Consider the following 144,179-nt stretch of genomic DNA (forward strand, 5'->3'; position numbering starts at 1 on the left):
CCTCATCATCAAACACCTCATCCTTTTCTCTCTTACAAGAATTCCTCTCGAAAAACAATGAATCAATTCCAAGATCCAAGGAGACATACATTTTATACAAAAAGAATGCATCAAGTAATAGAGTATGTTTTTGTGAGCCAAATTTGATGCCAGACAAGGTAATCAAATGCAAGGCCTCTCAGCATGTGCATCTACATATCACATACAAACAAATACGAGAAATGCAAAGCATTATCAAAATAAAAATTTCGGTACACATGCAATCTACAAGAGAAGAAAAACTTTGCACACACTCAACAACAAGGCATGACTACTTCGATGACAAATTCACTTCAAAAGAAGGTACATCAGATCAACCCCGACAACCAAAATCTCCATGGATGGAACAAAGTTCAACAATCTTCCCACTCAAAGCATCAGATACCTGAGGACAGTCAATCAAATTGGTCTGGGGGAGTGTTCACTCTGTGGCAACAAGGGACAAAATTACAATGTAGAGTAATGAAGATGAGATCATTGTGTGTGTAGAGTAGTAGCAAAGTTCCTCTTGTAATATCTTGGTCCTCAAAGATGGTATGATGAATATTAAAGGATGAGGATAGCCAAAATCCTCTCTAGAAAATCTCTGATTAGACTTGCAAAATCAAGCTTTAGAGAGATAAATACTAAAACTAGAGAGAGAAAGACTAAAAGCCTACACTTTTTGAGGTCCCCCCACTTTGTGGAGGGACTCATGAGGTTCCCCAACTTTGTGTAGAGACCCAAAAGCTACCCCCACTTTGTGGAGGGACTCATGAGGCTCCCCCACTTTGTGTAGAGACACAAGAGGTCCCCCCAAAAAGTAGAGGCACTCTTGTCCAAAAGGTCCCCTATAAAAGACGTCCCACACTGGAGCTACCTCCGGATTGTGTAAAGACCAACATGTATAAATCTATCTCAATGGAATGAAGCTCCCACTCTTTGGGGTTCAGTGTTCAAGCTCACTATTGTGTTCATGTGATTGATCTCCCTTGGGTCCATGCTCCCTCAACACTATTATGTGATAGCATGCTCTAACCTTGCAATTTTCCATCCTCCCCCATTGTTCTGCTCCTCCTCCTCTCTCTTCCTCCTCTTGATCCTCCTCCTCCTCCTCCTCCTCCTCCTCCTCCCTCCCTTGATCCTTGCAACCCCTTATCTCTTGAAGTTGCAAAGGAGACTAGCTCTCCACTCCTCAACCTAGACTCCTCATGAACCCTAAAACCCTCTCTGAATCATGGAAATCCTAGCTAGCTCTCTCAACCTTATCCACCTCTGAATTCCCGTGGAGGCAACAACCTCCACCCATGATTGTGATCCAGCACTCTTTCTCACCTACGCAAGTACGAGACCTACTTTCCATGTTTCAGCCTACATCTCTCACTAGAATACAACTCGAGGACCTATGCTACACTTGTGAACACCTATGCTACAATGAGCAATGACATGACTATAGGTGACTAGCACCCTTGATACCTGGACTTGGGAGAGATAGTGACCACAACTAGGGACAAGGACTTAACAAAAACCTTATAACATGTGTTTAGAATTGTTAATGGTCTCCAATTTTTCAGCTTTGCTTTTGCTCCCCCCTTTGGAAGTAAGCTTTATCATCCTTGTGTTGATCCTGGGATCTAGGAAGCCTTCCTCTAAGGATTCTTTTCAAAGCATCAAAAGATAAGTTCCACATTGTCTCAGAACACCTCATAAATTTCATTTGGGAGGCTATCCTGTCTTGGAGTTTTCCCTCTTGCCATGTTTTCAATGGCTTCTTTGAACTCCTTAAAAGATAAGTCTCTACTTAAATACTGTAATAAAAAATAGACACCACTCTAGGTCTAGTATCACTACCTATATCTCTAGCATGAATATTTTCTGTTGTTTCCACCTCTAAGATCTACTAAGAATGAAGTGTTACTACCTATAAGATGACCAAATTACCCGTAACCATGTTGTTATCTATTACCAATCTATCAAGTCTTCTTGAGCATGTTTTTCCCCAAACATTTTGAACATTCACCAACTCCTTCTGATGAATGCAAGTTCTCTAGGACCTTTGAGAGCTCCCAAGTGGAAAAAGTACCCCATGCTGTCAGCCATATGTAATCCTGAACCTTGCAAAGCCAAAGGCAGTCTAGGGGCAAATGAGAATTCAGATTCTACTCCATTTGGTCAAACTCAATCGCTAAAATATATGCCCTGCTTTGGCTAATAATGCACAAAGTTGTGTGGACCAACAGTAGAGGGCTGAGAATTGGAAAGGGAAATGGCAAATGCATAAGATGCCCCTCTTTAGAGGAAAATGTCTTCCACCACTTTGTTGCCTGCCCTACTGCTAGAAAAGTTTGGAAAATAGTATAATTTGAAACAGGAGAGCTAATAAATTGGAAAGCCATTCTGTAAGGGGACTCTTCAAAGACAAAGTAGGAGATATGGGCACCCATCAGAGCACATGCATTGTGGTTTATTTGGATAACTAGCAACAATTTCCAGTTTAACCAAATTGAGTTACATGTTGACATACTTTTTCTCAATTGGATGCATAGGACCAAAGGAAAATTACAGAGATGATAAATCAGTTCAGATCTGATGCTGCCCTCTTTAATGTTGATCTTCAAGACCATGTACAAAGATGCTTTGGGATGGACAACACTACTCCCTTTGAAATTCCTTCTAAATTTACTTGTTCTCTTAAGTAGGCCCAACCTCCAACTGTGAAGAAAGAACCGGTTTCACCCAGTGAAGCTCATGCTGCTGCCTCTGATGACTCTGAAAATACTGGTGATTCATATGACAAGGACTTCAGCTACTCTGACTACTTTACTGATGATGGCACAGATGATACAGATGACTTATATGTACCCCTCCTTTAAGTTTGCTGTTTGTGCTGGGACAAACTTAGAAGCTTTGAAGCTCATGAGTATCTGACAGAAATGTTTTGCTAAAGAAACTTTTCCCTCACCCCTTTCCCTGCCCACCAATCTCATATGTATATTTGAACTTTTTGTCCTTCAACCTGTACCTTTTTTCTCAGGTTCTCTTTGCATTCTGTAAGCTTGACCTAGCCCTATTCAAAAAATTCAGCCATCGCTATGGCCTTGATGTGCTCCTCTAGCTATTGTTTTCTCTTTATTCTGGATAAGGAAACTCTTTTCCTAATTTCTTTAAGAAAAATTTTAGTCCTTTCTATCTATTTGACCACTTATCAAAGACACTAATAGCCCCCCCAAAAGCCACATGTCAAATTCTCAAAATCTTATTCTGCACATGAGGAAGTTGGAAGAAGAAAGGATTGGCCTTGAACTAGGATTTGACTTTTCTACCCACCCCTCATAACTAGGTTGTGGTCTGATAATGGCAAGGAAGAGTAAGAACTGTAGTTGCATAAAAGAGACCCTTCCAACACCAATTTAGACATGTAAAGCCTATCCATCCGAGCTCTTCTATGATTAATGCCAATATGAACTGTAGTTGCATAGAAGAGACCCTTCCAACACCAGTTTAGACATGTAAACCCTATCCATCCAAGCTCTTCTATGATTAATGCCAATATGATTGTTGCTCCAAGTGAATGAGGTATTCTCTGGTACATCTATGAGCTTGCTTCACAGCTTCATTAAGCTCCTGTGAGGATAAAGGTTCATTTCCCCTAATGACACTTCCCAAATCTTTCCATCTATCATTGCGGCTCCCTACCATATTAAAGTTCCCCTTACAATAGTGTCTTCCCCAAAAGCTCAATTATTCCAAAGACGATTTCTATCACTAATTGAATGAGGGTCATAGATGGAAAAGATGTTTCTCATGCTGAAATTCTACTCCTATTCCAAAACTTCTCAAAGTAGGAGGGTCCTACTAACACAATCTCCCAAGTGTTCAACCACTCCCAAAATTGCTAAAATTCTACTCCTATTCCAAAACTCCTCAAAGTAGGAGGGGTCCTACTAACACAATCTTCCAAGTGTTCAACCACTCCCAAAGTTGCACACCCTCTGCCCTTGTCATGCTTTGTGATGGACCATTCTCTCTTATTGCCAATCTATTGTAACTGTCACCTAAGTTGTTCTCCTCCTACCTTTACCTCTTGTAAAGCAAGAATCTCTAGCCTAACATCCATTCTTCTCAACCATATTGTGAAAATGGATGGTTTCAAGTTGTTCGTTAAACCATGCACATATTATGAGAAAAATGAAAATGTCATGTGAAGTGTGTTGCATATTTATTGAGTGTTTTTCTTTCTCTTGTTTTTGAGTTGTATTGGGCTTTGATGGGGAGAAACAAAATCCCCCTAGGCATTCTTCTTTCTCCCTAAACTCTAAATTTGTGGTCTCTTTCAGGCCTATCTTGGACATACCCATTTTGTCTTGTTGATGCTTCTTCTCTATTTGGGCAGCAATTCTCTTCCTTTGATAACTGCAAAGGAAGGGCCCTCATTTCCAAGTTTGTCTTGTTAGCTTTTAGAAGCCATTCTTTGAAGTTTTGAGTATTAGGCACAAACTCCTCTACTCCTTTGTCATCTAAGCTATCTGAGTCCATGTTCTCATCTTTGAGTATCTCAAATGTATTGCATTTCTCAACTATCTTCCCTTTATCTTTTGACTCTTTGTTTGAGGTCTAAGTCCCTTCTTTGGTTGTTCTTCTTGTTTCCCTTGTGCCACATTCCTGGGTCTTTCTCTAGATAGGTAATTCTTGCCCATAGAGGAAATGGGAGTTTGAAATGTTCTTGTAAGAAAATTTCTAGCCCAACTCACACCCATCTCTGTAAATCATGCACATGGCACTTGGTGGTCTATTGTAAGGTTTATTAAGACATAAGCCTAGAGTTTCCCCCATGATTAATGAAGTTTTGGGCCTCTACCCAAAAATTGGTCTAGAGGCATACACAAGGTCTTAATCTATGGGAAAAGAGATAATGGAAGATTTGGAAATTTCACCCTCCAGATGGGGGCGTTCGATAAAGGAGGCATATATGGATTAAAGGAAGGATCTTGCATTTGGACTAAGAGACGTTGGTTTCTTATGGTCCAAGTTCCATTCTTAACAATACAACTAGCTATCTCTGGCTTTTCAATTTAGGAAACAACAAACTCCTTCGTAAGAAGTGAATTCGTGACGTTCATACCTTTCCTAGACCACATCTTACACACCCATCCTTCCAAAAAAGCCATAGGGGGAGATCCATGCACATAACCAATAATCATGCCTAAACTTAGCCATTCGATGGTTTCATTCAAAATCAATTATGGACTTTAAAACACGGGAGCTTACTTTAAAGATGCCCCCCATTTGGTTGAATAAGTTCTTGGCCTACTTTATTAGGTCCCAACTCTAGGTCCCGACTCTTCGTGAACATTCAGAATCGTTTTAAACGTTGGAAGATCTTTCATGCATGGACACTGAGCACTTCCTAGGACACTTGTTTTGGGACCAAGGGCTTTAAAGAAACTCTGGTGTCCTCCTTGAATGGCTTTGGTATAAGAAGATTTATTTGGCACTTTGCGCATGGGATTGTTCCTTACCCCACCCATTTTTGGCAAGTGCACATCTTTTCTAGTAGGCTTCTAATGGATTTTGGAGCTTTGTTGGTGCTTTGGCTATGTTTGTTGTCATTTCCTTGCACCTTCGTATTCTTATTGAATTTTGACAAAAATCGTCTAATAGTGTTAGCTTCTTTGGAACTATTTCTTAAGACTCTTTCTTCAATTGGAGAGTGAAGCTGGGGAAGGAGACAAAATGACCAAGGAATGTCATTTTCCTCTTCTTGCCATTCATGCATCTTAACATCAGATCCATCTGTAGATGGACCTCTTGTATGCATTATAGGAGCTTTACATCCTTTAGTTAGATTCACATCCACCACCCTTTCACTTTTAGTCTTGTCGAGTTTGGTGACCACTATGGTGGCTCCTCCATGGTGAGAGGAATCTATCTTTTTGAAAGTGCTTCTTAATCTAGTAAATGAAATATATGTGTAGGCATTTGGGAGTTATTATCACTTGGAATTTAAGTCACACTTCAAAACAATAGTCCATGATCGCATGTGATCATTTCTATTCTGACTTAGTACATCTCCAAAGACACCAATACCATATAAATTATATAACTAAGAGCATATATCCTTTTGTTCAAAAAATAATGATTGTTACATTTGGACAAAGAATCCATAGCCAATGTACACGTAGGCTTCTATGTAAAAAACCATATTCTCATTTTCAACGGTCATCTAAAGAACATTTTTGTCATCTCCAATGGTCTCCTCACAAAATTTCATTGAATGTAAAAATAACTAATAGGAATGACAATTTGAGATCATGCATAACTACTTTGAAATGCTATTTAAATTTTTAACTCTTTTTACTTTAATACATTGAATATTACCACTTGAGTATATACCTCTATTTATGTTCTATTAACACCACATTAATTAACGTCAAAAGAACTAGAAAACAACTTTAAATTACAATCTTCTTTGCACCTTTATCATCAAATACTTTTTTGCAGAGGTTGATGAAGCTTTTGCATATGAATCTTTGTCTTTATTGTGTACAATCCATGTGCCTCTCTCTTAATATCAATATGGTGTGTGTATCCAAGTCTCTCCATAACACACCCCTCCTACTCTCTTAGTCTCAATTTCCCACCTCTTAGTACACACATAGACATACATGCTAGAGTGGACAAATGAAGTGCCATAATGCAAAAATGAGAAATGTAAATGATACATACAAGGTGAAGGAAAGCAAGCTCAATTTGTAGGATTCAAGTTAATATCTTAGCCATATACACCTGCTAAAATCTCACTTTGAGTCATTTTTTTCTATTTAAAAAACCCAACAATGTGACCCTTCAAATGCTACTCTTTCTTTGCTATATCCTTCCTTGAAACCTTGATTTGGACCTATTGTAGAAGATTGCATTGTAATCCAAGACATTAGCCTAAATTTTTTGAGAAATTCTGACATCATTGCCATCGTTCAGAATTACATACACAAGATGGAAGTGATAGCTTTGGTCTAGGACAAATAGAGTACTTCATCATTGTAGAAAGTATGGAACAAGCAAGGAGGCAGAGATTCAGAGAAGGAAGAGAAGGCAAAGAGAGGGTAGAGAGAAGGTTGAGAGGAGGGAGAGGTTGTGAGGAAGGTCATGATTGAATGCGAATAGTTTGGGAGGATGCTTGAGAGATGTTTGGGGGACTGGGGACACTTTTGGAAAATGCCGATTTTTTTGGTGGGAAAAAAATCCTCGAGATGTAAGGGCCACCAAGAGAGGACTTGGAAGGTAGGAGAAACCAATCAAAAGTCAAGGGGTTGAGTAAATGCCCCAGGTGGTGGTGGGGGAAAGAGGGAGGCAAGTGGGAGATAGTGGGGACCAAGAGGGGTCTCTTCACCAATGGGAGGATAATATGAAATCCTCCATTCTTTTAATTTCCACGCCTTTGCATTAGCTAGTTTGCCAATCAAAATATTAACGACTAATGCAAGAGACCCTTTTTTAGTCTAAAATTCACCTAGTGGCCTTGACTCTTCAACTCCAAGAGACCCAAGGCATCCTAAACACTTTGGAATCCAAGGAAAAGGGTCAAAGTGTAGTCGCAAACAATCAAAAATTTTGACCTAGCCCAAGCTACATGGGCATAGCTGTACAAATTTCTACTATCATTGTAGAGCTTAACATTAGTTTGGTAGCACACAGAACATAAAAGTGTCCTTTTGATGTTTTGGCAAAAAACTCACAATTTGATGTAGATGTGCTTTTTGATGATTCCCTCTCCTGAGCTTAAGGTAGAATCATAGTACTATTTCTTCAAAATAGAAGGAGCATAAAAAATCATCACATGTGATTACAAAATGCTCACAAATGTATGGTAACATAGCTTTTTACTCAGGCAGTATTCAATTTTGAAACTTTGTCTAGCATGCTTGAGAATAAAAATGATTTCAATGAGCTAGTGTTTTTACAAAATGTTTATAAGTATATCAAACACCTACAGGTGATAAAAGTTTGTTAAAAAATAATATTGACAAGATTGATTTAGCAAAGAACAAGAGCGCTTAGCCTAATGCATTGTATTATAAGTCGTATTTCATAAATAAGCATCTTCATATACTACACATAATAGCCACAAAGTGTCATATCTTAACAATACTAAAATTCTATCATAGGGAAAAGTCACCACAATAAAGGCTACAATTAAAAGAGATTAAGTTCTCTTAATCTCAAATATTAAAACACGTTGTGCATAAAATCTTACTTTTATAGTTCTGCATAATCCCATATACAAGTGTTCTACTTATAAGTTTTTAAAATTGGTATCACTCCTTCAAAATTAGAGGTACTCTATAATTTATATTTAGACATTTAAAGGTTCTTGTAATATCACTTAACGCTTGTTTCTTGAAAATAGCATAGATTACAACATAATGAATAATCAAAATAAGGTTTGAATTTTGAGTTCTACATGATATTAGGTCCCCTAAAAGCTCATGCTACTTCAACATGAGAATCTACAAGCCAAATACAAGACAAAGAAGACATGTCAATCATATCAACATGCAAATCTACTACCATGATATTCAATACTCTCAACATCATGTACACAATATTGTGTCACATTTATGACTTTCAACTCACTTTTGTGCAATCCACAAGAAAGAGGAACTTTGGAACCACTCAATAACTAGGCAAGGACTACTTTGACAACTATAATTACATCAAAGGGACGTTTTATCAACTTTGGGCCAATCAATCTTGACAATCACAAAACTCCACAGAAAAAACAACAATGTAAAAGCTTTCCATTCAAAGTATCAGATATCCAAGGATGGGTAATCAGATCGGTCTAGGGGAGTTGTTAACCCTATGGCAACAAGAGTCAAATCACAGTCTAATGCAACCAATATGAAATCATTATGCGTGTAGCATAGCAGTAAAGTTTTTCTTGTAATATCTTGAGCTTGAGTGTAAAGTTGGTGAATCTAAGAGGATAGGATAGCCAAAGTACTCCCTAGAAGAGATCTAAGCATACTTGAAAAATCATGATTTAGAGAGGGGAGCTCCATACATGTGCGTTGGAGAGAGAAAATCCATACACTTTGTGTCTGACAGAGAAACTCCATACATTTGCATCGGAGAGAGAAACTCCATACATTTATCTTGGAGAGAGAAACTCCATACACTTTGTGCCGGAGAGAGAAATCCTTACAAGAGAGAAAAGTCCTTACAAGAGAAAGAACTGCTTACACGAGAGAGAAATCCTTACAAGAGAGAGAAATCCTTACAAAGAGAGAGAAAGTACTTACACTTTGTAAAGGGATGGAAACCAAAAACATGTATAAATATCTCTCAATGCAAAGAAGCTCACACCCTTTGGATTTAGGTACATGCTCCCTCAATAGTATCAACATGTGATAGTATGCTCTAATATTATAATCTCTTATCCTACTCCTTTCTTCTCCCTCCTCCTCCCTTCTCTCCTTTCCTCCTCCTCTCCTCCTTCTCCCTCCTCTCACCCTTTTTCACTCCTCCTCAATCCTAAACCCCACGAATACGTGAAGGAGGCTAGCTCTCCACACTTCAACCTTATGACTCTTTCTGAACCATGAACTCTTTCTAAATTCTGGACCCCTAGTTAACTTTCTCAACCCTTTTTCATCCCTCCTCAATCCTAAATCCCATGAATACATGAAGGAGGCTAGGTATCCACATGTCAATCTTGTGACTCTTTCTGAACCATGAACTCTTTCTAAACTCTAGACCGCTAGTTAGCTTTCTCAACCCTACTTTCTTCTAAACCTTGCAACTCCTTCCTAAACCCTTGAATGCCTATGGAGGTGAGAACCTCCCTTATTCTTTGTGATCATTGCTTCTTTCTCACACCTAAGCACACACTAGAACTAGTTCTCTTATCTCCAAGCTCGAGTGTGCTGGTCACCTACAGTTATGTCATTGCTCGTTGTAGCATAGGTGTTAACAAAAGAAGCATACGTCCTCGGGTCGTATTCCAGTGAGCGGTGTAGGCTAAAGCATAGAAAGTAGTTCCAGTGTGTGCTTAGGTGATAAAGTAGCGATGATAGAAAAGAATGAGATTTGAAACTTTTATGCAAAGAAGTTTCAAGTTTCACCAAGATTTGCACTTTTTACTTTAAAATTCAAAAGAATATATGTATAAGTGTACTACATTATATCAATATTGTAAAACTAAAAAAATAAGCTCGATAAACTTTTGCTAAGATTTTATACTAATCTATAAGCATGGATTTGATAAAACATCCATGGTGCCAATCTCTAGAATGTTTCTTATCGCACGCAAGGTTTTCATGAAAATCATTAGAAAATTTTAGAAAAATAATTTCATGTAAAATTTTATCTAGATCTGTTCCCCACAAGGTTTTTGGAGGTTCGCGTGGAATTGTGGAGAATGGCACTAGTGCCATTCTTCACAAACCCACATGGAGAATGGCACTTAGGAAAGAGTTGCGGGGTGTATAGGAGGGTAGGGTTGAGAGAGCTAACTAGGGGTTCCATAGTTTAGAGAAAAACGTTCAAGACTAAGAAAGAGTTGCGAGACGACGGGGTTGAGGTGTGGAGAGCTAGCCTCCTTCACATATTCATGGAGTTTAGAATTGAGGAGGGGTGAACAAGGGCAAGGAGGAGTAGGAGAAGGGAGGAGGAGGAGGAGAAGGGAGGATGAGGAGGAGAAGGAAGGAGGCGAGGTGTTGCAAAGTTAGAGCATGCTAATACACGTTGATGGTGTTGAGGGAGAATGGACCCAAGGGGATCAAGCACATGAAGACCAAAGTGAAATGAACACTGAACCCTAATGAGTGTTAGATTCTTTGCATTGAGAGATATTTATACATGTTTCTGGTTTCCATATTTACACAAAGTATAAGTAGTTTCTCTCTCTTTGCAAGGATTCTTCTCTATTGTAAGAATTTCTCTCTTGTAAGGACTTCTCTCTCTTGTAACAATTTCTCTCTTGTAAGGACTTCTCTCTCTTGTAATAATTTCTCTCTCTTGTAAGCACTTCTCCCTCTTATAACGACTTATCTCTCTTTAAAGAATTTCTCCCTCTAACACACTGTATGGAGTTTCTCTCTTCAACACACAATGTATGGAGTTTCTCTCTTTGACACAAAGTGTATGGAGTTTCTCTCTCAGACACAAATGTATGGAGTTTCTCTTCAAGGCAAAGTGTATGGAGTTTCTTTCTCCAACGGAAATGTAAGGAGTTCTTGTATCTAGATCATGATCTTGCAACTATTTCTAAATCTTTTCTAGATAGTACTTTGGCCATCCCTATCATATTCAAAGTCAAGATATTATAAGTAAAACTTTGCCGCGCTATGCTCCACACACAATGATTTCATATTGACTGCATTACACTATGCTGCCCCATTCATCTACATCACCAAGATTCTTAAGCACCGTGAACTACCTTGTAGAATAGTTGGCTGCACAATAGTCTCATATCCCCTCTATGGAGGAAGGAGCTTTGTACCTTCTCTATTGGGTCCCATGGGCCATCTCCGGCCCCTCAAGGATGATAATATTCTTCTTCTTCTTCTTCTTCTTCTTCTTCTCTCTCTCTCTCTCTCTCTCTCTCTCTCTCTTCTCAACCACACTCCACATCCTACCATTCAACCTCTTCCACTCGTCTTCTTTGATGTTCCACTCCATTCCCTTATCTAGTTTCTCCAACTCTTCTATTGGGCCACCACAAGGGTCAAAACCCACACTTCCATACCTATCTTATTTTGATACTCAACCCCTCCCTCACAACCTCACCCTCTTTCTCTCTCCCCCTCCTATTTCCTCATTGTCACAAGTCTTGCAAACCCTCATTGTAGCTCTCACACTCAATCTCTTCCCTACTACCTCATTCTCTCAACACTCATCCTTAGCTCTGCATCTACTACCTCCTCTTCCCTACTATCTCATCCTCTTGCCACTCATCCTTAGCCCTGAATCTACACCCCCTTTCCTTAGCTAGGAGGTCCGACACAATAATGGTTCTCCTTATCTCTGGCTACTAAAGCTTTGAACCTCATTGTTTCCTTCTACACTATACCTCCCTCCCTCTTGCCTTCGATAGCTTGAAGAACTATCTATTAGCTTTTGTTACAGATTTGCTATTCGATTTGTGTGCAATTGTATGTATTGTCACATTAGCAATTTCATCGATGTTTCTAGCCTTGTGTATGTTAATGTTGCTTTCATGATTGTTTTCAAGAGATGTGGTATGTGTTTAGGACTATCAATGGGAGAAAAAGAGGAGTGAGAGTTGGATGAGAGCAACATGAAAGAGAGAGAGAGAGAGAGAGAGAGAGAGAGAGAGAGAGAGAGAGAGAGAGAGAGAGAGAGAGAGAGAGAGAGAGATAGAGAGAGAGAGAGAGAGAGAGAAAGAAGTTTATTAAAGTCTTCGTGAGACCGACTGTGAAAACCTTGGTACAAAAAACGATCTGTGAGGGTGAAGCTACTAAACGAGCATCCACACCAATGCAGAATGCAAACAAAACAAAATGGTAGTACTAAGTACTAATAAGTACAACACAGTCATGTCAGTGGGGTCGACTACATATCAATCTCATCATCATCATCATCAACATCATCAGGACATCAGGGTGGATGAGGCAGTGGAGGCAAGAACATGGCGATAGAGTGTAGTTAGCTAGTCACAGGTGTGCCCTTGGGACGTCTCTTGGTCATAACTATGCGTCTAATAAGGGCTACAATAACCCTTGTCGGTTGGCTCTGGGTCACGATCATGTCGAGGTCTCACCTCGTGGGGGTCCCTGTGCTCTGGCAGGAAGAACTCCATGATGGAGCTCTGAGAGGGTTCTGTCAAGGGAGAAATCTGCTCCTGTCTCCATGATCGAAGTAGCCTCTCACGGTGCCTGATTGCCTCATGAATGAAAGCCGCCAAGCATCTCTAGTATGGATAGGAAAGGAATCAAGACAAAACCCTAGAGCTATCTCTGAAGAGGCAGTAGAAGCGCCCTCGGATCTCATAGTAAACAGGGCACCTGAAGATGAAATACTCCTTCATCTCAACCTCCTATATGTCACACAATGTGCATATGCGCCTCTCCCTGGGTAGGCCCTCTGCTCTGCTGCTCTCGATGTGAAGTCTATGTGAAGAGACCCAAAACTGCCCCCAATAGAGATCCTCATCAGTGAGTGGGGTAAGTGGATTTGTGTGTATCTTGGTGGGTCAATGAACCCCTCCTCTGTGATATGCAAGTAGTGATCCCTGTAGAAGCTGAGCTTAGCAAGAAGCTCGCTCCGTCCCAACCAGATCCGGAATATGTGTAGTTATAAGAGATACTCGTGAATGACCTGGTTGACCTCACGTGATCGGAGGGGAGAAAACGGAGCGTCCATACTGTACTGGAAGGGAGGGATTCTATCCATGTGGAGCCCTAGTCACTCAAACCATCTCTTTGTGCGTGCATACCACCATCTCTAGTCCCCTCATATTGAGAGAGCCATAGAGGAGGACAATGCTGACCATGGTAGCTTGCTGCGTCCAGAAGTGTAATCCACATACTCCCTGACTCAGTACAGATACGTGATGACCTTAAATGCATCATCTAGTTGTAATGGGAATGACCCAAACTTAGCCTGAATGATCTGGTGAGGAATGGATGGCTTACCGCGGATCATCCATGATAGCATGAGAACCTGTAGCCGCTCCACACAAGCCAAGTCTATATCCGATAAGTCTGGCCCCTAGTAGGGGCTGCCATACATCCCTGTTGGGCGGACCAAGGAGTCAAAAAGCAACCCCTTGGTCCGTGGATCCTAAAATTGCAAGCAGAAGCACTGCCTCTCTAGTCTGGCTAATGAAGTGTATCCTATGCTCAAACGGTCATGCATCACGGGTCTCATAGTGAAGATTTGTCCAGAGAAGACAACCCCAAGATATATCTATGATGAAACTATCTCAACAAGTGACCCATCAGACGTGAACTTCTCCTGATGCATGACAGCTCAAGATGTGCTGAAGATAATAACCTTGGTTTTACCCAAGTTGATCTTTAAGTCATGGGACTCCCGAAAGGACTATAGTGTGTCAAGGTGTCTTTGGAGTCCCTATGCTGAGGAAGACAACAGAGCCACATCATCTACGTACAGCAATATCCGGATCAATGTGCTAGCAAGAGAACATTCCCCTGTGTCTCCATCACTGTCTATGTAGAGGCCAAACAGGATAAGGTGATAAAGGACACCCTTGTTTGACCCGAATAGTGGTAAAGATCTCCCCTGTCCACCCAGATCTTGCCTTGACTCTACCTAAGACTCTCTTGTAAAGCGCCATGACAGTCCAAATAATCTCCTGGTCATAACCCAAATCTTATAGGTGCCGGATGAGGTGAGCTCTCGAATCAAATGCTTTGCAAAAATCCCCAAAGCAACAGTAAACCCTCTACTTCCATGCCCTTGCCTCCTCGATGATACATCTGCGCATGAGAATGTGATCCATGGTCCCATGATCACGTCAAAACCCAGCTTGTTCTATTGCTCTAAGTCCTCGACACTCTGCAAATTGACTCACCTCGAAATCAAGCACTAATGCATAAATCTTGGACATGACATGTCCAATCATAATGGTCCTATAGTTCTCCGGGCTCATGGGATCCCCTGCCTTGTGGATGGGTGATATAGTGTTAATGGTCCACGTTCGTGGAAACCCCAAATAGACAGCTTCATTAAAAAGCTTTGCTAAGATCGGGGCTAGGAGGTTAATCCCATATGCAATGAACTAGTCCCTCATGATCCTTCACTCGGCCATTATGAAGTTTCATTACAACATCCTTCACTCCCCCCTTAGTGAAGAGGGCACAAGAAGTGGGGCGTGGTAAATGCGAGAGGTGAGGGACTGGCTAATCTGGGATGTCATATAGTATGCGTGTGTAATTATACTAGACCTAAATGTCAGTGAGTGGTGAGGGGGACCGTCCCTCAAGAAATCTCTGCCAAAAGTCCTTGTTGTTACTAAACAAAATGTTTAGTACTTCCTCCTCGTTCCCCCGAATGAAATCTAGTCTCCCTACGTACCAGTTGGCAATACTCGCATAGCGTCTCTAGTTCATTCAAAAGACTGTTTTTGGTTTCGAATCTGAGTTGACAGCGTAAAGCCTTATACTCATCATTATATCAACTATTACAGGGTACGGTCCCAAGTGGTCATGGGCAGGTGAAATGATTGGTGTGAGGGAAAGCGTGGAGGGCAGCTTCATGAGCGGGTGATCAGGGCAGTGCGGTCCTCTAAAAGAGGTATGAAGTCAATATAAGCGAGAAGTATGTACAGACGGCCTGAGTAAATAAGTGAGTGATCGCAGTTGAAGCGTATATCATGATAGGTGGAGTAAGAACTCAATGGGGTAGAGGTTGTTATGCGACGGGGAGTGGAAATGCTAAAGACTAGGTAGGTATGATCAGCCCCTAGAGGAAGAGGTACTACATTAAAATCAATGATGTGAGATGTGAAGGCAAGGGATCCCATGATGTAATCAACAACGCTAGAACCTCCCCCATGTGGAAAGCATGTTAGACCACCTGAGGCGGGCCATCTGTCAAGACCATTATATAGCATGCATCCTGCTAAGGTCCAATAGGGCCTGCCCATAAGATGTGATCGGACCTCATCTGTCAGTCATCGACACCTGTAGTATAGCTGTACCCTCAAGGTCAATATCTAGCAGTAGAATGGAATCATCCCTGAAGTCGAGGAGTGGTACCTAGTGGGCCCTTGTTCTCGCGCTGAAGTCCCCAACTAGGAGGACTTGTCTGTGGCTCGAGAAGTCGACAATGGACTAATAAAGGGTTGCAAATGGATATCGGATCCGGATCCAAAGAAACCTTGAATGTGTATCCCTCTGCTCTACTGAAATGGTTCCGAGAAGGGTGGATCTGTAAAGAACTGCTACTCCTCTTGATCCTCGTATCCCTTCTATATCTCTAGTCTCATTTTTGTAAGCAAACTCCCAAGTTACACTAACAACTGGTAGTGGGCGCTCTGGACTCTGATGTGTCTCTATGTAAATGACTATGTCTCGACTTGTGTAGGATTTCAAGAAGTTCTTTGGTTTTGACCATAAGGTAACATTACAGTTCCAAATGGAGCAAGATAGGGTCTCGGAGATCTGAATCTCATAGACCCCACCCTCCTATGTGGGAGAGGGGGTGGATGCGGCCTGTAAGAAGTGATCCATCTTGTACTACTACCCACTTCTCCTCCTTGCAGGCCTCATCATGCATATGTGTGCCAAACCAATGGATCTATGATGGGAATGAAGGCTTCCCCTCCAATAAGAGCCCCCAACCCATAGTAAGGTACAACAAAGGTATAAGATAGCTTGATATAGAATACAGAGGAAGTTATCTAAGATTGCATGGATACAACTATATATAGGAGATTATGAGACTAGGACATCCACAAAAGGATATGCATTTTTCCTTGGTCAAGCCACCATATCATGATTTTTAAACAAATAACCGGCAGTTTCTTTGTCTTCAATAGAAGCGAAGTATAGAGAACCCACAACAGGTGCATGTGAGGCAATATGGCTTCGAAGACTTGTCTGAAATAGATTACTTTGATAACCCAAAGGCAACAATATACTATGATTAATTGTATAACAATATACTATGATAACCAATTGACTCAAGCCTTAGCCAAGAATCTAGTATATCAATTAAGGACAAAGCACATTGATGTTAGACATCACTTAATCAGAGAGAAAGAATGTTACTTGGTGACATCATATTATGACAACAGAGAGAAGGGTACAAATACATTTACCAAACAAATCGAGAAAGAGATGTTCAAGTCCTTCATCCCCATAATCATCATCTTGAGGGAAGGCCTACTTTTGATCTTGAAAAAAGGTGTTGAGGATTAATCTCAACATTATGTATTCATATTGTGCATAGCACTAACACAAAAGAGTGCTAAAAACGCACAAGGGTCTGAATCCCTGACCTTAACCCTAAAGGGGTTTGTATATCTTGATTCTTTTCCACTGATTTAGTATATAGTTACTCTTCTTCTTCTTCTTAGTATATAGTTACTCTTACTCTTCTTCATTTGTGGTGTGCTCTCAAGATGATAGTACCTCACTTAAAATGCATTAAAAGCAAATATAGCCCCTTTCTAATAGACATTAGAGAACCCAATATGGTCTAAATCTTAAAAGAGATGCATTTTGCTAGGTTTCAATGGTAATGTATTAGATATGTATCCCACTTCTTTAAAATCGAGGCTCAAGTATTGCCCTTAAAATATCAAGTATTGTTAGGACCCATTCAAAATAATTTTATGCATACACATGTATGACACATGTAATTTTGTGCATATAACACATCATGTGTGATGTATGTTAAAGCAATGTCTTGTATATAGACGAGAAGTTGGATGCATTAATATATCTTGTTGAAGTTTCAAGATTTCTCCCTAGCCCACTTATGTAAAGAACATTTTTAGGCGAGTATGAACAATAAGAAATCACTATAAATATTTAAATTCACCTAACTTAAAGAAGCCTTTGTAGCATTATGAGTGCCATAGAAATGGCATAGATGCTTGTTGCTAAGATTTTGAATGTGGTAATGCCATTTTAATTTGTTTATACCATGCATTAATAAAAGTAAAAATAGTTGCATATTGTACAATCGAATGGCATTATTGGACAAATATAAAGAGAGATATAAAACGAGTGGAGATGAGGAGAGTTGTGCAACCAAAAAGACCTAAATGCAAAACTATGACAACAAATTGAACGGACTTTTCAAGTTTAGCCACAAATAGCCTAACACTTGGAATATAATTAGTTAGAAGATAACCCATGGCCAAAATAATAATCCTTTATATAACTAAGTACTTCATAAGCTTTGTCTTATTCTCCACATGGTACCAGAATCCACAAGCTTCGAGTAAGCTTTACTGAAATCTTCAAAGAATTTGGGCTCATTCTTGGCATAGTATCTCACCCAACTGCACACGAAAGAGTCATGACATATTCTTCAACAAATAGTTTTGAATGAAAGCATGGAATATCAGCATTAAGAAGGGTGCACATTGTCTCTCATGTCATCCTAGACAAGACCCTAAGGAAAGAGGAATGGAGGTAATCAAGGAATACATAACATCGATTCCTACTTAGGGCCCTAGATGGCACATGATCTGGTCTCTTAAATCAAGCAAATCCTAGGGTCGAGTCCAACGGATCCAGTCAACTTAATCTTGCCACTTACTGCAGTAGAATTTTCTAAATTTCTTGTGCATTTCCGAAGTTTCATCCTTTAAACATTGAGTCAAGAAATATAATACCCAAAGGAAGGCTGTACAGTAGTCCAAAAATGGATGTCTTTCTTGCTCATGATGTACAATGAGCTGTCTTTGCTACTTGACTGTTGCACTCAGAAAAAAGGCTCCTAGTCTCACTTAGATAGGGTATTGCAATGAAAGTGACCCCAAAGGCCAGGATCTTCCTAAGAACCAAGGAATATTGATTTATCTCACTCAATACAAATGATGTCCGCTCTTCCTCCCAATTTCCACAAACTTTCAGATTTGATCTAACAAACTGATATTACATTCCTGTTGTATATGAAAGTAGTCAATGATATGCAATTAATACCCCAACAAATATATACTCAACCTCCCTCAAAGCAAGAAACTAAAGAGCTTCTCATCCTTACATTCTATGCATTGCTCTCAAAGCTGAAATATCCATCCAATGTGCGAAATCTGGACGTGTAGTCAGGTAGACGAGAATTCTAGCGAGCTGAAAGTATGGAATCTTTGCATTCGAGCTTCACAATGATTCTCAAGTAAAACTATAACGAGCTTCTTAAATGCCTAATAACCTCTGCTTTCAGCCATGCTTGAACCTCCTTACCACCACATGTTGCGCAGAAGCTAAGTCTATCATCCTCCTAGCCTGATGTGTGAGGACAGTAGCCGAGATCCTAGTAAGGGTTGGCCTTATTGACATGTAGATTCGTCATTTTTAAATTCTACTGTAGTTAAGCTCATACCTATCCTATCTTCCTAAGATATTAAAGTGATTTTCTAGGCCAAATCATCACCATTTTAGGGTTGCCAGTCTCTTCATGTGTCCTGATTCTTAATGGCTCGTGTGGAGTACACAATTCAATTCTTCTTTCCCATATCTTGTGCTCAAATCCTTTCCTTGCATCCTCCCTCATAGTTGTGCCCAAATCCTCTCCTTGCATCCTCCCTCGTAGTTGTGTAGGTTCTGCTGCACAAAGATACTCATCTGCTTGCATACAAATACATATAGTAACTGCCAATTGTGGACCTCTTGCGGGTTAGTCACCAATTTTTCAGATTGGAGCAGCCTATTTTCATCCTTGCATGTCAGCAAATGAGCGGTCGCTTGTGTGAGCTTTTCAGTTTCTTGCAATCATGGCTTGGAGTGCAGAGATCTTTGACTCCATGAAAATTGAGGATAAGTTGGATTGATTGGCATTGGTGGGACCATTAAAGACACTCCATTCTTCTTTATCACCCATAAGTCCTATTCCTTTGTATTTGTTAGAAACTTGAGCACTTCAGTCAGAGATGTCTCTTCTCGTATCTCCTTTGAATATCATTGTTGCAGAAGGAGCTGAGAGCCTCCAATTTTTCAGTGATATTAATGCCCATGAGTAGGCATTTGAATTCAGGTTTTTACAAAAGAGACATGCAATTACGGACATAAGCATGGACACTTCATTCCGAAACACAAAGAAAGAATTGCAAATGAAAAGAAGTAGGCACTAGCAGTAGATGTGGGGATTTTGTTTTAGAAAAGGCACATAATCCTGACCTGGCTCCCATGCTCGCTTTGTGCAGGGCATGGTCCATCTACTCCAGGTGCTGGGACAGTTCATGAGCATGTTTTTTTAATGCTCCATTTGCAAAATGGTAGAGCTAGTACTTTAGATACACATGGTGCTTCTTTTGTTGCCCATGATAAGGCACATGCTACTTGATTCCTGGAGTCTGATTTCACACACATAACTCTTAGGAAGGACTGGTTTGTTAGCCTTCTTAACCTGTGCATGACAGAAGGATGTAGTCTGACAAAAAGGGCACTAATGGTATGACGAAGTATTGGTGAATTACCAAGTAGTAAAATCCAGTTCATCAATGTGTACAGTACTCGCCAAAATTAAGAAGAAATTGATGTCTGTGTCCAATTGTAAAACAGCAGATGGTGGTTGAGTTTAATGATGACAAGTACAAAAGTGAAGCCCTTCAGTGCAGAGGAATGGTCCCTATACATGGAATGATGACAAGATAAAAAGTGAAGACCTTCAAAGAGCTAAAATGACCCATATATAGAGGAATGGGCCCTATACATGGTGCAGAGTAAGGGGGGCTATTCAAGCTAGATGCTGAGCCTGTAGTTCAGTTAGCACTGATAGAATCAGACATTCACCTGTGCACTTTGGACGATATTCCAGTAACTGAAGTTCATTATTCATGCAAAAACATGACATGGTGGAGCACCCACCTAACATAGAATAATCCAGTCACTTTGTCACAGTCGGGAAGTTGCCAAGTGTTTTCCTCCAAGTATGAATAGTGAGATCTAAACTTCAGTTGCTCATATATCTAGATGAATCCATGAATTCAGTTGCACAGTCATGTGGTAGGGTCCAAGAACAGTCCTACAAGTTCTCCTATGAAAGAAAATGTAAAAGTGTTCTCCTCCTTATCAAGAGCTCAAATCAAATTAAAGTGGATGCAAATGCAAGATACCCAATACTGACAAAGGAGGAGAATATATTTCTCATGCCTTCAAGTATTGGATACTGCCCTGTCTGTTATCAAAAGATGATTATTCTGCAGAGCAATAATGACTTTTTAAACCCATGCCAGTCAGTTCGAAGAAATGCCCAGCATGGGAAAATGGAGACTTGGAGAGGAGAGCTCACCTTCCAAAGCGAGTGAAAGACCTGGAGCTTGTAAATTGATGCCCGGAGGAAAGAGAGAGCACCAAGCCTAGGCAATTGGGTCGCTTTGGTAGGGGTGAGGCCAGGAGCAGAGAGCTCACCAAGATGATCCCTTCGGCCACCATGTTGATCCTTTAGAGAAGCATATCATCTTGTTCTTTTCATTGCATCCCATGATGGCATAGCCTCTTTTGTGTGGTCCGGTCTTCTCTTGGCCTCAGCAATCTAGGCGGAGAAACCAAGTTCCCAGCCCAACTCGCCTCTCAAGAAGATATTTCACTGTGTTCACAATCCCCCACTGACAAAGGACACAGCCACACCATGCAAATCAAGATATTTCCTTTAAGCAATGGCACGTACTTGAACTGCTGCAGAACAACTGCCAGCCCTCAAATGCAAGAGGTACGTGACGAGGCAAGAGGCTCGATATTAAAAATTATGTAAGTGGGGATGGAAGACTGAGATTCTAAGCAGCTCCACTAAGGCATACGCCAAAGGGCTCTACTCCTATCTTTATGTGATGAGATTGAAGTTAGAACTGCCTAGGTTTGCCAGGATCCCTACATTGGAGTGGCCTGATTCCCAAATGGCTGCATAAATCATTCAGACACCACACTTCTCAAGGTACATTAATCAGATCAAGTCAGCAGAAAGTTCTCTTTGCCGACACGAGTTGCATATACTCCATGCTCCTATATATGGAAATTTTTTTGTTGAGGGGGAGCAGAAAATCTGAACCTGACAGCCTACTCCACTATGATTATGGTGGTGAGTGCCCCATGGCTCACGTTGATGTATTTGCTTAAACGCTTGGGAAACAGTTTATTAAAAGGCATATCTTTAAGCGAGCACCAAAACCTTTAAAGGGCAAAATGCACACCTGAGGCATTCATCATCATCTACTAAGGTTCGGTCAGAGGGAAGTCCAACCATTGAAGCCATTTCATCACCTGTAGGACACAATGAAGTCATCTAACAAGACGTGGCCATATGTTGAATTCTAAAGGAGCACGATTTCAAACATAAATTCAAAAAGTTTGAGAAATGTCTACGCACCACTCTGAACCCAGGGCTTCTGCAAGAGGACTTTGAAGTAGGAATTGTCAAAGACCAAAGGGTTCCCAAATCCTTTATTGCCAAGCGTATGGGCACCAGACAATACAACTAACTCCTGTGTCCTACCAGCATAAGCAAAAGATATGTGTAAGGATTTAAAAAGCAAACAATTTGAACTATGGACTCAGTTTAGCTTTGCAACCAGGCATTAAGGAGATTCATTCATGGAAAATCAGGGCCTCAGCAAAATAAGAAACAGAAAGGAGCAGTTTCGTTTTTTAACAGGACAGTAGTAAGAAGTATAGGAAGGGTCTCGTTATACTTGAATCCTTTTCTAAAGAAGTTTTCCTTGAGGCTTGAAGCATTCAAAGACTCTGATGGGAGCTCTCCCTCAGGATCTGAAGAGCTGCAAACACAAAACCATCATTGCACATCAGTCCGAAGTTTTGTCAATGCTGAGACTTTCACTCATGAGGAATTTTTTTGCACCATACATGGAATCCAGCCGGCCCAGTTTGACAGGAATTACAGGCCCACCACAAGTTGCTACTGCCTCTGCCCCAGCTACAGCAATAAGATCTGCCCAGGATACTGCCCCAGAACAACCGATTGGGAGTGGCATGGTAAGGATCAGCTTAGGATTGTAGTGGCATGCATTTTAGAGGAGGAACAGATATAGAAAAGCTGGAACAAACCTTCAATAGACTGATCCAATGAAGCCTTTACCATGCTGAGAATCTGGAGACAGATTAACCCATATTGACATTTAAGGTACAAAATTTGATGAAAAATAAAAACCGCATCATGTAAATGACTGACATATGTTTTATAAGGTTCATAACCTCTGCTCAAGAAAATTCTTCAAAGCTAGCGAGACCAATTGGATATAACAGAATCTATTTGCAATGTGAATTGAGGACAATTGATGATGTGCAGTGACACATGCAGGAGAAAGAACATGGTCCACACTGCCACACCTGAGGGAGTGACATAAAACAGTCACGCATAATGTGCGGCCACTTTCTCAAGAATGCAACCAAATTTGCACACAGACAGGAGCAAAGACTGACATCAATGATCAAACTTCACATTATGGCTCTCATGCTCTGTCAAACTGTCTGTCTGTGTGTGTACCTCAACTAAAGAATCCCTATTAGCAATCAAAACTCTCAAGCTGTTACATGCACGTAAAATCTATATATAGTAGAAAATGGAAAGAAGGAATTTATGTAATCTTTGAAAACAGTATTTAAAGAGAGCAAAGCCATAACTAATTCTACTCAAAAAAGCTGAGCATGGATGGGGAAATGTGTCTGATCCATTGGTGAAAAGGATGAAGAGAACATGCAGGTTACACATACAAGAGCTAGGTGTACTCATTGCCACCCTCCCATTGGATAAGTTGACCGGAGATCTGTTCCATTTAGCCCTGTTTTAGCAGGGTTATGCTATCTATTTACAAGTAGTGATCTTCCTTCACAAGGCCATATGACACAGCAACCAGCTGCTCAAGACATATTGTCAATCAAATAGCATGGACCGACAGTTCGCAAGGAGACGATGCATCTGAGACCCAGAAAGAAAGAAAGAAAGCCTATTAATGTCCACGGGAGACCAACAGGTCTATAGGACAGCACAGAACCAACTCATCCATCAACTTTAGGGAGGGCACATGGCAGTTTCCATAGAGTGCCAAAAAGCAGCTCTATCTATTTTTTTTTTCAAAAGATCACTTCATTAAGTATGATTGAAAACCGCAAGAGCAAGCTCTAATGCGGGAGTACAACATGCCATGCATGAGAAGAAAATAAACAGCTCAAAAGGAGCTAGAAAAAATCAAAGGTGGAGGCTGAAAATGCCACCTCAACCCTAAAGAAGACTCAGAGAAGAAGGGAGATCGTCTCCAAACTCTGAAGAAGGTAGCCCTCTTGGCAATAGCTGCTCTGCAGGATCGTTGCATGCTTGACCAGATGGCCATCAGAGTATGTATAGTATCAGTCCATATCCTGGCCACCATAGACTGGAAGGCATGAACCTGTGAACCCTCCATCGCCTCCGTACATCTGGCCCTCCATATATGCCATGCTGTAATGCTAGCCAGAATCTCCCATGATGTGTCTACTGAGGCATGAGCAGCTTTGAAAGGAGTGAAAGGAACATCCTGAAGGGAACATGAGTCCACAGAGTGTAGTCGTATAGTGTAGTCGTATAATGACGGCTGAATATGAGTCATGTCCCTCGAAAAACACCTGAGGGCCAGTGAGAGATAACCATGCCACTGATCCCAAGGTCATGAAGAAGGGTGCTCCATGAAAAATACAAAGAATCCTAGCAACACCCTTCCAAATCGTCCTCGCTTGTCTGCACTCCCAAAGGCAATGCTGAACTGACTCAACTATTGTGTGGCATCGAGGAAAAGTAGAGTCAGCCCCGAACCTGGATCTCTACAGATTCATTGCAATCCCTCCGTGAATAGAAAGCCAAAAGAAAAGAGTGATCTTTCTATTCCTGAGGGATTTCCAGAGCCTCTTCCAAAAATTCCTTTGCATCTCTATAGGAATCCGAAAAGAATCCCAATGTGGAGCTCTGGAAGGCCGCCAACCTCTACTGCTAAGCTGAGCTCTATCTATTTAGAGTAGCTACATCTAATAAAGCATAAAAAACATATAATCGGCCATACATCAATTTAAGACTGAGAGTCGTTTGGTTTGGATTTGAATTCTTTGATAATTGCCATGATGGTATACTGCCTGTTTTCCATCCTCCCTTGCAGCTCTAACCTTGGCTAATTCAGTCGCTTTGTTCTTCAGTAGAGCTCGTGTGAGATCCTCAGCTATCCATACCTTTGTCCCTTTCAGTTATGTGATTGGCAGAGAATCTTGGTTTGGAGTTTACGTGACTTGAGAGTGTTGATAGCATGTCCTTTGGAGTGTTTGATGTTAGTTGTTGCTACCTCTTCATCATCATGATCTTCATCATCATCCTTGCATTCAATGTTGGGCATAGCTGCTTTGACCTGTGCTAGAGTTTCACTAAAAGAATCCTCATCCTTGTACCAATTTTCAGGGAGGAGTCCTATCCGAATCTTCAATGCATTTTCACATCTGGCTTCATGCTCCTTGATCTCTTCTTGAATGTCAGTTTTATTTGACTTTGTCTCAACCTCCATACTAACTTCCTTCTTGATTGTTTGGACTTCAGTGTGAATGAAATCTTTAACTATGGAGACTAGTTGAAGAGTAGGTAGGAAAGCCTTACATGCCTTCACAACTTCATCTATGATTGCCTGCTTGCCAGGCCCTTCGAAAAATTAGAGTTTAGCTGTTACAGTTGCCAATTGCATTTTTAAGTCATGAACTTCCTGCTGAAAATAAAAGATCTGCTCATGGTGACCAATGATAGGCCCATTTAAACCTCCTTTATGTCCATATGGGGAAGGCGCCTTAGCTGCAACGATGGGAGTGCAAACAGGCAGTAAATAACGAGATGGCAGATGAGCAGTGACGGGAGGGCAGATGGGCAGCAACAGGAGGGCAACGATCAGTGAGACGACGAGAGGTCAATGTCAGTGACAATCAACAATGATTAGCGAAGAGAGAGAGAGAGAGAGAGAGAGAGAGAAAGAAAGAAAGAAAGAAAGTGTATTATTGTCCACTAGAGGCCAAAATGGGCCCATGGGACATCAAGAACTCTGCATACAAGATAGCACAAAATCAACGTGCCCCAAAGAAGAGGCATCGTCGAATATCATCTAAGTGCTACGCAATATAATGCAAGTGAAAGTACATAATGTCAAATCTGAGCCTAAATACAGAGTAAACTAGATGCAAGGAAACCGCCCCCGGGTGCAAAATGGGGGGGATGAGCACAATATGCCAATGCAAAGATACAAGTCCAGGTGTCACGGAGTCTGAGAACCAAAATAATACTGGAAATCCTGTCCATCGACTCTGCCTCTTGCTATGAGAGTACAAATCTGGGCAAAGGTGAGGTGAGCGGCTGGTGGGGCGAGATCTCCATGAGTAAGTCTCCTCCGAAATGCTGCCATCATCCTGGATCGTCTGGAGATGAAGCGGCGAGTACGTCCCCTATGTAACAAGATCCTGCGGCGTCTACAAACCATCTCATATGTACATCCACATGGTGGAGGCATGTGTCCTGTGTGGGCTCTGCCGTCCTCGTGCTCCTCCTGGTCTCTGTCCTCTGGTATGGCGTGTGCCTGAGCTCTATGAGGCTGGGCTCTATCACGCTCCGGTCTGTGCTCTCTGAGGTAGTCTCGCCGAAGCATAGTGGCCTCCCTGACATAAAGGGCTAGGCAATGCTGATCCTCGTAGTCCATCACTCGTGAGAGAGGTCCAAAGCCATCCGTGAAGAGACAGTGGAATCTACCTCTGATCTCATAATATAGCGGGCATCTGCAAATGAAGCGCTCCTCTGACTCCACCTCTCCCATGGTGCAACAAGGGCAGATCCTGGTCTCTCGGCCTGGTCGCCGTCCATCCTCCATGCGTCGCATCCTACCAGCCTCTATCTCGAGCTGATGCGAAGAGACTCTAAGCTGGCCGAGGGCAATCCTCAGTGAGTGGGACATGTGGGTACCTGTATAGCCTGGTGGGATGACAAATCCATCCTCTGAGATCCGAAGGAAGTGGTCACGATATGTGGCCATCTTCACCGGAAGCTGCGTGGGATAAATCCAAGTGCGATACGTATGAAGCTGCAGCAAGTCTGCTCTCGTGACCTGGCTAAGCTCGTGGCGAGTCAACTCGAGATGAGGGGCATCTATGCTGTATCGGAACGGAGGCAGTCTATCCATGTCTAGTCCAAGGGATGTGAGCCACCTAGTGAGTCTGAAGTACCAGCAGTATCGGGTCCCTGATCGTGCCAACTCCATAGAAGATGCAAGTGCTAACCATGGCAACCGAGCTCTGCTTGCTGCTGAGTCTCCAAACTCCCTGACCCTGTGCAGATACATGACCGACTGAAACGCTGCATCCAATGCAAGGGGAGTAGCTCCAAACTCTGCTAGCATGATCTCGTGCGGAACTGTAGCCTTGGCCCTAATGAGCCGAGAGAACATGATGATCTGTAACCTCTCTACTCGTTTCCAATCTGCAGCGCCGAGGTCTCCTGCCCAGAAAGGAGCTGCATACATCGCAGCTGGTCTCACCAATGTATCAAAAAGCAAGGATTTCGTATCGGGATGCTGAAAGTGGGACTGAAAACACTGACGCTCAAGATGAGCCAACGAAGCATACCCTTTACTAATCCTATCTCGTGCTGCATATGTCATGGTGAAGACCGGTCCCCTGAAAACTGCCCCCAAATAAGTGTACTCTCTAACAAGCTCAATGGGCTGTCCGTCATAAGTGAAGTAAAACTCATCCGTGCTGTAAATACGATCAGAGGTGTTGAAAACCATAACCTTGGTCTTGCTAAGGTTTACGGTCAACCCCCTGTCCTGGCAAAACCTGTGGAGTGCCTCAATATGTGCCTGGAGGCCCTGAGCAGTAGAGGAAATGAGAACCACATCGTCCTTATACAGGAGGATAGGAATGGAGGATCCTGAGAGAGTAGAGCCCACACCGCCTGTCATCTGTACAAACATCTCTAGCTCATCAATATATAATCCAAAGAGAGTGGGAGAGAGCGGGCAGCCCTGCTTCACCCCAATCGTGCTGCATACCTCCTCTGAGAGCCCCTCACGTGTCCGAGCCCGACCAGTGACCCTCTCATACAAAGCCATGATAGCCCACTGTATCTCTCCACTAAAGCCCATCTGGCGAATCCTCTGAAACAATCTGAATCGCGGAACTGTGTCAAATGCCTTCCTGAAGTCCACGAAGCAACAATAAAGCCGTTGCCTTCGTGACTTCGCCTCCTCCACCAGTGCCCTAAGTGTGAGGATGTGGTCAAGTGTTGAATGATCCCTACGAAATCCAGCCTGCCCTCTGGCTCTGAGTCCTGTCGTCTCGGCATGGTCATTTATACGGCTTTCCAAAACTGATGCAAAGATCTTGGCCATAACGTGGCCGATCATGATGGTCCTGTAATTCGACGGCTCCATAGGGTCCCCCGACTTGTGGATAGGTACTATGGTATTGCCTAACCAGGACTGTGGTAGGCCTGTACAAACAGACTCATTGAAGAGACGGGAAAGAACAAAATCTAAGGCATCAATCCCATGGATTACATACTCCGCTTGCAATCCATCATGATCCTTAGCTCTCCCGTTCTTCAATCGGTGGACTGCTGCACGGACACTCTCTGGTGTGAAAAGAATAGATGAAGCTGGCCTAGGGGAATGGGATAAATCGATGGCTGGCTGATCTGGAACATCGTATAGAGCTGAAGTATATGCAGACCAGACACGTGGATCTGTAAGGGGGCTCTGAGACTTCGAGCGGAGGAATTTTCTCCAGAATTCCTTGGAGTCACAGCTGTCGGTAAGGAGGGGAGACTTCTCCTTGGTCTCAAGGTGAAGTTTCCTGCGGAGTTCCTTACACTCCTCGTCATACCAACCGTTGCAAGGAACAAGACTAACCGGTGGGGGACTAGACGAATGACACGTGGCAGGGAAGGACATGTGGGCGGCAGAAACGAGTGAAGAATGTACAAGTTCCCACCGGTCCTGCGTGGATGGTAGAGCATCTAATAGATGAGGACGGAGTAGGCGGCTGAGGTTCTGGCTATATACATCATCGAACTGGTGGTCGAAATGAACCTCATAATAGGATTGGCGGTCGTGATGACGAGGGGGGGGTGGGTCATGGGAGACATGAGTCAAAGTAAAGTGGATGAGTGCATGGTCGGCAGAGGGCATGAAGGGGCTAACAGTAAGGCTATGGATGGAAGGGACTAGAGTCGGGGGACCTATGATGTAGTCGATCACGCTAGTGCCACGCCCAGAAGCAGAAGAGAATGTAGGCATGGAAGACTGTGGCCACCTGGACAAGCCGTTATAAATGACCATACTGTGCGAGGTGAGGAGCTCCAGTAACTACGTCCCTGATCTGTGGGCTGTACTGTGCAGTCTGATGAAGTCCGACAGAGGCTATCATTGTGAGATGCCGGAAGTATGACCGGATCCTCCATGAAGTCATAAGTGAGGGCCTGTCTGTTTGAGGTCCTCGCGTTGAAGTCTCCTAAGAGGATGACTTCTCCGCGATGTGAAAAATCTGCAATGTCCGCTGAGAGATCCTCAAATATGGACTGGCCTGGTCCAGTGGAAGAATAAAACGACTGCGCCGGGGGGAAGTAGCAAACTGCAATAAAGAGATCTCGCTGAGAGGCTCTGCGGTGGATGCGTACCCACAAGAATCGGGCATGTGAATCCGCTCTCTCCACTGTGATGATCCGATCGAGATGCTCTCTGTACAAAATGGCCACTCCTCCAGATCCTCTCCCTCCAAATGTTCGAGTGTGCTGTCTGAAGGCAGATCTCCATGTATATCCTGTCACTCGTGGCAAAGGTCTCTCTGGACTCTCGTGTGTCTCTGTGAAAAAGATGATATCTCTCCCAAAGAAAGCCCCCCGTAGATTGCCTGGCTGTGCTGTAAAAGAACCATTGCAGTTCCATACAGCAATGCGTAGACTATCTGACAGGTGGTGTGTCCCATGAGCCCTGTCCCGTCAGGCGGTCGGAGCAGGAGGTGGAGGTGGGGCCATATCTGCTGGTCTGTCATCCCTAGGCACTGTGGGAGCACGCCTCAAGGTGCCTGTGATGAGTCTGCCATCCCTGATCACTGCCCACTTGCCCTGAGCTCGGGCTGCGTCTCTCTGAGGCATGAGCGCCTTGCGCTCCTCAACCTGTATCTGAGTCAGATCCTCGTCCATGGAAATCTGTGGGTGGTCTCTGAGTGTCCCTCTCCTCCTGAGGGCAGCTAGACGTGCCTGGGCATCTCTGAATCTGATAATGAGGGGCTGCTCTCTAGTACGATCTCTCCTGACTCTATATGCTCCTACTATGCCATGATCCTGTACTCCCAATGTCTGAGAGACAAAGGTCACAGCCTGTGTCATCGTGGACTCTGTCTCCGAGGGCAAGATACCACGAATGCGAATGTTGAGGGCCTTTGTGGCCCTCTGCTGTGACTCGGCCAATGTAGCTGATACAGTCGATCTCTGAGGCTGTGATGGCTGACGGCGGACGACATCCACCCACTCTGTGGCTCTCTGGACCTCTGTCTGAAGGGAGGTCAAATGCTCCTCAACCGCTGCTACTGCTGTAGTGGGAGATGTGTCTATGTGCTGAACGCGAGTCTCGATCTGTTGCACTCGCTCTGTGTGTCCATGAATCTCTCCAGCAAGAGTCCTATGAGTCGCCTGTAAGACCTGAAGATCTGTTCTAACAGACAAGATCTCCCGGTCCTGCTGTGTCACTCGATCAGTAAGAGATGCAACCTGAGCTGTAAGTAGAGCAATGGTCTCGTCCTTCCTGTGAAGCATCTGAAGGGCATCTCGGAGGTGGGTCTGAAAGTGCTGAAGCTCTGGTAGGATGTGCTGGCAAGGACAAACAGTGCAAGGCATGGAAGGAGAGAGAGAGAGAGAAAGAAAGAAAGAAAGTTTATTAAAGTCTTCGGAAGACCGATGGGTCGACAGCTTCCCATGGCATTTGACAGAGACAGATGTAGGAGCGATGCCTCGGCACCCAGTTTGGGAGATCATAGGGAGCATCACAGGCTGGCATATCTAGACTTCCAGATGCGCGCAGACTGTAGGAGCTCAGACTTCTTCTACCACCCAGACCCTCGCAGATATCTAGAGCACTGTGAAAATCCTTATTCCACGAGCTGTGGTAGTGGAGCTACTAAACAAGCGTCCATACCAATGCAAAATGCAAAAATGCAGAATGGTAGTACTAAGTCCTAAGTACAACATAGTCATGTCGATGGTCGACTATATATCAATCTTCATCAATATCATCATCATCTCCAGCAACAGCAAGATATCAGGACAGATGAGGCAGTGGAGGCATGAAGTCGGCAATAGAGTGTTGTCCGCCACTCAGAGATGCGGTCCTGGCATGTCTCCTGGTCGTAGCTCTACGTCTAACCAGGGCTACTGTGACCCCCGTCGGTCGCCGACTCTAAACAAGGAGGGGATGTCTCCAAGTGTGATTTGTGTATCGACCCTCTGTCTGAGCTGTCGGGTCACGGGCTCCGGGTCACGGTCATGTCGAGGCCTCGTCTCATTGGGGTCCATGTGATCTAGCTGAAAGAACTCCGTGATAGAGCTCTGAGAGGGATCAACCGAGGAAGAAGTCTGCTCCTGTCTCCATGCTCGGAGTATCCTCTCGCGGTGTCTAAGTGCCTCATGAATGAAACCTGCCAAACACCGCTGGTCTGGGTAGGAGAGGAAATGGGCTAAAATCCCATAACTATCTCTGAAGAGGCAGTGGAAACGTCCTTGGATCTCATAGTACACAGGACACCTGAAGATGAAATGCTCCTCTGTCTCAACCTCCTGTATGTCACATAGTGTGCATATGCGCCACTCCCTGGGTAGTCGCTCTGCTCTGCCACTCTCGATGCGAAGTCTGTGTGAAGAGACCCGGAACTGCCCAAGAGAGATCCTCATCGAATGGGGTAGGTGAATCTGTGTGTCTCCTGGTGGGTCAATGAAACCCTCTGCTGTGATATGTAAGAAGTGATCTTTGTAGAAGCTAAGCTTCACTGGGAGTTCACTTGGTTCCAACTAGGTCTGAAAAGTGTGTAGCTGTAGTAGATCCTCATGGATAACCTCATTGACCTCGTGTGATAAGAGGGGAGAGAACGGAGCATCCATGTGGAGCCCCAGTCGCTCAAACCATCTCTCTCTATGTGCATACTAGCACCTCTGATCTCCTCCTGCTACAAGTGCCATAAAAGAAAGAAAGAAAGAAAGTTTATTAAAGTCTTCGGGAGACCGTGAAGGTCTATGAGACTAAAGATAACTGATACAATGAGCATAACGGTGGTGGTCTAAAAACGGGCCAACCAACTGTTTCTACAAAAAAAGGTTATGAAGGACTATGTGTCTAGTCTTGATACAAAAAATATGTGTCTACCTCCACATGATACAAAGAAGAAGAAGGGGGGGGCACAAAAAAAAAAGGGGCAGAGGGGGGAGATACAGTATACATGTGCAGGTGGTGATCGTCAGAGACCAATCATAGAGGGGCCGTCAAATGGGAAGTCGAAAAAAACCCTGCGATAGATGATTGGCCTCTGACGTCACGCGGCCTAGTCGAGCTCGGTCGTCGGGGGCGGCGGGTGGCCCTGTGGATGAGGGCAACGGTAACCCCAGAGGGGCGGGCCGAGAGAGAGACGAGATGTCATGGACCTGGATGTGTGATTCTGTCCGCTGACGCAACTGTCGTGGCTCTGGCTCTTGCTCACGTCCGCGTCGTCGGCTAGACTGAGAAGAGGTATCCTGTGGCTGAAAGAAGTCAGTGATAGGCCGCTGGGTGTCCTCACGCTGTGTGTGCTGCTCGTGTCGCCGTGCTTGGAGAGAAGTATCTCGGTGGCGGGTCATCTCACGTAAGAAAGCGGCAAGGCACCGCTGATCGGGGAATTGTAGCATGTGTGGGAGGGAGCCGAATCCGTTGCGGAAGAGTCAGTGGTATCGGCCTCGAATGGCATAGTAGATAGGACATCTGAAAGCAAAATGCTCCTCCGACTCGATCTCCTATAAGTCGCAAAGTGGGCAAAGGCGGTCCTCTCGAGGGATACCCTCTGCACGTCCACTCTCGATCCGTAATCGGTGTGACGAGACCCTAAATTGACCGAGGGAGATCCGGAGCGCATGTGGTAGATGAAGTTGTGTGTAACCCGAAGGTGTGATGAAGCCCTCCTGTGAGATCTGGAGGCAGTGTCGGCGGTAGAAGTCGAGCTTCATAGGAAGCTTGGAGTGAAGAAACCATGTCCGCCAGGTGTGGAGCTGGAGCAGATCCGCCCGAATGAGCCGGTTGACCTCCTGGTCAGTGGGGGAGAGAGGAGATGGTGGAGCGTCGAGGCTGTACTGAAAAGGAGGCAACCGGTCTAAGTCGAGGCCCAGTCGGGTGAACCAACTGGAAAGACGACTATACCAGCATCGCTGGTCCCCATCAATGGATAAGGCCATAGAGGAGGATAGGGCTAACCAAGGTAGGCGGAGGCGACCATCAGCGGAGGAGCCAAAATCCCTGACTCTGTGGAGGTAGGTGATAGCCTGAAAAGCCGCATCAAGCTGTAGGGGTGAGGCGCCGAACTCTGCTAGAATGATCTGGTGTGGTACCGATGGTTTGCTACAGATCATCCGAGCAAACATCAGGATCTGCAGGCACTCAACTCGAGCCTACTCTGTGTCTGAAAGGTCGACTCCCCACCAAGGGCTACCATACATGCCTGCTGGGCGGACCGAAGAATAAAAAAGGAGAGACTTGGTCCGCGGGTCCTGGAAGTGGGAGTGGTAGCACTGTCGCTCCAGCCTGGCAAGAGCGGCGTATCCCCGGCTGATCCTGGCCTGCATGGCCAGGCGCATCGTGAAGATCGGGCCTGAGAAGACAACACCTAAGTATGTGTAGGAGTCAACTATCTCAACAGGGTCGCCGGCGAAGAGGAACTGCTCTCGGTGCATAGCGGGTCTGGAAGTGTTGAAGATCATCACCTTGGTTTTCCCAAGGTTGACCTTCAAGTCATGTGTATCACAGAAGGCCTAAAGTCCATCCAAGTGTCGCTGAAGACCAGTAGCAGAAGAGGATAGTAGTACTACATCGTCTGCGTATAGGAGAATCTGGATGGCAGTCCCCGCAAGAGAGCAGCCTGCACCTCCGAGTGTCCTGATGGTGGTCTCGAGCTCGTCGATGTAGAGGCCAAATAGAGTTGGTGACAAGGGACATCCTTGTTTGACTCCGATAGTGCTCGTGATCTCTGGGGTCCAGCTGGTGCCAATCCTGACCTGCCCCGTCACCCGCTCATAGAGAGCTACTACTGCCCAGATAATCGTCGAGCCGTAGCCTAACTCTTGCAGACGTCTGATGAGTCGAGCACGGGGAACGGTGTCGAATGCCTTGCGGAAATCCACAAAGCAACAATATACTCTCTGTCTCCTGTGTCTGGCCTCCTCAATGATCCCTCTAAGTGTAAAAATGTGATCGTAAGTCGAGTGATCCGTCCTGAAGCCGGCCTGTCCGGATGCCCTGAGCCCCTGTATCTCTGCGCGAGCACTGATCTCGCCATCTAACACTGATGCATAGATCTTGGACATAACATGTCCAACCATGATGGTCCTGTAATTCCCTGGATCCATGGGATCTCCTGCTTTGTGGATGGGTGTGATAGTGTTCAGGGTCCAGGCTCTGGGGAACCCGTGACAGACAGCTTCATTGAACAGCGTTGCCAGGATGGGGGCTAGAGTTTTGATGCCATAGGCAACAAACTCTGTGCATAGGCCCTCATGATCCTTAGCTCGACCGTTATGAAGCTTATGTGCTACGTGGGTGACTCCCTTGGTTGTGAAGAGGATACAAGAATTGGGGCGGGGGGTGGCTGAGAGGTCGGGAGGGGGCTGATCAGGGATATCATAGAGTGTGCGTGCGTAGGTGTGCCAGAGGGAAGTGTCCGTGAGGGGGGAGGGGGATCGGCGTTCTAGGAATTTCCTTCACAAATCCTTGGAGTTGCTACTAAACAGAATGTTCAGTAGCGTATCCTCATTCTGGCGCAGGAAGGCTAGCTTCTTGCGACGGACTAGTTGACGATAATCCCTGGTGAGACGTGGGTTGGCCCTAGCGTTTCGCTGTGTTGTGAGTCGGAGTGTGCGGCGTAATGCTTTGCACTCGTCATCATACCATCTGTTGCAAGGGGTAGAGCCAGCGGGTGGAGGGCGGGTGGACCAGGCAGTGGAAGGAAAGATGTGGCGGGCTGCATTGTGAAGGGAGTGGGTGATAAGGGTGGCTCGGTGATCTAGAGAGGGTATGGTGCCTATGTGTCTGAGGAGGGAGGCTAGGTGGGCTGAGTAATCAGGTGAGAGGTTATGATCGGAGTGTATATCATGATAGGTAGTATAGTGCGGGGTGTGGCTGGGAGGGGCTTGGGACGCAAGTATATGAAAGAAAAGGTAAGTGTGATCGGCTCCTAGGGGTAAGGGTGCAGTGCGGAAGTCAGTGATCTGTGGGGCTAAAGCAGGAGATCCCAGAATATAGTCGACGACACTCGCTCCTCCGCCATGTGGGAAACATGTGAAACCAGAGGAGGCAGGCCACCGATCTAGTCCATTGTAGATGACCAGATCATGTATATGTCCAAGGTCCAAAAGAGCCTGCCCATACCCAGTAACGGGAGCGCGACTGTCAGCTGAGGAGCGAGGGAAGCCCGAGTCCTCTGTGTCCATCTCAGGTAATAGGACCGGATCTGAGTGGAAATCCAGGAGTGATGTCTGACGTGCACCTGTCCTTGCGTTGAAATCCCCAACTAGGAGGACCTCTCCGCGTCTGGAGAACTCCACAATGTCTGAGTAGAGATCTAGATAGGGGGATACCCCCGTATCCTCGCGAAGCATCCGTGCGAAATGTGACGTCTCAGGAGGAAAATAGCAGACTGCAATAAAGAGGTCGCGTGTGGAGGGGCGTCGGAATCGGAGCCATAGGTAACGGGCATGGGCATCCCGTCTAACCACGGATGTCAAGCTCGTGAGCGCTGAGCGAAGGAGTACTACAACTCCGCCTGACCCTCGGACCCCCCCAGTATATCTAGTCTCCTCACAGAATACTGACTCCCAGGTATAGCCACTGACCAAGGGGAGAGGGCGCTCGGGGCTCTCATGTGTCTCTGTATAGAAAGCGATGTCGCGTCCAGTGTATGACTCTGAGAAGGTCCCAGGGTCAGACCAGAGGGTACCATTACAGTTCCATACGGTGCATGCCAAGGGTACTGTGTGCTAAGTCTGAGTCTCATAGACCATGTCTCCCTATTTGGGGAGGGAGTCTGCTACCATGTCTAGAGTACCTGGTGGGGCTCGGCGGCGGGGGCCAACTAACAGGCGGCCATCTCGGATGACAGCCCACTTCCCCTCCTGACGGGCTACATCTCGCTGCTGAAGCAGGGTGCGCCGCTCTTCCACCTGCATAGGTGTGAGATCCTCATCCATGAAGATAGTAGGGTGGTCTCGTAGTGTAGCACGCTGCCTGAGTCCTGAGTATCCCTGAATCGGATGATGAGTGGCTGTGGGCGCGTGGGATCCCATCCTGTGCACCATGCATGCTCAATCTCATGCTCGATGAGGCCGAGGGTAGAGGTCACAAAAGCAGTCGCGTCCGCTAAGGGGGTGAGTGAATCTGCGCGGGGGATACCTCGTACTCGGATGTTGAGAGCCTTACTGGCCCTCTGTTCCTGCTCGGCGATGGTGGCTGAGACTGCTGCTTTGGGTGCCCGTCTCGCAACGTCCACCCATCTGATAGTCTCCGCAATAGCAGTCTGGATAGTAGCGATCCGCTCCTCTACCTCTGGTGTAGTGCGCGGGGCCGCTGTGACTATAGCAGTGAGAGAGACAACCTCCTGACGGAGGTGAGTGATCTCCTAGCGCATGCTCTGAATAAGCTGGTCTTGTGCTACGGTGTGATCCCTTAGTCGATGTAGCTCCGCAAAGATGTAATCTATCGTCTCAGGTGGGACCCGAGGGGGTGCGAACTGGGACATGGCGTATGGCTGTGGAGGTGTGGGCGATAGGCTAGCTGTATATGGCAGAGGAGTGGAGAAAGGCTGCTGGGTGAGGGGAAGGGGGGACATAAGAGTGATGGAGACAGAAGGAAGCTGTGTGGGGGGTGAGGGACTGTGACCCTCTCCTGTGGGGGGCAGGCTGAGTAGTACAGTGGTGGGGGGGGCAGTGATTGGAGTAGAGATGATGGCTACGGGAGAAAGAACTGCATTGGTGTCCATTGCACCCGATGTTTTCAGGGCTGGTTGGCTGTCAATTGCTAATCCACTCCTGGAGATGCGCTTTGTGATCTCTCCCACAATTGGCTTCGGAGACTGTTTGGGTTTGTGGGCCATTGTAGGACTTGTTCAAGTGCACGATTTCCAGGGGAGGCAGATCTTGTTCAGCATTGCTGTAGGGGTGCGCAGGCCTGCGCAAGGCCAGTGGCAAGCCAAGGCTTGCAGCAGACAAGGACCCTCAGACCACGGGAAGGCTGCGGGAGGGTGTGGGGCAGAGGCTACGAGAGGGGGGGGTGGTGCAGAGGCTGCGGGAGGGGGGGGAGTAGAGTAGAGCTACGGGAGGGGGGCAGAGTAGAGCTACAGGAAAGGGGGGGGGGCTGAGCGACGAGGGAGGGGGCGAGCGACGAGGGAGGGGGGAGGCAGAGCGACGAGGGGGGGGGGGCTGAGCGACGAGGGGGGGGGGGCTGAGCGACGAGGGGAGAGGATAGAGCTATCCATGGTAGCCTGCTACGCCCCGAGGTATAATCCCCATATTCCCTAACTCGGTACAGATATGTGATGACCTGAAATGCAGCATCTAGCTGTAAAGGGGGTGACCCAAACTCAGCCTGAATGATCTGGTGAGGAACGGATGACTTACCACGAATCATCCGTGATAGCATGAGAACCTGTAGCTGCTCCACACGGGCCCACTTTGTATCCGACAAGTCTAGCCCCCAACAAGGGCTACCGTACATCCCCGCTGGGCGAGCCAAGGAGTCAAAAAGCAACCCCTTGGTGCGTGGATCCTGAAAGTGTGAGCGGAAGCACTGCCTCTCTAGCCTGGCCAATGAGGCATACCCTCTACTCAAGCGTGCCTGCATCGTGGGTCTCATAGTGAAGCTCGGTCTAGAGAAGATAACCCCAAGATAAGTGTATGATGAAACTATCTCAATAGATGACCCCGCAAATGTGAACTGCTCCTGACGCATGATGGCTCGAGATGTATTGAAGATCATGACCTTGGTTTTACCCAGGTTGACCTTCAAATCATGAGACTCACAAAAGGACTGTAGTGCGTCTAGGTGTCTCTGAAGCCCCTCTGCTGAGGAAGACAAGAGAGCCACGTCATCTGCATAGAGCAAAATTTGGATCAACGTGCCCGCAAGAGAGCAACCTACACCCGCCTGTGTCTGCATCATTGTCTCAAGCTCGTCAATGTAGAGGCCAAACAAGGTAGGCGACAAAGGGCACCCTTGTTTGACCCCGATGGTACTCATGATCTCGTCTGTCCACCCGGATCCTATCCGAACTCTGCCAGAAACTCTCTTGTAAAGTGCCATGGCAGCCCAAATGATCTCCTGGTCATAACCCAAGTCCTGTAGGCGCCGTATGAGGCAGGCTCTCGGGACCGTGTCAAATGCCTTGCGAAAATCCACAAAGCAACAATAAACCCTCTGCTTTCGTGACCTCGCCTCCTCGATGATACATTTGAGCGTCAGAATGTGGTCCATGGTTCCATGATCACATCAGAATCCAGCCTGTCCTGCTACTCTGAGTCCTCGACACTCTGCAAGTCTGCTAACCTCGGAGTCAAGTACTAATGCATAAATCTTGGACATGACATGTCCAATCATAATGGTCCTGTAGTTCTCCGGGCTCATGGGATCCCCTACCTTGTGGATGGGTGAGATAGTGTTAATGGTCCAAGTGTGTGGAAATCCCAAACAAACCGCTTCATTAAAAAGCTTTGCTAAGATCGGGACTAGGAGGTTAATCCCATATGCAATGAACTCAGTGCATAGTACCTCATGATCCTTCGCTCTGTGAGAGATTGCGCAGAGAGAGAGAGCAAGAGAGTGAGAGCTTGAGAGCTGAAAGCTTGAGAGCTGAGTTGCAATAGAAGAGTGTAAAAGAGTACAACTCAAGGAGTGAGAGATAAGGTTTTGTCCTAGTGACAAAACCTTAGTAGTCACTAACCATAGTTAGTGAACTAACTGCGGTTAGGGGAAAAAACCTCTTAAAGAGGGAAAAGTGCCCCTAACTAGCTTATTAAATTACATTGGTCACTGCTGAATTATATCTATAATTCTAACACCCCCCTGCAGTGCCAATGTCATGTACAAGGCTGATCAATCACCAAACGGATATAAGTTCAGGGCAGTGCGAAATGCCTCAAACTTTTCACGTGGTAGTGCTTTGGTGAAAATATCTGCAACGTTGTCATGTGTGGACACAAAAATCATACTGATCTCTCTTGCATGCAACTTCTCTCTGACGTAGTGATAGTGAACCTCAATGTGTTTCGTGCGAGCATGAAACACTGGATTCTTTGCCACTGCAATGGCACTCTGACTATCAGTGAGAATTGGAGAAGGACCCTCCAAAGACAGATGAAGATCAGCAAATAGACGTCGCAGCCAGACACATTCAACTGTTGCTGTGAAAGCTCCCCTGTACTCAGCTTCACATGATGAGGTAGCCACTGTAGATTGTTTCTTGCTCAGCCAGGAAATGCAAGATTTACCCAAAAAGAAACAATTGCCACTAGTGGACTGCCTAGTGTCATAATCACCAGCCCAATCTGAATCACTGTAGGCATGCATCTGCAAGTCACCCCCCTGGGAAATCTGAGGCTCAGGTGGAACCAACCAATCAGCTAGGATCGCGCCGTCGATCTCCGTGCGTCTCGCCTAGGCTCCACGTGCACCTCCAGCTGCGTCTGCGAGATCAGCCGTCTCCAAATGTCTGTACGTGTCCCTCCAAACTCGAAGGGACCGGGCTGGCCCCCTCATCCAACCATCCCACCTGATATGTGATCTCTCCCCCAACTGAAGGCCCTCGGCATCTCTGACCTGATCATTCCAGATAAGCGGCTGGCGATCGACCTCCTCCTGACAGCGGGGAGGGGACTGAATGAGACTGAGGCGGAGCCGCCTCCAAACCATGAGGAGGCTACGAACGAGTGGGGAACGGGACTGAGTAAGCGGGGCGGAAGTGAAGATCCACCTGAGGGACGGGAGCCACTCTCCACCTCGGCGCGGGACACAAGAACCGACCCCCTGCTAAAGTAGCATCTTCCACGTCTGCCCCCCCGGGGTCAAACTGCGGATGACTAACTTGCCTAACAGGGCCTGACTCTGCAGCTCTGGATCGATGACTCCCAGGCCTCCCTCAGCCTGTGGAAGAATAACTGTCTACCAAGCAACCTTGGCTCTGGTATCTCTGAGGCCATCCTTCCCGGACCAAAGGAAGTTCCGAACCAGCCTCCTAAGCTGTGCCACACTCGATCTCGAGAAACACCAACAGGAAGCCACATACCAAGCCGTGGCAAGGAGGACTTGGTTGACTACCAAGGCACGACCTGCAAGGGAAAGCTTAGCAGTGCTCCAGAAAGCCAGCTTCCGTCGGATGGAATCTAGCACCATGAGAAACTGCTGAGTTGGCGTGATGTCCAGGCCGACCTGAAAACCCAGATATCTAGCTGTCTGTCCCCGCGGGATCCACCTGAAACCCAAAAACCTCCCCCACTGAGAACGCGCCCCGGGGTATGTGAGAAAACCAACTGATTTGTTCCAGTTGATTTTCGCACCAGCAGCCGAGCAGAAGACCTCCAGGGCCATCCTCACCCTCTCCAGCATCAACTCATCGTCCTGGACATACAGGGCTGTGTCATCCGCGTACTCCGAGTCCAAGAGCTCCGTGTCCTCCCGGAGGGGAAGGCGAACACCCCTGATCCCTGTAGACCTCGCCCGGAGGTAGTAAGTCATAGCCTCGGCGAAGAAGAGAAACAGGTAAGGAGCAAGGGGGCAGCCCTAACGCACTGATCTCTCCAAGCTAAAACGCTCACCCATCCTGCCTCCAATGATGACTCTGCTAGAAGCTGTCCTGTACAAAGCTGAAATACCCTGAATCCAACCTGCTGGGAAACCTAGCCGCTCCAGAGTCCCCTCCAGAAAGACCAGTCCACCCGATCGTAGGCCTTCTCAAAGTCGAGAAGTAGGATGGCAAGGTGTGATCGGCTGTGCTGAGCCCACTCCGCCGCCTCTGAAAAGGTGAAGACATTATCCAGGATACTGCGATCCTGGACAAAGCCTGTCTGAGTGTCATGAATGAGGTCTGGAAGTAGAGGTCGAACTCTGGCGCTGATCATCTTGGCTAGGATTTTGTAGGCAGTGGTAAGGAGAGTGATCGGGCGCCACTGACGGATCTCCTGTCTATCTCCTCCCTTCGGGATGAGGCAAATCAGTCCTGAGGAGAGGCTCTCTGGCATATAACCGCTGCTGAAAATCCTCTGAAGAGCTGCTAGGAGGGGCTGATGGATCTGGTCCCAGAAGGAGGTGAAGAATGCCCGGGATAGCCCATCCTCACCTGGGCACTTCTGTCCATCTATGGCCATCAAGGCCTCCAGCATCTCATCCGTGGTAAACGGTGCCAACAGCGTCGCCTGCATGCTAGGTTGGACCAAGGAAGGAGTGTGTCTCCACACCTCCTCACGGGCACGACGAGTACGAGGAGCAAGCGGCTCCTGCTGGAAAAGGGTCCTGTAGAAGTCGGTGGCCAATCCCAAGACCTCTCCCGGATCCGTAACGATGTGTCCCTCCGCTGTCCTGAGACTCCGAAGCTGATCACCTGCAGCTCTCTGGCCATGTGTCCTGAAGAACTCCCTGCACATCCGGTCACCCTTCCGAGCCCAGAAGGAGAGAGAGGCGTGATAGGAAAACTCTGAGCGATGCTGGAGTGTCTCCTCAAGAAGGGCTCTGGCTCGAAGGGCCTGGATCCGAAGCTCCTCCGAGCCCGGGGATGCCTGTTGGAGCCGCTGAATGGAGGCGAGGTCCCTCCGAAGAGCTCTCTCTCTACCCCACCACTCCTGTTGAACCTGTAGGGCCGCGAGCTGGCAGATCTGGCTGGACTCCTGCAAAGCCTGCGCCACCGAATCAACCAAATCCGCGCACTCGCCCCAGTCTCTATCCCAAAGACTGCAAATACTGCTGCGCACGTCCTCCCTCGAGAAAATGGAGTCGGGAATCCGGCATGAGCGGGGGGGAAGGGCCTGAGCTGCCGAATCTAATGATAAGAGCACAGGCGCATGGTCGGAGAGTGTCGTCCCTGGAACTATACCGGCCTAACCGCCTCTGCTGATGGCCCAATCACTAACATAAAATCTATCCAGCCTCTCCAGGAGTCTGCCTCCTTCCCTGCGGAAACCCCACGAGAAGTCCAAGCTCCCGTGCCAACGCCGGAAGGACGGGTCTCGCCAACAGTCCCTTCCTCCTGTCGCAAAGATAAAAGAGTCCCAAGCGGACTGCTTTGCCTGAGACGTACCTGTAAACTCCGGTCCTCTGCCCTGCTGGTCCTCCAAGGTCTCCAAATTGTTGAAGTCACCTCCAACAATCTAGGAATCCATGTCTGGGAGAATCCCTGTAAGTGTCCTCCAGAAAGTGGCTCTACAACGGAGATCTGTGGGAGCATAAATGTTGAGAATTCCGACTCTGGAGCCCTCCAATTCCAGGCCTACCCAAAGGGCACGACCTGGAATCAACGTGCCATGACCGAAAACTCCCTGGGCTAGCTGCTCTCCCACGGAAGTACAGACACCACCACTCCTCCCCAGTGCTCCGATCGAGGGCTCCCAATAAGTGTGAGAGCGACCAGGGAGGATCTTCCCGCATCTACGGGAGTGAGCCGTCGAAAGCTTGTGTTCCTGGAGCAGAAGTAAAAAGCCCATGCAACAGAGTACCAGATAATCTTAAGGCATAATCATCTTCCCTGTCTCGGACAGCACATTTGTCATCCTCAAAGATGACCTGAAATCCAGCTCTGCTAAGAGTGGACACTGAAAGAAGATTTTTGGTGATACCAGGCACATATAAGACATCTGAAAGTCTGAAAATTGAGCCATCAATGGCAGTAAGCTCAACATCTCTTGTGCCACGTACTGAATATGATGAGTTATTGGCACAAGTGACTTTCTTTCCAACGGGAGGTGGATGCGAAAAAGTAAAAAGACACTTCCTAGAAGTGATATACTTGGATGCACCGCTGTCAAAATACCAAGTGTTTAGTGTTTCATTGACACTGAAAGCAGATGCATCCGTAGAAGAGTCATAACTGCAAGTCAAAAATGCATATTTATCATCATTACAAGTGGCTGTACTATCCTGAGCATCTGGAGCAGCCAGCCTAGAATCTGAAATGCAAGATAAAAAGGCATTATCCTGTCCAACAAAGTTGGCTGCAACATCCCCACTGTCAGATGCATGAGGAGCTGAATCTGAAACAGCCATACCGGAGCTGTTTTTCTTCTCTTTTGCAAGCCTTTTCCTGCATTCTGCAATGTGATGACCTGCTGCAAAACACTTCAAGAAAGGTAGTATGAACTGAAATCTCCAAAAATTGCTCTCCCAACACGAAATCCCCAAAATAGGCCTAAAATTACAACCGGAAAGGGGCAAATTGATCAAAAGCCCCAAATGTTGCAAGAATTGCGCTCTGTCTCCAAAAGCCCCAAATTTCACTGCGAAATTGCAGTGTAATTACAAAATCCCCAAATTTCTTCAAGAAATTGTACCGCAAAACTGAAAGCCCCAAATTTCGAGCTTAAAATTGCAACCAGAAAGGGGCAGAAGTACAGAATGCCCCAAATTTTGCAATTTCAGCAGAAAGCCCCAAATTTTTGGCTAAACCTCTGAATCTGCCTGCAATGTCTACTTCACAAGCAACAATGAACCCGAAAATACCCAAATGACTGCAAAGATCTGCAAATGTCTACACAAATCTACTGGTACGGTGACTGTACGACAGAGTACTGATTAGAATGTACGGATGTACAATAGAGTACGGATTAGCGGGTACAGTTGTACGGACGAACAGAGTACGGATCAGCGGGTACAGTTGTACGGTGCAGAAACCTATGAGGGCCTGTACGGAAGCAGGGACGACGACCTGTTGTACGGCTTGTACGCGCAGGTACGGACGGTGACAGTGAACCGTACGGATGGTGACAGCGAACCGTACGGATGGTGACAGCGAACCGTACGCGTAGGTACGGAACTGTACGGCGAACCGTACAGTCTGGCAACAGACTGTACAGCTAAAGGTTTGCTGTACGGAATGGAGATGTAGAATGTACGTTGCTTCGCTTGTACGGACGACGCAGGAGCAGTACGGCAGGGTACGGTACGACGGGTATGGTACGGCAGGTAGCATGTACGGGTCAAACTTCGAGCAGGTACGGACGGCAGGATGAAGCAGCAGGTGCACGAACTGTACGGGCACAAGGATCTTGGGCTGGAGGCAAGAGCTCAACAAGGAAGGAGTAGGGAGCAGGATCAGCCTGCTCTGATACCAAATGTGAGAGATTGCGGAGAGAGAGAGAGCAAGAGAGTGAGAGCTTGAGAGCTGAGTTGCAATAGAAGAGTGTAAAAGAGTACAACTCAAGGAGTGAGAGATAAGGTTTTGTCCTAGTGACAAAACCTTAGTAGTCACTAACCATAGTTAGTGAACTAACTGCGGTTAGGGGGAAAAACCTCTTAAAGAGGGAAAAGTGCCCCTAACTAGCTTATTAAATTACATTGGTCACTGCTGAATTATATCTATAATTCTAACACGCTCGGCCATTATGAAGTTTCATTACAGCATCCTTTACCCCTCCTCTAGTGAAGAGGGTGCAAGATGTGGGACGAGGCATGTGTGAGAGGCTAGGGACTGGCTGATTTGGGATGTCATAAAGTGTGCGTGCATAATCAAACCAGATCTGGGTGTCAGTGAGTGGCAGAGGGGACCGTCCTTCTAGAAATCTTCGCTAGAAGTCCTTAGAGTGTATGGCGTGAGAGTGCAGAGCCAGGCAGCTCTAGTGCTTGAAGGCGTAGCACGGCCACCGGAGCTAGGCAGAGCTATAGGGAATGAAGGTAGAGTAGACCCAGGAGGAGAGGCAGACAGGGTGTGGTGAGCAATGCAAGCAGGACGTGGTGGCGAGCAACAACCAGAAAGGAGAGAGAAAGAAAGAAGGATGAATTAATGTCTTGGGCCTATGAGACAAAGTACAAATACCAAAATTTGTTTATCCCCCCTCATTGCCTCTATTGCCCTCCCTCCGGCAGCTCTGCTCATATTCCACCCACTCTACTCATGGCTTCTCTTGGCTATTTTGCACCTCTTTCACATGGTGTGAACCAGTTCAGTCCACCCCCCCCCCTCCCCAAACCAAAAAAAACACCACTTACATTTCTAACTACTCTCTTCATCCCAGCCTCCCTTGGCATTGGCATTGACATTGACGTTGGAGTTGGCATTAGTACTAGCCCCGATTTGCCCTGCTAGTTCGACCTCTATAGTAATCCCTTATCCTCACAGTACTCTTCCTTCCTCTCACCCCTACCCCTCAGCCAGCCACAATGCTCCTCTATAGTCACGCTCACCTCAGCTACATCCTAGACGTCTCCCCACCACTCTCACTCTTCTGCCATCCCTTATCCTTGACGACTCAGCCTCCATTCATGCCCTACCCATATATGTCACTTCATGCACGATTCCACCTGAGGCTTGGGAGTAACTCGTCATGGAGGTTCATCACCTACATGCATGAGAGAGAGAGAGACAAGAATCACTTTATTCATAGCCGCAGAGCAAGAGATACTATAGCTCCGTAAGGAGTCCATAAGGAGATTGCGCCCATTAGTGACAACCACCACCAATAGGCCAACGGTGGAGACACATATAGCCACCATATAGTCGGCTATCACAGAGACTTCCATTGAGTGGACATCGCAAAACGGGAGCCTACAAAGGCCACTGTTTTTCGGCCACTATCCCGGAACAACAATAGAGAATCACTAAGGTTCTCAACATCAGATTCTGGGATATCCCTCGCACATCCACCACTTCCATAGAGGATGTGACCAGCTTTGTGGCCTCCCCACCAAGAGTCCCACAGCATGAGATTAAGAGTGCCTGGCGCATAGGACGGGACCACCCAATAGGATGTGCAGAGGACATCCCCAAGGAGAAGAAACAGTCTACATCTTAGAATGCAAGAGGTTGAGTTAGAGAAGCACTTTGCCTTTAGATGCCCCATACACTATGAGATCCAAGAATGACAACATTGACTATTCAGGAGAGGATTTGAACCTCTCTCAGCTTTTCCTGGTCCACCTTGATCAAAGACATGTGGCAACCTTTCTACACAAGGCCCAAGGACATAGAGATAGATTGCCCAAAGTATAGAGACGAGATCAGGAGGTCCTAATGAAGCCCAGCCAAAGGAAGGATGATAAGAGACTTCTTCCACTAAGGAAACACTCACCAAAGGCTGCTAGGGAAATGACGTAGCTAAGGCCCAGAGAGCACCACCAAGGAAACACTCACCAAAGGTTGCTAGGGAAATGGCGTAGCTAAGGCCCAGAGAGCACAACACAAGAGAACTGTCAGGTGTTGACCCAGCCATGAAGACCACAGATATCCCCTCCTTACTCCTTGATGTGGGGAGACAGACGACAAAAGTGGCAATAGCACTGTCCAGGCAGCGAGCTACCTCTTAGAGACGATATAGAAGGAGAGAGAGGCACAGGCAAGCTACCCAGGCCGATCACCAATAGCGTCCTATCACTGACTTCATTCCTTAACGATGCCAGGCTTCACTAGAGCCATTGTCTGTCGATATTATTTTCTCTATCCTCCCATCCAAGATTCTAGAGGTATATTGTCCACCATTGAAAGCCGAGATCAATTGGAGTAAGTCAATTGATTATTACACAGGCTCTGAGGAGCTCTAGGTGTGGCGTGCTAAACTTAGCTTCAGTTGGATTCCCTGGTGCAAACGATGAGATATTGGAATGTTAGGTGGGACTGGATATTTCAGTAGAGCAGCAGATTGCCCCACTATTAGAGTGTTCAGTGCAAGCTCCTCTACTAGAGCTCGGACAGACTCTAGAGGGAGAGTGATGGTAAACTAGGTCCTATGGTGACAGCCTGGAATATTGTCTCTTGCTAGTGCCTTCATAGGAGGCAAGCTCGGATGGCACATGGAATACCCGAGCCACGATTGCCTGGAAGACAAGGATTCTATCCAAGGCAGAGGGAGGCCTGGGCATCATCAATCCAAAAATGCAGAGTAGAGCCATGTTGGGGAACCTTAGGGGTCTGGCTCGAAGCTCCAAGCCTTGGAAGCTCTTTCTACAGTAGGGGTTTCTAAGGAACATGCCCCCCACAAAAGGGCAGTGGAAGCAGTCTCACCGATTTGGATCTTCATAGACGCCCCTTTCACAGGGAAGGGGTCACCACTGATGTAGAGCTTAATGAGAATGTGGTGGCATCTCTCAGGCAGTCTCATTCGGACCAGCCTCAAAGGGGGAGATGAGATTGAGTAACACCCCCTACTCTCGCACCCACACGTCCATGACCAAGAGAAGCATATGCTAGAGCCTAAGCAGGACAGCACACAGACATTGGTTGGGCACCATGGGACAGTGGTCTGGGCGAGATCCCCTAGGCTTGGAGTTCAATCCCCCAGCAGCCCGAGGAGAGGCTGAGAGTGAATGCCCACCAAGAGCCTTGATCCATAGACCTTCTACGTTCTTTTGGTCAGTTCTCCAGGACAGGAATTACTCTGAGTCTTCTTCCTACAACATGGCCACGACGTGCCTTACCTGGTTTTCTTCAGCATCATCTTGAGTGGTTCACTGTGGATCGAGTCAAAGAGAGGGGGCAGAGACCCGGGGGGATGACAGGGTCTTGGACTCACTAGAGTCGCAGAGGATCAGAGCAGTTGGCCATCTTACCTATGTTCTTGGTTACTAGACAATGTCCAACTTCTAGGTAACAGTCCGTTCTTGGTTAAACAGCCAGCCTTAATTGCCTATACAACTCTTAATTTTAAATGCACCCGGAGGCAAACAAAAACGCATACTCAGATTCAATTTCTATACTCACCCGTGGTCCACAGACATCCTGTCCATTCTGGCTTAACAAGAGAGTTCCACTATAACAAGTCACCTATTCTTCAGCTCTTAAGTCACTCCCACAGATGGCAGGCACTTTCCCAATCGACAAATTTTCCAGGAGCCACACCATGAGATAAAACAACCAGCCCTGCTGGCTACCTGTTCTTGAATAAGAAACATTTGTTATGCTGAGTTATATACTCTGATGATGAAAATGGAATGTTGGAACAAATTAATTTGTCAGACGATAGACGATGTGGAGGTTTAAGCTAGACCTACTACTATCTCCTCAACGTCCAGAAAATCATACCTTCACTGGACGATCCAAACCAGCATTCTCAGGCCTGGTTAGCTCATAAATAATAGATCCATTCATGCCCCCTGTACAAGGGCCAAATGGTTACCTCTTTTTGAACTGCATTGATAACACAGGAAGGCAATCTCAATCTGAAAAGCATTTCGCAATGCACTCCCATAGGTTGAAACTGTAAAAACTAACAGCCTCTATTTCTTCTGATCGAATGTCATCGTGCATATTTACCATCAGTGCATACATTGATGGAGAAATTTGTACTGATGATTTACCTGTATGTTTTGCAACATTATAAGTTCCAGCATCATGAAAGACCAGACGTAGTATCCCAGCAGCTCTTGGTCTCTTTAAAACCTTTCGTAACTCAAGAAGAATGAATTTGAGATCATCATCAGCATTCCTTTCATGAAAAGGGAATGATTATTTTAGTTTCTTCCTCAGAGCTAAGAGCAATTTGCACACAGATTGAAACCATAAAGTAAACAACATACACCTCAAGAAGGTATTTAGGCAGTAAAGATGACTGGAAGGCAAAATCAGAGCTATGTATCTTTAAGACATTAAAATCAACTATTTGGTATGTAGAACACCATACTACTACAAAAGTCGGTAAGAAAACCACGTAAAAAAAGAGGATGTCCCTATCAGAGATGTCATTTTCGAAATCAAAGAAAGAAAGACCCAAGATAGAGAACAACTAGGCCAGCAAAGTATAATGATGGCCTTATCCCACGCTGGAGTCAATCAACCAACGATCTCACATCCCTCAGAGTGATTAGCCCAATGATGGCCAAACATTTCTGCTGGTTTTGTGGCCAGGAAATGGTATAACATGTTAGCATCAAATCTTCCAAGGATACCAGTAAGCTGCCAACTGCTGGTGAACTCCAAGAGCTTCCATTCTAGAGAGACAAATGTGTGGATGCACAAGCTCATCATATGTCAGTCTTGAGGAATGGCAATATCAAATTTAAAACAGTGCTGATCAATATCTCAAGTACATTCCTTGGGTATGTGAGCTCTTGCAAAGATACAAATCTCCCTATCACCACAGATTGTGCCAATGCACTCTCCCATTACAACCACAGTATATGAGAGACCTCCAACCGACTGGAGTCCCAAGCTCGTTCACAATAAGTGTTTGAAACAGAACTTACACTTGTCTATAGAATAGCACAGCAATATAACATGTAAGATTAAACAATCACCGACTGAGAACACAAGACATGTTGTGCAGAAGATATGCCAAGGTACAACGCCCACTGAATTTCACTTCAGCACTTGTGCACAAGAAGATATAGAGATTATTTCAGGTGTGGAAAATTACACAGACGTACAGCCAAAAGAAAGGTATATTAAATATCCAATCAAAATACAAAACCTGTCAAAATGTGTTCCACACCTTCAGCAAACATCTACTGAGATATGGCAACCAATACAAGCTCTGTTTGCTGGAACCTTTCTTGAAGAACCCCTCCCAGAACCCCACATGCCTCTCATAGGCTTCAGTAGCTTGCTCTAGGGTGAGCTCTGCATGCTGCTCCGTCCTGCACACACATGTAGTCTCCTACAGGGTGTGGGTATGTACCACATGGGGCCCAATACTGACTGAGGTCTGCTCTGCAACATCGGACTAATGAATGCCCCCTCAAGGGAGCCCGTTTAAGGGACTAAGACCAGACTGCTACTGCAGGCAGGCAACCAGAACTACAGAGATCCAGTCTGCGCATACTCGCCTACCATTGGCCAACTCTGCCAGATGGCAGTCTGCCAATAGCCCTACCCAACTGCAGGACTGCTGACTGCAGTCTGTGCTTGATTCACTGAACCGCTGTCGATCAGTACCTGTCCCAAACGAGTGTACTTGCTGCTGTACTGCCAATCAGTACAGCCTGTGAAATAGGCCCTCTAGATGCGCCTCTACCTGTCCTGTCCAGGCCCTATATTTGGTGGCCCATTTGGCTGCCCTAAAAGTAAGTCGAGAAGCATGCACGATTACTGCCCACGTGGCAGCCTGACTGCTGCCCATGTGGCAGCTCTCTCAATACCCCTAGATGTGCCCATGTGGCACAATCTACACCAAAGATGCTGTAGGTGTCAAGCCCTGTTACACTCCTCATTGGGGGCTAATAAGAGGGGGGGCATTGACCATTAAATTCCAACAACCCAGTCTATCGAAAAGTCTCTCCATCAGGCCCATGCAAAATCTTTCAAGAACATGTTGAAGATGTCATCATCATTTGGTCCATGAACCCACACATCTAGTATCTCCAGGTCTTGCTCTGCAGTGTACACAAATAACTGGATCTAGTTTGGATCACAGGTACAATCATTGGTCACATGAACACTCCGGAGTCTTCAAGATTGAAAAGTCTCTCCAGTAACTCCAATGCAAAAGCTTTCAAGAACATGTTGAAGATTTCATCATCATTTGGTCCATGAACCCGCACCTCTAGTATCCCCAGGTCCTGCTCTGCAGCGTACACAAATAACTGGATCTAGTTTGGAACACTGGTACAATCATTGGTCCCATGAACACCTTGGAGTCTTCAAGATACCTAGGCATCAATAGGTCTAACCAATCGTCCCCCTCAGAAGCTAGAATAGACCAGACCCTGCAAAGTACCTGTTGGGGTAAAGGCACATTGCCACCCTTTAAAAGTTATGACCCCTATGACTGTCTTAAGACAGTCATAGGGTGAATCCCTAATCCTAATAAAACCTTAGAGTTTGTGGTGTGGCTCAACACATTTTACACACCCACACTCCTGGTGTCTCTCTCTCCTAACGTTCCACCCCCTCTCTTTCCCTCACAAGTGGTATCAGAGCCTTTCTCTCCCTCTCATTCCGGTTCTACCCCTCCCTCTCCCCTCGGGCCTCGTGCCCTCAGCAGCGAGCAGGGCAGCAGGGCGCAGCCACGCGCAGCAGGTGCGCGACCCGCCGTGCGCAGCAGGCGCGCAAGCAGCCATAGCTGCAGTAGCAGCTAGCTGCTACCCGCTACCCGGTGGCCGCAGCCAGCGCACGCAGCGTGCAGCACCGGCCGCGCGCAGCCAGTCGACCGGTTGCAAGGCAGTAGCCGCGACCAGCCGTACGGACGCCGCGACAGGTACAGCCGGCCATGCAGCTGTTAGCTGCCGGGTCGCGTGACCAGCAGCAGCCGGCTGCACACAGGCAGCGGACCTCCATCAGCGGGCGAGGACGCGTGCAAGACCTTCAACATTTTTTTTTGGGGATCCGTGCCCTCGCAGGTACAAGGTACAGCAGGTACCCTGTGCAGGTACAGAAGGTACAGCAGGCACAGATTTTTTTTTTTTTTGGGAAGAAGGAAAAGAGTGAGAGCACTCTGCTCTTCTGTGTGGTACTTGCAAGTACACGCAGGTACAGAAGTACAACGAGGTTTTTCTTGATGCATTCCCGAAATTTTTCAGTTCTAAAACTGTGTTTGAGGTACAGCAAGTACACTCGTGTCCCTCGTGCTTGAGGTGACTAGTGCCACAATGTGTGGTGGTTGCATAGTTATTTTGTTTCGGGAAGGTCAGATGCCTTAATTTGCAGAGGGCTTTTATGCTTTTGCTGAGTGCAAATCTCAGTTTTCGGGTGACAATTTCAAAGGGCTTTTGCCTTGAAGTGTATGCAGTGTATGCCTTGAGGCAGTGTGGAGCCAGGGTGCCCACATTGGTCTTGTTTCCGCGGTGTACTCAGTGACATTTCTTGCAGGTCACATTCTGTGTACGACACTTTGAAAATCTCAGTTGAGCCACGCTTGGCCAGGGCGCATCGAGTTTACTCGGTCCCTAACTGTCCATCGTTGACAGTGCTCAAAAGATTTTCTCTTCAATGTTTGTAGGTTGGGATCTGTGTTGTTACTGTGTACACAGGGCAGTTTATGCATTACTTTGTCAGGTGAAAGTGCCAGGAGAGCGCTGTATTTTGTATGCTACCTCAGTGTTGAGGGTGTTTATCACTTGGTACAGGTATCAAATCAAGGGGCTTTTGCCCAGATTTTGCTTGTGAGCACTTGAGTTACTGTTTGAGAACTTCAAATGCCTTTTATCCCCTTGGCAGAAGGGTGATTGGTTGGGATTGGTCCCATACTTTGTTGCAGGTTTGTGACAGGCTGAGGTGTTTGGAGCTTGTTTTCAGTGAACAAAATAGTGTATGACAAGTGGTTTATGCATATAAAATCAGTGCAATACCTCATCTGAGGTGGGAGAAGTGATCAGGACAGCAGTGTTTTGTGCTTCGTCAGATGATGATGCACTGATAAAACACTTGTGGAACTGCTGCAGCATTCTGTAGTTACTGTTTTATGCCTATTTGAGCACGGTATAGTGTGTCAGAAGGTATAGTGACTGGAGGGAAAATTTTCTGTTTTGCTGCAGGTTTTTTGACAGTAAAAAACAGCACTATTGTGAGTGCTCCTGGCTCTTGATAGAGCAGGTTTTCTGAGAAATCAGAATTTTATTTAGTCATTTTTTGACTTACAGGGAGTCAGGCACTTTCCTTATCTGATATGGCATCAGGGGGAAGTGAATCCTCAATACTGAACATAAAGAAATTGGAAGGGGCACACAATTATGCATTATGGGCAGAACAGTGTTTGAATGTACTTCTACTAAAGAAGATTTCTAAGCCCATAAGGGTGAAGGGTGTCAAGCCATCTGGGATGGCAGATGATGAGTGGGAGGAGCTTGATTTGTCCGCAAGGGCGGCTATCATGCTTACTCTCACTGATTCTGTTGTGTTCAATGTTCAGGCAGAAAATACCTCTTATGGCCTATGGCAGAGGCTAGAAGAGTTGTATGCCCAAAAGAGTTCAGCCAGTAAGGTTTATTGGTTGAAGAAGCTTGTCGACCTTCGCATGAAGGAAGGTATAGCTATGACCTCACACTTGAGTGAGTTCAATGCCATCTTTACACAGCTTATTGCACAGGGATTGAACCTTGATGAGGAGTTCAAGGCTACTTTCTTGTTGTGTACCCTCCCTGAGAGTTGGGACACTTTCAAGACCACCTTGTCAAATTCAAATGTCACTCTTATGTATGCTGATGTGGAGAGCTCTCTCCTTATGGAGGAGATGAGCAGGAAGAATAATGCGGGCAGCAAGTCTTCCAATGCTTTGCAGGTACACGAAAGAGGTAGGACTCAGCAGAAGGGGAGATCTGCTGGCAAGTCCAAATCCCGCAGTCAGTCCCGTGGCAAAAAGGATATTGAATGCTTTTACTGTGGCAAGAAGGGACACGTGAAGTCTAAGTGCTTCAAGTTTATACGGGATCAGAAAGCCAAGAAGGCTGAGGCAAAGGATGCAGGCAGTGGAAGCAAAGGCAAAGGCAAGGCCAAGGGAGATGACACTGATACAGTGAATGTTGCAGCAGAGGACAGTGACAGTGACAGACATGATGTTTTATGCTCTTCTGCTGTAATTGCACATACATTGGTTGTTGATGGCCATGACATGCACACCTGGCTCTTGGATTCAGGTGCTTCTTTTCATGTTACGCCTCATAGGGAGTGGTTTACTTCCTACACAGGTACCCATGGAGTTGTTCACCTTGGGAACAACTATGCATGTCAGATTGCAGGGATTGGCAGTATACAGATAGTATTCCCTGACGGACGCATATTTATGCTTGATGGTGCTCGCCATGTGCCGCAAATCAAGAAAAATCTGATTAGCACTGGCTTGTTGGATGACAGTGGTTACCACACCACATTTGGGGATTCCAAATGGGTGATTACTGATGGCCAGGTTGTAGTGGCTGAGGGTTATAAGAGTGATACCTTGTACCCTCTTTATGTTTCCAGTGTAGGTAATCATGTTGTTGCCATAACCGAGCTGCCGAAGGTTTCATTGTGGCATAGCCGGTTGGGACACATGTCCGTTAAAGGAATGCAAGAACTGTCACGTTTGGGTTATCTGCCGTCTCTTTCATTTTCAGATTTGCCTACTTGTGATCATTGCATTTTTGGAAAGCATTCTATGACTCCTCATAAGAGGAGAACTCCCCAGAATAGAGCACCGCTTGATCTAGTGCACACTGATTTGTGTGAGATGCCACAGCTATCACTAGGGGGTGCAAAGTATTTCATTACTTTTATTGATGATGCCACACGCAAAGTGTGGGTCTATTTCTTGAAGCATAAGAGCGATGCCTTAGATGCCTTCAAGAAGTTTGTCGCTCAGGTTGAGAATCGGACAGGACGCAGGCTGAAATGCCTCAGATCCGATAATGGGGGTGAGTATGTGTCACATGCTTTTGTACAGTTATGCGAAGCTAAGGGCATTAAATAGGAACTCACAGCCCCTCATAATGCATCTCAAAATGGTGTGAGTGAGCGGATGAATCGAACTATTCAGGAGAAAGTTCGATGTATGTTGTCTTATGCTGCATTGCCCCATGGCTTTTGGGCAGAAGCCGTGCAAACAGCAGTTCACCTAATTAACAGGTCGCCGAACAAGGCTTTGGAGTTGCAAGTGCCAGAGGAGGTGTGGTCTGGCAAGCCACCTTCATATAAGCACTTACGTGTGTTTGGCTGCGAGTGCTTTGCTCATGTACGCAAAGAACTGCGCACCAAACTGGAGCCAAAGTCTTTCAGATGCATCTTCATGGGTTACGGTGACGAAGGTGAAATGGGGTACAGGTTATGGGATCCTGTCAAACGAAAGATTATACGCAGTAATGACGTCATCTTTAAAGAGGATAGTGTACACAAAGAACCCGTGCAACCTGTGGAATACAGGAGAGTTGTTTATGATGATGTCGGACAGCAAAGAATGCCCATTAATATGCAGCAGCAGGCTGCTGTAGATAACCCTGTTCAAGAGGGTATACAGGCTGAAAATCAGCCAGACAATTTTGCCAATGATGCACCACTAGATATGCCAGCAAATGGCGCTGTAGAACAGCCAAATATGGTGGTACAGCCACCCGTCATGCATGACGAACAGGCTAGACAGCAGCCTATTACGGAACATTTTGCTAGGAGGAGCACCCGTGTACAACGGCCTCCTGACAGGTTTGTTCCAGCAGCCAATAATGTGAGAGGGAAAGAAAGAGGGAGAAGTACAACGGGGAGAGAGTGAGAGAGAGGAGTGACACAAAAGATGTGGGTGTGAAGTGATGAGCCACACCACAAACTCATAGGTTTTATTAGGATTAGGTTTTTCACCCTATGACTGTCTTAAGACAGTCATAGGTGTCATATCTTTAATAAAGGGGTGGGAATGTGCCTTTACCCCAACAACCTCCCACCTAAAGGCCAATGTGCCTAAAGGGGAGAAAAGAATTAAAATTACAGCAATATACAGTTACTGTATACAAGACCATAAAATAAGAATGGTCTCATCCTAATCCCATGATGTGGCGGCAATGTGCAAACCGCTCTGTAGGCAAGCTCTTAGTGAGCAAATCTGCACGATTATCATCAGTATGCACCTTCACAAGCTCAAGTCGCTTGTCTTCCAGTACCTCCCTGATGAAATGATATTTCACATCTATGTGCTTGGTCTTTTGCTGAAAGACCGGATTCTTTGCCAACATGATAGCACTCTGACTATCACAATGCAAAACTGGCATATCTCCTGTAATGCCCAAATCTCCCACCAGCCGAGTAAGCCATATTGCTTCCTTGCAAGCCTCAGTGGCTGCAACATATTCAGCTTCAGTAGTTGACAGTGCAACGCATTTCTGCAACCGAGACACCCATGATATAGCACCTCCTGCAAATGTGAAAATATAACCGGTAGTAGACTTCCGTTTATCTGCATTCCCTGCATAGTCTGAATCTGTAAACCATGCACCAATGCATCCTGCCTACCATAGCATATGCACAAGTCTTTGGTACCCTTGAGATACCTCAAGACACCTTTCACTGCTTCCCAGTGCCGCTTGCCTGGATTTGCCATATACCTGCTGATGACTCCCACCGCAAAAGCAATATCCGGACGAGTGGCAACCATGGCATACATCAAAGAACCAACTGCAGATGCATACGGAACCTTGGCCATTTCAGCCTTATCATCATCTGATCTGGGGCTGTCCTTACTGCTGAGTTTTAAATGTGGAGGCAACGGGGTACTAATAGACTTCCCCCCCTCCATTTTAAACCTCTGCAGTACTTTGTCAATGTACTCCTTCTGTGACAGAAACAAAAGTCCCTTGGACCTGTCACGAATAATCCGCATACCAAGAATATGGTTTGCATCACCCAAATCTTTCATGTCAAAAGACTTATGCAGTTGCTTCTTCAAAGCACTAATCTCCTGCTGAGATTTGCTGGCAATCAGCATGTCATCCACATATAGAATGAGTAGCATCAAACTGCCATCCTTTGCCCGTTTGGTGTACAAGCAATGATCGGTCTCACACCTATGATACCCTTGGGACTGCATGAAGGCATCAAACTTCTTGTACCATTCTCTTGGCGCCTGCTTGAGTCCATACAAGCTCCTCTTGAGCTTACACACAAGCTGCTCTTTCCCTTTAACAGCATATCCCTCTGGCTGACTCATATAGATCTCATCATGGAGATCTCTGTGAAGAAAAGCAATCTTCACATCCATCTGACATAAATCCATGTCCTCATGAGCAACAAGAGCTAACACTGCTCTCAAAGTAGTCATCTTGACTACAGGGGAAAAGATCTCATCAAAGTCAATGCCCTTCTCCTGCTTAAATCCCTTGGCAACCAATCTGGCCTTATACCTCGGTAAAGCATTTGAATCCACTTTGACTTTGTAAACCCACTTGCATGGCAAAACCTTTCTGCCTGCAGGTAGCTGCACCAAGTCCCATGTATCATTTTGAAGTAGGGAGTCCATTTCTGACTGCATGGCTTTCTCCCACTTCCTTTTCTCGGTTCTTCCCATAGCTTCCTTCAAGCTGGAAGGCTCACCACACTCTGTCAGCATGATAAAATCAGCCACATTATTGGCTCCTGGAACAAACCTGTCAGGAGGCCGTTGTACACGGGTGCTCCTCCTAACAAAATGTTCCGGATTAGGCTGCTGTCTAGCCTGTTCGTCATGCATGACGGGTGGCTGTACCACCATATTTGGCTGTTCTACAGCCCCATTTGCTGGCATATCCAGTGGTGCATCATTGGCAAAATTATCTGGCTGATTTTCAGCCTGTATACCCTCTTGAACAGGGTTATCTGCAGCAGCCTGCTGCTGCATATGAATGGGCATTCTTTGCTGTCCGACATCATCATAAATAACCCTCCTGTATTCCACAGGTTGCACGGGTTCTTTGTGTACACTATCCTCTTTAAAGATGACATCATTGCTGCGTATAATCTTCCGTTTAACGGGATCCCATAACCTGTACCCCATTTCACCTTTGTCACCATAACCCATAAAGATGCATCTGGAAGACTTTGGCTCCAGTTTGGTGCACAGTTCTTTGCGTATATGAGCAAAGCACTCGCAGCCAAAAACACGTAAGTGCTTATATGAAGGTGGCTTGCCAGACCACACCTCCTCTGGCACTTTCAACTCCAAAGCCTTGTTCGGCGACCTGTTAATTATGTGAACTGCTGTTTGCACGGCTTCTGCCCAAAAGCCATGGGGCAATGCAGCATAAGACAACATACATCGAACCTTCTCCTGAATAGTTCGATTCATCCGCTCACTCACACCATTTTGAGATGCATTATGAGGGGCTGTGAGTTCCTGTTTAATGCCCTTAGCTTCGCAAAACTGTACAAAAGCATGTGACACATACTCACCCCCATTATCGGATCTGAGGCATTTCAGCCTGCGACCTGTCCGATTCTCAACCTGAGCGACAAACTTCTTGAAAGCATCTAAGGCATCGCTTTTATGCTTCAAGAAATAGACCCACACTCTGCGTGTGGCATCATCAATAAAAGTAATGAAATACTTTGCACCCCCTAGTGATAGCTGTGGCATCTCACACAAATCAGTGTGCACTAGATCAAGCGGTGCTCTATTTTGAGGAGTTCTCCTCTTATGAGGAGTCATAGAATGCTTGCCAAATATGCAATGATCACAAGTAGGCAAATCTGAAAATGAAAGAGACGGCAAATAACCCAAATGTGACAGTTCTTGCATTCCTTTAACGGACATGTGTCCCAACCGGCAATGCCACAATGAAACCTTTGGCAGCTCGGTTATGGCAACAAAATGATTACCTACACTGGAAACATAAAGAGGGTACAAGGTATCACTCTTATAACCCTCAGCCACTACAACCTGGCCATCAGTAATCACCCATTTGGAATCCCCAAATGTGGTGTGGTAACCACTGTCATCCAACAAGCCAGTGCTAATCAGATTTTTCTTGATTTGCGGCACATGGCGGACACCATCAAGCATAAATATGCGTCCATCAGGGAATACTATCTGTATATTGCCAATCCCTGCAATCTGACATGCATAAGTTGTTCCCAAGGTGAACAACTCCATGAGTACCTGTGTAGGAAGTAAACCACTCCCTATGAGGAGTAACATGAAAAGAAGCACCTAAATCCAAGAGCTAGGTGTGCATGTCATGGCCATCAATAACCAATGTATGTGCAATTACAGCAGAAGAGCATAAAACATCATGCTTGTCACTTTCACTGTCTTCTGCTGCAACATTCACTGCATCCAAGTCATCTACCTTGGCCTTGCCTTTGCCTTTGCCTTTGCTTCCACTGCCTGCATCCTTTGCCTCAGCCTTCTTGGCTTTCTGATCCCGTATAAACTTGAAGCACTTAGACTTCACATGTCCCTTCTTGCCACAATAAAAGAATTCAATATCCTTTTTGCCACGGGACTGACTGCGGGATTTGGACTTACTAGCAGATCTCCCCTTCTGCTGAGTCCTGCCTCTTTTCTGTACCTGCAAAGCATTTGAAGACTTGCTGCCCGCATTATTCTTCCTGCTCATCTCCTCCATAAGGAGAGAGCTCTCCACATCAGCCTATATAAGAGTGACATTTGAATTAGACAGGGTGGTCTTAAAAGTGTCCCAACTCTCAGGGAGGGTACACAACAAGAAAGTAGCCTTGAACTCCTCATCAAGGTTCAACCCCTGTGCAATCAGCTGTGTAAAGATGGCATTGAACTCACTCAAGTGTGAGGTCATAGCTGTACCTTCCTTCATGCGAAGATCAACCAGCTTCTTCAACCAATAAACCTTACTGGCTGAACTCTTCTGGGCATATAACTCTGCTAGCCTCTGCCATAGGCCATAAGAGGTCTTTTCAGCCTGAACATTGAACACAAGAGAATCACTGAGAGTAAGCATGATAGCAGCCCTCGCGGACAAATCTAGCTCCTCCCACTCATCATCTGACATGCCAGATGGCTTGACACTCTTCACCCTTATGGGCTTAGAAATCTTCTTTAGCAGAAGTACATTCAAACACTGTTCTGCCCATAATGCATAATTGTGTGCCCCTTCCAATTTCTTTATGTTCAGAATTGATGATTCACTTCCCCCTGATGCCATATCAGATAAGGAAAGTACCGACTCCCTGTAAGTCAAAAAAATGACTGAATAAAATTCTGATTTCTCAGAAAAACCTGCTCTATCAAGAGCCAGGAGCACTCACAATAGTGCTGTTTTTACTGTCAAAAAATCTGCACCAAAACAGAAAATTTTCCCTCCAGTTACTGTACCTTCTGACACACTGTACCGTGCTCAAATAGGCATAAAACAGTAATTTCAGAATGCTGCAGCTGTTCCACAAGTGCTTTATCAGTGCATCATCAGCTGACGAAGCACAAAACACTGCTGTCCTGGACACTTCTCCCACCTCAGATGAGGTATTGCACTGATTTTATATGCATAAACCACTTGTCATACACTGTTTTGTTCACTGAAAAGAGGCTCCAGACACTTCAGCCTGTTACAAACCTGCAACAGAAAATGGGACAAATCCCAAGCAATCACCCTTCTGCCAAGGGGATAAAAGGCATCTGAAGGTCTCAAACAGTAACTCAAGTGCTCTCAAGCAAAATCTAGGCAAAAGCCCCTTGATTTGACACCTGTACCAAGTGAAAAACACCTCAACACTGAGGCAGCATACAAAATACAGCGCTCTCCTGGCACTTTCACCTAACAATGCAATGCATAAACAGCCCTGTGTACACAATAACAACACAGATCCCAACATACAAACACTGAAGAGAAAATCTTTTGAGCACTGTCAACGATGGACAGTTAGGGACCGAGTAAACTCGATGCGCCCTGGCCAAGCGTGGCTCGACTGAGATTTTTCAAGGTGTCGTACACAAAATGTGACCTGCAAAAATGTCACTGAATACACTGCGGAAACAAGACCAATGTGGGCACCCTGGCTCCACACTGCCTCAAGGCATACACTGCATAAGCTTCCAGGCAAAAGCCCTTTGAAAATGTCACCCAAAAGCTGAGATTTGCACTCAGCAAAAGCATAAAAAACCCTCTGCAAAATCAAGGCATTTGACCTTCCCGAAACAAGATAACTGTGCAACCACCACACACTGTGGTACTAGTCACCTCAAGCACGAGGGACACGAGGGTACTTGCTGTACCTTCAACACACAGTTTTAAAAAACTGAACAACCGGGAATGTGAAGAGCAGAGTGCTCTCTCTTTTTCTTCTTTTCCCAAAAAAAACCTGCTGTACCTGTTGTACCGGCTGTACTTGTTGTACCTGCTGTACTTGTTGTACCTAATGTACCGGCTGTACCTGCTGTACTTGCTGTACCTGCTGTACCTATGCAAGGTATAAATCCCAAATTTTTTTTTTTTGAAATGCACCTTCTCCTGACGCAGCAGCCTCCCTGACGCAATCCGTACGGCGGCGTCCGTATAGTACGGCTGCCTGTACGGTGTCCGTACGGTGGTACGGACGGCCGTACGTCCGTACACGAGCTCCTCCCGCGCTGCCTGCACGCGCGCCTGTGCGCCGCCTCTCTGCCCACGCTGCCTGCGCAATGCCCAGCTCCACCCGCGCTGCCGATGCTGAGGGCACGAAGCCCGAGGGGATAGGGAGGGGTAGACAGGAGTGGAGAGGGAGAGGGTGAGGTGAAGGCTCTGATACCAGTTGAGAGGGAAAGAAAGAGGGAGAAGTAGAACGGGGAGAGAGTGAGAGAGAGGAGTGACACAAAAGATGTGGGTGTGAAGTGATGAGCCACACCACAAACTCATAGGTTTTATTAGGATTAGGTTTTTCACCCTATGACTGTCTTAAGACAGTCATAGGTGTCATATCTTTAATAAAGGGGTGGCAATGTGCCTTTACCCCAACATAATGTGGCTGATTTTATCATGCTGACAGATTGTGGTGAGCCTTCCAGCTTCAAGGAAGCTATGGGAAGAACAGAGAAAAGGAAGTGGGAGAAAGCCATGCAGTCAGAAATGGACTCCCTACTTCAAAATGATACATGGGACTTGGTGCAGCTACCTGCAGGCAGAAAGGTTTTGCCGTGCAAGTGGGTTTACAAAGTCAAAGTGGATTCAAATGCTTTATCGAGATATAAGGCCAGATTGGTTGCCAAGGGATTTAAGCAGGAGAAGGGCATTGACTTTGATGAGATCTTTTCCCCTGTAGTCAAGATGACTACTTTGAGAGCAGTGTTAGCTCTTGTTGCTCATGAGGACATGGATTTATGTCAGATGGATGTGAAGACTGCTTTTCTTCACGGAGATCTCCATGATGAGATCTACATGAGTCAGCCAGAGGGATATGCTGTTAAAGGGAAAGAGCAGCTTGTGTGTAAGCTCAAGAGGAGCTTGTATGGACTCAAGCAGGCGCCAAGAGAATGGTACAAGAAGTTTGATGCCTTCATGCAGTCCCAAGGGTATCATAGGTGTGAGACCGATCACTGCTTGTACACCAAACGGGCAAAGGATGGCAGTTTGATGCTACTCATTCTATATGTGGATGACATGCTGATTGCCAGCAAATCTCAGCAGGAGATTAGTGCTTTGAAGAAGCAACTGCGTAAGTCTTTTGACATGAAAGACTTGGGTGATGCAAACCATATTCTTGGTATGCGGATTATTCGTGACAGGTCCAAGGGACTTTTGTTTCTGTCACAGAAGGAGTACATTGACAAAGTACTACAGAGGTTTAAAATGGAGGGGGGGAAGTCTATTAGTACCCCGTTGCCTCCTCATTTAAAACTCAGCAGTAAGGACAGCCCCAGATCAGATGATGATAAGGCTGAGATGGCCAAGGTTCCGTATGCATCTGCAGTTGGTTCTTTGATGTATGCCATGGTTGCCACTCGTCCGGATATTGCTTTTGCGGTGAAAGTCATCAGCAGGTATATGGCAAATCCAGGCAACCGGCACTGGGAAGCAATGAAAGGTGTCTTGAGGTATCTCAAGGGTACCAAAGACTTGTGCATATGCTATGGTAGGCAGGATGCATTGGTGCATGGTTTTACAGATTCAGACTATGCAGGGAATGCAGATAACCGGAAGTCTACTACCGGTTATATTTTCACATTTGCAGGAGGTGCTATATCATGGGTGTCTCGGTTGCAGAAATGCATTGCACTGTCAACCACTGAAGCTGAATATGTTGCAGCCACTGAGGCTTGCAAGGAAGCAATATGGCTTACTCGGCTGGTGGGAGATTTGGGCATTACAGGAGATATGCCAGTTTTGCATTGTGATAGTCAGAGTGCTATCATGTTGGCAAAGAATCCGGTCTTTCATCAAAAGACCAAGCACATAGATGTGAAATATCATTTCATCAGGGAGGTACTGGAAGACAAGCGACTTGAGCTTGTGAAGGTGCATACTGATGATAATCGTGCAGATTTGCTCACTAAGAGCTTGCCTACTTTTGTCCTTGGCTCCATTCCAGTAGTCTCTCCCGTACTGTCTCCATACATCGCACTTGCTACGAATTCATCGTATCTGCTCCGTACAGCAGACGTACCTATTGTGTATAGCTTTCATACAGTTGTACACGTGTGTTCCGTACAGTCACGTACCTACTCTGTCCGTACAGCTTGTACCTTATAGGACATTCTCAAAATTTGGGGCTTTTGTTGTCCTTACCTTCCTTTCACTGTTTGAAGTCTTATCAAGCTATTTCAATAGTTTGGAGAGCCTACCTCTTGAGGTCTATACATTGGGACAGTTGCACTTTTGCAGTCACCTTGTGGACAACAAGTCCTAATTTTGCAGTTGCAAGCCTTGAGGCTATCTTTTGGGATATGGTCTGCAATTTCTTGTTTGATTGCAATACATTGGGTCAGATTGGAGGACATTGAATCACTTTTGCAGGACATTGAGTCTTTTCTGCAGCACATTGAATCAGATTTTTATACATTGGGTCACATTTGTAAAAAATTTCAGCAAAATTTGGGGCTTTTCTGCATTTGCTCTCTTTTTGGCTATTTGCCCTCATTAAATTTGGGGCTTTTGCCAAATTTGCTGCTTTTTGCAGTGAACATTGCCTGACACAGTCACATTTGGGTCAAATCTGCATTTGCCCTTTGATTTGGGTTGGAAATTTGCAGAATTTTTATTTGTAGATATTTGCTGTCATTTTTGGAAAGCCAGCTCTTTGCAGTGATAGCCTTGAGGCTTTTGGATTTTCAGGTCTTTTTCAGGGTATCCCATTTGCAATGGTTGGGAACAATCATGATCTATTTGGCATTCTTCGTGAAGATGATAAGTTGGATGGCACCAACTATCCGATGTGGTCTTATCTCATGAAACATATTCTTGTTGCAAGGCCTTTTTGAAATATTGTTTCTGGGGTTGATTTGAGGCCAGTCAATGCTACAGTGGTTGCCTCTACTGCTGGTCCCTCTACAGAGGGTACTCTTCCTGATGCCTTATCTTCTAGCACCTCTACTACTGCTCCCCCAACTCAGGAACAATCAAGATGGGATGCAAGAGATGCAAATGCACATTCCTGTATTGCTTTATCATGCTTTATCATGCAAGAGAATCATTATTCCACACATCCGGTCTTGCAAGACAGCAAAGGATGCTTGGGACAAATTGGCTTCTGTTTATCAGATTCGCAATGAGGCACGTGTTGCATTTTTAAGAAGACAGTTGCAGGAAGTCAATATGAATGAAGGTGATTCTATGGATGCATATCTGACAAAGGTCAAGAACCTCATGGAACAACTTGCCAATATTGATGAGGTGGTGCCAAATTCTCAGCTTATCAGTACCACATTGAATGGACTGCCATATTCATATCAAGGGTTTGCTACAATCCTTCGGTTAGTGGCCATGGGTAATCCAGACTACTACTCTTTTGATCAGCTAGTTACTTTGCTTTTGCAGGAAGAGAAAAGTCGTGCTAATAGAAAGCCATTAATCCTGGTCATGCATTTGCTTCACAGCAGATAGGAAGAGGCAAGGCTTCCAAGCCTATGGGCAAGCCTAAATGTGCGCATAGCAGTGGCATAGACAGTTGTTTCATTCTTTAGCTGATGCACCTCGAGAAGGGACTGTCACATGTGCTAATAATGCTTCCTATGCTGTAAAAGGAATTGGAGATGTGCAGCTCACATCCATTTCAAACCATCCTGTCACTTTGACAAATGTTCTTTTTGTGCCTTGAATTGAAGTCAACTTGATTTCAATTTCAGCAATTGCCACTTCAGGATTCAGAGTGATTTTTGATGGATACAGATGCCTAGTATATGATCTTCGTGATGACAATGCCATAGTTCTCACTGGCACTTTGCAAAAGGGACTTTATCACCTTGATCATCACTTTGCTGCACTTTCTATTGAAGCATTTGCTATTTCAGATTCACAGCTTGCTGAAACTCATCTTTGGCATGAGAGAATGGGTCATCTCAATTATAGAGCTCTTGCAAAGCTACATTCACAGCAGATGGCTATTGATGTACCTCAAACTCACACAGTTTCCAGAAATGTGTGTGAGGGTTGTCTTTTGGGTAAGATGCATCGGTTTCCTTTTCAAAAGAATTGTCCAAAACTCTCACAAAGGAAATTGCAGCTAGTGCATAGTGATGTCTGTGGCCCAATGAGGACAAATGCCATTGGGGGGTATAAATATTTCATGACTCTCATTGATGATTTCACAAGATATTACTGGGTATATGCTTTAAAAGCCAAATCTAAAGTGTTCTTATGCTTTCAGAGGTGGCTGAATATGGTTGAGAATGAATCAGGATGCAAGCTTGTCACCCTCAACACAGATAGGGGGGAAGAGTATATGTCAAAGGAGTTTGATGCATTTTTGTCTTCACGGGGCATTGTTCACTAATGCACTACTCCTTACACTCCTCAGCATAATCCTGTTCCTGAAAGGAAAAACAGGTCTACTATGGAGATGGCCAGATGCATGCTAAAGGCCAAGCCTTTGCCCAATAAAGTTTGGCTTGATGCAATGATGTGTGCCAACTATGTGCTGAATAGATCACCTACAAGGGCATTGAAGACTATTACACCTTATGAAGCATGGAAAGGCAGGAAGCCTTCACTTTCACATATGAGAGTTTTTGGGTCTCTTGCATATGTTCATGTACCATCTCAGCTGAGACATAAGCTCGATGACAAGGCAATCAAATGCATATTCATTGGTTACAGCCAGGAGAGCAGAGGGTACAGGTTATACCAACCAAATACTGGGAAGATTATTGTCAGTAGAGATGTCCTTTTTGCTGAACATTCGGCTTCTCCTCTTGTGGATTGCAAAGCTAAGCCAGAAGTTGACATGTTTGATGCCTTTGAATCTTGGTTACCTCTGCCATCCTCAGAAGAGGATTTTGACCAGCAACATGAGCCTCCTACAGGCCCTCCAACAAGCAATAATCAGCCAGTATCCCATGCTGATTTGCAGGTTTCTCTTCCAACACAAAATGATCCCACTATTCATGATGCAGTGATTGAAGAAAGAGCTGTCAATAGACAGCACAGGCAAGTTCCCATATGGCTTCTTGATACATTGAGGGACAGCAAACAAGATTAGGCTTTTGCTGCCTAGACAAGATTAGGGAATAGACAGATGCATGGTCACTTTCTTGAGTTTGCACTCCTTGCTACAGCTTGCAATGAAGAGCCTTTGTGCCATAAAGATGCTTTTGACAGCAAAGAGTGGATGGATGCAATGAAAGCTGAGTTACAATCCATTGCCAAAAATGACACATGGGAATTAGTAGATCTCCCCCCCGGCAAGCATGCCATTGGTACCCGGTGGGTCTACAAATTAGAAAGGAAATATGATGGCAGTATAAATCGACACAAAGCCCGTCTTGTTGCAAAACGGTATGCCCAACAACAAGGCATTGACTTTGAGGAGACATTTGCTCCCACATCCAGGATTACTACCATTAGATGTGTCATTGCCATTGCAGCCCATCATCATTGGCAAGTGCACCAACTTGACATCAAGACTGCTTTTCTTCATAGGAATCTGCAGGAAGAAGTCTATCTCACACAACCTCCTGGCTTTGAGGTTGTTAATTCTGAAAACAAGGTATGCCGCCTTAGAAAAGCCCTTTATGGTTTGAAGCAGGCACCCAGGGCATGGTATGCCCAAATTCATGCACACTTACTATCCCTTGGTTTTCAAAATAGCCCCACAGAACCCATTCTTTATGTCCATGGGAGTGGATCTGATTTTTTAGTGCTGATTTTATATGTGGATAATATGCTCATCACGGGTCCAGATACTCAGCATATTGCAGCTTTCAAGACTGATTTGCAGCAGATTTTTGAAATGTCAGACATGGGACAACTCCACTATTATTTGGGCATTCAGTTTGCTCATGTTGAGGGGGGTATCATGATGTCTCAGTCCAAGTATATTGGACAGCTCCTTGATCGTTTTCAGTTCGAGGATTGCAAGCCCATCTCTACTCCAGTGGACCCTGGCTTCAAATTCTCAGCTCATGATGGGAGCCCACCATGTGATATCACTCTTTATCAGCAGGCTGTTGGATGCCTTATTTATTTATGTCACACCAGACCTGACTTATAGTATGTAGTATCTCAGCTCAGCAGATTCATGCACATGCCCAACTCACAGCATTGGCAGGCAGTGAAGAGAGTTTTCAGATATCTCAAAGGCACTCAGAATTTAGCCCTTTTCTATGGTGATCAAGGTTCACTTACCATGCATGCTTACACGGATAGTGACTGGGCAGGATGTTCCGACACCAGAGTGTCACATACTGGCAATTGTTTTTTGCTTGAAAATTCATGTATCTCTTGGCTTAGCAAGAAGCAACCCACAGTTGCCACATCTAGCTGTGAGGCTGAGTACAGGGCAGCTTTCACCGCTATAGTAGAGTGTGTTTGGCTTCGACAGCTACTTACAAATCTTGGTATTCGCTAGACATCCTCCACTATGGTATACACTGACAGCCAGAGTGCTTTGGCCATTGCACGTAACCCAGTGTTTCATGCGCATACCAAGCATATTGAAGTTCACTATCATTATGTTCGAGAGCAGTTGTCAGCAGGAGACATAGAGTTGTCATATCTTCCCACAGAGGACAACATAGCAGATCTGTTTACAAAAGCACTTCCTCGTCCCAAGTTCGAAGTCTTCCACCAGGATTTACACTTGGTTCCCTTTGTTACGAGATCTGACATACCTTGTACATTCATAGGTGGCTATATCCTTTTGGATGAACATGTGCCACCATGATCAGAAAATACCAAGTATTCTGAGACATTTCCAGAATACTTCAGCCCATACCATGGAGGGGGGTTTGTAGGCCATCTTCTCCCAGTTCTACTGATGCCCTATGGGCCCTGGTATGTGCCTTGTAGGCATAGGTATAGGCACTTCGTTTATTTTGTGCCTTTTATGCCACATAGGACACTTAGTCCTAGGGTCTAGGTACAAGTACTATGTACTTTTCTTTACACTACACTAGTTGACGTGACGGTTGCTATCTTCGACTCTTTGTACCTTGCACTCTCTCTCTCTCTCGTTAATCGATCCTACACTCGCTGTCTGTCCACGTGGTATCCAGCGAAAGCCAAAGGACTCCTCCACTCTCGTATCTCCTGTGTCTCCTCAACCCCTGAGAAGAAGCCAATAGACTTGGCCCAGTTAATTCGAGCGCCAGAGGCCTCACAATAAATAGCTAGGGCACCTCTGACTGTCTCCAGGCTCGCTGTGGTTCCCTCCACATCAAGGGATGTATCATCTGCAAGCTCTGAATCAAGCAGCTCCTCGCCATGCCTGATTGGGAGCCCCATCCCTGTGAGACCCGCCGTGACCTCAAGAAGTATCCCAGCGCCTCTACTACGAACAGGAAGAGAAAGGGTGTGAGGGGGCAGACCTGCAGCACTAAACGGGAGAGAGAGAAAGTCGCACCCGTATGACCTCCAATGAGCACCTCACTAGAGCTCCCCGCATAAAGCGCAAAGACTCGTCTGATTCATCTGTCTAAGAAGCCCAACATCTGCAAAGCGCCCTCTCGGAACAACCACTCCACCCTGTCGTAAGCCTTCTCAAAGTCTAGAAGAAGGAGGGCGAGAGGCTGTGACTCCTCCTTGGCCCAGTCCATTGCCTCCCAGAAGGTAAAGATGTTATCAAAATTATTGTGCTCCTGAACAAAGCCAGTTTGTGTGTCTTCGATGATGTCGGTGAGGTGGGGCCGCAACTGCAAACTCAAGACCTTGGCTAAGATCTTGTAAGCAGTAGTGATCGGTCTCCATTGACGAATGTCTGACCTATCTCCCCCCTTCGGAATCAAACAAATCCAACCTCAACTGAAGGACCGAGGAAGAGATCATGTGTTGAAAATTTCCTGACAGGCTAAGCAAAGAGAGAGTAAGAGTGATCTCCAAGAAGTTTCGAAAGAAGGCCGGAGTCAAGCCATCTTCGCCTACACACTTCTGGGTCCCATCCATGAAAGGCGCCTCTAGTCTCCTGCACGACTCCGGTGAAACCTTATCCCAAACTGCCTCAGGGTCACAAGACTCGCTCCTCAGCCTGGAACAGCTGACTGTCCTTGCATATCTCGCAACTGCTTATAGTTGCATGCTTGCTGACCGAGGTCCAGTGGTCTGAAAAAACTACTTCATCATCCTGCCAACCTGCTGTACCCACCTACCACGGGTGGAGGTAAGAAAACTCCGTCTGCTGCCGGACGTCCATGTCCTGAAGCTCGACGCACTCTCATATCGATCACTAAGTCACTGGGATCATGGTTCCTACTCATGGAGCCTCTCAATGGACGTTATATCTCATCGCAGTGCTCTCTCACGCTCCTGAAGGGCGTGCCTCCATTAAAAAGCGCGAGATTGAAGCTCCGCACCGCTCCTCTAAATTACATCTGCCATCAAGGAGACCCAACCCTCGCTAGGCTCGTCCTCTCGCTACTGCCAAATCTCTAATATAGCTTGATGTACCTCCTCATCCTCGAGTAGATCCTCTGGGATGCGAATCCCCTTTTGGGGGAGTCCACCGCGGGGCTGCTCTAGGTGGAGCATTGCTGGTGAGATAATGACATTGTGGTGCATGCTCGAGTGCCTCCTCTGTGTCGCGCCCAATCCCCAACATAGAATCGATCTAGTCTTTCTAGCAGTCTATCATGTCTCCTCTGACCAAACGAGAAGAGTAGGCTGTCAAGGATCGTGGTGACCTCTACCTCTCTCCACGTGTCCATACCACCAATCGTGAAGATAAACTACTCCTAGGTGTTCTACTCAGCTGCTGAAATCTCAGAGAAGGTGGCTCTTCCCTGTTTGTCCTTCCCAAACTCTAGGTTGTTGAAGTCACCTCCCAACAATCCAAGAGTCAACATCTGGGAGACCTCATGAAGAAACAACGGACCAGTTCCTCAAAGGTGATGAAATTTGACCATTCTCCAACAATGAGGGTCGTCACCACAACTCTCGAAATCTCTTCGGAAGCTTACTAACCAGCAACATTGCCAACTAGTCATTGTCCACCTTAAGCAAAAAATACTTAAACCATCAAACCATCTAGCTAATAGGGCAACACACACTACTTAAGATAGAGAGGATTTATCGCAATATCAACAAGCTGCAACATGGATGAAAACTTCAGAAGGTGAAATTTGCATGTTAATATGGCGGGAACATACATCTAGCTGAATCCACAGGAACATGCCCAACTCATTCTAAAGAAACATAAAACATAGTGCACTCCCTCCCCCACTGCCTGCCCCCTCCATCCCTCTCTTCTCAGCCCCCCCTCTTTCCTCTCCCTCTCGTCCTCTCCCCTCCTCTCTCCCCCTCTCAGCCCCTCCCCCAGTCTTTCTACCTCTCAACCCCTCCTCTCCTCCCTCTCACAAAGCAGCAATATACCCTCTCCTTCCGTGATCTGGCCTCCTCAATGACACAATACCTCGAGCTCGTCTCAACACACGCCTACAGACACTGGGATTTGATCAGGAGATCATCTGGGCAGTCATGGCACTTTATCAGAGAGTCTCAGGCTGAGTTTGGACAGGCGCAGGTTGGACAGATGAGATCTCGAGTACCATAGGGGTCAAACAGGGTTGTCCCTTATCACCAACCCTGTTTGGTCTCTACATCGATGAGCTTGAGACTTTCATGGGGGCGTTCAGAGGGACCGGTTGCTCACTTGCCAGGATCATCATCAGGATTCTTCTTTATGCAGATGACGTGGCACTTTTGTCGTACACACCCGAGGGGCTCCAGCAACACCTGGATGCACTGCAGGCTTTTTGTTTATCCCATGATTTGGAGGTCAACCTTGGCAAGACCAAGGTCATGATCTTTAATACCTCTCGAGCAAACATGCAACGGAAGCAGTTTACTTTTACTTTCAGTGGGTCACCAATTGAGATCATATCTTCATACACTTACTTGGGGGTCATCTTCTCCGGCCCGATCTTCACCGATGAGACTAGCGATGTAGGCTAGACTGAGTAGGGAATACGCCTCACTGGCTCGGCTAGAGAGACAATGCTTCCACTCCCACTTCTAGGACCCTCGGACCAAGGCTCTTCTCTTCACATCCTTGCTCCGACCAGCTGGTATGTATGGCAGCCCTTGTTGGGGGCCTGACATGTCAGAGATAGAGTGGACACAGGTGGAGCGCCTGCAGATCCTCATGCTCTCACGGATGATCCGGGGGAAACCGTCTGTACCACATCACATCATTCAGGCTGAGTTTGAATCTTATCTACTCCAGCTAGATGCAGCCTTTCAGACCATCACATATCTACACCGGGTTGGATCATATGGGGACTGCACATTAGGGAGACAGAGGTTGCCATGGTTGGCTCTCAACTCCTCCATGAGGTTGGCAGCAGAGGGAGATGAGTGATGCTAGTATGCACGGACTCACAGATGGTTTGTGAGACTAGGGTTCCACATCGATAGGATACCTCCTTTTCAATACAGTTTAGATGCCCCTCCGGTACTCCCACCCACCATCCCGATCGGGCCACACACCAACCAGGTCATTCGAGAGGATCTCCTGCAACTACACACCTTTAGGACCTGGTTGGAGCCGAGAGAGCTTCCAATGAAGCTGAGTTTCTACAGAGATTATTGTCTTCGTATTTTGGAGGAGGGATTCATCACACCACCGGGGTACACTGAGCTTCATACGCCTCACTTATTACGGATCTCCATCGGACAATTTCGGGTATCATCACACCGCCTCCGCATAGAAAGCGGCAGAGCAGAGAGGATTCCTAGGGAGCATCGCTTATGCATATTGTGCGACTGTCAGGAGGTTGAGTCATAGGAGCATTTTATTTTCAGGTGCCCAGTGTACTACAAGATCCGAGGTCGCTACCACTACCTCTTTAGAGACGGCTCCGGGCTCCTTTCCAGATTCCTCGCCTACCCAGATCAGAGATGCCTCACGGCCTTCATTCACGAGGGGATCCGACACAGAGAGTACTTACTTAGGCGACGGGGCTTGGCCACATCATCAGACACCTCTCACAGCAGCATCACAGAGTTCTTCCCATCGAGTGACATTGATTGTTCAGTCTCTAGCCGCAGACGTGACAGAGACCCCAACCCGACGACCGTAGCACGACACACGAGACATCGAGGGTACACACAGATCACTCTAGGGGACCTCTCGTCATTGTTTAGACCCGGGATACATCCCACGGGAGTCACGGTGGCTCTGGTCTTGCATCGATCCTCGTCCAGGAGACCGAGAGGCACGGCACCCCTTGACGGGCGCCAGCGTCCCATCACCGGCTATGTACCAACTAGGGCGACATGACATATGGAGGATTCCACTCCGCTCCAGTCCTTTTCTTTTCATTGTTACATCCAGATGTATTTGATTATGTATGATTAGACTTAGGATTCAGCACGGGTGATGATGCTTGTTTCAATAGCTCCACCCTTACTATGATTTGTATAAGGTTTTCTTTCAGTCTCATAGACCCATCGGTCTTCCGAAGACTCTACTAAAATTTCTTTCTTTCTTTTCTTTCTCCTACTTAGTGCATCCCTTTGGTCTCTCTCCTTTCAGCCCCTCCCTTCCGACCTCTCATCCCTCTGTTTCTTTCTCTCAAGCGATAGACACATTTTCAACTTGTTTGAGTTGGCCTTCCAACCTCGATTGATAATGGCTAACTGTTCAACCAATCCTCGACCACTTTCATCGGTTGTGAGAACTTGCACATTCTCAAAAGACGAGGTGCTGCAACTTCAAAAGGATGTGTAGTTTGAGAGCTCCACTACCCTCTTTGCATTATTTATGGGTCCCACCCTTCCACATCATAATCTAGGGACTAGATGCTTGCTGCCTCACCTACAAACCTCGCCCCCTACCTTTTTTATGTTTGATTCTTGGGATGAGGTTTCTTTTAGATGGCTTTTGATACTCCTAGAGCCGCAAGCATAGTGATCAAGGCTAGCTCCTTAGCGCTTGGTTCATCCTTCTCTTTAGGTTTAGAGAAGCAAAGGTCTTCATCAAGTTCCCCGGTTTGCCTCATGTTTATCATCGACTCCTTGCCACAATTGGAGCTTCTTTTGGGCACAGAGATCCCCCCCCCCCCTCTTTTCTCTGGTGTACCTTTTCGTAGCGGAGGCGATAAGGTTTGATGGGGTTCTCAGGGTTAGTGTTATCCTGGCTGACCCTTACATATCTAATGACCACATTATGCTCCAACTTCCGGACAACTCTCTATTTTGGCAGAGAGTCGAGATCACGGGCAGGTAGGATCAGTGGTCCGATTTGTAGGACATTTGGGCATTTTGTTAGAGAATGCCCAAACAAGAAAAAGCCCAAGAATTCTTCTAGTATGGCCCCTCCTCATTAGAGCATTCCATTGGCACCTCCTACACATCCAGCATCCGTTGCACGTCCCGCACCCGCTGCATGTCCTGCACCTACTACTTCCTATTGGGCTGCGGTTAGAGTTGGCATTGGTTCACCATCTACAAATCAAGAGACTCCTCTCTTGTCCTTGACCCAGCTCTGGTTGCAGTAGTGATGATATTCCTTCAAAACCATCTCCAGATCTTGGCCTTTCTTCTCATTCTGAGCAGCCCCCTTGCACTTTAATACTACAAACACCTATTACTGATCAAGAAAAATATGTGGTTCCTGCCTACACAATTCTCTTGTAGGCAAGGATCTTACGGACTCTAGCACCACGTCTCATTCAGAGGAACTCTCTCTCTGCTCTGGCTGATTTTGGAGAGGTAGAGTTTGTGCCCTCCACCTTTGGTGACGTTCTTCTTCCCTTCCTATAGATAGAACATCCTCTTCCATAGATGTGGGGGTCCTTTCCCATGTGGATTTTTATCCTCTCCACTATTTCAGGAGATCTTCTTCATAGGACGGAGGTGTTTTTGCCACTAAGCCAAATAAGATTCTAGCTATCCACACACCTTCCAGGAGCTAGTTCCTCTGATCTGCCACCAGCCAAAAGCCCTGCCAGGTCCCAGCTTGCAAGAGCGCCCTTTCCAAGAGCTGTCCCAGCAAACCGCAATCCACTAGGAGCCTCTTCAAGGTTGTTTGCTGAAATCGCAATCCACCAAGGTGCCTTCCACGACAGGCGCTTGCACTTCAGCTTCTAGGTAGGGCGATTCACTGTTTTGCGTGCTTCCAGGGCTGATCTAGTTGGTTCGCAGGTTGTAGGAGCCTGCAAGGGCTGCTTTGTGATTATGCAATTTACTAGGGGGCTCTTCCTGTCAGTCGCTTCCAATTTCACATCTATATGGGCTGCTCCGGTTCCTCTAGCAAGTTGCCTATAGGTTTTCAGATCTACCAGGGCCATCCAGGGCTTCCAGGGTTGGTGATTTTCTCCAGTAGGCCTTTTGGCTTGGCGATTTTCCTCCAGCAGGTTTCCAGGGTTCCCTTTGCTCATTTTCACTTGCCAAGATGCCAGAGAACTTGACTAGGGAGATTCGTTTTCATGCTTGCTGCTCTCCCAGGGTTTCCCGAGCCTTCCAATTTGTTGATTTCTTTTCAAAAGCTTTCCTACTGCCTCGAAACCTTCAGATCCTATTGCTTTGTTGCAGCTAGCCTTTCTCTTTGCCAAGAACAGCTAGGTTTGGTTGTTTTGCCGGCCTCTGTCTTGCTAGGACTAGGTATCATAGCCGCTAGGACAGATTTGGCTGATTTCTCTCTTGCCAGGACTCCCTTGATGAGTATCAGAGCTGCCAGGTTAGAACCCTGAGCCAAAATCGGAAGAAGGGGTGCCATGGGATGTGCACTGGACTAGGATGCCTTTTCTGTGATTGCATAGCACGACGAAGTGCCTGTGAACAAATTATTCAGTTGGTTGATTGATGCACAACAATGCTTTCTTTGTATTTGAATGTCTTCTGAATAAAAGATAAAGAAATACCAAAAGGGGCGCTAAGTTTAGGGCCAATCTGGTGTCTGGTACAAGACGAGGGCGATCTAGCTCTTAGGTGTTGTATTCTGAGTGGTTCTAGTTTGCTGTGGAAAGTTCTAAGTGGCTGAAAATTAAGTATTTGCTGGTTATTAACTGTTCACTACCCTTTGGAGATCCGGAAGGCCGGTTTACTCGAGCTAGTACCAGAAGACATGAGGTTTTTAGGGGGGAGGTTGGCCTCCGTTGTCAACACTTAGCAACCCTGCAGTAGAGGAAAAAGTAGAAGTGCCCTATACATTCTTCGATTTATGAGTGCCTTGCTACAGTAAGGGTTCATCAGCAAGTTCTTTTGGATTAGAGAGTAGAGTATGCCTTTCATGCACCACGCTTTTTTTTTTTTTTTTCAAGAAAGAGACTTCTATTAAGTAAGAGAAAAAACCCGCGAGAGCAAGCTCAAAGCGGAATCCATCATGAAACCATGAGGATAAATAAACCCCCTCAAAATGAGGTGGAAAACAACCAAGGCTGAGGCTAAAAGTGCCACCTCAACCCTGTAAGAGTCTCAAAGAAGAAAGGAGAATCCTTCCATTCCCTGAAGGAAGAAGCCCTCCTAGTTGAGGCTGCACAGGAGTCTCCCTGCATACTCGTCCATACGGCCATCAAGGTATGTATGGTGTCTGTCCAGATATGTCTATCCAGATACTAGCCAATGTGTGCGAGGGATGAACCTAAGTTCCCTCCAATGCCTCTATGCATCTGGCTCTCCAGATATGCTAGGCTACTTTGCTCGCCAAAATCTCCCAAGAGGTATCCACAGAGGCATGTACAGCTGCAAAAGGAAGGTGTGGTACCACATCCAAAGACCAGGACTCAACTTGATAACGTCGAATCGAAATGGCCCAAGAAGAGTCAAGTCTCTCATAGAAGACCTGAGGCCCCGTAAGAGAAAGCCAAGCCACTGAGCCCCATGTCATAAAGAATGGGGAGTGGGCAAAGTGACTGAAAATCTTGGCTACCTCCATCCAAATCATCCTCGCCTGTCTACAATCCAATAAGCAATGCTGGATCGTCTCAAAAGCAGAGAGGCAACGAGGGCAAGAAGGGTCGGCTCCGAATCTGGATCTCCAAAGGTTCAATGCAATCCCACCATGGATAGAAAGCCAAAAGAAAAGAGTGATCTTTCTATTCCTGTGGGATTTCCAGAGTCTCTTCCAGAAGCACCTTTGCAAATCCACAGTGATATCAAATGCCTCCCAATGAGGAATTCTGGAAGGTCTCCAACCTCTACTACTGAGTTGGAATCTCCTGGCATTACTGACCGTGTAGCGAAAGAAGGGGATGCTCTTCTCTCGATGCCCTGCGTCAATCCACTCCCACTCTCCAAGGTCCCACTGCAAATACCTAATGGGAATTCCCTCATAGAGCCAAAGTCTCCAAGATCCGGTGGAGAGAAACCGGGGGTCTGGGTCAAGGAACCACTCTGAAACTAATCCCTGCACCAAAAGACCTACAACCCTGATAGGCTGAAAAGCAGACTCAAGCAAGATGTCCTCTGTGGACTTGAACAATCTGCCACCATCATGCACGCCAAAAACCAAGGCATCCTCATGTGCATCTCGAAAGGCCAAAACTTGAAGAGGAACACCCCCTCTCATAAAAGCACCTGCCCAAGTGGAGCAAGTGAGTGGCATATCATCTATGTCTACCCAATCCACTGGAAGGGCTGCCTCAATCTGCAAGATCCTCCCTGCACTCCCTCTGAGATGTCCTGTCAACTGAGATTTAGACTCCTTTGGAAGCCTGCAGAAAGCTTTCCATGACCCCAATGATCAGGCAGGTCCCCTCTCCCATCTGGACCACTGCATGTAGAGTGAAGCACCAAGTGGTCTGCCAAGATCATCCAATATACTGTCATTCCACATGATCGGTTGCCTATCGATCTCTTCACGAGAGGAAGGGGGAATCCTCCGAAGAGTACTCCTGAAGCTGGCCCATGCTTTCAGGATGGCAACCATGAGAGGGGACGAAGGAGACCTGAGGTGTGCTGCGGTGAAAATCCACCTAATACTGCCCATCCAGTCTCCTCCTAAGAAGGTGTGCACGTCTGTATGCTGCTAATAAAAAGTGCCTTCCATGGCTCCTGCCTTGGCATAAGTCCCCGCACCACCAAAGCTCTGTATTGTAAATCTGGATCAATAATATCGAGACCCCCTTTCTGTGTAAGGAGGATGAGGGTCTCCCAAGCCACCCTGGCTAACGCATCTGCTGTGCCATCAAGCCCACTCCAAAGAAAATTTATGATCGGTCTCTTGAGCTGAATAATGCAATCCCTAGAACGGCACCAGCATGAACAAACAAACCATGCCGTGGCCAAGAGGACCTGGTTGACCACCACAACTCTAGAGGCAAGATGGCTGAGCTCCAAAACGGGAGCAAACTGCTGCATGGAAGAAATATCCAAGCCGACTTGGCAGCCCAAATACCTGACTGGCACACCCCTCTGAACCCAAGTGAATCCTGTGTCAAGCCCCCAACTTGGAGTGTCCTCGTCACTGATCCAAAAGCCATTGGATTTATGCCAATTTATCTGTGCCCCCGCCACCAAACAAAATAAATCCAATGCTGTCCTCAAAGAAGTGAGCGTCTGTGGTGTGGCATCCAAATAAACTACTGTGTCATCTGCCAACTCACTGTCAAGTAGCTCCTCTTCCCTTCTGATGCGAAGTCTCAGCCCAAAAATGTCAGCTTGAGATCTAATATAGATACTCATAGCTTCAGCCACAAATAAAAAAAGAAAAGGAGACATCCTTGATGGACTGATCTGGAAATCTGAAATCTCTCACCCCCTACCCCACCAATAAGTACCTGGCTATGGGCTGATCTATACAAAGAGGAAACACCTCTGATCCAAGCATCTGTAAAGCCAAAACGTAGAAGGGTGCCCTCCAAAAAAGCCCAATCTACTCTGTCATAAGCTTTCTTAAAATCCAAAAGTAGAATGGCTAGATTCTGGCCGCTCTGCATGGCCCACTCTAAAGCTTCCCAAAAGGAGAAAATGTTATAAAAAATGCTTCTACCATGCACAAATCCCGTCTGAGTGTCAAGAATAAAATCTAGGAGAAGGGGCTGCAATCGGAGGCTGATTGCTTTGGCCAGAATCTTGTAACATGCCCCCAAAAGTGTGATAGGCCTCCACTGGGACACTAAATTTTGGCAACCTCCTTTCGGGATAAGGTGGATGAGACCCTCTGTAAGCGACCCAGGCATCTCGCCCGAGTCCCAAATGCCCTATAGGGCCGATGTAATGTAGTCTCCAATCATATCCCAAAATGCAATGAAGAAAGAAGGGGTGAGGCCATCCGAACCTGGGCACTTGCCCTTGTGAAGGGCTAAAAGTGCAGTCCTGAACTCTGTGTTGGTGAAAGGTGCATCAAGCAAAACATGCATATCCGATTTCACCAACAAAGGGATGCTCTGCCAAACAACCTCTCTAGCATCCTCTCTATCTTGTGTGCTGGGATCTGCAGTAAAATGGGCGGCATAAAAATCTGAAGCTGTGCGCATGATGTCATCTGGATCTATTTGTAAAACCCCATGTGAGTCAATAAGCTGGGATATACTCTCTCCACTATGTCTAGGGCCAAGAGTAGAGAAAAAGAGTTTATTGACTCTGCCACCCATCTGAATCCAGAAGGACTCCCATGCATGAAAGGCATACTCTGCTCTCTGATCTTAGCAATGTCTGCTGATGAGCCCTTGCTGCAACAAGGCGCTCCTAAATCCAAGCATTTGAAGGCCGTTTCTGTTCTTCCCTCTGCAAAGCTGCCAACTGCAGGCAAACACCAATCTCACGTCTGGGAATATCTCGTCTCCTGGTACTAGCAATTGAGTGGTAGAAGTTGCTAATACCAGAAAGGGCAGCAGCTACATCTGATGGAGATGGCTGCCCACCCTGGACATGAGAAACCCATATCTGTAGGGCTGCCTCTGTATACAAGGCATCTGGAATCCTAATGCTGGCAGACCGGACTCTCATGTGAGGCTCTGAGATAGCCAACACAACAAGAAAGTGGTCTGAAGTGGAAACCCCAGCAGCAATGCATACCGATCCACCTCTATCTAGTGCCCAATCATCTACATAGAATCTATCAATGCATGCATGAATAGGCATCTGCTGCATCCTATTCGACCAAGAGAACAGGAGGGACTATGGCTGAATAAGAAAGGCATTGTCCAACCGAGTATCTCTGCCACAGTAGTGAAAAAGGAAGGCATCCCAAGCTGCTCTCTCCAAAGAGTGAAGTCCTCCTTCTCTACCCCCTTTTTTGTCTGACGGTAACTCAACCATGTTAAAGTCACCTCCAATCACCCATGAATCCGCAATGGGGGCCCAGGAGAGCAAATCCTTCCACATAATGACACGTTCCCCTCTAATTTCAAAGGCGTATCAGGTTAAGGAAACCAACCTTACGCCTTCCAATCAAGAGAATAATCCACTAAGCTCTAGAGGGGATAATGACTCCGTGTCCAACAACTAAGGAGAGAACCGACTGTAAAACTGAAATAGAAGTGCCTCTCCTAGTGCCCAAGGCAAGCGACCGAAACGTATGGCTAGAAAGCAACTTACCTGACTTGGCACAATCTCTAGAATCCAGTTGTGCTACTGAATAAATAAGATATCAATGGAACCCCCAGTAACACGAGTGCGAAGGATCCCTTTTGAGGGAAGAGAATCAATCCCCTTCCCCCTATCCAAGGGAGGAAGTGAGGACTGCTCAGGACGACCCTGTGTCTGCACGGCCGTAGAGACCTCTCTTGCCTCGGGGAGAGTGTCTGGCACCGCTGGGTCCAGGGGAGAAGCTCCAACCGGGTAGGAGGTCGAAGCTGAAGCGTCTCGGAGTGTGTGAGCTGAGACTGAAGGGATAGCCCGAGCTGAAGCAGAGTCCACTAGTGCATCCTCGTGAACTGAAGGTGGAATTTGCACACGAACTGGAACCCATTGGTATGCTACGGATGCCCCTGAAGGTCGTGAGGCACCGGAGGCAAAAGGCGGCGGTACCAAAGGAGCGCTTAGTCGATGAGGAGCACTCTGGTGAGTAGGAGTTGTACCACCACCCTGAGGAGGACCGCCCTATCGAGGCCGAGGAGTAGGTGCCAGACCTGTACCACCCCCCTGTCGAGACCGAGGAGTAGGTGCTAGACTTGTACCATCCCCCTGTCGAGGCCGTGGGACGGTAGCTGTACCAAAGGGCTTCTTGGGCCTTTTCTTCTTCCTAGGGCAATCCCTGCAAAGTGTCCAATGGTCCTGCATATCCGACACTGGTCCTACCTACTTGCAATCTCTACTCTCTGATGAAAAAAGGAACCATTCGGGCGCTGGAGCATAACATGGTCCATCGTGAGGTTAGGATCCTTACGGAGGACCCTAACTCTAGGTACCCCATCAGCCTTGATTGCCTATGCTGCAGTCAATGGCAACCCAGGGAGGGGTGGGATCTCAGCAACCACGCCGAAATGCTCCCCAATAACAGAAAGAAGTCGATGGTAAACTTGGGGAAGCTCTGGAAATCTGATGAAGAGCGAAAATTTTTCCTTATCTGCCTCCACTGGGTCGAAACCAATATCGAAGGCGTCAAAGAAAATCTTCTCGTGTCCTAGGTGTAAAAACTCAGCTTTGAGCATGGTGCTCGCAGCCTCTACAGTGTCAAAAACAACCTCGAAAAAACCTCATCCCAGAAGACAGACATCTAAAAGTCGTGGAGTGAGGTCTGGGGGAAGAGCCGCAACCATCCAGTCTCTGGCTTGGGATCTGGAAGGGTGAGACCCGAAGATGCGTGCAATCAACGTGGTAGAGCATTCAATTTCTACGTCCTTCTTGAGCTGCTGCAACTCATCTTCAGAAAATGTAATAGTTTTCGCGGCCGGTGGAGGTGGAATAGGATTGGCTGACAGAATACCCATCGCCAATCGAGGTGAGGAGGCGGATTTGAACAATTTTGAGGCTTCATCCGCTCCAAAAAACGCTGCAAGAGAAGGAAAGAGGGGGGAGACAAGAAGTAGGGTAGGGAGCTTTGGAGAGGAGAGGGTTGAGGCGGGGCGGTAGGGAGCGGGGTAGAAGAGAAGGGGGTAGAGGAGAGCAAGGTAGGATAGGGAGGAAGAGGCGGGGGGGTAGGGAGTGGGGAAGAGGGGGGGGGCTGAGGCGTAGGGAAGGGAGCGGGGTAGAGGGCAGAGTAGGGGGCCGGGTAGAGGCGGCGGAGGGAAGGGAGCGGGGTAGAGGGCGAGGTAGGGAGCGGGGTAGAAGCATGGGTAGGGAGCGGGGTAGAGGGCGGGGTAGAAGGCGGGGGTAGGGAGCGGGGTAGAGGGTGGGGTAGAAGGCGAGGTAGGGAGCGGGGGTAGGAGGCGAGGTAGGGAGCGGGGGTAGAAGGCGAGGTAGGGAGGGGGTAGAACGGAGCGGCTGAGAGGGGAGGGGGCGAGCTAAGAGGGGGTAGAAGGGAGCGGGCTGAGAGGGGAGGGGGCGGGGCTGAGAGGCAGGGAGGGGGCGGGCTGAGAGGGAGAGGAGAGGGAGCGGGCTGAGGCAGGGAGGGGGCGGGCTGAGAGGAAAAGGAGGAGGAGGGAAGGAGGGGCTGAGGGAGGGGGAGGGGGAGGGGGAGGGGCTGAGGGCGAGGGAGGGAGGGAGGGAGGGAGGGAGGGGCTGAGGGAGAGGGGGCAGCAAGGGAGCGGGGAGGAGCAGCAGCTCACCTGTACCAAGATTTTACCAAGTAAGGATTTGGCCTGCACCACGCATTTTGGACTCAATTAGGAGGAAGATTTAATAAGCACTCATTATCTACTCTTGGCTCAAGACATGGTAGAGAAAGTGTTTCTCAACTTATTGAATCTGATGAGTATTTATAGTCAGATCCCAATGGCGTCTTATGTATTGCTTATTGATTTTTAGGCCTTCCTTCTTTCATTAGAAAGATGATGCCAAATATAGAGTTAGCAAGCTATTCCAGCATTGGTGAAACCAAATATGAGAGTCTTACTTGATGCACCTTTCACCAATCTCGAATCTAGGACTGCATTTCTTGCCCTTCACAAAAGGCAAGTGCCCAGATTTAGAAGGGTTAACACTCTTATTTTCCATTGCTTCTCGAGACATTATTGTGGACCAGATTACCTCAAACCTGCAGGGCGTTTGGGACTCTGATTGTTCTTCCTGACTCAATTACAGAGGGTCTCATTCATCGTATCCCATAGGGGGGTTGCAGAAATTTGGTTTCCGAATGGAGGCCAATCACCCTTTTGGGCACTTTTTATAAGATTTTGGTCAAAGTTATCTATTTGTGTTTGCAGCCCCTCTTCTGCATCTTATTCATGATACACAAGCAAGCTTTGTGCATAGACAAAATGTTTTAATTATCATTTGGGAGGCTTCCGAATGAACTATGCAAAGTGGCCAAAGGTTAGTCATTCTACTCTTAGATTTCGAATAAGCTTATGATAGAGTAGATTGGGTTTTCTTGGAGGGTATGAAGGCAAAAAGGAGATGGAGAGCAAGCCACACAAAATGTCTGAATAGAAGAGATAAGGGAAAACCAACAAAAGGAGAAGGTTTTGTCTAAGTGACAAAACCTTATCCTATCCATAAATTGTAGTTAGGGATTCTAACTATGGTTAGGGGGAAAACCTCTAATGAGGGAAAAGTGTCCCTAACCCACTTATTGACTAAAGCATAACCCCAAAAGAAACAATTACCACTCATGGACTGCCTAGTGTCATAATATCCAGCCCAACCCGAGTCACTGTAAGCATGCATCCGCAAGTCATCCCCCCTGGGAAACATCAAGCCATAAGACTTTGTGCCTTGCAAGTAACGGAAGATGCGTTTTACAGCTTGCCAATGTGATGCCTTTGAGCTGTGCATATACATGCTCACCTGTGATACTGCAAACTCAATATCTGGCCGTGTATTGCACAAATAAATGAGGCATCCAACATCCTGACTATAGCGTGTCATCTACTGATTCAACTGCATCATACATAGTAAGAACTTGGATTAAGACATAATAATGCCACGTCTCTCTTGTATAAATTGGATCCCTAAATAAAAATGTAACATGCCCAAATCTTACATGTCAAATGTAGCTTTCAATTCAGCTTTGAAATATGCAATTTTTTCTTCATGTGATCCTGTGAGCAGCATGTCGTCTACATAAAGAATGATGACCAAAATATCCCCCCCAGCCTTCTTGATGTAGAGGGTACTTTCAGTTGGACTGTTATGAAACCCCTTGCTGGTCAGAAAGGCATCAATCTTGGAGAACCATGCACGTGCGGCTTGTTTCAACCCATACAAAGCTTTATTCAGGTTGCAAACTTTATGTGCATTACCTGAAATTTCAAAGTTACGAGGTTATTTGACATAAACCTCTTCCAACAAGTCTCCATTAAGAAAAGCTGTTTTTATATCCAATTGATAAACATTCCAATCAAAATTTGCAACCATAGCAATAACTGGTCTGATAGTGGTCATCCTGGAAGTAGGAGCAAATGCCTTCTCATAATCAATGCCCTTCTTCTGACTTAGCAACTAGCCGTGCCTTGTACCTGTCAATGGACCCATTTGACTTTCTTTTTACTTTGAAAACCCATCTGGTACCTATGGCATTCTTTCCTGGTGGCAAATCCACAAGATTCTAAGTCTAATTTTTCTCAATGAACTGCAACTCATCTTGCATGGCATGCATCCAATGAACATTGTCCTTAGCTTCTTCGAAAGTATCAAGCTCTTCCTCTTCTTCAAAAGTATCAGGCTCTTCCTCATCAAGAAGAGTACCTGCATAATCTAATTCAACAGAAAGAGCCCCCTCTTCGTGCCTTGCTGCACCACGAGTTCTACCAGGTAAAGGAGCATCAAGTTTACTCTCCCTGAGAGTTTGGAGCAGCCAATTGGAAACAGATTTGGTTGCGTGTATTTCTATAATCTCTTGCCTGACAACATCTTCCATTGCCGAGCTTGCTGCAAATTCTGATTTTCAGCAGGGATGTCAGATGCGGAACCCAAAGCAATGGGTATCAATACCTCAAAAGTATCATCTGATGTAGAAGAAGCTGGCACATTAAATTCAGCTTGTGTATGTGCTGAATTTTCTAAAAAGATTACATCTCTGCTCACAAATTCTTGCGTGAAGCAAGATTGTAGAGACGGTAACCTTTGCTCTCTATACTTTACCCAACAAATATGCATTTAAGTGCCTTGTCTGACAGCTTATGTCGAAACTCAACAAGCACATGGGCATATGCAACACATCCAAAGACACGAAAATGTTCCACTGAAGGCTTTCTCCCATGCCAAACTTCATAAGGAGTCTTTGTTTTCAAAGCCTTAGTGGGAGCCCAATTCAAAACATAGTTGGCATACATGAGACCCTCAAGCCAAAACCTGTGAGGCACATAAAAAGTTACAAGATCAAACTAGAGGAGGATCAAACACAACATCCTCCAGTTTAAGATTGTTGCTTTGTAAAAAGAGATGCAGTGAAGAAACTGCACCGTCAATAAAAACCACCTGTTTTTTGCCCTTGTGATTCTTCTTAATATAAGCCGGCACCCGAAATTTCTGAATCACAGGGTCAAAAACCTGTTGTAACATGGGATGAAAAGAATCTAGTGAAAAGGGTACATCTGCATCCAGAACAGAAGAAGAGTCTAGCACATGCATCAGAGGCAAAGGAGCTAGATCAACATCTGTATCCTCCGACGAAGGAGCTGCATCTGATAAAGCAGGACTCAGCATGTCAGCACAAAGAGATTCTAGCACAGGCACCATAGGCAAAGGAACAGAATCAACATTAATACACTCTGATATAGGAGCTGCAACTGGTAAATCATGAGCCATCATGTCAGCATCACCCTGGGTATCATCCTAAGATAGAACATGTGCATCATCCTGTATAATCTCCTCTTCAACAGGCAACTCCATAGCTTGAAGAGAAGGAGGCTGAATATGCTCCACAATAGACGGATCCTGAGCTTCCTCAGCAAGAAGAGTAGCCTGAGATTTAACGACCTTTCGCCAATGTTGCTTCTGAACAGGCTTTGGAAAGGAAGCCGGAGCAGAGGCAGGAGGGAAAGGAGGAGGAACAGGTAAGAACAGGAAGCATGGATCGGGAAGCAGAAGGGCAAGCACAAGCATAGTGGCCAACCTGACGACACTGATAACAAGCTGTAGGAAAATAAGTAAAGTGCAGCCGGATGGGCAAGGGATGAGCAAAGCCCAAATCCAGATCCAGAGAAGAAGGCACCGGCTGCACCATATCCCATAAAATACATATGCGAACATCCCGAGTAGCCTGTAAAAACTCCAGTCTCGGAACATGTAAAGGCCTCCCCAAAAGCGCTGCAAGGGTAGGAGGATGATGCTGAAGAAGAGGCATAGGTAGCGCTTTGAGGGTAATCGAGACCGGACAGTGTCAGAAGAGAGGCTCACGGATCGAAGAGCGGATCCCAGGACATCACATAAGCAAAAAAACCAGCCCCAAGAACACCAGCACGACTGATCAGTCGCTCCACCACATCGATTGAAGAACAGTGAGCATAATAGAACCCTTTGCCCAGAAAGACAAAGGAAGAAATACAATCCGGACCCACTGCAACTTCAGCCCAACGACGAAGATGAGCTGCAGAGAGAATCCTGCCCATAAAATAAAGACAGAGCCCAAACTGCTGAGCCTGACGAAGACTACAGACCAGAGGGGCAGAATCCAGAGAGCAAACAAGGGGAGAACCCGAAGTAGGAACTTCCATGACTGAGGCTGCACATAGCTGTCGAAGAAGATCCAACTGGAGTGAAGGAGGAGGACCATTTGCAACATCCAATTTGGCTGATTTGAAAGAACATGAGGGAACCAAACCACCATGCTTCCGCCGAATAAAAACACGTGGAGAAGGCAAGGCAGAAGGAGGGGCTGATGCCGAGAACACAAAGGAATCAGATGAGGGAGCGACAGGAAGAAAGGAGGACGAAGCGTCATGAACAGGTGGAACTGGAAAAAGCTGTACAGAGGGAAAGAGAGGTACAGCCAAGTTCGGTACAGCCTGTACGGACTAAAGAGAAATAGGAAATAGGGCAAACTATACGGACGAAGGGTGGCAGCAGGCTATACAGACGGAGCAAGACAAGGGAATTGTATGGGCGCATTAAATGCAGGCTGCTGTACAGACAAAATAGGGACATGAGGTACGGAAAGAAACGGAGAAGGAGACGGGACATAAACATGATGTGCAGACGCAGGCCGTACAGACGGCTGTACGGACTGCAAGTCGACAGGCTGAGAAGGTACCGGACAGTGAATCAGCAGGCTATACGGACAGCAAATCAGCAAGTTGTATGGACGTCGGGGCTGGTACGGATGAAGAGACAGCAGAAACTGAAGATGACGAGGTAGACAGGGTACAAACGGGGAAGGGGGAGGCAGAGGAGCTCTCCATCACACACACTCCACTCCTCACACACACTTCTCCACACCGTGTGTTCACACACACACACACACATTTTTTTTTTGGAGTGAAATCCTCGATTGATTATATTATATGAGTAGCAACTTCAAAACAAGGTGCTGCTGCTCCCCGTGAGCTACTGCCCCCCCTCTCCCTCTCTCAGCCAGCCCCCTCTCCCTCTCCCTCTGCCTCGCTGCCCCCCCTCTCCCCCCTTCGCTGCTCCTCCTCTCCCTCCCCTCTCGCCAGCCCCCTCTCCCTCCTCCCTCACCCTCCCTCTCCCCTTCCTCCTCCCCGCCCTCCCTCTCCCCCCCCCGCTGCCCCCTACCTCTCCCTCCCTGCTGCCCCTACCTCTCCCTCCCCGCCCTACCTCTCCCCCACCCATCAGCCCCCCCGCCCCCCTTCTCCTCCCCCGTCCCCTCCCCCGTCATCCCTCTCCCCCCCCGCTGCCCCCCTCCCCGCTGCCCCCTTCTCCTCCGCCCTCCCTCTCCCCCGCCAGCCCCCCCGCCCCCTTCTCCCCCGCCCCCCTCCCTCGCCCTCCCTCTCCCCCCCCCGCTGCTCTCCCCCTCCCCCATCCTTTCCATTCCCCCGCCCTCCTTTCCTCTCCCCCTCCCCCTCCTTCCTCTCCCCCGCCCTCCCTTTCCCTCCCTCCTATCCCCCCCCCCAAGGAGACACACACACACACACACACAAAAAGAGTTTTATAAATTAAAAAAAAACCTCCTCCCTCTCCCCCCACCCCCTTCCTTCCTAACTCAGCTCCCCATGCCTCCCCCTCAGCCTACCTCCATCTCCCCCTTCAGTCTATCCTCTCCTTCCCTTCCCCTCTCTCCTACCCTCTCTTTCTCCTTGCGCCCGCGTTCAAGGCGTCCTGGGCAGTAGTTTCACGGACGGAGCTTTTTCAGTGTTGGAATCGGCCTTTTCACATCGATTGGCGAATGGATCCCCATTCAGCCAATCTCCGTCCACCTCCACCGGCCGCGAGAACCGACATTTTTTTAGAAGACGAGTTGCAACAGCTCAAGAAAGATGTGGAATTAGAGGGCTCCACATCACTTTTCGCCCACATCTTTGGGTCACACCCTTCCAGATCACAGGCTAGAGACTAGATGCTGGCGGCGTTACCAGGAGACCTCGCCCCACACCTCAGAGATATTCGACTTTTGGGACGTGGATTCTTCCAAGTGGTTTTCGACTCCCACGAGTCCACAGCCCTTGTTCTCAAAGCTAATCCCCTGGCTTTGGGTTCCAGGAGGATCTTTCTTTTACCCTACACCTTGGGCTTCGATCCGGTCGAGGAGGACAGGCAGGTCACATCACTGTTCATTAGATTTCTTGGTCTTCCTCAGGTCTACCATCGACTGCTTGCCACTATTAGAGCCACATTCAGAGTGGTCACTGAGATCCCCTCCCTTCCTAGCATGCCTTCTTCCTCGGCAGAGGCAGTCAATGCAGATGGGGTGCCTCGTGTTAGGGTCATTGTCTTTGACCCTAACATCTCAGATGACCACATTATGTTTCAGCGTCCAGACGGCTCTCTCTTTCGATAGAGAGTCGAGATTTCAGGTAGACAGTTCTGTACTCTTGGTCGAATAGGAGAATACACATGCCCATTCATGCACGAATTGACAGATTTTATGTAGACGATTGGGCACTTGACAGAGGAGGATCTGTATGCATTGGGAGAGGAGCCCTGCATCTACAGTGGGAGCATGGAAAGCCTTCAGGAAGCTTCCTGCAGACTAACAGGCCCAGATGGTTCTTAATCTCAGAGGGAGTGCAGGGAGAGTCCAACAGATTGATGCAGCCTTGCCCTTGGATTGGGTGGACAGAGATGACATGCCTATTACTTGCTCCACCTGAATGGGGGCATTTTTCAGATTGGGAGTTCCTTTACAGGTGATTGCTTTTCTTGACCCACATGAGGATGCCTTAGTATTTGATGTTTCTTCGGGGGGCAGGCTGTCCAGATCCACAGACGATATCTCGTTGGAGGTACCGTTTCAGCCAGTCAGGATAGTGGGCTTCATGGAGCATGGCTCTCTTTCACAATGGTACTTTGATCCTGACCCGCTTCTCCTCCCCCTTGGCTCATGGAGGCTGTGGCTCTATGGAGGTGTCCCAATTAAGTTTTTGCAGTGGGACCCTGGGGAATGGGAATGGATAGATGAAGGGCACCGAGAGAAGGGCATCCCCTTCTTTCGTTACACGGTCAGTAATGCTAGGAAATTCCAGCTCAGCTGTAGGGGTTGGAGGCCCACCAGCGCTCATCATTGGGAGAACTTTCAGATTCCTACTGACTTGCAGAAATTTTTTTGGCAAAGACTCTGGAAATCCCACCTAAATAGAAAACTCACTCTCTTCTTTTGGCTTTCTATTCATGGTGGGATAGCAGTAAACCATTGGAGGTCCAGGTTCGGAGCTGACCCTTCTTGCCCTCGCTGCCTTTCTGCTTTGGAGACAATAGAGCACTACCTTTGGGATTGCTGATAGGCGAGAATCATATGGAAGGGGATTGCAAGACTTTTCAGCACTTTTGTTCGCCTACCTTTCTATATGACCTGGGGATCAGAGACTTGGCTTACTCTTTCAAGGCCCCAGGTATTTTTTGAGAGACTTGATTCCTCTTGGGCTCTTCACATCCGACGACACCTTGTGGAGTCATGCTCTCTAGAGGATGTTCCGGCCACTCTTTTCAGGGCTGCTCACTCCTCGGTCGACTCTCCTTGGGAGATCCTAGCTAGCATTGCAGCATGGCACATTTGGAGAGCCAGATACACTGAGGCTTTGGAGGGTTCTCAGGTTCACCCTTCTCAGATCTTGGCCAATACTTGGATAGATACGATACACTCTGATGGCCATTTGGGCGACCATGCAGGGATCATATCGAGCAGCCTCCTCCAGGAAAGTTACTTTTCTCAGAGATTGGAGAGACTCTCCCTTCTTTGCTGAGACTTCTACAGGGTTGAGATGGCATTTTCAGCCTCAGCCTTGGTTTCTTTCTACCTCATTCCTCTAAGGTGTTTTTTATTACACGCTTAGCATGGTGTATTTCTGCACAGAGCTTGCTCTAGTGGGTTTCTTTCTTACTTAATAGAAGTCTCTTTTTTGGGAAAAAAAAAAAACAAGGTGTTACAATTACATCAACTGAAAATTTTAGTATATGCCAAAAAGACCTCATGATCTATGCAGCGGGTCTGCAAGCAATCAAAGAAAGATTGCTGCAGAAAGAAAGAAAGAAAGAAATTTTATTAGAGTCATTGGAAGACCGATGGGTCTATGAGACTGGAAGAAAACCTGATACAAATCACAGTAAGGGTGGAGCTACTGAAACGAGCATCATCACCCATGCTAAATCCTAAGTCTGATCATACGTAATCAAATACATCTGAGTGTAACAATGAAAAGAAAAAGACTAGAGCGGAGCGGAATCCTCCGTATGTCATGTCGCCCTGGCTGGTGCATAGCCGGTCATGGGACGCTAGTGCCCGTCAAGGGGTGTTGTGCGTCTCGGTCTCCTGGACGAGGCTCAACGCAAGACCAGAGCCACCGTGACTCCCGTGGGACGTATCTCGGGTCTAAACAATGACGGGAGGTCCCCAGAGTGATCTCTGTATCCCCTCGATGTCTCGTGTGTCGTGCTGCGATCGTCGGGTTAGGGTCTCTGTCACGTCTGCGGCTAGACACTGGACGATCAATGTCACTCGATGGGAAGAACTCTATGATCCTGCTCTGAAAGATGTCTGATGATGTAGCCAAGCCCCGTCGCCTGAGTAAGTACTCTCTGTGTCGGACTTCCTCGTGAATGAAGGCCACGAGGCATCTCTGATCTAGGTAGGCGAGGAATCTGGAAAGGAGCCTCGAGCAGCGTCTCTGAATAGGCAGTGGTAGCGACCTCGGATCTCATAGTACACTGGGCACCTGAAAATAAAATGCTCCTCCGACTAAACCTCCTAACAGTCGCACAATATGCATAAGCGATGCTCCCTAGGAATCCCCTCTACTCTGCGGCTCTCTATGCAGAGGCGGTGTGATGATACCTGAAACTGTCCGATGGAGATCCGTACTGAGTGAGGCATATGAAGCTCAGTGTACCCCGGTGGTGTGATGAATCTCTCCTCCAAAATACAAAGACAGTAATCTTGGTAGAAACTCAGCTTCACTGGAAGCTCCCTCGACTCCAACCAGGTCCTAAAGGTGTGTAGCTGCAGAAGATCCTCTTGAATGACCTGGTTGGGGTGTGGCCCGATCGGGATGGTGGGTGGGAGTATTGGAGGGGCATCTAAACTGTACTGAAAAGGAGGTATCCTATCGATGTGAAACCCTAGTCTCACAAACCATCTGTGAGTTTGTGCATACCAGCATCGCTCGTCTCCCTTTGCTACCAACCTCATGGAGGAATCGAGAGCCAACCATGGCAACCTCTATCTCCCTGATGTGCAGTCCCCATATGATCTAACCGGGTGTAGATATGTGATGGTCTGAAAGACTGCATCTAGCTAGAGTGGAGAAGCACCAAACTCAGCCTGAATGATGTGATGTGGTACAAACGGTTTCCCCGGGATCATCCGTGAGAGCATGAGGATCTGTAGGCGCTCCACCTGTGTCCACTCTATCTCTGACATGTCAGGCCCCCAACAAGGGCTGCCATACATACCGGCTGGTCGGAGCAAGGAGGCGAAGAGAAGAGCCTTGGTCCGAGGGTCCTGGAAGTGGGAGGGGAGTGGAAGCATTGTCTCTCTAGCCGAGCCACTGAGGCGTATCCCCTACTCAGTCTGGCCTGCATCGCTAGTCTCATCGTGAAAATCGCGTCGGAGAAGATGACCCCCAAGTAAGTGTATGAGGATATGATCTCAACTGGTGACCCACCAAAAGCAAAAGCAAACTGCTTCCGTTGCATGTTTGCTCGAGAGGTGTTAAAGATCATGACCTTGGTCTTGCCAAGGTTGACCTCCAAATCATGGGATAAACAAAAAGCGTGCAGTGCATCTAGGTGTCGCTGGAGTCCCTCGGGTGTGGACGACAAGAGTGCCACATCATCTGCATAAAGAATAATCCCGATGATGATCTCGGCAAGTGAGCAACCGGTCCCTCCGAACGCCCCCATGAAAGTCTCAAGCTCATCGATGTAGAGGCCAAACAGGGTTGGTGATAAGGGACAACCCTGTTTGACCCCTATGGTACTCGAGATCTCATTTGTCCAACCTGCGCCTGTCCGAACTCAGCCTGAGACTCTCTCATAAAGTGCCATGACTGCCCAGATGATCTCCTGATCAAATCCCAGTGTCTGTAGGCGTGTGTTGAGACGAGCTCGAGGTACTGTGTCATTGAGGAGGCCAGATCACGGAAGGAGAGGGTATATTGCTGCTTTGTGGATTTCCTAAAAAAGCCAAACAGAGAGAAAGTAGGATCACCAAAGACTTTACAATTCCTATATGTTCATAAAGTCCATAGTGCCCAGTATCAAACCCAAATGAAGAAAAGATGAAACTCCGGTTTGGATGGATGAAACCCAAATAGCCAGAAGAACTTCCCAAATGGAACAGATGGGAATCTCGCTCGCAGGCGCTGTTGAAGCAGATAAAAAAACTCACGAAAGCACGGACAATGCCAAAACAAGTGAGGCACAGTCTCCGAAGAAGCAGAACATCTGTGGCAAAGTGCAGGAGCAATGTGTCGATGAGCTAATAGCTGTCCAGATGGAAACACTCCCAAAAGAACTCACCAAAAGAAAACATGTTGCCGAAGCGGTACTTTATAGGCCCAAAGTTTCCGTAATCTTTTCCTCCACCACCACTTGGTTGGGCGATGCATTCGCCAATCACCTCTCTCTCAAACCCAAGGTTGAGGCGCACGCACACACATACTGGCTAGTATTTGGACAGACAATGTACACACTTTGATAGTCGTCTCGGTGAGCATGGAGGGGTCTTCCTGAGAGGCATTTGCAATAGAACAATTTACCTCGGGGAGTAGGAGTGGCTCCCCGTTTATCTCATAGTCCACCACAAGGTTGTGATGGCCCTTTCAGCCTCAACCTTGGTGCTTTAAGAGCTCTTTTTGATGAGCCAGGTTGTTTGCCCTTTCAGGAAATTTTGTTTCTCATGCTATGCATGATGTATTTCTACCATGAGCATTGCTCTTAGGGTATTTTTCATACTTTAATATAACTCTTTTCAATGGAAAGTAAAAATAAAATCACAAGCCTGAAAATCATAAACTCCATCACACAAAGCGGGACTAGCTACTATGACATCCCAATTGACATCATTAATGCCCAACAGTGGGTGTAGAACATAGAAACATATGCTCTCACACGTACAAATGAGAATTCATTTATACAAAGGTCTTCGTACTGAGTTTCTTAAGCATGCCCAAACTTATAATGAGAAAGGAAGCATATATCACAACTATTAGCTTCATATTAGCCATCCACAAGGTTATAAACCATTAACTCATCCTAAATACCAAGGATTGGTTGATGGCCATATCAGCATTACCTTACAAAGGGTGGAGATCCTTGTATAAACATATCACACATACACACATAAGCATATACATAAATCCAGACTTGGTATAATGAAGGCTAGACAGTAGGGATAGAAAAGAAGATCGCATGTTTCCAATAGTTGGAATATAAGCACACTTGCTCAACATAAGGGCATTATAAGTTGCTACTAGTAACTTAGAGACATGCAGCGCCAATGGTATCACAACAACAGCATCAAACAAGGATGATTCAGCTTAGCATAGAGTTGCTATTTTGAACATACGCTCTCCAACCTTTTTCCCCCCCCCAAAGAAAAGACTTCTATTAAGTATGGAAGAAGTTCCAAGAGCAAAGCTCATGAGAGAAGTACATCATGCTCATCTTGAGGCATAAAAATTATATTAAAAACAGTATTTGCTATCTTAGGATATTCATTTGCCAAACAAGCCATAGAGAAGCCTTGTAGGTAACAATTTCCTAATAGGATAAATCTAGAATGATCAAACAAGAAATCGTAATAGAGCTTCAAACACGAGAGAGATCCTTAGACAAATTTAGCCTAGTTAGATGTGATAATCTTCATTTGAGTAACACTGGAGCGCCCAGTCTACGGATAACAGTGGGTCGTTTTACTCAGCCATGATTATATAAACAAGATGCTACACAGGGTAACATGAAGGAACTCCTGGAAACAGAAAGACTACCATCAATTTCCTTTACTATGTGGGTACAATGACTACCTTTTTTTGAACTTAACTGACTATATTAAAACTTTACAAGCGAAGCAGACTCTATAATCTGATAAGGAATTATTTTGTTCTGCGTAATCCAGTTTTCTGCACCTAATGATGACGTTTGTGGCAGGCGCAATATTTTATTCTGATTCAGTACATGGTTTGAGCCACAACATTCTAATCCTGAGATTCGTATCTGGGATAATCCGTTATGTCCAACAGCAGTCACATTTTCAGGACTTTACAGCCTCATTTGTAATACTTCTAACCTGATCACTGGACCATTTTTGGACTCCGATACAGTCTGCTTTGGAGACAGCATTCATGAACAAAACACAAACAGGAACTTTTATTCAAGCCAGAGCAGAAAACAGACCCAACTCTCTCTTCTTTTGCATGAGAGCTTGTACTTGTTAAATCTTGTTCCAAAGTCAGCAAGACGGAAGAGACAAATGCTGTCATGAAGTCTCTCCTGCTAGGCATGTGTGATACTGTTTCCTGCACTTCACCTGCATACAAATGAAAATTCAGAAAATTAAACGGCATTTTATTCCTGTCACCTACTAATTTTTTGTTTTGTTAGAGAGACAATTTCTTGCCCTACTGAAACTTCTTCACAGATATCAGTTCTCTGATATGTTTTTTGTCTAGTATAGGATTGACCCTAGAGGATTGCAAAAGAAAAGAGAATGTATTTAACACATGCAAATGCATGCAGCAATTACAAATTATAAAGCAACAACCTTTCTTGTGCAAGCTATGAGAGCATGAGGCCACGACAGTGGTTCCTCCATTGTACCTTGTGTAACAGGTGAGTTCAAACATCACAGCATAGCTGCAGCTACTGCTTGCAAGTTATCAAAAGATCTTTGTAATGGAGGGGGGAAAAGACCTATTCTAGTGGCCCTTTAGGTGGGAAATGTGGAGGGACTATATATAAGTCCCCATCCACCACTAATTGTGTTCTTTTGATGTGACATCTAATCTATCGACTCTCCTTCCTCCTTCCTCCTACCTGCAACCTACACTCTGTGTGTGTGTGCGTGTGTGTGTGTGTGTGGTAGATATGCAAGGAAATATTCTCACTTTTCCAGTAGCATGTCGACAATACAATATGGGGATGCATCATAGACCTATTTGGAAAGCTATTGCTGATCTCTTACTCCCTCTGGTTCCGATTCCGACATTGAATGTCAGAGACAGGCTTCAAGATTGGCACCTTCAGTCTTCAAATACAAGCATATCCTCTAGGCCTTTGCATTTATTGACTTCTATACAGGCTTATCGATTGATATTACCTCCTCCCTGGATTGCCCATCATGCTAATTCTCTATGGCATTTGAACAAGTCATTAGCCTGGTGGAAAGGAAAATTGCAATTGATATGGAAGTTGAAAATGCCTTTGAAGCAACGACTCTTTTTATGGAGATGTATTGTTGGTATTCTTCCAATAGCGGTGAAATTGGCTCAAAGACGGATAGCTTCACCTCTATGTCCAAGATGTCACCTTACATCTGAGAGTATTCCGCATTTATTGTGGTTTTGTTCATATTCTAGAGACCTTCTAGACAGAATCTCCTATTGCTTATCTCTCAGATTTCCAGCACACAGGTTCTACAGGTTTTTCTGGATGTATGGCAAACTATCAGCATCTTTGTCACAGTATTCTCTTTTCTTCCACTGGATCAGATTCTGGGCCTTATGGACCCTCTGGCTGCAGCGCAATCAAGCATATCTGAATTCTCCCCTTCAGCATCCATATGAGTTCTTCCGAGCCTCATTGCGGCAGTCTTTATATGATGCCATACATGAGGAAGATTTGGATGTTTCCTGTATTCAGCTTTTCTTTTACTGCTTCTAATGGATAGGGCTTTGGCTCTCTTTTGAGCACTGCCTAGATGTAAATGAATGTTTCATAATATAAGTATATTGGTTTCACAAAAAAAAAAAAATGTGTGTGTGTGTGCAACCTACTCTCTCTCTTTCTCTCTCTCTCTCTCCCTCTCTCTCGGGCAGGTGGGCTTTCGGAGACAGCACTCCACCTTGGACCACATTTTCACCTTGAGGGCCATTATTGTGAGGAGGCGAAGTCGAGGCATCAAAAAGTCTACACGTGTTTCGTAGACTTTCGTAAGGCATTTGATATTGTCCCACACTCTCACCTGAGTAGGATGTTACATGAGTTGCAGCTCCAAGAGATCATGATTTGGAGGGTCATGAGTCTGTATGAGTCCGTCACAGGGAGGGTACATGCCCCAGAGGCATGTCAGACTGGGTTGAGAGCACGATCGGAGTAAAACAAGGCTGCCCCCTTACGCCTACCCTTTTTGGGCTCTATATTGATGAGATCACTTCTTTTTTCGATCACCTAGGTGGAGAGGGATCGCTTCTGGCTGACCTAATGGTGCAGATATTACTATACTCTACAGTTGCAGCCATGACACCCTCTCCTTATGCACGGAATTATCAACAAGAAGGCTCAAAACGACCCATCCTAAGGCAACAGGATCAGATTTTTTATCTACAGCAGGCAGTGAGAGAGCTACAATTGGAGCTGGCAGAAGTAAAGGCTCAACTTCACATTCTGGAAGGGCCTAGAAAGTAGGCAATAATTGATAAGGTTGTAAAATCTTGTAAGGATTCCCCCCCTACCTTGCAGCTAGTCTCTACAGTCAAAGATCTTGTTCACATTGAAGTACAAACTGCTAAGAAGGAAGTGATTGTGGAAGTGGACACCAAAGCAAATAACTCTGATATTCAAGTAGAGATTAAAGAACACAAAGCTAGAAGTGATAATGCGCTGAAGATTAGAATAGGGGGACTCCTAGAAGATTGGTACAAAGAGGAGGACACATATAATGAAATATTGACAAAGATCAAAGCAAGCTTGCCCAAGATTATGATGATGAGCAGGACGATGACGACTCCAGGCCAACTTCTATTATACACTATAAAGGTCATGCAATCCTTACACTGAAGTCAAAAGATATGCGGATCAACCTCCTTCACAATCTTACAAGGCGAAGGATACCAAAGTATGGATAGCAGAGGAGCTTACAGAAGCTCAACTCAAGAATAAGGCAACTGAATTAGCTAAAGTCAAGGTTGCCAGAAAGGATGGAAAATGGGCAGTTTACCGTGAAGGCGTAGCTCTAATAAGAGAGTTTAAATCAAAACCAAAAGACTCTCAGTCTTAAACTGATGTATGGCTGTTTACTCTTTCACACTATTATGTAGGTACTCTAAAATAATGTGGGTTGCTTTTGCACTCCTTGGAGCTGCCATGTGCCCTCCCTAAAGCAGATGTACTAGAGGGTTTCTTGCTGTCCCATAGACCTTTTGGTCTCCAGTGGACATTCATAGACTTTCTTCCTTTTTCTTTCTTTTCTTTTTCATAGCTTCCTCAATAGAGGGACTGCAGAAACATCTAGAGGCTCTGGAGATGTTCCACAGAGAGAGAGAGATTTGACTATTAACCTTGGGAAGACCAAGGTTATGATCTTCAACACCTTGTGAGCACTCTCTCATCAACATAGCTTTACATACCATGACAAGCCTGTGGAGATAGTGCAATCTTACACATATTTGGGGGTAGTGTTCACCGGGCCAGGTTTCACGATGATCCATGCATGTACGGCACGGCTCACATGAGGACGGGGCGCTCTAGCCCAACTAGAGAGGCGATGCTTCCAGGCACACTTCCAGGACCCTCTGACGAAGGGTTGGGCTTTTTGACACACTGGTGAGACCGACTGCCATGTATGCATCACCCTTGTGGGGGAGTGATATTTCAGCAACAGAGTGGAGGAGATTTGAGAGGCTACAGGTGACTGTGGGATCCAGGATGATTCGGATACCATATATCAGGACTGGATTCATAGCATTCAGGAAGAGTAATGCAGAATTCTAAGGCAGCTCCCATATTTTCAGATTTGGAGAAGCCTTCTAGCCAAGGTCATCTGGAATTCAAATTGCATAATGGGCTGTTGTGGTGCAAGGACAGGATTTATTTAGTGCCAAACTCACAATATAGACAGCTGGTTTTGCAAGAGATGCACTCCTCTCCCATGGCTGGACATGCAGGTGTCGCTAAGACATGACAGAGAATCAAACAAAGCTTTATCTGGGACTGCATGTGGTGGGATGTGGTTAAGTACGTGGCTGAATGCTTGCCTTGTCAACAGAATAAAGTTGACAGCAAATGGGAAGGCATGTGGTGGGATGTGGTTAGGAACGTCGTGGCTGAATGCTTGCCTTGCCAACAGGAATAAAGTGAACAGCAAATTACCAGTAGTTCTCTTGCAGTCAAAACCCATTCCAGAGTGCGAATGGACACACATAGCAATGGATTTCATCACATGATTGCCTTCTACTGAGAGGTGATGAAAGAGAATCTATCTTATGGTGGATAGAATGACGAAACAAGCCCACTTTTTTTCTTCAAAGAAAAGGAGAATTCTATAAATGCTTGAGTAAAAAACCATACAAACAGCTTTCGAAAGGAGCTGTAGATGAAATACAAAATGGTTCCTAGCTATAGGGAAGCCATCCCGTTTCCAGATCTCTCAGCTCAGTGTCTAGAGAGATTCCAAAATAGGAGCTAACAACCATGGTGGTGGTCTATACATCCAATAGATACCCTTCGCAAAGAGGGTGTAGAAAATTCCTACAAGCCAGGCCTTGTAGGAACACTCCCGCCTTTCGGAAGTTGCTCTCTAACCTAGAGTACCACGCTCCCAGATGGCGCGCAAAGTGAAAATGATGTCCTACTAGATATCTACTATTGTGGCCATTGGGGAGATGAACTGGCCTCCCATCACCCGGCTGCCCCAAGCGACCCAGATGTTCCAAACAATAATGCCGGAGACTGTCTACCAAACGCTATCCTCCGATGTATCGAGATGGAACAACACTAATTAGAGATTTCAAATCTAAACCTAAAGACTCTCAGTCTTAAATTGATGTTATGAAGGCCACTTCTATTAGTTTTATAGTCCTAGTATGTATCAGTGTGATATAAAAATCGAGCTGAGATGCCATGTGCACTCCTCAACCCTGTGGCTTATCCAGATGTTGTAAGTCTTTTTGACATTTTGTACTTTGTCTCATAGACCTGTGAGGTCTCTTGCGGACGTTAATATGACTCTCTCTCTCTCTCTCTCTCTCTCTCTCTCTCTCTCTCTCTCTCTCTCTCTCTCTCTCTCTCTCTCTCTAGCTACACCCCTAGCGCTAGATGCAGCATTTCAGTCAGTTACATACTTGCATAGGATCAGGGCGCTCGGAGACTCAGCAGCAGGCAGAGCACGATTACCGTGGCTAGCACTGACATCCTCGCAGATGTTAGCGGAGAGAGGTCATACTTTTTGTTGGTACCACACACTCTCCACATGGCTCACCTCCCTGGGCTTGGATATGGATAGGCTGCCACCATTTCGATACAGCATAGATGCCCCTCGCCTCCCTCTCACTCGACATGAGCTCAGCCAGGTTATCAGGGCAGATTTGTTGCAGCTACACACGTTTCGCACTTGGGTTCATCCCACGGAGCTTCCTACGAAGATGGCCACATATCGTGACCATTTTCTCAGGATTTCAGAGGATGGCTTCATCATATCCCCAGGATATATCGGCGTTCATATGTCGCACTCACTCAGGATTGCCTTGGGCCAGCTCAGGGTATCTTCCCACAGATTAGACGTTGAGGCCGGCAGGATGCGTCGTACAGCTATTGGACATAGACCCAGGCGAGAGACTAGGATATGCCCTTGTTGCACTATGGGGGAGGTGGAGACTGAGGAGCACTTTGTTTGCAGATGCCCTTTATATCATGAGATCCGTGGCAGATTTCATTGTTTATTTGGGCACGGATTTGGACCTCTCTCTCGGATTATGGAGTATGAGGATCAGTATTGCTTAGCGTTGTTCATCAGGGAGATCACCAGATACAGAGAGAGATTCCTCAGAGAGCACCGTCGCATCCCTGCCAGAGACCTGGTTATTCATGAGGAGCAGGACGAGGCGCAGGACCATGAGCACAGAGATAGCCCATCTTGCCAAAGAGCACCGATGGTTCCACCCCGAGGATGTACATATGACATGATCCGGCAGCACCGCAGGATGATCTTACACAGAGGCCGTACTTGTCGCTTTATTTCTAAACGACGGAGGATAATGGCAGATTTTCGGAGGAGATTGCTCCATGGAGACTTGGCACCGCCAGCAGCCCACTTGACACTTGCCCAGATCTTCACACTCATGGCAGGAGGCATGGTCGATGGCCATGACTTCCATCATTTCTTTGGATCACAGACCCCTTAGGGAAGACGATGTTCCTCATATTTCATATTTTACATTTTGTATCTAGGCATTTTTGGTACTCTATTTCATTTCATTTTGTATCTAGGATTTTTGTAGCCATTTTTGGCATCTTAGCTGTATTACGATGAGGCCACCTAGTTGGCGCATCGTTGATGATGTATTTTCCTTTCGAATGATTTTGTGTCCCATAGGCCATGTATGGCCTTCCGTGGACCTTTAATAAAATTTCTTTCTTTCTTTCTTTCTTTCTTTCTCTCTCTCTCTCTCTCTCTCCCCCCCCCCGCTGCCCCACCCTGCCCTTACAGCTCCTACCCCTCCCGTTCCTGCCTCCAGCTCGAGGCTTCTCCGCCCCCGCTCCGCTTCAGCCCTCCGCTCCAACTCCCCCGCCCTCGCCTTCGACTCCAACCTCCAGCTTCGCCGCCCCTTGGCGCTGTTCTTGGCACTGCCCCCCATCTGCAGCTCCCCTACCATCAGCCCCCCTGTCTAGGCTCCCCCCTGCCGGCTCTCTTCCCCCTTCTCCGCCTGGAGCTATGCTCCCTCCCATCGGCTCTCTTCCCCCCCTGCAGCACCCCCCCCTTCTGGGCTGCAATCCCGGAAGCCTCTCCTTCCGTTCCAACTCTGCCTCCCCTCCGATTGCACCCCGCTCTTGCTCCTCCTCCGTACCTACCCCCCGTAATGTGGGCGCCTCCAACCATGGGGGGGGGGCCTCATACTCTCGCTTCCACTCCATCTCCTGCACTAGGACGTGTGAAAAAGGAAATCGAAGTCAGACCAAGAAAATGGGCAAAAGCGATAAAGAGACGGACAATCCAAGAAAGACGGCAACAAAAAAAAAAAACAGCAAACACAACTGAAACTCGAGGATGTGAACACATGCTACATTCGGAGTGGACTTGGGGTTGACAGCAAGGCAAAGGCGGGATCCACCCTAGCTTCAGCTTCAGCCTCATTCTCTGCTTCTACTTCCGCCCCCACTTCAGCTTCAGCTTCAGTTTCAGTTCCAGTTTCAGCTCCCGCCACATCCTCATCTTCAGCTTCAGCCTCAGACTCAGCTACAGCCTCTACATCCCCAGCCACGAAAACTGTCAGTGTCATACCCATGACAGACAGTGACATACCCATCACATCGGCCTCCTCCCTTTCCTCTGGGATAGGGAGGTTGTCACAGTCCATCTGTCCCCTCCTCCCCATTATAGCTCTCACACAGATTATGACACCTACTTCGGAGGTGTCATACACTGCTCCTGATTACGCCTCGACCTTTCTCTCCCCTCTCCCTCTCAGTCAGCCTATGCTCCCACATCCCGTTGGGATTGCCTCATCCATGCCACTGTCATCTCAGTACCTCACCCACTCACCGCCCAGCTTCCGGACTCATCCCCATACGTTTATGTCACAGCCATTCCAGTTTCAGCTAGGAAACAGGTGGGATGACACACCAGAGGCCTGGGAGACCTTGCTCATGGAGGTACACAGTATCCGTGAGCGCGAGATGGAGCTGACACGCTTCGCACAGGAGCAGGTCCGCTTCAGCTAGGAGCAGAGGCACATCATACAGGAACACGCTCACGCCATTCGGGAGCAGGCTAGTCTCATTCAGGGACTCAGATAGGATATCTCACAACTCCGGTAGGAGGTCACAGCCATACACACAGTCCCAAGGAGTACCCCGGTCACAGATTGTGAGCATGCAATATGTAATTGAGGAGACCTCTAGATGGGTTGATGTGGCCAAACAGGAACCCGCAAGGGTAACCGTTTCAGGTACCCTCATGGAGCAGCAATAGAGAGCCAGCAAGGCTCTCAACATTAGAGTACGTGGGATCCCGCCCACTGAGGCTACACCGATGGCAGATGCAACTGCTTTCGTGGCCACTACTCTAGGTGTGGCTAAGCACAATCGAGAGGGCGGCATGGCGGGTGGGGAGAGACCCCAACCGAGAGCAACCCATGATCATACGGTTCCATGATGCTCAAGCACGACTTTCAACTTTGTAGCGCAGGTCAGTCCTACGAGATCAGCCAGCGATCTCTATGGATGAGGACCTCACTCCTCTACAGGTTGAGGAGAGGTGCTCTTTGTTGCAGCAGCAAGATTAGGCCTGGAAAGAGGGGAAGTGGGCAGTGGTACGAGAGGGACGACTTCTTACAGGCCCCCATAGGGCACCAGCCCCCTCCCCTACATAGGGAAGCGGGGCCTATAAGACTCAAATATATGAGACCTTATCTTGCAGCATTTGGAACTGTAATGGTACCTTATGGTTAGAACTAGGGAACTTCTCGGAATCCTATACAAATCATGACATAGTCTTTTACATAGAGACACATCAGAGTCCAGAGCGCCTACTACTAGTAGTCAGCGGATACACATGGGAGTTTGCCTACAAAGATGAGATGAGGGATATAGGGGGGGTTCGAGGGTTAGGTGGAGTAGCAGTCCTTTACAGATCCACACTTTTGGGACCATTTCAGTAGAGCAAAGAGATGCACATTTCAGGTTTCTTTGGATCCGGATCCGACACTTGGACAGCCGGGATCTATTTGTTGTAGTATGCTACTTCCCCCCTGAGACCTCCCACTTTGCTAGAGATACTTGAGATGAGGATGAGACATCTCCATTTGCAGCTCTTTATCAGTCCATTGTTGACTTTTCTAGTCGCAGAGAAGTCCTCCTAGTCGGGGACTTCAATGCGAGGACAGGCGCCCGTTAGGCACCACTCCTTGACTTCACGGATGATTCCACTCTACTGCCAGACATTGACCTTGAGGATGCAGGTATGCTATGGGTTTCGGCTGACAAACGAGGTCCACTCACATCTTATGGGCACGCCCTATTAGACCTCGGCAGGATGCATGATCTTATTATTTATAATGGTCTTGATAGATGGCCCGCCTCAGGTGGTTTCACATGCTTTCCACATGGGGGAGGTTCTAGCATTGTTGATTACATCATGGGATCCCCTGCTTCACATCTCGCATCACTCATTTAACTGTAGCACCTCTCCCTCCAGGGGCTGATCATACCTATCTTTTCTTTAGCATTTCCACTCCCCGTCGCACATCACCCTCCAACCCACTAAGTTCTTACTCCACCTATCATGATATATGCTTCGACAATGACCAATCACCTACTTACTCTGGCTGTCTGTACATACTTCTCGCTTATATTGACTTCATACCCCTATTAGAATATCATGCTGCCCTGGTCACCCGCTCACTACACGAGGCTGCCCTTCACACTTTCCCTCATACCACCCGCCCACCACCCCCTAGGACCGTATCTTGTAATAGCTGGTACCATGATGAGTGTAAGGCTTTATGTCGTTAGCTCAAATTCGAAACCAAAAACAGTCTTTCACTCTTCCGAGCGAACCAAAGACGACATAGAAAGAAACTAGACTTCGTTCGTCGAAACGAGGAGGAACTACTGAACATTTTGTTTAGTAACAACTCTAAGGACTTTTGGCAGAGATTTCTAGAGGGACGGTCCCCCTCACCACTCACAGATACTCAGGCCTGTATGATTATGCACGCACACTTTCTGACATCACAAATCAGCCCAGTCCCTAACCTCACATATGCCACACCCCACATCATGCACCCTCTTCACTAAGGGGGGGGTAAAGGATGCCGTAATGAAACTTCATAATGGCCGAGTGAAGGATCATGAGGGACTATGCACTGAATTCATTGCATATGGGATTAATCTCCTAGCCTCGATCTTAGCAAAGCTCTTTAATGAAGCTATTTGTTTGGGGTTTCCACGCACCTGGACCATTAACACTATCTCACCCATCCACAAGGCAGGGGATCCCATGAGCTCGGAGAATTACAGAACCATTATGATTGGACATGTCATGGTCAAGATTTATGCATCACTCCTTGATTCCAAGGTCAGCAGATTTACGGAGTGTCGAGGACTTGGAGCAGTAGGACACGCTGGATTCTGGTGTGATCATGGAACCATGGACCACATTCTCATGCTCAGGTGTATCATCGAGGAGACGAGGACATCAAAGCATAGGGTTTACTATTGCTTTGTGGATTTCCGCAAGGCATTTGACACGGTTCCGAGAGCCTGCCTCATACGGTGCCTACAGGATTTGGGTTATGACCAGGAGATTGGTAAAACCAAGGTTATGATCTTCAATGCATCTCGAGCCGTCATGCGCCAGGAGCAGTTCACATTTGATGGGTCACCTATTGAGATAGTTTCATCATACACTTGTCTTGGGGTTGTCTTTTCCGAACCCATCTTCACTATGAGACCTACAATGCAGGTACGCTTGGGCAGAGGATATGTTTCATTGGCCAGACTAGAGAGGTAGTGCCTCCGCTCGCACTTTCAGGATCCACGGATGAAGGGGCTGCTTTTTGACTCCTTGGTTTGCCCAGCGGGGATGTATGGCAGCCCATGTTGGGGGTCAGACTTGTCGAATACAGAGTAGGCCCATGTGGAGTGGCTACAGGTTCTCATGTTATCACGGATGATTCGCAGTAAGCCATCCGTTCCTCACCAAATCATTCAGGCTGAGTTTGGGTCATCCCCATTACAGCTAGATGCTGCATTTCAGGTCATCACCTATCTGTACCGAGTTAGGGAGTATGGGGATTACACCTCTGGGCGTAGCAAGCTACCACGGCTAGCACTATCCTCTTCTATGGCACTTTCAGCAGGAGGGGACCACAGATGCTGGTATGCATGCACAGAGAGATGGTTTGAGCGACTGGGGCTCCACATGGATAGACTCTCTCCCTTCCAGTAAACATGGATGCTCCATTTTCTCCCCTCCTATCACACGAGGTCAACCAGGTTATCCGTGAGGATCTCTTACAGCTACACACGACCTGGTTGGGACCGAGCGAACTCCCAGTGAAGCTTAGCTTCTACAAAGATCACTGCTTACATATCACAGAGGAGAGTTTCATTGACCCCCCAGGATACACACAGATCTACCTACCCCACTCACTGAGGATCTCTATTGGGCAATTCCGGGTCTCTTCACATAGACTTCGTATCAAGAGCGGCAGAGCAAAGTGCCTACCCAAGGAGAGGCGCATAATGCACATTATGTGACATGTAGGAGGTTGAGACAGAGGAGCACTTCATCTTTAGGTGTGATATCCCCACCCTGTTTAGAGTCGGAGCCCGGGGTCACTGTAACCCTTGTTAGGCGTAGAGCTATGACCATGGGATATGTCAAGGCCGCACCCGTGAGTGGCCAGCAGCACTCTATCGTCGATTTCATGCCTCCATTGCCTCATCCACCCTGATGTCTTGATGATGATGATGATGACGATGATGATGAGATTGATATATAGTCGACCACCGACATGACTATGTTGTACTTAGGACGTTGTACTTAGGACTTAGTACTACCATTCTGCATTTTTTGCATTTTGCATTGGTGTGGATGCTCGTTTAGCAGCTTTACCACCACAACTCGTTTGTACCAAGTTTTTCACAGTCTCATAGACCCATCGGTTTTCCGAAGACTTTAATAAACTTTCTTTCTTTCTTTCTTTCTCTCTCTCTCTCTCTCTCTCTCTCTCTCTCTCTCTCTCTCTCTCTCTCTTCCTTCTCCTTCTATGTCTTAACTACCATATGACGGTCACTTGGAGGAAGAGCCCTAGCCGCAAGTCTAGACAAACACATTCCACGTGCCCACAATCACATAATCTTCTCTCATAGCAAGGTACAACCCTCTCCACACCCTAGAGGCATCCCTCATCCAACCGCTCTCCCAAGACTATAAACACAAACGAGATGCAATTGTGGTTGGAGCCAAAAGACAATGGATGAGCCTCACATAAATGCAAAGATGGGATATCTTGGAAAGAAGTGAGTTGAACCCATAACTACTTCAACAAACCTGGCCCGCTTGTCTAATCTACCTTGCAAAGCGACTCGCCGAGTAAGTTACTGCTGCTAGATTTAAGCCTACCGGAAGCTCTGCGCATCTTAGTTGAGGGGACCGACAAAATGCTGGGCCTTGAGGTTGTGCTGCGATAGCGCGTTTTCATAGGAATATATGTAATATATACCGCAAACACTACTTACAGCTAGATAAACGTGATTGTAACCTGAAACTGGTCATTTCTGATCGGACTATGGATCAACTTCATTGCAGGAAAACGAATTGATCAAGCACAATGGTCATCCTTACCAGCGTCACTGCTCCGCGTTTTTTCGGTCATCCCTGATTTAAAATTTCACAATCAGTCACAATCTATACTGCTGCATGCAACTCTTTACCTTTGTTTTGTAGGCGTAGAAAAAAGCATCAATCCAAATGTCTTTCCCGACTCAAATTTATCGAGCTATTTGGAATCAAAGATGCACCTCCATCATCAACCGTTGTTATAACACAGTGAGTTGTCAAGCTGGCTCGTGAAGTGCTCATTTGCAGCCTTGAGGGAGAGCTGCGTTGGAACTGACATGGAAGAGAAACAGGAGTGGAGATGAGAAAGTGGGAACCAGCAGGAGCACCCATTGTCCGTTCTTTCGCGGGAATCACAATCTGAGCTGCATTGGGAAGCGACTGAGGTCGGCAAGCCATAGCGGTCGATGAAGTTCAGAATTTCGAAAAGCAGTTGGCCAGCTGAAATTCTGGCCACTGAGTTGATGGAGTGTAGGATATGGAAACTCTAAATCGTTCTACATACATGTGATGAGTATAGGATATGGAAACTCAAAATCTTTCACATACATGTGTATGTGTGCGTGTATCAATAAGGAGTCGGGAGGCCCTTCCCGCGAGGAAGCCGGCGTGGCCGGGAGCCAAAATTCGACCGGATTTCAACTAGGAAAGATCGGCACGTGGCCTTTCTTGGCCGTCAAGGTTGGCAGGGAGGTGCCATGTGTTTTCTAGCCGCTGGATTTCAGAGTTCGTGCCGTCGCATTTTGGGGGTGACATTCTGGATTTTAGAGACTCTGAATCGAATGGTGGAGATTAAATCTCCACCGACTGATGATGACTTGGGAAAAAAAGTATGTATTATATATATCAATAAGGGAAAAAACAAGAGTGTGTGTGTGTATACATATCAATAAGAAACCCTTGCATGTCCGTCTGAAAATTGTGCAATCCGTTTTGTTTCAATTCTATCTACCTTTGACGATGATAATAAAAAAGGACATCAATTCTTTCATGCCCCAACTCTTCTGGAAGTCGCATCATCATCGCAAGGCTCTCGGGGCTTGAATAGGGCCCCCCAGTGAGAAAACAGTGGCTATTAGCATTAGGCAGAGGCGGTGTGCATCATAGTGAGATCAAGCTAATAATCATAACACTCAAAGATTATGGATTCTAAAGATCACATCCGCCTCATGGTTGAGCACTACATGATAATGATTTGCCCTCATTAAGCCAAGCATCATTGCCCAATGCACCAAGGCTCACCCCCTAAGTCAAGTCTGAAGTTGTTGGGAGAAACCATGGGTAGTACAAAAGACTCAATGGGTGTTAAAAAACCCTTGTCGATATGTCAAGCATCATCAATCTCATACAACATGTTGATAATTTAATACTGTGGTGTGTATATATGCATATATGCATATATATATATTATACTCACACACACATTTGTTATATTTTTATTACTTGACAATAATTCAAGCATGACAATGGCATTCTTTAGATACCCGACATGGTATACAGACAATTCAAGCATAATGGACATTGGATCCATGTAGATCCCTTTTTCACAAGGGAGTTATAGACACAAATAATGAACGTTTTCTAAATAATATTTCATGTGGCACATGAAAGTGAAAAAATAACCATGTTTGTGAGGGCCATTACTAACGTATGGTCCAAGCTTTGTGTACATGGGTATGAGGTGATGAGGAAATAAGTGCATACCAAATGATCCTAACTGAGTCACTTGTTTTGGAAGTGGAGGCTATATAAGAATTCCATTTACCATGTAATGCAGCAACCTCAACATTTCATTGTGCTCAATGATCCTCCATCACTTATCCCTAGTCCATACAAGCACCAGCTAGACACCAAAAGGCGAGTAGTAAAGCGTTCTCCACAAAGGACCTCGCGAGATGATATTTGTTGCTAGCAAAGACACTGAGCATGCAAAGATAAAAATAGTAAGCTACCACATGTGATTCGCATGGACGCTTTGGATGCTCAAAGACTCTCACTTGTAATAAAATAGATGGATTGGCAATAATGCACAAAATTGTGCTTTCCTCATATTATTTTTTCATGGTGGCAGTCAAAGTTTTCACGGCTGTGCATGCTTCTTTCTTCCTACCTTGCTACCCAAGAGTGGTCGCTTCCCTTACATGTAATGAAGCTCAGTTGTCATGATGTTCATCTAGAGACAAAAAAATTTTATAGCATCAAGCTACTACTAGTTGACGGCAACCATCAAGATTCCACAAAATGATAGGCACCTCCATCCCACTTTCAGGTGCCATGTGGCTTGTTCTCTTAGAACATTATAAGGCAGCTCAAATCTTTTAATTAGCACATTGTATGATTGATGGTAGATTCATGGCAAGTCTTGCCTATTCCTGATAGACCGTGGGAGAGCATTGCCATGGATTTTATTTTTTATCTTCCTCAAATAGCAACAAGACATGATGTATTGGACAAATATATGACTAGCTATCTCATGGACAGAGGCATAAGCACTATACTCTCAGGATGGTTTTCTTATGATGCATGGTCGCCTTTGTGTCATAAAGCAATTGAGGCCTAAGGTTATTACAAAAAGTCATGCTCCACCGTTGGCAGGGCATAGAGGGATGAATGCCACAATGAAAGAAGTCGAGTACTTCTTTTATTGGCCAACTTTGAGATTGGATCTTGAATATTATATTAGGACATACATCATTTGTCACAAGGTCAAGTATGACTAGCAAAAGACATCGGGACTATTACAGCCAGTCAAAGGCTGTTGGTGGGCTTCTTGAGCAATGGACAATCGTTGCTGGGCCCCTAGGTACCAATAGGGCGTCTATAACTACCTTTGTTGTTTTCCAGTTTCAAGTACTTTAATCCTTTCTCTCCTTTAACTGTATACTATACTTTGTCCACTGTAGCACGTTTTTGTTCACAAGTGCCGTATTGGATATTATTGCATTATGATGGGTTCCACGACAAGTGTTCAGCCACATATGTTGCACATAGCATAGGTGTGTGGAAACAAAGGAGTAATGCATTACCAATTCTTGATTGTACAATTCTGACTACTGTTCCTACACCTGACGTAGGCATTCAGAAGACAAGTCCCAGACCTAGGTTATGGAGAGAAGGTGAATCTTTCTAAATCAATCATCACGAGCTTTTTTGGCATCATCTAGCCTTTAAACTTTGCAAAGATGCTATTGCATGAATGTTATGTCTTGAATTTGAAGGCTTTTTGAATACTACTTGTTTTGCATTCCCATTTTGTTGTGATGTGAATTAATGGCATTTAATTCTTGAAAACTTGACAAATCCTTTGGAGTTCATCTTATAGTCTATCTCAACAGAGTTTTGGGACACTCTAGATAGCAAAGATAAACAAGATTGATTTGATTTGTACACGCTGCAAAGGTGTAAAGACTAGTAGGCATCGTTTGAAAGAATTTTGTCATGATTGTTCATATTACACTTCCATGTTGCGGATTGCGATGACTTTAAGCCAAGATCGCACAACGTGATAGGACACAAACAAGTATGCTTCTTCATGGGGAAAATATAGATAGAGCTCTTGCATTTGAGAAACCCTTCCTTTCAATCTACTCAAGAGATGTGATCAATATGAAGGCTATGTTTGCTCGTGTGTGCAAAATTGGCACATTTTCCCTTGACCACCAAGGACATCTTGTTGACTTCACACCCAAACAACTGAAACAATCAAAATAGGCCTACTCCATATGCCGCTTACTGGATGATCAAACAACTTGAACTCTCTATTTTTTATAGACTTTGATTTGTCTCATGTGGATGATTAGCTATTACGTTGTCATTGCACTTCTGGTAGTATGTCAATTGTCTTTGAGTATTGCAATGGCATTGCCATTTCTTTGTACTTGGTCCAAGCTCTTATAGATTTTTCCTTATCAAGTTTTTTGTTTTCTCTGTTGAATGTAAAATACTACCATTTATTAGTCTTAGTGTCTCTACTATGAAAACTCTTTTACAAAGACAAGACAAATGAACAAGGAAATAGTTTTCGCTCAGAAACTCCAATTGATTTTTTCTCTACCTTTAGTTATGTTATGCATATTCTATGAAGTGTTTTTGTAGATTTTGTGATCACTAACAGCCAATGAGAAGACCTCTTTATCAAGCATTGGTAGTAGCTTCGACTCTTCAATTTCAAATAGTAAACTATTCTCCAAGGTGGCCTCCCATAGCTGCCATAGCTTCCCACAGAGGATAGCTTAACCTTCTACTAGCAATGGTTAGTAGCTGCGAGTTGCCTCTACTCAGATGCTTCTCCATCGAGCTTTAGTGCCCACCATCCTGACTCGCTGCCTTCTTCTCCAACTTGCAACAAGCCCTGAGACTTCCTACACAGTCCACAGACACCTCCTACGATGAACGGCCTCCTCATGATGCAACACCAGCGTTGCTCCAACGAGCTCCAACACATGCAAGCTCCCGTGAGCTCCTAGCCATCACCAATGACTTGAGGCTTCCAGCAGTGAAGACCTTCTACCTACGACTCCCCATCGACCCGCTTGGGCAACCGAACAACCAACGCGTCATACGAGACTATAGCCACGCACCGCCATAACCTTTCTATGCATTTGGCCAGTTGCTCTTCCTCTCCAATAAAGTCTTGCATTCGGATGGAGCACCACCTCCATTGCGAGGCTCTTGGCTGAAGCTTTTACACAACCCACACGACCTTGCAACGTCCTTCTACCCCATGACCTTAATTTGCACCCCACGACCTTCATCTGAGCCTACAACTACATCGCCATAGCCAAGCTCCCTGCACACAAATTCCGACTTGTGCCTTGGAGTAGTTCTCTCAGAAGTAGGCCTTGAGAGGCTTTCTCATGAACCCAACAGGGACATCTATCTCTGTTAAGATCTGCAGGGGAGGAGAAACCCAAAACAGGGAGCAACTAACCTCTACAACAAGCTCCAAGAGATCTTCTACATGCGTCGACCTCCAAAGAAAAATGTCTTTGAGAGAGATGATGCCATGTGGTAGATAAGGCAATCAGTATCTTGATCTCAATTGCCATGTCATCGTTTGACCAAGTCAAAGTGCCACCTTATCCTGCCCAGTCCGTAGCCATGTCAGCACGCCATGTGGCAGTGACACCTCATAAGTGCCAGCTGGGCACCCTTGTCTCTTCACAGGCACAGTATTCATTTGCCATGTGACCAACTAACTACGACCTCAACACACTGCTCCACAGGCACACCCCTTGCTAAGCACAGTGCCACATCATCACTGCATGTGACTCATAATGCCACATCATCACGACACATTTTTCACTCTTTTTTGCCCCTCCACCTAGATCAAGTCGTATCTCTTGATCCAGGAGTAATTTGAGGGTGCTACAAAAAGGTGAAACGATTGAGTTTTTTGCGCTCTACATGCTCATCACATTACACTCACATTTCATCACAAGTATCACTCATTTTTTAGCCTTACCAACAAATGCACTTCCTACATGCACATCAACCTCTACATCGATGCATCTGACCCAACACATAAAAAGAACCAAAGAAAAGAACTGTTCTTTCATCAATCGACGGTTGGTATAGATCTAGATTAGTGTAGAATAGATCGCCATAGAGGAGACGCTTTGAATTTCTCCAAGTTGCCAATCTAAGCCATGCTCAAAATTCTCGACTAGTACCTACTCGAAGTCAGTCCCTACGCTCACATAGGGTTTCACATCATCACATTACTTGAAACTTGACGTTCATCAGTTTAGTGAGTATACTTCAAAGTGCTCAGAGGCATTGCTGATTAATTAGTGTGGGCAGATAGCACATGATTTGATTTCACACACATATACCATCATTGTAAAGCCCATTTGGCTATTTCATGGCATTGTGCACTTTATTTTAGCCTTGTAAAGCCTCTTGGCTATGCCCGGCATCATTTGCCACAAGTGTTGTAATTTAGATCAGATTATATATATGGCAGTTCTACCTTCATCTCGATAGTTCATATTTCACTTGCCACAGTCAGTGTTTTGCAGTTGATTCAGACAATGTTTTTCACGACACTTTGAGTACATTTCTTACACCATGTCTACGACTAGCAACCTCAATCTGGAGGCATCTGCTAAGCTAGACAACTCCAATTATGGCACATGGAAATACCAAATGGAGACCATTCTTGTACTTTAGGACAAATGGGAGTATTTGATGGATCTATACCTAGACCATTGGAGGATCCAGCCAGCAGCAGTCTACTCACCTATTGTCACAGCACCAACATTGGGATCTACAGTAGGATCTCCAGCTACACAAACAGTTTTTGCACTTGTAGTAGATCTTGCCATTGCCCGATGATCACATGCAGAATGGGATAAGAAAGATAAGTATGCATATCATTTGATCAAGCAAAATGTGCAAGATGTCATGCTAGGACAGCTCAACACCTTCAATACATCAAAAGAAGCATGGGATATGTTTGCAGCTCTCTATGAGTCCAAGAAAACTTCCAAGATTTTCACACTGAGAAACCAAATCAACTAGAGATGAAGAAAGCAAAGCATATAAGTTGTATGATCCCATCAACTGCAAGGTCATTATCTCTAGAGATGTAATCTTTGATGAGGAATCAAAATGGAAAACCTCAAACACACATGAGATAGACGCACCAATTTCACAATTATCTATAAAAAAGGTTGATGAAGAAGAGCTAGAATTGCCAGAAACACCCCAAGCAGAGCCACAACAACTCAGATGGTTTACTAGGGAAAGCAGACCTCCAGCCAGATTGATGTATGCTTAGAAAGGCAAAGCAATTTAGGTTGAAACCACCAACTATGCTCTTATGACTACCATCATGGCTACAAAAGAGCCAGTGTACTTTGAAGATGCAGTAGACAAGCCAGAATGGCAAACTGCTATGAATGAAGAAATGGATGCTTTGTATAAGAATAATACTGTGGAATTATGCGACCTTCCACCAAGAAAGAAGGCCATAGCAAACAAATGGGTATACAAAGTGAAGTACAATCCAGATGGCAGTATTCAAAGACACAAAGCCAGACTAGTTGCAAAAGGATTTGCACAACAATATGGTTAGGATTATGATGAGACTTATGCTCTAGTAGCGAAGATGGATTCCACATGATTCTTGATAGCTCTAGCGACACTTAGCAGATGGAATGTGTACGAGCTTGATGTCAAGAATTATTTTCTCAGTGGTTACCTAGACGAGGAACAACAACCAGCATGTTATGTTGAATCGGGAAAGGAGAATAAGGTTTGCCATCTTAATAAAAGTCTCTACGGCTTAAAGCAAGCACCCAGAAGTTGGTACAGTAGAATCGGTAAGTATTTTGCTGATCTACGATACATAAAATCCAATGCAGATCATACTCTCTACTACAAAGTTAAAGGGGAAGACATTACTATTGCACTTTTGTACATATTCCCATTGCACTTTTGTACGTAGATGATCTGATTGTGACAAGAAGTGAGGATAGCTTCATCAGAAAGCTAAAACAAGACTTATCTACAAAGTTCGACATGAAAGATCTTGGACTTATGCTCTATTGGAAGTAAGTTCTGGAGAGATTCAAAAAGCACCTTCATGAGTCAGCTCAAATATGTTGACAGTCTCTTGAAGAAGTTTCATATGGCAGATTGCAAGATTGTAGCCACTCCCATGGAATAGAGTTTGAAACTTACAAAAGATTCAAAAAAGCCTACAATCAATGATAGGTACTATAAGTAGCTCATCGGATCTCTTTTATATCTGACTATCACACGGCCAAATATCTGTTATGCAGTAAGCTCACTAGCACAGTTTATGGCAAATCCAAAATAGTATGACTGGAATGCAACCAAAAGAGTCTTGAGATACATCAAAGGTATAAGATAGTTTGGGATAGAATACAAAGGAAGTCATCCACAGTTACATGGGATATTGTGAGACAGTGACTATGCCGGAGGTCATGAGACCAAGAGATCGGCACAGGGATATGAAATTTTCCTTGGTCAAGGTGCTATATCATGGTTGTCAAACAAACAGCCAACTATCTCTTTGTCTTCAACTAAAGAAGAATATAGGGCACTCACTACAGATGTAGGTGAGGCTATATGGCTCAGAAGACTATTGTCAAAAATAGATTACTTTGATAAATCATAGCCAACAACAATATACAGTGATAATCAATTGAAGCATTGGCCAAGAATCCAATATATCACTCCAAGACAAAGCACATTGATGTTAGAGAGCACTTCATTAGAGAAAGAGTGTTACTTAGTGACATCACATGTAGCATTGTGATAGCAAAGAGAATGTTGTAGACATCTTTACCAAACCACTCGATAAAGAGCTTTTCGAGAAACACCGACAAGCTCTTGGTTTGATGCAGAGGAAGGACATTCCCATTAAAGGGGTGTGATGGAATGTAATGTTTAGTCCTTCTTTGATTCCCCAGAATCATCATCTTGAGGAAAGGCCTACTTCATGATGTTGATCTTGAGGGGAGGTTTTGAGAGATCATGTTCAACATCATGTGATCATATGTGCATAGCACCATCATGTGATCATATGTACATAGCACTAACCCAATAGAGAGCTATAAAGGAAAGGGTTAGATGCCTAACCCTAACCCTAAATGGGTTTGTATATATTCTACATTTTCAACTAAATCTAGTGAACAGTTAGTCATTTGTGGTGTGCTCTCTAGCTGTGCCCTCTCTCCTCATCTCCACTCTTCTCCTCTCCCCTCCATATTTTGTCATCTTTGTGCAAGCAAATACCATCGGTTAGTTAGTCAATCTCTCTCTCTCTCTCTCTCTCTCTCTCTCTCTCTCCCCCCCCTTGTGTGTGGCTTTTCCCCTATTTCTTTGTGTTCTATCTACTCTCACTTTAGAATTTCTCCCTCTCCCTCTCCCTTCTCTTTGTCTCTTTATGTTTTTTCACTGGTTTTTATTACAAGGCATGGAACTTTTTGTGCGATCAGAAGAAAGAAACCAAGGACAACGTATATTTGCAATACAAGAGGGCAACAATATCCGTACATGTTCTATACTTGGTTGCTCACATGAATCTGAGTTATGTGCCAAGATTAGATGTAATGAAACAAGGATTATCATGTAGAGAGAAAGAGGAAGCAACGTTAAGATGTCAGTCTCAAGGTGATAAAATCACAGAAAGAGAGGAGCTAATGAAGAGAAGCAATGAAGATTATGCAACAAGGTTGTTCATCTTTTTAATCAACATACATTAGGTCTAGATGTTGATATAAATAGCAAACATATGCAATTCACTCACTACAATGAAAGTGCCTATAAGCTCTCAGGAGTTGTTAAAAAAAAAAGCCAATATTATGATGCTAATGAATGGTACCAAAATAGAAACATCTCAAACAAACATTTCTTCCACGTCGAGAATGTTAAACATACATAGAAGAAATCTTTATGCAGCTAAATCTCATGGAAATGTACTTTACTAACCAGTGGTAGTACAATGTTGGATTCATAGTAAGGTTGTATGCTATCATGGTAAAATTATTTACATGTATTCTTGGTCCCATTATTGTACCGATATCATGCAAATATTTGTTTCTCATACCATTGAGTTAACACTTTCTTAATGCAGGTCCAGTTCCATACCAAAGTTTTAGTGGTTCCACAAGAATAACAGTATAATTTTACTAAGAATGTGGGTATATATCTGTATTACCAATGGAAATGAAATACCAATTTATACCGGTATCATATAAGTAACCTATTTATTTAATTGACACTGCAGGTGGAGGTGTATCTCTTTTTTAAGGAAATGCACCCAAAGATCAAGATTTGGCAATAGCCATTTGAGAGCTTGAAGCCTTATTTCGTGCATAAACTCAAGGATTGCTACACATGTTGTTGCATTGTATAAATTCAGATGTCCTTTTTAAAGGATGCCTTACTTTTGGATTACATGGATGTGCATGTCAATGTGCTTGTGATATCTGTATGGTGGATGGCCATTCAAATGGATGCAAATCTACAAATAATTCCTACATGGGTGTCACATCAGTTTGGGAGTCTGTTTTGTGTGCAAACCATCATTCCATGCTCTGAAGTGTGCCATGGGAGAATGCATTGACTATGGACCTCAAAAGTTGCCAGTATGTCTAGTTGCGAAACCATTCAACGAACACCCTATAGCTGTGAAGATTTTTGAAGATATAGATGCGAGATTTACTATTGATGGGAAGCAGAAGAAAAGGAAGCTTCTAACACACATGGACATGTCTTCTAGGGAACTTATTGATCGGTTCAATGCTCACCTGGTGGATTTTATCAGGCACAATTTTTTGTACAGATGGCAACAAGCAAAGAAATATAAAGAATGTTTGATAAGGTTGAAGGTTCCTCGAAGATGTGGTTGTATCATGCACAGATTTTGTTGAAAACTATATCTTCAAGGTGTAGAATGAGATACAATCCATACATTGGTATTCTAGCCAAATAACAATCTTTATTCACATTTCCTACGTTTGTATTGTAGGTGACATCCACAAAACCCATCACTTCTATATATGTAATGATAAGCAACATCATGAAAATCTTTTTGTGCAACATTGTTTCATGCTTCATCATGAGTGGTTGAACGGTTTTTTTCTACCACTTAAACAACATTGAGTATGGTTAGATGGAGCAACCTCCCAATTAAAAGCTAAAAGGCATTTCTACTTTGTATCTCGGTACACTTGCAAGACTGGAGTGCAAATGATGTGGAACTTCTTTGGCTTCGGTCATGGGAAGGGTGAGCATGATGGTGCAAGAGCTGTTGTTAAAAGATCGTTGACTCATGAGCAACTGAAGGAGGATGGTGCAAAGCTGGTGATGTAAGTAGAGATAAAAAATGGGACTAGTCACAATCATTCCATTCTGTTTCGAGGTTTTCAGATCGTGATGACACAGCCCTAAGAACTAGGAAATTAACATGCTTTTGTAGTGATTGTATGCAACAACTTTGGAGGAGATGTACCAATGAATCACATGTATCTAGTTGGAATTACATTAATCTTGAACCATTGGCAGATGACAGTCTTGAGAATGGTTTTGACATGGATGTCATTGATGATGTGACATATTTATGACACACTTAGTGATGCCTTGATAATTTTACATTCAATGTAGAAAGGGACAATACATAGAATGTTGACTTTTACATGACCAAGTGCACGAAAGAGAAAGAAATTGCCACGAGAGTTTTGAAGCCGGCTGGGGAAACATCATTGCCCGAGGCTCCTCCAATCGTGAAAGGAGTTTTCTATGCAAGAAAGGATGAGCATGCCTATGAATTGTTGCATACCAAGCATGAGTAGTTTATACACTCACAGCTAATTTAGGCCATCAAGTTCCCAATGGTCCAACACATAAGCAATAAGAGCTTTTTCAGCTTCTCACCTAAGGTACACGAATGCATGTATAACAGCATGTCTTAAAAAGTTTACAAGCCTTACACTTGTCTGCATTCTTTCTTGACTCATGGATCGAGGGCCACATTGACAAGCACTAAAGGACTGTGAGCCATATTGACAAGAACTAAAGGAATGTGAGCTACTGCAGACTACAAGCTAGAGGGTTGCATAATATATGACTATGAGACTAATTGCTTTGTAGAAAATTCACATAGCGGCAAAACGTCAAAATGTGCCATTAATTTCTTCTCGTAACATTGATGGGATTTTTTTGCGTGACTGATATCTTTTTGTAAAAAAGGAAAATGCTATACAGGTCATATATAAGAGCACTCATGAGTAGGGAGAACTAGCATTGATAGGCATACATGTAGCTAGCATGGATAGGGTAGGAGATGATATCTAGTGTATAGCACGACAATAGTCTCTTTTAAATGTTTTGTATTGCTGTGCATTTCATAAATAAAAAATCTGCTTGTATGAGAGCGCTGATTGCAGGATATAATGAAAAAGACTTTGTCTCCAATGAGATGATCAAATAGTCATTGGAGCTTGGATGTGGACCTTGGATGGTATGGATGTTGAATTGAGTGAAGACTATGCGCTCTCAAAGGAACTCGTAGTGAAGAGGCAGTGAAGGAAGTGGTCACTAAGGCACTGAAGAAGGACCATTGTTGTTCTAAAAAAGACTATAGGTAAGGAGCACTTCGCATGACCACAAATGAAAAGAGAGGCCCATAAGAAATGGAATAGAAGGGATGGCTATATTGATGATGGGAAAAGAGCCAATCAACAATTGGAACTTTGTATGGAAAAGAAGGGACGAGAAATAAAGTAATAAAGGGCAGCCAAATCAATTCTTGGACATCTTCTTGCTTGTCTCAAGGTTGAAGAGGGCAGTTGATTTCTTGTGAATTTCCATGCATAGTAAGAGTTTTGAAGGGTTTGCAATTGCCTCAGAGGTTAGGAGATTGGTTGATTCTTGTTCTAAGTTCTATTAGTCAAAGGTAGCTCACAAGGAACACTAAACCTTTGTCTATATAGGGAAAAAAAGGGACTTTACTAGATACAATTGAATGTATCTACTAGTAAAAGTCTAGACTAGTAAAATTTGAACATTTCCTAGATCGACTATATAGCAAATAAATTCATTATATAGCAAACCTACAATATGATTTTACTAGATTAGATCTAGTAAATTTATCTATATAGAAACCCTTAGCATTGTCTATATAGTTAACAATTTACTACATAATAGCAAATGTACTCTATAGTAAAAGTCTATAGATCTTTTGCTATATAGTAAATTATAATCTATATAACAATGCTAAGTTTTCTTGTATTGATAAATTTGCAATAGAATTTATCTGTATAGCAAAAATTAAGAATTAATTTATTAAGTAATAAATATAGACTTTTTAAAGGTTTTATAGAGTTGCTTTGATTATCTAATGGAAAAGAATAAAATTAAAACTTAAACTTCAACATATAATCAATTTATATAAATAGCATAAACTAATCTTTAAAATATGACATAATCACCTAAAGCGTCATAAATAACATAAACTCATTTTCAAAGGAAGGACAAAATTAAGGAAAGCATGCCAAGATTCACAAATTCATTTTCAATGAAAGTAAGATCTTGTTACAGATATACCATCAATACAATGTTTTATATTCAAAGAGACATTAATTAAAAGAATGTTGAGAGAAAAGACATTGCATTGAAAATGAATAAAAGAGTTCATCCATGTGTCTTTAGATATCGTTCAAAATAACATGTATCATTCTAATACATGTACATCGTCAAGACACAACATTTTCTTTTCATCTCTATTTACCATAACTTTTACCTCTAAAACCAACCAATGTACGATACCTTTCCTTATTGCATGCAAGCTATGTTCATTTCTACCTTCAGATTTTTAATGTTATAATTAGACTTTAGTGACATGTGCATCTCATCAATTGTGTTTAAACCTAAAAATTTCAAGAGAATCGTCTCTTGATCTTCTTCACAAAATTCATAAACCTGAAAAGCATCAACCCAGTAAATTAATAATCCTCTATACTAATTGATTAAAGAAAGAATGCATTAACTTGAAGTATAACATGTAGCATATGAATCAATAATCTTTCTATGCTAATCTATAAAAGGATAAATGCATCATTCTTCAAAGATATCAATTTTCTTGATTTCTTTTAACTTGCAATCTATAAATTAACATTTCTCCCTCCCATATGCATTGCATGTGGAGCGCACCCCCTATGTTCAGCCCATCATGTGCATCCCCATAGTCCATATGCAGCCCACCTCCTATTTTCTACCCATATGCATCTCATGTTCAGTCCATATGTAATATTCAGCCCACCCCTATGTTCAGCCCATGTGCATCCCATACATAGCCCATATGCAGCCCATATGCATCCCATATTCAGCCCTTTGCAGCCTGTATCTAATACTCATCCCATATGTATCCCATATGCATCCCTTTTGCAAACCATCCCTTATATTCAGCCCATATGCATCCCATATGCAACCCACACCTTGTCTAAATATTCAGCCCATACACATCCCATACACAGCCCATATGTAATCCACCCCATATATTCAGCCCGTACATATTCCATATGCAACCCACCTCCTATATTCAGCGCATATGCATCCCATATTCAGCCCATATGCAGCTCATATCTAATATGCATACCATATGTATCCCATATGCATCCCTTTTGCACACCATCTCCTATATTCAACCCATATTCAGCCCATATGCAGCCCACAACTTACCTAATCCCTATATTCAGCCCATAAACATCCCATACATAGCCCATACACCCCATATATTTAGCCTGTACAACCTTCTATAGTCAGAGCATATGCATCCCATATTCAGCCCATATGCAGCCCATATCTAATATGCATCCCATATGTATCCCATATGCATCCCTTTTGCAAACCATCCCCTATATTCAGCCCATATGCATCCCATATGCAGCCCACACCTTTCCCAACCCTTATATTCAGCCCATACACATCCCATACATAGCTTATATGCAGCCCACCCCCTATATTTAACTTGTATTCATCCCATTTACAGCTCATATTCAATCCACCCCCAATATTTAGCCCATATGCATCCCATATGTAGCCCATCTCCTATATTCAATCCAAATGCATCCCATATCTAAATTCTATATCAATAATCTATCTATACTAATCTATAAAAGAAAGAATGCATCATTCTTAAGTAATATCAACTTACTTGAGTAGGCATACCATGATGAGAGATGGAATGAATATCCTTCTCAATGTTGATAGCATTCAACTCCTATGTGAAACAAAAATCAAGTAGCAAAGAGTATATTTTTACATTAAACTAAAATAGAGAACAACTAGTAAACCCACTTGCAAGTTTTCATAATTCAAGTACTTAAAGTTAAATAGAAACAATAATCAATACCTTCAACTTTTTTTGCTTTTTTGCATTTTCAGTAGCCTTCTTACTTTGCATATTTATTTTCATCTTCTCGGTCCACTTAAAGAAGAGTAAATAATAAGTTTTAGATACTTTCATGAGAAAGAAAAGAACAAATTCAATGCAAAAGCATTAACATTAAAATTTTATAAATACATAATGCATACATTTGGCATGCTCTTGCTCTTTTTTCTAATTGAAATCTCAGCATCATCTAATGAAGTCTCATAAAGGGAAGGCTGAGCCAAATCCTCAACCTATATATTATTTATTTTAAAAGAAAACAATCACATATTTATATTTAAAAACGATGAATATGATAAAGAAAATTCCAACATCATGAAATTTCAAACCTGTTGTTTTACTTGCAATAGTTGTATAAAGGTTTCTTGGGTTGAAAGGCGGTCATCCTAAAATGTATCCTTAAATGTGATCACATTCGATATATGAATTTAAAGAAATCACTTTATAAATCACTAAAAGTTATTAATAACAACTAAATTATTCATACCTTAGTAAAAGATTCATCTTTTGCTATTGGTAACTCTGGACAATAAGCATTGCCATCTTTTGCAAATAATGATATCTCTGGATAACAAGCATTATCTTCTTCTCCCTAGGAAAGTTTCCATAAATTCGTATAAATAAATCAAGAAGAAAATAAATACAAATTACGATTCATACGAATCATATGATACAAACCGGAATCGAAATTTCACCATTATGCACCAAGTCATATTGACATGGAGTATGAATCTCTTTAAATGGAGAGACCATTTGTTGAACTTCTACCTATTTTGATTAGTAAAATACTTAGAAATTAGTACAGATATGGTTTTTAATTTTAATCAACTAGGAAAGGAAATTTTAAAAAGAGACAATCAATCTTACATCTTCCTGCATAGCATGTTCTTCTTTCTCCAACAAAATGGCAGTTTCCTATAACAATTATAATACAATGCATAAGTATTAAATGTATAACAAAACATAAAAAATACTTCAAGTTTTTGAAAAAGATGTTATCATAGAAGAGCCCATTTAACACCTTTGCAAAATGTCATACCCATTAGACACACACACATATGTTGGAAGCACACCAATGAATATTTGTAAGGCTCATGCACGATGCATGGTAAGAAATGTGAAAATACCCAAAGATATGCATGCCCGACCATACAAATAATGTGTGATCGACATCATTATTAAGGCCTCTGTAAAGTATCATACTCATCAGACACACCAACATATGCCAAAAGTAGAACGATGAATATTTTTAGGATTCATGCACGATGCATGCTAAGAAATATGGAAATATGCATATGCAATCATCAAAATGATACTTGATCCACATCAAAATTTGTGAGCACAAGGGTACTACTATTGTTAAAAATTTTGCAAAATATCAAACCGATTGGACATAGACACATATGTTGGATGCACACTAGTGCATATTTGTAAGGCTCATGGGTTTAAATGGTAAGAAATAAGGAAATACGCATGCCACACTATGCAATTGATATCCTAATGACATCATACTTTGCAAGCATAAGTGTATTATCATAATAAATTCCACTGCAAAGTATTACACTCATTGAACACACATACATATGCCAAAATCATATCGAAGCATATTCTTAGCATGATACATGCTAAGAAATATGGAGATATGCATAAGCAACCATGAAAATGATACCCGATCCTCATCAAAATTTGTGAGCATTACTATTATGAACACCTATGCAAAATATCAATCCCATCAGACACCCACACATATGTTGGAAGCACACTAATGTATCTTTGTAAGGCTCATGCACGATGCATGGTAAGACATGCAGAAATACCCATACCTGACCATGCAAATGATATTCGATCAACATCATACTTTGTAAGTATATGAATATTATCATAGCTAAGGCCACTGCAAAGTATTTCACTCATGGGACACACATGCATATGCTAGAAGTAGACCGATGCGTATTTTTGCATTCATGCATGATGCATGCTAAGAAATATGGAAATATGCATATCCATCCATCAAAATGATACCCAAATACTCATCAAAATTTGGGTATTGCTATCATTAACACATCTACAAAATATCATACCCATCGAACACACACACATATGTTGGAAGCACAGGAATGCATATTGCAATTTTGTGGTACTATTTCTTGTAAGAAATGGTAGTAAAAGAAATGGTTGCCATTTTGTGTGGCCATTTGTTCCTCAAAGATGACAGATTAAAAAAAAATTTATAGTCATTCTTATGAAGAAATGGCAGTTCAAGTAGTGGTTGCCATTTTTAACATGAATATATTTATCTGAAGTATATGGAACTTTGAGGAATGGTTTGAATATACATAAGAAATTAATTAGGCATCATATATAAGAAAACGAGCATTTATGATTAGCTGCTTGTTGGTAGATGGTAGTTGTCACCTTGTGCACAGATTTGTGCATGCCATAGTGCCATCTGGACTACACATTCATTGTCAGAGACCTTCACTGGCAAATATTACAACTTGCACCTTCATTTGCGAATAGTTAATGCTCCTGGAGCTTTGATATCATGTTGAAATGTTTGATAGTTGGCAATATTTGGTGGAGCGGTGTACTGAGGGTGCCTCAACCCTCAACCACCTAGCTACTCCAAGAAGCCTCGTCCCCAAAAGTGGATATGGGGTACTGAGGAATCCTATCACCAAGGTGTTATATGTCTCCAACATTAGGCCCCCATTTTGTAGGTGGGATTAAGCTATTGTACCATTTACACATGTCATTACAAGTCGAGGCTCAATTTGTCCCTCTCTCTATTAACACTTGCACCATCCATACACTCATGAGTGCACAAATTTAAGATTGTTACTATATAGAATAAATTTGAGATATACTTATGTTTCATAGATAGAATTCCTAAATATAGGGTGATTACTTTAGAAAAATGGGGGATATGTTATATTTTCAATGTGGAGATTTTAATATAAACCATAGACATCTTAGCCTATGATTAAAAATGATGATTTTCTAGATAGAGGATCATTAACCATATAGCAAATTTGAGGCACGTGTTATATGCTACTATATAAATAATAAATTTCAAGGATATAAGATGACTACTATATAGGAAATTTGAGGTTTGTGTAGTATTTTATTGTATAGAGAATACATTTCCTAGATAGAAGCTAATTACTATATAGCAAATATATGTTCCAAAAACAAATGTGGATGATCCTACTTGTTCTCCTTGTTTTTGTTGCTGAAGTTCATATGGCCTCCATTGATTGCATTTTGCATGTAACTTGTCACATAAATATTTTTAAAATTCTACTACTTGTTGAGATAAAGTAGGTGACATGGATTGAGTATGGGTAGATAGACATTATCTTCTCTGGTTTGGATGTGAGTCAAGTTTTTGGGATCAAGAAAGTAGGTTCCTTGAGATTTTAAATTCATCTTTGCACCCATATATTGCTTTGGACATGTGCTACTTAGGATCCAAATAAATAACGTAGCAATGCATGTGGTGTTCATTAAAAGCATGAACAAGTGACCTATCACAACAATAAAATATGAAATCCTAATACTTCTTGAGCTGAAGGGGTGGGGGGGATTCGTTGGGTTTAGGGTATTTAAATGTATGGCTAGCCACAAGCTATAAATTTTTAGGGTAAAAAACTCACAAAACTTGCAAGAAAAAAACTCGCAAAGTGCCAAGGCCCCCTTTCAAAATTTCATTCCTATCCAAACTTGGACACTTGTTGGTTATAAAATTGTTGACTAATTCCACACCTCCTACCTCCTTTTTATTAAAATACACCCAACCCCTTCATTATTCTTCTTCTACATCTAGCCTCCTCTTCCAATTTCTCTATTCCCCTACAAGTCAAGATCCCCCCCTCAAACACCATTTCACTTCCATCCTCTTTATGCGGCTTATGTGTCGAGACCTGCTTGTTTCAAGCACCTAGCCATCGCCCTCTCTCTTATCCAACAATCCTTTACTCACAAATTTCCCATCATCTACCACACCCATCTGTCTTAAGCTTTTGAAGGTGGTCATCTCCCCCTTCTCTATCAAGTGTTCTTTCAGACTATCAAATTTATTTTGGTTGCCTCACTCTTCTCCTTTCCCTCTTCCTCCCCTCTATTTTTCCTCACCCCCCCTATTTTTTGTCCCCTCCCAATTTCTTTTTGTCCCTCTTATTTTCATGCGCTCTTCCTCTCTTTTTCATCCCCATTTCTTCCATCCTTCATTTCTATCCCCCCTTCCTCTCTTTCCCAATTTCTCTTTTCCATTTGTCCCATATTTTGTCAATTCCCCCTTTCATCCATTTCCCCCCATATCTTCCTCCCCCCATCTCTTCCTTATCTCTTTCTTCTCTCCCCACCCCACCCCACTCTCCCTTCCCCCTTTCCCCTCCCCCCATGGTTTTTTCTTGGGCCTCCCCCCTTGAATTTTCCCTCACAAGCTCTTTATGCAGTCTGCACATGAGCAACCCCCTCGTGCTATTCCCCATGCCCCTAGTGCCCAGCCCCTCACCTCCCTCCACTATTTGATTCTACACCTCAAGCACCTTGAGTGCCTTATGCTCACCATCACCCATAGCTTCTCTACCCACGAAACGAACCAACCAAGGATCATCCTACTCTTGTTCAACCAAGAAACCCTCTACAAAAAAAAACATAAGTGCCCATTACTCCCCCAAGTAAAGAGGAAACCCTCATACGAGAAGCTCCATATCCTACTCCAAGTAAAGAGGAAACCCTCATACAAGAATCATCCTACTCTTATTCAACCAAAAAGCCCTCCATATCCTACTCCAAGTAAAGAGGAAACCCTCATACGAGAATCATCCTACTCTTGTCAACCAAGAAGCTTTGAGGAAGCCCTCTACAAAAAAAAAACAGAAGTGCCCATTCCTCCCCCAAGTAAAGAGGAAACCCTCATATGAGAAGCTCCACATCCTGATGCTAAATTAGAGAAGGTTCAATGTCATGCATTGTGACAACGTGTAGGGAAGGAATAAGCTCAATTCAAGGCTTAAAAGCAAGTACATGATCTAACACCTAATTGAAATTTTGTTCGATTAATAAAGACTCATACGATAATATTCTGCAACCCCAATTAGAAGCCACACCCCTCTCAAGCATTGTGAGTTATCCCATGACCTTTCCAGTTTGAATCCTCTTGCAAGATTGTCCCAAACCTAGCGATAGCTTTAAAAGATAGATTGAATTAGCAAAACCCCCTCAACCCATGGAAAAAATAAAATATATCCCTATCAAGATGCAATATCGTTGTGCTTCTAACCCATAAATACTTGAAATTATCCCATCCATAGTGGATGATGGATCAAGTGTTAAGATCTTATCAAAAGGTCTCTATGATAAATGGGGTCTCCCACTAATGAAGAAGCCTCCTCTTAATGGTTTTGCAGGAGTATGCACAATACATGAACAATTACTTGGGAATGCTTTGTCAGTGGAAAATTCACCCCACAATTCCTAGTGTAAAAAGTTTTGGAAATTCAAGCGATACATGAAGATGAAGCCATTTGAGAACACAAAAAAAAGTCTCAAAGATACTTAAAAGCTTGATGATGATACCAAGCCACCCAAGTGGTAGTATACTCAATATCTATTACCAAAATTGCTCACTCGAAGGTATGTGAAACTTTCATAACAAATCCAATAATGGTAGCATGGTCTATAAAGAGCCATAAAACTCTTAGATGTAGGTTCCATCTATGAGATAGAGCACACTGATTGCTTTTTCCCCATGATTATGGTGCCTAATGCAACAAGAAGCTATGACTACCTATGAATATGTGTTAACCTAAAAAATGTGAATGCTAGCACAATCAGGGATCATTATCTCCTCCCCTAATGGAAATAGTATTAGAAAGGGTTGTAGGATCATAGATGTATAGTATCTTAGTTGGATTTAGTAGATATAACCAAGTGCAAATCACACCTAAAGATAAATCCAAATTTTCATTTGTCAAATAGTGGGGAATCTTTGCCTAGAGAGTCATGCTATTCGGATGTTGCAACACCTTGGCCATATTCCAAAGAGTCATGTTCACAACTTTCAAGTCATTACTATTTTTAATTTCCCCTAGGTATTCCTGGATTGCATTTATTCCAACAAGCATGACCACCTACAATTCCTTTAAAAAGTTCTATAAAATGTAGGGAATATGGCATCTCCCTAAATCTAGCAAAATGCCAGCTCCTGTTCACTCACTCATGGTCTTGTTTTGTGACACATTGTCTCTCACCATGGCATTGCAACTGACATGCATAAAATCAAAATCTTAATGAATTTCCACCTCCTCTAAATGCTAAAGGCATGTAGATGTTTACGGGACATTCTAACTACTATAGAAGATTCATCTTGTGGGATGCAATGATAGCCCACCATCTCTACAAATTGTTGGTGGAATTCTTATGGACAGAAGAGTGTGATCAAGCCTTTGAATTTCAAAGGTGTTGCCTAGTCACAACACCCATCCTAATAGCTCCCAATTGGGATATTTATTTTCATGTCCATACTTGTGGCTCCAAGTATGTAATTGGAGTGTGCTTTGCCAACCTAATGAACACAAGAAAGACTGCCCAGCCTACTTCATCAGTCAACAACTCAATGATGTAGAAATTAATTACACCACCAAGAGAAGCCCTTGCAATGATTTATAGTGTCAAGAAATTTTGACACTATTTATTGGCAATGATTTTATTGACACTATTTATTGGTAGTTGATTTTATCTTCTACACCAACCATCAAGCATTGCTCTATCTTGTAAATTGACCTTATACAATGTGAGGAATATCTACATGGATCTATTGCATCACCAATCACTTGCCTCATGCTAGGAATTGGAGAAGAACCCATTTAAATGAATGATGACTTGCTTAATGCCACACTGTTCCAAATAGAGGCTATATTGGATTGTTGTATAGACATCATCGGGATGACTAGAAGAACTTTTGAGAGAGAGAGAGAGAGAGAGAGAGAGAGAGAGAGAGAGAGAGATGTGTGTGTGTTAGATTAGATTAGAACCCCTCAAGAAGGTTCAACAATATATGAATAACACTTAACATAAAATGAGTATAATATGATAAAAGGTATTTATAAAGATTAGATGTAGTTGAATCCCAAAAAGAAAATATTTTTAGGATTGGTTTTTTTTCCCCTTGGAAGAACCTTTGCACAGAAATTCAAAGAGAGAAGAGAGAGAGAGAGAGAGAGAGAGAGAGAGAGAGAGATGTGTGTGTGTTAGATTAGATTAGAACCCCTCAAGAAGGTCCTACTATATATGAGTAACACTTAACATAAAATGAGTATAATATGATAAAAGGTATTTATAAAGATTAGATGTAGTTGAATCCCAAAAAGAAAATATTTTTAGGATTGATATATTTTTTTCCTTGGAAGAACCTTTGCATAGAAATTCAAAGAGAGAAGAGAGAGAGAGAGAGAGAGAGAGAGAGAGAGAGAGAGAGAGAGAGAGAGAGTGCGCTTGCCATTTTGGGCATGGTTGCCAAAAAATGTCCCCCATCTATAGCCTATGAGTGGCAGTATAGCAATGCCTTGGTGGTCCTTACAACTTGAGAAGCACCTAAAACCTTGATTAAGAGACAACCGTGCTATGATTAGTAGGAAAAAGAGGAAGGAAGGGATAATCGATAGGAAATCAAGGATAAAGAAATTAGTGACGTAAGTCTTGTGTTACTATACAACACTAAAGTCCATAGATTAAAATATCAAGAGAAAAGGCCATACAAAATCAAGAAGATCAACAACTCATCTATGGTAACCCTGAAGATTTGGGGGATGAAATCTTCACTGGTTAGCCATGGATTTTTGCACGAGCACTCACTTGCATATGTACAAGTAGGCACACTAGGTAACCAATCAATTTGACCCTAGGCCCTTGGCCTAGCCCATAGGCTCAATGCACTCACATGATTTTTCTTATGCACCTAATAATTGCATAATATAAAACCCCTTGCAACACTCTTTCATTCCTCCATCCCCAAGAATTCATAAGTTAATATCTTTCACACCACTTTATCTCATCATGCAATATTGCCACACGTATATGCAAATTGATATGCAAGTTCCATGGCTATCATATAGCCTTTTCAACAATGGGTGCTAGACACGAAGCACAAGAAGATCCGACTCAAAATTCTACAACCTCTTCATAGAGACACCCCGTCAATTTGACATCCATCAACCTCTTCTTGACTAGAATGGACCCAAGCATTTATGGTAAACATTGGCAGTTCAGAAAAAGAGTCCATGCAATCAGAGAATTTCTTGCTCAAATTTCTCGTCCAATTTGGTTCAAAACGTTTTAAATTCAAATAGAATGGCAAGAAGTTGCGCTTTTCTAAAAATTGGAACTTTTTTATGCCGAGTTTGAATACAAAGTGGATTTTGAATATGGGGCAATAAATTGGGAATTTTAGTTTCTAAAAGCATACCACATACAAGTACCACCTTGCCACCTCAACCAAAAGTTGTTTATGTGACTAGGTACCCAAATCTAGTTTTTTAAATTTGGATTTTGCAATGTGTGATCAACTAGACTAAGCTAAGGGCTTGACTCTAGTGGGACTCAAGTTCTAGTTAAACAATGAAACCAAGGACTACTATGCCACAAATTTAAATTAAAAAACACAAGGAAAATGTATGTCATGTGTTGTGAGTATACAATGTAGATGATGTGACATGTAGGTTGAATCACCCTACATGTTGCATAACTACATGTGGCATATTTACTGGCATGGCACTATGTACATGATGTAGTACTAAGTTTGCTAATGTGGCACTATGTGTGTTAAATGATCTGGGAACTGCATAAATTCTGTGAGTGTTTGCGTGGTGATTGATTGTACACTACTAACATGGATACTATGGATGCTACATGTGTATGTGCCAATATGCTATGTCTTGAGAGCTAGGTAGGTTAGGTTGCCAAGTGATTTGCCACTATTGGATGTTGGGGGAAGTAGACACACTTGCCAATTACTGCTACCTAGAAGAAGCCATACGTCATTGGGGCTTGAGTGTTGATTTGTTGACTAGACTGGTAATTCAATGCTATCATCTATGTGTTTTGGTAAATTTGTTGCTTGTTTGTTTGCATTTTGTGCTAGTTTCAGGCATTGCTTATGTCTACAGGTCTAGTTTGCTCACATTGTGCATCATTTATGCTACTGTCATTTGTTTATCATAGGTTTGTTGCTCACTACTTACTTGCTTCACGTCTAGAGTGGAGTAGCCAACAAATGTGGGCATGTGGCTTCCGATAGAGCTCAAAGTGTCCATACAAAAATCTAGCTCCCTAATAATTACATTAAGTACCTAAATGTTACATGAGCAAATAAATTAAAACAGACCATAAAATCCAACGAAGTAATGTCCATAAGGAGCTCCTAACCTAGCTATGAGTGCCCCACCACAAAATCATTTGCCATCCTCAATGAATCTCTCATGGGGTCCCATGGGACTAACCATAAAGAGGAGGTCCTCTTGATGCCCAAGATGATGATGCCCCCCATATGAGATGGTCAATATGGTCAAGGAGGAGCCAATGGCAAGATGGAGAGATGATCAAGATAGCAACTTGGAAGGAGGGTCATTGGTGAACATGGAGAGACCACTTTCCATAGACCCTTATTAGGGCCAAAATCTAATCTTCAAATCATCATGCACGTGTACATATGCACTAATAGCACTTTCACTCCTAGAGTGCAACTTTGAACTTAGAGAAGATACAAAGTATTTGATGTGTAGGAGAATTGATTCTCTCATTGACGATGAGTTGACCAAAAAATAGTCAAAGCAATAAATTGTGGTCAAACGTAACATCTTAATCTTTAAAACTTAAGGGTGAATGTTTAATTCAGTGGGAGAGAGAAGGAAGCATATACTCCCATCTTCTGAGTCTCTCTCTCCCTGTCCCTGTCCCTCTGCGTGATGAAGACACTAGAGTGTGAAGATTGCGCTTGAACTTTGAACAATCTAGCTCTTGGAAGGAATGTGATGATTAGAAATCTAAATGATGATGAGTTGACCAAAAATAGTGAAAACAACAAATAAACATGTGAAAATAGTTAAGGGTGAATGTTACTTGATTGAGAGAGAAGAGAATACTCCCTTGTTCTTCTATGTCTCTTTCTCTTCCTCTCCCTCTGAATGAAACTATGAGCTCCAAAAAGCCTTTGGCTTGCTCCAGAAAGTATGACTTGCCCCTCTTCTGCTCCGCCTGGGCTACCACCCCCTCCTCCCAGAAAGAGGATAAGAGCGAAGATCCGGAAGGCAAAGACGGAAAGGTGAATAACTCCCACCAACTCCCCGACACCAGCTTTGTTATCCTTGGAGGTGGCGGTGGTGTGGGCGATACCGGCATCCAGAATAGCCTTGTTCTCGCTCGATACGATCACTCTACCGAAAGTCTTTCCGAAGCTGTAAGTCTGATCCAAATTAAGAGCATGGGATTCCGTCTGGTAGAAGCTTGGGCATGCCCGTTTGATTATCAGATGCAGAGCATGTAGCCAACACTGAGAGCTGGAGGTTTATTTCTATGGCTGCCTCGAAGTCTGATAATTGGGCCAATTCCTCAGTTTGATAAAAATGGATGTGTGGGAAATTCAGATTGTAAATTCAGCACGGGCATTGCTATAAACTTGTAGGACTTTAAATGAGGAGGCATTTGACAAGGTCCGTTCGAGTAACATCGTTATTACACGCAGAATGTTGCTGATATGCCTTGCATCCTTTCGATATAAATTCCAAAGTCTTGCTCATAGTGATATCTTGTGGATCCTTAACTTTTGAAATCTTTCTAACCGGAACATTTTAGATGTCAATTGAAGCCATGTGCGACAGTGGCCGCCCATGTTAAAGTTGCAAGTTTGTGTTGGCATGATGGGCTGCCTGTCAATGCTGCAGAAATGTTTCTTCTCTACTCCCAGGTTCTTATTGGAGGACTATTCCTTGAGTGTAATCCTTGGGCTCTTGTGTGCAGTTCTGTGCATTTGTAACACACGCTGTAGGCACGTTTGACGAGTCTAGGCTTTAAATGATGTACTTCTGTCTCATAAATTGATTTTGGTCGTATACCTTCTTTTGTCAGTCTTGAAGGAATTAAACCTATGTATTTGGACGAAGGCATTTTGTCATCCATGTAATGGCAACCTTCCAAGCTCTTTGATTTTGAACAGTCACGTAACTTGGATTTTCTCGTTATGGTTGTCGAGGTCCAGAACTTGTGTTTGCTTGTTTAATCCGATCTTGGGAATTATTTGCAGATCCACGTTCTTTCTACTGAGGATGACCCACCCTACAGGATGGCAGTTCATCCAACAGGACATGGAATTGCATGCTCTTTTACGAGGAGTTGCAGGTGACTTTTGAGAATTGGACGACTGCTTTGTGGTGGTAAAATAAGAGGAAGCGTTTAAATGCCAAAGTGCATTTTGTAGGCTCTTTGAAATGGTCAAAGAGGGTGGTCCTGGACTCGAAGGTATGAAATTGGAGCCTGCAAGCAAAACTTTGACACAGCTGCAAGAAGTTGGGCAACAGAGGTCTTTGGTTTTTAGTGCAGATGGTACTCGCTTTGCAGCGGGTGGCGATGTGAGTTGGATCTGTAAGCTGGATGCTTTCATAATTCTCTCCCATTGAGTTGATGGATTTGTCGAATTTTGATGAGCTAAGGATTCGTGTAGGATGGGCACTTACGAGTCTTTGAATGGCCAAGCTTAAGGCTTATACTAGATCAGCCCGAAGCACATAAATCTATCAGAGACATGGACTTCAGGTGCATCAGATTTACATCATGTGATTTTTTTGATTAGCTCAGTCTACTTATCTGACTAAAGAGTGCGAGTTTGTGCAGTTTGGATGCTGCATTTTTGGCATCAACTGGAGGGTCTGGCCCATGCAGAATATGGGACTTGTCCACATCAGCTCCTGTAGCTTCTTTATCGTTGGATCAGGCAAGAGGAGTTTCATTCAAACAGGCGATTATAAGCACATTTTATTCCCAAGCTGTATGTTTCTAAAATCATTTGTAAAATATTTGCAGGCAGGGGATTTGGGGTTCTGTAGATATTCCAGAGATGGCACAAATCCACTTTTGTTTTTGACAGTAAAGGAAGGTGCGTTAAGTTGATTGTATTAAGGATTGTTTAGTGTTTGTGATTAGATCAGATATAGTGTGTGCATGATGTCTTGCTTGCATGCAGACGAAGCTCTTCAATATGTAGTTTTGGGGTTGTTCCTAGAGCATTGTAGGTCCTACTTGCGGTAGATCTAGACTTCCCAACAACCATCATAACGACTGCAAGGTGCCCAATATTCAGATTCCACGGATGGCAAAGAATTGATTACTGCACCAAGCAGTCATTGCTGTACCCAAAGAAACAATAACTTGTTGGTCTACTCTCATCTACATTATTGGACCAATCTCGCCACACCAAGTTGTACCCTTGATGTACCCTAAGATCCTCTTGGCAACTTTTAAATGAGATTCCCTTGGTTCCTGCATAAGCGTACCACCTAATCCAACTGCATGTGCAATATCAGGATGAGGATACATTAAGTATATGAGACGTCCCACCAGTTGCCTACAGAGATATGCATCTATTTTCAATAAGTGTCGAACTTGTTTTGAGGTAGTTTACCTAGCGCATATTCAACCTTTTTAAAGTTCCATTGCATACTTGCTCTGCGATAGGAGAATGTTTTCAGGCCTTTGCCACACCTTTATACCCAAGCAATAATGCATCAGCCTCAGATCTGACATTCAAATGACTGTGAAATCAAAGTTGACCATGCCTGTAATAATCAAGTCATCCACATATATGGTTACATATACCAGATTCCATTGAAAGTGTTTTATGAACACCAAGCTCTTGGTGCTTGGTTGAGACCGTTTGAGTTTCCTGTTGCATGTCTCTGTCCACCATGAATTGGACATCTCCTTTGCTGGGAGCATACTTCTTTTTAACTATAGAATTGTTCTCTCTCAGCAACTCCATTCTGCTAAGGTGTACATCAGGTAGGCTTTTGTCCTTACTGTCCTTACTGAATGATAAGGAACTCTGATATGTTTGAACTTTGCTCTTCTACCCTGGATTCTTTGTTAGGTGAGGTTGTCACAAAAAAGAATCGTGGTAGGAGCTTCTTGCTGCTGATGCAATTCTCCTAAAGGGTTTCTCAGTCATATTACTTCCCCAGATGCATGGGCGGCTGCTATATATTCTACCCGAGCAGAAGACAGGGCAAATATACTTGGCTTTTTACTCTTCCATGTGATTGCTCTAGATTCAAGACTAAAAGTATAAACACTTGTTGACTTGGTGTCATTTATGCTTCCACCATCCTGATTTGTACTTGATGCCATAGTTCCATGTGCCCTTTAAGTACTCTTGGCTGCTCCCCAGTGCACCTCGCTTGGCTCTGCCCTGAACTGGTTCACAATGCATAGCGAAGTCCAGGTCTGGTATGTGTGAGGAGTCCAGATATACCCTCAGTCTACACTAGACTCAGTAGTTTAATCCCCAAAAGGTATGCAAGAAGTTGAATTTCTGCACTTTCTTGCCAAGTCAACTCATTTGTTTGTAAAAAGTAGATTTGAGCGGAAAGCCATTTACAGCGAAATATGCCTGAAATGGACAGCATACTCAATCTGCAAATCTGTTTAAAATCTGTAGAAGTCCCGGGACAATACTACAAATGCCCCATTGTACTTACTAAATCTGTATGCAAATATTGAAGCAGACAACAACCGCATACAGCGAAACAGTTGTGGGTTGGAGTGTATGGCAGATTCGTACGATAATTTGTACAATGAGTGTATGGACGGCCGGGCTACAGTAGGGAATCGTACGGTCTGGCAACGGAGCAGGTATCGCTGAAGCAGGATGTGCATACTACTGAGGTGGTGGTTAGACGGAGTAGGCAGCACACGGGTCGCGAGGATGAACGAAGTGACGGTTTGCAAGTTGCACACAATCTTGAGGTAGCAGCTGTATGGAGCAGGCAGCGCATGTGTTGTGGGGATGAATAGAGTGTCAGAGCGGCTCGTAGACAACAAACAAAGCGAGGCACATTGTATTGAGGAAGACAGTGGCTATTCAATTATTTATTTTCTTCTTTTCTTCTCTGAAACTCGGATGAATGGTTGCATCAACAACCAGAAGCCACTCCCACCCTAACATCATCATGCATTGGGCCAGCTTCCCCGTCTTTACCTGACAAGCGTTTTACCAAGAAAGAAAGGTGGTTTGCTGGAGGACCTTATCTTGAGGCAAAGCTAACTTGAGCTAGTAGAGGAGTAGGGGTCTGATACCAATGGTGGGAATGTGCGTGAGAGAAGAACACCAAAACGTGGAGATGTATTGAGAATGCAAGAGTTGTGTTTCATTTCTTTGACCAAAATGCAGAATATATCCTCTACAAAGGAAGCGTCTGAATGCCTCTGCCTTGAGACGTCCCTATCTGTGTCTCTGGAAAACTTTTACCCTCCACCTGTTGGAGTATAGATGGTCACCTCCCCATTTGTGAGCCCCCAAATGAGGAGTGCATGTGGGAGGTAGATCAGGTTAGGTTAACTGACATGTGGGCAGTGTTTGGGCGTGCCACATGGGGCAGAACTAATGAGGAAAGCTAGGCTGCCACATGGGCAGCACATGGGCAGCAAGCACACAAGGAAAACAGGGCTGCAAGGGCAGCAAGTACAGCATGTACAGCAAAGATTTGCTCAGACAAAAGGAACTGGTCAGAGCTCAAGAAGGAGTCAGATCATTCCTGAGACATGTGCAGCAATCAGACGCTTTGTAGACCAGGAGCGGGTCAGAGTGGTCATTTTTGAGAGCAGAGTGAGTCTGCAGAGTGCGCAGCACACTGGAACACCTGGAACAAGTTCAGGTATACCCGCGATAGGTGTGATTGTGGGGCGCACATACAAACCCTGCATAAGCTCTAGGTGAGCAACGCAGGCCAAGTGTTTTAGAAGTTGTATGTACAAGGGTCCACATTTAGTCAGCACTCCGCTGATAGAGAGTGGTACACGGGACATAGCTTTTGTATTGGGTCCACATTAGATGGACATATATTTTGCTGGTTCTACATCTCTCTTTTGTACGTTGTCTATTTACTTACTGCACATTTATTGAACTACACATGAAGGATAAGAAGTCTGGATTTGAATATACCACTGTGTGAGTTCCTGGGTGCCATGACTCTCTCTTTGGGTTAGCTTTGGTTGTGCATACCCTCCATTGTTTTCTGTAACACCACCTTGACAAACATTGCGACCAAAGCATGCATCAGAAATCCATAATAATGCATAGAGAGAGAACACACCTTGGTCCGTTGTTTTTCTTGCCTTTGGAGCAACCAGACACCTCCCTCCTGAAGTATCAACCAGACTAGCCTCCTTATGAATCTCTAGGCATTCACCACTGCTCCACATTCCTTCAGACCCTGGTCCACTAGAGCCTTGTTCTCAGCATGATCTGAGCAACATGTTCTGTCCATCACCTTCATGAAAGGATCTAGGTCCTCTAAGCAATGCTCTTCCTTCTTGGGCTCCTCCTTTTTCTTTTGATCTGCCGTCTTGCAATCTCATAGCCTATATGAGGCCTTGTGCTGGCTGTATGCCAGCCCATTTTCCCACTACATGAGCCACATGACTGCAGTTCTGCACCAGATTCTCTGCTCTCTAAATGGGCCTCTGGCTGGGCATCCTTCATCCCCAGCCAGCCCTGAAGATGGACATATTCACAGCCCTGAAGGAGGACTGGGGGGCAACCAGTGCTGGTGGGTTTGGTGGCCCATGTGGCTTCCCCAGAAAGACTTTTGATCGCTGCCCATGTGGCCCTATTTGTGCTTTTGTGGCACAATCTACACCCAATATCCTGTAGGTGTCAAGCCCTGTTACTCTCCTCAATGAACAGAAATAAGAATATATACAACTTCAAGATCAGTGCGAGGTCTCAGGGGTATCATATATTTCCGCTATGTATTTGTTTTGGGCTTGGCTCAGCAGACAATGCCCATTTAAAGTTGATCTCTGACGGGAAAGAGGGGGGGGGGGGGGGGGGGGCTCCCATCTCAAATTCTTTATCCTCTGCATGGTGTAGATGACTATGCATTGAGCTTACTTCATTTTAGGAAAAGTTTGCTCTGCATGTTCAAGGTTATGTAGTTTATTTTTATTTTTGGAATTGTATTGAATGTTTTACAGCATAAGAGTCTACACATAGATTGTACACCAATGTGGACACTTGGGGGAAATGGACCAAAGCTATGAAAATTCTCCCAAGTTCAAGCAAACAAGGGAAAAAGCCCTGTATTCGTTAGCTATGTGCATGATGTTATCTTCAACGTCCAGTTCCTTGAGGATGATCTCCATCTTCCCAAGGTGGTAGTTGTACCTGCCATTCTGCAGTGCTGTTGGTAACCTGGAAGCAGCAAAATTACCCATGAAATATAGTATGTGGGAAGAAAGGGGTAATACAAGACTGCATAAAATATAACATTCCTCTAAGCTGTCTGTTATGTAGATAATTTGAGTGGAGAAGGCGGTAGTGAATTTTTAAGTTGACCAGATGTACCAAGAGAGGCTAATATATTGTTTAAATAATCAAGATTCTGGAATAATTTATATTCCCAAAAAGACAAGAAAGAAAGTATTTTTCGTTTTTGGAATTTCTGACATTGAGCATGTGATGGAGAATTTTTTAATTGAAATAATATTATTGTGTTTGAGCAGGTGAAAAGGGTTGCATTGCAATCTGGAACACGAACACCTGGAGAAAAGTGGGGGTCAAGAAGTTTCAAGAAAGCCCAATATCGGCATTTGCCATGTCTTATGATGGAAAATTTCTTGCTATGTAAAATTTCTCACTTATATTCTTCCAGTGTTACTACATGCTGTTGTCATTGCTCGAGAATGCAAGGTTTTTGTGAGTAAGGTTTCTATTGTTTCCACATAGAATGGTAGGTTTAAATTATATGTTACGGAGGGCAAGTGTTGCCATTGTCAGGATCATGGTAGAGGAGAGCCCCCCCCCCCCCAAAGATCACTTCATTAATTATGATTGAAAACCGCAAGAGCAAGCTCTAATGCGGGAGTACAACATGCCATGCATGAGAAGAAAATAAACAGCTCAAAAAGAGCTAACAAAAAATCGAAGGTGGAGGCTGAAAATGCCACCTTAACCTTGAAGAAGACTCAGAGAAGAAGGGAGATCCTCTCCAAACTCTAAAGAAGATAGCCCTCCTGGCAGTAGCTGCTTTGGAAGATCCCTGCATGCTCGACCAGTGGCCATGAGAGTTAGAGGAGTTTCTATATCAGAGTGAGCTAATTTCTCATGCACACCTGGGGTCTCGAACAATCTCAATGTAGAAGTTGAATTTAAAATGAAATAATGTGCTGATTTGATAGAATTGTATGATTTTACTTTACTGGTTAAATTAAGTCCACATGTTGTAGCCACTAAGCATCTCTCTTGGTTCTCCTGGCTGATCCCCCAAAAAATAGAAAGATTTCTTTCCTTTAACGTCCGTGGTTCTCTTTCTCTCCATCCTCTTCCTCAATCATAGGGTTTACATGCATTGACATAATGATGACCTTGTGATATTAATAAGCCAGACAGGAGCTTCTAAGTTAAATATACTTGTGCAGGCTGCAAGAAATACCTTTAGGTTTGAGATGGTTCCAAATTGGGTTGGAGGATATTGAAAGTTTGTTTTTGTATGATGAGGATGTACTTGCCATCTCTGTTCACATTTAAGTTTTATTATTCAATACTGTTGCAATTTAAATTATGGTTCTCATCCTGTGTTTCGTTTAGTTGTACAGACTACTAACAAGGAATTGCTATCCATTATGAGCTGCTGTGCTGATCCTTGATAATCTGTTTCCATTTCAATGTTGCATCAAGCATGTGCTGGTCATTTCAGGCTATAAGCAAATGAATGCTGTATTAAGTAGCATCCGACATAGGTTCTGGCTTTGCAATTGAAAATATTCTTATTATATTTCCACCTCTGATATGTTGCAGTGGGAGCTCAGAAGGGGATATCTCTATCATCTCAGTTGGCAAAATGACACTTCATCAGCGAGTCAAGAGAGCTCACATGATTTTTGTTACTTCTATGGAGTTCTCTCGCGATTGCAGGTGTGATATCCTTTTCTGCTTATTCAGTTCAGAGGAATTTTTTTTCTGTTTCAGATGTCTTTCATGTTCTTGAAGAATGATAATTTTTTGCTTCGTTGCAGGGCCTTGCTTTCTGTATCTGCAGATTCAAGTGCACGGGTTACAGCCATTCAGGAGGTAAAACGGGAAGGTGAGTGCATACTATTTCTGCTTGCAAATTCGAAAATATGCTCTCAAGTCTTCAATAAATCAAAGTTTTCCTTTTGGTATATCTCAAATACTTTTTTACAAATACTAACATGAATAAGGATTTTCTACAGCGGGACGAATCCCTATGCTACTCTTCATATTAGTTGCGATCTTACTTGTTCTGTACATGGCAAAAGATCTGCTGTGGGGTGAAGTGCATGAAAGTTTAAGTGCTGCTATAACTCAGTCTAATTCAACAGATTGATCGCAACTGCACATGCTCCTGGGAGAGTTTTGTGAGAATTGATTCTGTATAGCAAATAACATGTCTTCTTTTGTGCCTGCCTAGTGAGGAATAAAAATGGCAAGGTTACATACAATGTGCCAAAGATTGCTGGGTCATTCTTCTAAGTAGACATCTGCAACTCTTAAGTTTGGGACGGAGGTGTGAGTCGGCCATGATCTCATTTGCTTTGTCAGCATGCATCTCTCAATTATCATATCAAGTGGGGTCTTCCTTTTTTGGTACTAGATAGTCTTCAGTTTGGTAACTGGTTACATGATTGCATGACCCAAAGTTGTGGACCTTAGTTCACCATAAATATAGGAGACCATTATATGCCATGCCCTGGCATTTAATGGGAAATGCCAGTGGATGCTATTTAGTGGGAAACACCAGTTTTGGCTTCTTGATTGTTTAGCTGTGACCATGTCCATATCCTGAGGGATACGTCATGGTTAAAGAGTATATACTGAAGACTTACTCCAATGATCGCCAGATCAAAGGTTGCATACCCATTTCTTTGTATTTATTACAATTTCAAGAACCATCTTTTTATATTGAAATGCTATGTCAATTCTGATTTCAATGAATGCATCAATGTGTTTCGATTCAGACATTGACTAGGCTTCTGTGGACAGTTATTTTCAGCTGCATGGATGTCTGCACATAATTGTTAATGTCCTTAAATTACTTGCAGTGAGAAAGACTTAAAGAGTGTCTGGCACTCCATGATTATGACTTCTGAGATTATTACGTTTAATGCAAGGTGGCAGTGAATTGATCTAATATAGAATATAGGTTTTTTGCTTGGGCTCAGTGCTGCTTGCTCTTTTGCAAATGCTGAATGCTTTATGCTTAACCCTCAATTCAGCAAAACAGGTTCTTGAAGACTTTGACCTTTTTTGAATTTATGGCAAGGTGAGATTCACTGAGAGTTTTTATTTGGCCAAATATATACTTGCTGTGTTCATTGGCCTTTGTCAGATTTATAGGTGGCAGTCAAGGAATGAAGTATGAGTGTCTCTTTTTACTTTGCAATGTGATCAAAACAAAAGGAATTTGTAGGTACTAGCATTTCTGTCTCGGAAATCAAGCCTTTGGTTATATACTTAGATATGAAATCGCCTTTCTAGAATGTGGCAGTTACACTGGCCTCAAAGTTTCTCCGAGTTTGAACTTTTACTGTTGAGGTGAGCCACGTGCCAGCTCCTCTCTCTCTCTCTCTCTCTCTCTCTCTCCCCCCCCCTCCCTTTTCTACCCCCATTCGATGTCTTCTTCATCAACCTTAGATATGAGGTGAGAAGATCTACCATGGGAGTTTTGGAATTAATTTCTTCCACTTTACCTTTGTCATTGCCATGTTCTTGACTAGAAGTCTGCAAATGTCAACTTTTTCTACCTAGTAATAACCCTTATAAGCTCACAAAGCCTTGGAGTAAGAACTTGATTACTAGTTGAACTTTGGGTAACCAAATAAGAACATAACGAAATGGACCATCTGTAAAATGTGTATATGGACGAGGAAAAAAGAAATAAAGTTGTAATTTATCTAGACAAAAGAAATTTCTATTAATGGTAAAAAAGACGCATACAAATACAAAATCCGTGTGGCGCTAATCAAGAAGGAAAACAGAAGGGGTTTTAAAAACTAGCTGCGAATAGCTTATTTTCAGAGAACCTAGCTCATTGCCCATGGAATCTATGAAACAAAGGCCAGCAACTAGGATGGGCAACTATCCATACAACAAATTCCTCGCTTTCTGTATACATTGAAGACACCTTACATGCCAAGCCATGCAAAAATGCACTGACCTCTCAATGGTTCTTCGAGATCTTAACGTTTACTAGATGGCGATGAGGATCGCTTCCGCGGGAACCTCGTGGGCTCCCATCACCAAGCTATAGCGGCCTCCCATCACCAAACTACAGTGGATGACCAAGATGTTCCAAGTAATGATGCTGGACATCGTCTCCCAAATACTGTCCTCTGGTGAAGAGACAAAATCTATTAGGAAGGAGGAGTCACAAAATGTGCCTTCTTGTTTTCTTGTTTTTTCTATCTTCTAATTTTATTTTTCTATATTTATATCACTTCTTTATGTCCTATTTTAATTTCCTCTATTTTTCGTTATACTTTTCTTGTCTTAAAATTTCTCAAATTTCCTTGTAATTTTTACTTCTCTCTTAAGTTCTTTTCTCCTTATTTGTTTATTGATGTTACTTAATTTTTTCCTTTTATTCATATTTTCTTAATTGTTTCTTTCTTTTTATAAAAAAAATAAAAAATCAACAAACCCATTTTTTCCTAAATTTTCTCGTATTTTCTTCTATTTTGCCAAATTTTTCTTAACTATCTTTTAAAATTTACTCCGTTACCTTTAATCCTATTCACCACCTAATCTATCCCTATTCTATCACCTCCTAACCTCCACCATTTCATTGCACGCCTTTCTCTCTATCTCGCGACTCTACAACTACCCTCTATCCTAGCCTATTTAATCCATGCCTCTCTTCTATTCTGCCCACTTCCAAAGCCCTCACCATTATTACGCCGCCTACCCCTACTCTGATTCACTGCTCTCTTCTCTAATTCTTCCTGCCATCTCTCGTGTGTTGCACCTCCCCTCGTCTCAATTTCTCCATCAGGGCTTTGCTGTGCCCTTGAGTCCTTGCAGTTTGTGCCCCTTCTTGGGTGGTTTGCCAAAGCCTTGCTTGCTGTCGATCTTTGGATCCTATAAGATGGCGTGATTGTCTCAATGGAGAAAGTGTGGACATCCTTATCAGCCAAGTTGCCATACCCCAAGTGAAGTGTTGCATCCTTTGCATCCTCGCCATGATCTAGAGGGCCCCCTGCCAGATCCTCCGTGCTATGGGGAAGCTCTAGAGATAGTGTGGGATCATCTCAAGATCACTCTTTGTGTATCAGTGGCATCTCCCATCAGCACGCACTTGCTTAGCCATGGGTTGATAGGCAATTCTGTGGGCAACCATCCATAAGAGATTTGTAATCTTACATGCCCGGTGACTGCTCCACAATCACGGCCAAAGATTTGTAATCTTACATGCCCGGTGACTACTCCACAATCACGGCCAAAATCTAGAGATGACCTCTTGGGGCACTTGTTGCTCGATCCAATGTTGTTCCCTTCGAGGGTTCCAGGTAGTTGCCTCCAATTGAAGATGATAAGCACTACGTGTCATGTACAAGAAGGGAGCCTCGATGCATCTCTCTGAGTGACCTACTTTGAAAGACAAAAAACACTCACCCAAATCCATTTCACCTCGTGAAGGGGCTTGCCTTCCACAATCCAAGGGACCACTATGACCATCTTGACCTAAAGCGATTGGAGTTGGGTCAATGTGGTCAAGTCCATGCCAAACAACCCACTTCTTTGATCCTTTTCCGCTCAAGCAAGTCTAAGGCCCCATCCAACTTTGGGTCACCATTAGTCTCTCACAAGCTCCACTAGGTCATGCCTGAAGCAAAAGGATCTAAAGGCTCTGTGCAAATATTGCATCCTCAAGGGCACCCCCATCATGGCATCATAAACCCAAAGATGCATACCATAGCTCTTTTAGGAAGCTAGTAGTATGAGATCTCACCTTAGACTCTTAGAGTGTTGGAAGCTCTTGCTTCAAAGAGGGCTTCTTAGGAACGCCCTTGCATAGGAGGCTAGTGGCAATAGTGTCATTGGCAAATCTTCTTTGAGGCCCCCCTTACTGGGAAGGGATAACTATTGATGAAGAGTCTACTTAGATTTTGGTAGCATCTATCTTGGAGACTCATTCAGGCCATCCCTTGATGTTGTGAGGAGTTCGAGTGCCAGTCCCTTCTCTGGCATCCAAAGCTTCAGGAATCAATGGATACACATTGGTCGGCACAGTGGGATAGTGGCCAGGCCAAATATTTTGGAGCATGGAGTCATCTCTGCATCAAGACAGAGGCACATGCACGAGCCCTCTCTCACCTAAGGGGTAGGCATGTGGATGATAGAGATAGACTCTGCTATCCCTAAGTCTTGGAGGCATAGTTTGCACAAAGCGTTAGCTCCCATTTTGTGATTGCAATAAAGCTACATCTTCATTGAGTGCGTAGTAGCAAGGGGACTTCGCGGTGGTGACTTGGTGTGGAGGACCATGAGAGCATACTAGCGACAGTGGGCATGAGAGCGGATCTTGATCAGTAGATGATCTATTATGACTGTATTGAGGTTGATGTTTATTTATATGGACATTCTATTGAGTTTCTAGATGATGGTTACTTATATACTATCATTGCATTTGGTTACTATCATTATATTGAGGATGCGTCATTTGAAGACTTTGTCAAAGGTTGTTTTGAGTTCCTATCAATGTATTGATTTTCTCATTTTATATTTCAATATTAACTTAAAGGATATATGTTTTAAATTTATTAGTGCATCTCAATGTAGACAGGTGTTTACCATTGTGGTTCTATCAAAAAATTGGAGGGCCATTAGGAGCAGATCATTGAGGGCCACGTACCATACCCAAGAGCTCGAGTGGATGTACCTTGACTTC

The 144,179-nt window shown here is 44.7% G+C and overlaps 2 protein-coding genes across 4 annotated transcripts; one reads left to right on the top strand and one right to left on the bottom strand.

Annotated features, from left to right (window-relative positions):
* Positions 1 to 8,388: 8,388 nt before the first annotated feature.
* Positions 8,389 to 106,600, bottom strand: APX6 (ascorbate peroxidase 6). Of its 3 annotated transcripts, none has more exons than XM_087372845.1 (11): positions 106,259 to 106,600; positions 106,083 to 106,115; positions 93,974 to 94,106; positions 48,443 to 48,570; positions 48,168 to 48,238; positions 22,743 to 22,785; positions 22,542 to 22,638; positions 22,370 to 22,453; positions 22,048 to 22,169; positions 21,872 to 21,941; positions 8,389 to 8,525 (listed from the first exon to the last, which is right to left on the bottom strand). In XM_087372845.1, the coding sequence occupies exons 1-11, from the start codon at positions 106,473 to 106,475 to the stop codon at positions 8,513 to 8,515; spliced, it is 1,011 nt and encodes a 336-aa protein (XP_087228971.1). In that variant the 5' UTR covers positions 106,476 to 106,600; the 3' UTR covers positions 8,389 to 8,512. The 3 variants fall into 3 exon arrangements, with proteins under 3 accessions (XP_087228971.1, XP_087228968.1, XP_087228970.1); XM_087372842.1 differs by lacking the exon at positions 8,389 to 8,525 and adding an exon at positions 17,816 to 18,019; XM_087372844.1 differs by lacking the exons at positions 8,389 to 8,525; positions 106,083 to 106,115 and adding an exon at positions 17,816 to 18,019.
* A 24,529-nt stretch (positions 106,601 to 131,129) lies between these two features.
* On the top strand, positions 131,130 to 140,223 carry LOC147904052 (SEC12-like protein 2). The gene is made up of 10 exons (XM_087372684.1): positions 131,130 to 131,461; positions 132,305 to 132,399; positions 132,479 to 132,629; positions 132,722 to 132,813; positions 132,892 to 132,991; positions 133,081 to 133,153; positions 137,776 to 137,896; positions 139,070 to 139,186; positions 139,288 to 139,355; positions 139,486 to 140,223. Exons 1-10 carry the CDS (start codon positions 131,162 to 131,164, stop codon positions 139,617 to 139,619), a joined length of 1,251 nt encoding a protein of 416 aa, XP_087228810.1. The 5' UTR covers positions 131,130 to 131,161; the 3' UTR covers positions 139,620 to 140,223.
* Positions 140,224 to 144,179: the final 3,956 nt, after the last annotated feature.

Source organism: Dipteris shenzhenensis, chromosome 3, assembly GCF_047967505.1.
Source record: "Dipteris shenzhenensis isolate YYH24624 ecotype China chromosome 3, Dip_SZ_1.0, whole genome shotgun sequence".
In the NCBI taxonomy this organism is placed as follows: Eukaryota; Viridiplantae; Streptophyta; class Polypodiopsida; order Gleicheniales; family Dipteridaceae; genus Dipteris; species Dipteris shenzhenensis.

Excerpts from the sequence above, each read along its gene's own strand:
- LOC147904052 (XM_087372684.1), top strand. The coding sequence starts at position 131,162 with ATGTCTCTTTCTCTTCCTCTCCCTCTGAATGAAACTATGAGCTCCAAA. Across the intron at positions 132,400-132,478 it reads TCTTTTACGAGGAGTTGCAG|GCTCTTTGAAATGGTCAAAG; the intron begins GTGACTTTTGAG and ends TGCATTTTGTAG. Across the intron at positions 132,814-132,891 it reads ATCAGAGACATGGACTTCAG|TTTGGATGCTGCATTTTTGG; the intron begins GTGCATCAGATT and ends GAGTTTGTGCAG.
- APX6 (XM_087372842.1), bottom strand. The coding sequence starts at position 106,475 with ATGGCTTGCCGACCTCAGTCGCTTCCCAATGCAGCTCAGATTGTGATT. Across the intron at positions 106,116-106,258 it reads AACAACGGTTGATGATGGAG|GGATGACCGAAAAAACGCGG; the intron begins GTGCATCTTTGA and ends ATTTTAAATCAG. Across the intron at positions 18,020-21,871 it reads GATGATGATGAATGCCTCAG|TTGGGTGAGATACTATGCCA; the intron begins GTGTGCATTTTG and ends TTTCGTGTGCAG.